Raw genomic sequence first — 144,179 nt, 5'->3', positions numbered from 1 at the left:
ACGGTTCACCTAAAGGGCCATCCCTGCAACTTCCCGCTAATTCCATTCCTGGGCGCTTAAAATTGATATTTTGAGCTCGCTGAGTTCAAAGAAATAACATTTCTATGCATTTGAGCTCTCCCAGCTCGAAAGTCTGATAGAAGTTTCATAGAACACTATTTTTGGAATTTTCAAACCGCAATAACTTTTGAATGGATCAAGCAATTTTCACGCGGTTGGCGGCATTCGACGCAGTTTTATCATCCTCATAAATAATTTTGCAATTTTAATTAATCGAACCACAAATTTCGGAGTAATCCCGAAAAAGCACTTTTTCGGGTTTCTTTCGTGTACGATATCTCTCGAACGAATCAACCGCTTTTGACCAGCTTGGTGGCGATCGACGTGGTTTTTCAAGTTCAAAGGCGGATTAGTTTTTGAAATTGATCGATAAAGAAACCACTTTTTAAAAAAATATTTCTTATTTTTTTAAGATTTTTCAAAATTTCTCAAAATCTATCGGTCCGAATCGGTTCAAACTCACAGGAAATGTAATTTTGAGGGAAATATTTAGAACGCCGTTTAGTAGATTCCGATCGGTTTAAGGAAATGTAGGCATCACGCAGCTGCACGCATTTAACTTTATCGACGAATTTTTGTTATTTCGGCTTGCGGAAATCGTCAGATTATATATTTTTCATTATTCTTGAATTATTTCCTTCAAAATAAAAAAAAAATTAGCTACGCTCGAGAATGTCGAGATGACGTTTTTTTTTTACAACTTTGTTGCCCTCCCCTTTTTTTCCGTCACTCTCAAATTGTCAGATTAGTGGAATATACACTTTTTAGGATGTAATTAACTCACCCTACCTTAATCTGACGCGCTCGGGAATTTCTGATGGTCAATTTTTTTTACTAAACTGATCCTGTCTCCTTCACGTGCGGCCTTATATATGGGCCTCATATTTTGTGGAGGTACTTAACCGGGTACAAGGTATCCCCCTATATATTAATCTGCCGCGCTTTAGTAAATCCCGAAATCCCCTCTTGGGCTCCCCTACCAATAGCGGTGATGCGCGGCAAAAACTGCCATAGAAAACGTTCAGTTTTAGAACGACGGACGTCGAGGTGATACGGATGGTATTTTGTATTTTGCCTAGACGTCCGATAATAAATCTCAGCTGCAGGTATTAGACGGAACAACTCTCTTTGTTCCTTAAAAGTACTACTCTTGGGCCGTGGGGTTTAAGTGCACAGGCGCTAATTAAATATTTAAGTTGGTACCGGTGTTCTCAGAGCTGGTGGCTTCCCCGCACATCGAATAAGTATCGCAATACACCGAGGAAATGCTACCAGCGTTAAAGGTACACTGCCACAGGGACCAAACTTTTTAAATAAAAAAAATAAAAAAATAATTACTGTGTTGGTTAAGAAAATTGTATATGGTGTAAATTTGATTGTTATTATTACTAATAGACATATATTTTACGAAAAAGAAGAAAAATTGTAATTAAATATTATTATTATCTACAATATATATAGGCTTCATTCAAATTAATAAAACGTTAAATATATGTTTGAGAAATATAGTCACTCCATCGACATCATTATTCGCGGCTTTAGTGGGCGCCATGTGGGTGAAATGCGAGCACAAAAGACAGGAAAAATTATTTTAAAATATTCCATTTATATTGATTCCTTTTAACACTACAAATAAAATTTAAGATTAAATTATAATGAGCAGTGGGTTCAAGGCACCGATTTCACTTTTAATTACAATTTATTAGACCCAAATCCCTCCAACTTATCATCACTACAACGAACCGCGTTCCCTGCACGCACTGTCAAAAAAAGATGGCGCCTCGACCCCACTCGAGGCATTTGCTCTCCTTCGTCGTAACAATATTCATTCTTTTATTCCTTAAGTAATGACTCCAAACTATGAAACATTCAAATAATAACCCAACAAATAAAATTATGATTCTTAGACGCAATAGAAATCTCAATGAAAACCAAAATTTACCGTTGATAATAAAACTCAACGGTCAATTGTTTTTTAATTTATTAAAAGAGCCCAAAAAGTTTCCTCTGAATAAACAAACCCAAAATAACAATAGCGTTGACAAATAACTAGATCTTACATTTAAAGAGCTACTTACGAATCGTCTCATACCAAGAATACATTGAAATAATTAGACTGAGAATGGAAAGCAGCTTTGTATAGTGAATTCATGGAACAAAAACACTTCAAGTTGGTTGCTGTGATACGCTTACTGCGTCTCAGATTTACAACATAGTACTCAAGGATTTACCAGGCAAGTACAATGTATAATAGATTCTAGGAAACGCTAAGTGGAAGTTGCAGATTTCTTATGAAAGAGAAATATCTGCATATTAAACATTGTCAAACGTCTTTTATTATGATTTATTAAATATGATACTTGTAGTATAGCTAATAAATACTTTTATTATCTAATTATATCTAATTCTATCTAATTATATCTAATTATATCTAATTATATCTAATTCTATCTAATTCTATCTAATTCTATCTAATTCTATCTAATTCTATCTAATTCTATCTAATTATATCTAATTCTAATATGACATATGTAAGCTAAATGTTTTATGGTTCACACATTCGTGTTTTCACGTTAGCTAAAAAACATTTTTTTAACCATTCATTTTGATTTTGGCTGGCGTTTATAAGATTTATATCGTTGCGGTGTTACGCGTTTGTGACTTTACAAATAATGGATTTTCAGGTCTGAAAGCCAATTTTATTCACGCTCAAATTGTATATAAAATTTTGATTGGGATTTCAAACAGAATTGTTATTTTATTTTCATTAGATAGTAAGTACCTTTTGACGTGATTCAATATTTTTTATTAAAAATATAGTATGTATTAGAAATTTTCTAGCTAATTACTGTGACTTGTTCAGATTAAAGATCTGTTAGATTCGTTATCTCGGTATCACTTGACAAAGACTATGTGTAAAATAAAATTACTATGTGTTAACGGATTAACAGAATAATTACTATCTGTTCTAAAGATATATTCAGCAAATTTTTCTATGTATAGGACAATTTGATACTTTACAAGTATAACTTATAACAGAAGGTAAGTGTAATAGCGTCCAACGTTTCGATCTTTACGAGCAGAAAATTATAACATTGTTCAAAAGAAGAACAAATGGACATATTTTTACCTTTAATACAGTAAGGTCCAAGCAAACGCCTTTATATATATAGATATTGGAAATCTGACAGTACAATCACACAGATTTAGTTTTTATGAATGAGAGTGCTAGTTCTTAATGCATCAACTCTTGAATATTTTAGTACCTAACCGTTGAAAGGCGTTTCAACTTCTAAAACCTCAACACATCTATTTCTAAATTGAAACTGACATGGAGTGAAACTTTCAGACTCAGATCAATACGTTGGAGTGTTATCTTTAATCGTTGCTTTGAGATTGAATACGCAAAACTCACACGCTGTAGGTTCTAATAGCATTGGTAATTTTGTTAATGTGTTTAGTTTTACGTATAAAGTTCGTTTACTTAGGTAATTGATATGAGTTTTAATATATTGCTATTAAATGGGTATTTTATTTTGTCTTTAATATAGGTAGAAACTATACATATACGTTTTTATAGCTTTGTAACGCTAACGAGTTGATTGTTTTAACACTTTGTTCTCTAGAACATAAGCAGTCCTCCAGTGACTCCGTTCAACAACTTCAAGGCGCTTTTGACCACGCACCATCACTTCGTGTAACTACATGTTGACGTATAAATTACAAATCACCATCAACGCTCTCGGGAGCGAAAAGACTCGGGCCTTCTGACAGTGTATGTATCTATGCATTCGTATCAAAAACTATAGGAAATCTTATAACCATGGCTTAAATCTGGGTAGCTGCATAGTCTTATTATTATATTTTAGACATTAATAATACAGATATAGGTTGACATTTCGAAAAAAAAATATGTGTGTACTTATGTACACACGTTAAAAGTTATACTTCTTTGGCGTAATAACTTTCTTCGAGCACTTTAGAGGAACGTTTCCCTCTTCGAATTGCATTTTTCATGTCCATTTTAATGGTCACTTCCAATCGATAAACAGTATCGAATAAAACAGAGCAAGCGCCAACTTGTGGCCCAGACTGTTTGTTTTACATATTCATGGTGTCGGATTTTTGTGACGGTGTGCGCACATTGTAAAAATTTACTCTCATCATTTTCCCTAACGCGCCCAAAGAAGTATAACTTCAACAATATCGTATATGAATAAAACGTCCTTCTTTATATGTTAATAGCAGATATTTTATATAAAATAGATACATATAAATTACGAAGCATCATGGTCTAAGGATTTTAGTTTTTTTTAATTTTATTACAGTAAGACTTAAAAACCATTAAACATACATTCAAAACCTATTTAGAAACTGCACAGCCCTTGCACTTGAAAAGCAAACAAAGCTTGCTAGACCAGTGTAGATAGCCTTTAAAATAAATAAAAAGTGAAAAAAATTACAGTAGGATGAAACCCATTAGAAAAGGAGGGGAATATGATCAAAATGAAAGGAAAAATAAATTACGGTCGATCTGAGGTCGGGAAGGGGTAGGGGGGGGGAGTTTTAAGGGTAAAAAACGGTTTATCTCGATTTCCGGCAAAACTAAAAGTCCTATCGAAGAAAACTAAATGGCAAAGTTGTAGGTCATAAAAAGATCTACAACTTTTGTATTCACACATTTTTCACATAACCTCAAATGAATCTTCTTTAAATTATAATTAGATGCCTAATTATTACTATTTTAAGATAACTTATATATACCTGAGTGACCTAAAAAAAATTTTTAGCCTTTAGATGGGCTAAAATTTTCGTATTTCATAGAGAAGTAGGGAAGGGGATGACGGGTCTGGGCGTTACTGCATACGATTTATTGCATTTTCTGAGAAGATTTACTATGGTAATATATATATATTTTTTTACCATAGGAAAGTAGAGATTTCAACGCACTGAAAGCACATCAACTTTTTGAAAAAAGCTGAAATTTTGACGTCAGAATTTTCGATTGAAAATTAGGGTGTTTTTTCGATATTAATTCAAAATAAGGTGAAAAAATAAATATTTTTAATCAAATAAATTACAGTATATTTGGGACATAATAAGGTAAGTTTTCACCAAATTTCGTTTAAAAAAATAAATTTTTGTAAAAGATAGAAATAAAAAACCAAAAAGTTGGTTTTTTGAATTTTTCACATAAATTTTGAGGTTATGTGAAAAATGTGTGAATACAAAAGTTGTAGATCTTTTTATGACCTACAACTTTGCCATTTAGTTTTCTTCGATAGGACTTTTAGTTTTGCCGGAAATCGAGATAAACCGTTTTTTACCCTCAAAACTCCCCCCCCCCCCCTAGCCCTTCCCGACCTCAGATCGACCGTAATTTATTTTTCCTTTCATTTTGATCATATTCCCCTGCTTTTCTAATGGGTTTCATCCTACTGTAATTTTTTTTGGTTTCAAAAATTATCGGCACTGGTCTATGCGTGAAAAGTGCATAGATTAAAAACATACCGTCGTAAGCAAATTTTATATCGTAAGACGAAACAATACAAGCTAGAAATATTTTTTGGAATTATTTTTATTTGGAATATAATTTAAAAAAGTTTCTAAGAATACAAAATCAATTATTTCTCATCTTTCATAATATTGAAAGCAAATAGTGGCTTAATTTTGATTACGTGATTTAATAAAGAACTTTCTCAACGGACATTTAAAATGGAATCGTTGTTTAATTTTCATAAAACCTTACTCGTTATTCTCAATAAAAAACAATGGTTTTTCATTAAAATTTTCTTAACTGAAACGGATTTAGCGCGGATAAACTTATAGCGATGTAGTCCAAGCTTTTAACTGGGACGAGGCGGGCGGACGATATTGCGAAAATTTATGAAACTTTCCAAAGTTCCTAGCACTTTCATTGTTGTGTAGGTAATAATCATACAACAATGCGCATTCCAGTTTTAAATCGAACAATTTTTTAATATGACCTAAAAACTTCATGTTTACTCTTGCGTGTTATAGTCATTGTGTATTCAATGAATTCGTGCACAAGCCATGAACTCCAATAAGGAATCGGGGCAGTCGGATTTCATCACCTCATCTTGTTTAATTGATAATGTTTTGGCCAATTATGATTCCTTGAATCAGGAATCATCGCATATGGAAAAAGGAAAAGAGGAAGACAGAGAAAGGGATGGGCAAACGATATAAAGAAAATAGGAGGCATAACTAGGACAAGAAGAGCTAACATTAGAAAATAATGGAAGCAGCTGGAAGAGGCCTATGTGTCACAGGACATGCTGATTACCAAAACCGGCCCATCTGATATATTAGATTAAGTAAGGTTATGTAACTAAACATGTGTTTATATATTATACTGGGTGTAAGCAATAAAGGCTTAGTAATAATAATTTAATGACACCTACCAGATGTTGATTTTTGGTCTAATCTGGTTTTCTTACAGTGTTTTTTTCGGGAATGGTGATGTTTTTCGCAAGTAAATATGGGTCGGACCAAGAATAGGAAAATAATTCATATAAGTAGTTCCCAACAAATTTTAAACCATAAAGGTATAAAATTTATTTACCGAAACTCTAAATGTAATGTGTAAAGCAGGTGAAATTAAATTGGACACTAAGTTATTACAGTTCGATTTTATTACTAACAACCTAATAGTAAATCAAGCTTAAATCTGACTAAACATCTCCAAAGACACGTATCGCACAATTTATGGCACAAATTAGCTAAGCGACGACTGCAATAAATTTACATATGAAACTCATAAGTTTCAACCCTTGGACCTTGGTTGTTACTAGAAATGGTGAATTTCTTACTCCAAGTTTGAAATTTATATTGAAATTGTATTCATAATTTTGTTAGTATTATTTCAATTAAGTCTTTATATTTTTTTGCTAATTGTACGTTCATCGTAATTGTAGCTTTTCTAACAATAGATTTTAACTTGTACTGTAAGTGATCTGGTGTATTTAGTAATACGGAATTGACAAAAGTAATTTAATCGTAATACTTTTAAATATGACAAAGAGAGTGGCAGAGAATGTATTGCCAGCTATCCTTGTCCGTTCTACGCCCTGATTAAAGAATTGGCAGAAATTTAAATTTAGAATCTTTTAATTTTTTGACGTTAGTAAACATTGTGCTACCTGTATGAATAAGTGATTTTTTTCTCCAGCTCACGTAATAAATGAAGCAATCAACTGGAGCCTTTATACAGCATTTTGTATCAGGTGGAATTTATATTATAGCTTCTAAATCAACCACTAACAGGCTGTTTTTAAAATATGTTCCAACTGGATTTGATGGTTGACCTTATATGTTGTCGAGACTCAACAACCTCACGTTCCTTCGTGCTCTTAATAGGTTGGGTTATGACAATTTCAAGCAGATATGGTGATCCATATCCGAAAACACTGGACCCGAACTCCTGTAGCTTTTTTTTATAGAACAGTGGACAAATGGGCGGCTCACCTGATAAATGATACCGGCGCCCATGGACACTCTCAATGCCAGAGGGCTCGCGAGTGCGTTGCCGGCCTTCTAAGCAGTACGCTCTTTTCTAGAAGGACCCTAAGTCGAATTGGTTCGGAAATACTTCAGTGGGCAGCTGGTTCCACGTATTGGTGCGCGGCAAAAACTGCCTTGAACTCAGTTGTGGAACGGCGGACGTCGAGGTGTTATGGGTGGAATTTCGTATTCTGCCTCGACGTCCGATGATGAAACTTAGCTGCAGCTATTAATCCGAACAACTATAACTAAGCAATGACTAAAAGCGAATGGCCCAGTCTGTAAAGGATGCTTGCCGTGTCAAGTATCTTCTCAAATTAACAATGGACGTGGAGAGGCGGACGCAACGATCGCATCGCATGTCGGAAAGCGGCTCTGCTGGTACCGCGTCCCACCTAAGGCGGTTGTTGGAGGCGCCTTAGGGTTTGAGTGTCGCAGTCACCCGCGGTAAACGCAATGCATTACCCCAAGTAAAAAAAAAAAAGCGTGCGTGTACTTATTTATGTACGCGCGTGAGAAGTTATACTTCTTTATGTTTTTTAAATAATAAATAATTTAATAATATTTAATATTTAGTATATTATTCAATTATTAATTAATATTAATAATAATTATTATTATTTATTATTTTATTATATTATTCATTCAATTTAATAACTAAGTATGTTTCATAACCTTTTAACTAAGTAACAATAGGTCTTTATGAAAAAGCATTGCTTAATTTCTTTGAAAAAATAATTAAAACTCCTTTATTTGTTTAAAAGGTACTACAAAGGTCATTATGGTCATTCAAAATTCTTGGCATAGCTGCTAACTTCACGCATATTCTATTTCTTTTTACTTGTAGATTGTCTTATGCCGGTCTCGCTCGCGCAGGCTATAATCACACTTATAATGTTGTGTCTCAGGTGCGCGCGCATCGTAAAATTTCACTCTCATCAATTTTTCATAACGCGCCTTAAAAAGTATAACTTCAAAAATGGACTTTGGACCCAATAATATTAACCTAAACCCTAAAAGTAATTTTCTATTAAAGTTTATTGCGACTAAGTCCTAAGCATTACAGGCACTTCTTAGTACCTATAATGAATCCATAATACTTCCAGTTCTCTAAATCTCTACGGCGGAAGCAATAAGGTGCTTAGTGCGAGGTATATTGCAAATATAACCTATGTAATACGTGACGTACCGTAGTTGGAAGAGGAAATGTATACAACACAGATTTATTCTAATACATTTCTTTGTATCTTTATATCTACACTAATTTTATAAAAAGGACATAAGAATGTGACCTTAAAAATACTTTCAGCATTAAAGTGGTACACTATTCCTAAGAAACATAATTCCAAAATATTAAAAATGTTATGTCCAACTAAGACACGTCGGTAACTTATATAAGCTGTCTTGACTGTCGCACGTCACAATATCATAATTATAAGTACTATATTTTTTTTTACTTGATACGCTGACCTTCATAACATGAGCGATGTATCCGTCCTTGAAATGACCCAGACAATTGCACCCAATGGAACATATCCAAGCGTTGTGTACAGTTAAGTGAATGGACATAGCGTATCATCTGTGTCTCAACCGCATCCATCTGTCAATATATTGTTGATTCGCGAGGACTATTTTAACGTTTTGGAAACCGCACAGCCCTGCGATTCTGTAACTCACTTTTCGAACTCACACAGCGGTTTTCGCATCGGCGGTCGCTCTCAAATCACTCGTGAAGCAGAGCAAAAGTGAGTTACAGAATCGCAGGGCTGGTGTAAAAACGCAGTTATATAACCAGTGAACCCATTGCCCGTAACGATACTACCAAAATAAGCTCAACAAGACAAGATAAAGCTCTACGCAACAGTGACGTTTACGTATCCGGTTTTGGCTCACTTAAAATCTGTAGACCTCATATCGCAAATACTTTTTCATTGTGACGCAATCGATATCGCTATTGAAAGTTATAGAGTACCGTATTCGCACAATGAGACTGTATTAACGCAGATAAGCTGATATAAACAACAAGACAGCTTTTATATGTTTGAAAACAAATTGTTCCACATTAAAAAGAAACTTAACAAGAGTAGCTTTAGGGATTTAAGTTGTTAAATTTTTGGGTCTTCAAGGTTGTATGAAAACAAGACTTCCCTCTTAAGTTTCGACCTCCTTAGAAAGTAAATGTGTAAACGTTTCACATTGTTTAGAGGACACGCTTTAACAGCTCATAAAATTGTTGAGTTAATGCTTTATTTGTTTAGTAGAACGTGTACATAGTAAACATAGACAAAGTTTGGTCAGTAATGTTATACAACTACGAGTTTTCAAACCCCATTCAAAAGACTTCCAATTTCAAAATTTTTAAATTGATTAAAACAATCGTTTTAGCTGTTTAGCTGCAGACTCCACCATATTTTACTGTCTAAAACTGACAAACGCCGAACATGCGAAAATTACCAATATGATTTCTCTCTTCAGTCTGAGTAGCTCATGTCTGAGCATAGTGGTCAGAAAGGAAACATCTGGAGCGGATAATCTGTTGCCACCAGTTTCTGTCAAGCGCCTCTCTTATAACAGTGTACAGTTTTGTTTTTACCTATGTAAGTAATTGATAACAAAATATTTGTACAATAAGTGGGTGTCGGCATAAATCCAAACAAGAAAGAAAGAATACGTTTTCGACATCCGTCATTTCTAGCGCTATGAATGACTGAATCGTACATTAAGACATAAAAGAGAGCGCTGTTGGCTTAACGGGTAGATAGACTCAATCTTATCGCCGTACGATTGTCCGCCAGTTGATCTTTCTACGCAATTAAGACTTGCTCGTATATGCCTTGAAGCCAAAAATCAACAGCACGTTTGTGTAGAAGGCTATGATATATAATTGCAATCGCATCATACAACTTCAGACAGAAAATAAAAAAGCGCGTAGAAATTCAATCCTACGACGGCCTTGCTTGATACTTATGTACGATAGTGTCGGTAGGGGGTCCTGTACTGAGTGTATAAATTATTCCTTGCTTGATTATATGTGACAATTTCTGTAGAAGTCACTTCAATAAATAATTATATAAAGATTATTTTGTATGTTTTTAAGACTATTTAAAACAAATATAAGGCATTGCTATCGTACCAAACATTTTAGAACTATAAAGTTTGTGTAATAATAATTATTAAACTTATTTTGTTTTATTTTATTACATATCATTATTCTATCTTAGAGGTGTTTCATCTATATATTAATTTAGTTTTAATGATATAATGTATGATATCGTTATGTTATGTTATCGTTATTAAAACATTGGTTCACACTCTGAACAAATTCTGTCAAATTTGGAAATAGAGCAGAAGCAATTTCAAAATTCGAATTCTCATCCGCCACCTTCGTTGTATTTATAAATAAACAATTTACTTTGTGCAAAAATAATTCTTAATAAACAAGTTTAAACAAAGATCCCATTCACTCATTGCAGCTCTTTTCTTGGTAGCCGGACTATTTAAACTTCAATTTATGTTGCCAACCGTAAATTAACTGTAAAAAGAAAATGCAGCGTAATGAAATTTATTAAGCGTACTTATTTAGCTCCATATAAGTGGCCTTGTTTTTCTATGAATAGTTGACCAGTTACGTTTTAATTACTGCAGTTATTTTTAGTAAAATTATTTCATCTGCGTATGTGTTTGGTGTTCACCCAAGGCTTGTTTTTGGAGCAAAAATACATCCCCAGTGTATATTAGATAATTTAGATAAAGTGCTGACTAAAATATAATAAATTGTCTTTTTATTATTAAAAACTTTTACTTACCAGTACTTTATCTACAGACTTTTGTAGAAACTACTTTAAGTTCAACTGCGACGTTCCATTTTTAAATTATACTCTAAACATTTTCTAGACTTTCATGTCAACAAGACATGATGTACGCGCATTAGTTTTTGCGCCAGTTAACTTCTATACATTTTAAAATGCAAGTGCCCTGTACTGCAAATGTACATATGAAATATAAACCGATTAATATTAAATTATTCCAAACATCACACGGGTTTGGTATCCGTTAAATTATTTTGACAGGTCACGTAAAGTTATGTGGAATATGTAATTGAATTAACTCTTGTAGAGTGAAAACTGTAATTTTGATTTCACTTAAGTAAATTATACTAAATATTCTATGAAGTTTGAAATAATGTATTGAGTTTTTTGCAGATTCGAAGCGAAAATATTGGCCAGATCACTATCGTCATCTGACATTAAGATTTTATTTAATTATAAGTCCGTCACAACCGGAGTAGGCGCCAATCAGACGGTCGATTTAACGCACTTCTGACAAATTGACATTGACAATTTACAACCTGTAAGATGTCTATGATATTGCGTGGTGTTGCCATTCTAATAAAAAACATCGTGTCCTCTTATTATATAATCTCTGAATAATAAGATTCATTTGATAAGGGAAAATTCAAAACCAATCTTTTCAATTTCAAATAAGAAATATTGAACAAAATTCACTAAAGCGTGAATAAATAGTTTAATTTTAAATATTTATAACTTAGTTATTTGCTTCAATGAATTTATATTTTTCTCCAAATAAGTACAAACTTATTAAAGACGTATCATAGAATTCTTTAGAAGGTTAAGGATAACGAAATATCAAAGGAATATTTAACTGCCCACACCCAGTTATGAAAATACTTTATATCCAAAACTAATCGTGGGTCAAGTTTTAGAGAAGGGAGTTTCAGGTTTCTGTATGAGTTTCGTGATATTTTATTTTCTTATAGGCAAGTAGTTGATCAGCTGTTTGGGCCTGACACACGGGCTGGTTTCCTCATGATATTTTCCTTTGCCGTATGTCCGAGTGTACGGCACATAGAAGAAAAGAGCGTGCCAAGTCTTAAAAGGCTGGCAACGCACTTGCGAGCCTACTGGCAGTGTGAGTGTCCATGTTAACATCACGAGCGCATTACCTACCGACAATAAAATTAAGGTTCACTTGTTTTAAATTAAGGTTTTTTAATCTAATATATAAAATTCTCGTGTCGCGGTGTTTGTGGTTAAACTCCTCCGAAACGGCTCGACCGATTCTCATGAAATTTTGTGTGCATAATGGGTATGTCTGAGAATCGGACAACATCTATTTTTCATCCCCCTAAATGTTAAGGTTAGTCCACCCCTAAATAATTTTTTTTTAATTTCCAGATAAATTTTTATTTTTTATTTTTTTTATGATACAAAATTAAAAAATACCCACAACCCCTAATTTTCACCCCTCTACGATCAACCCCTATTTTTTTATTATAAATGATGGCACATGGCATAACATGGCAAAACGACGTTTGCCGGATCAGTTAGTAATAAATAAAATCGCATATATACAAAGGGTGGGACCACTAGGCCGACATTGCATATTCATCAATTAATTACGAATATGCTTTAATAACAAAGCAATAAATATATGACTTTACAAGTGAACAGGAGCAGTGCTAAATATAAATCACAAAACTAATAATTTTAAGCCTTCATACAAGCGGTCTCGCTTAGTCTGGGGAAGATTAAGTGGACTATTGTGGTCTCGTTTAGGCGAGAAAATTAATAATTACAGGATTTCTTGTTTGTGAACTATTTTATGCACAATGCAGTAAATTTGCAACTTATAAAGGATTCTGTTAAATTATTAAATATTCTAATTAATTGGAAACGTTTTTTTAATTAATATAAAAAATGTGAGCCATCACGGGACGCCTGGCAGTTGTGAAACATCGACATTATTTCGTAAAAGTAATATGCAGAAAAGAGAGATAGTGATAGGAACTAAATATTATGTCATAATGATAAAATAAAATATTACGATTTTTTTCCAGATAACGATGACTATTTATTGAATAAACATTTATTTTCATTAAATACAAAAAATTACGAATTTATTTCAAATCGTGGCTACTTAATTCGTTTAATCAGTGACTTCGAAATACACACACCGTACACACTACTGCATATAGACTGTATATATATATAACATAATATAGCGTGAAATCGGTTTTACGTTCGGCTATAGATGTTTCACATCAAAAACAGGCAAATACATATAGTATAGCGAAAGAGATTTTATTACAAGTTCATACATAGTATAATGCGAAAAGACTTTTTCCCCAACCTAATATGTATATTGTATACCTTAGTATAGCGTGGCGACCCGTCGCCACGGCAAGCGTCGCCACGCCAACAATTCGGTTTACAAGTGAGCCTATAGATGGTTCACATCAATAAGCAAGGCACTGTTTTAGGAACAATCAATGATTTTTGCTTAGGTACAAACACATGATACATAGAATTATTTGTATGCACGTAAAATAAATAAAAAACAAGGAATTATATTATTTTCTATATATTTTGGACTCACATTAAGCATCTCCTGTTTTGAAGACAGTTGAAGACGTAGTTTTTGTTTGTCACTTGTTAAAATTATCTTGTATTTTTCATGATTTTACTAAACATAAAGCAGCTCGAAATTTCTATAAAAATTTCATCACTTAATTGGGAATCTCGATGCTACTACGCTTAGCATGGACACTCCTTAGCATCACCAACACAGGTCCGATAAGGATGACCGCTAAAGCTAAAAGCAGGATACAAATAGGCATCCTGTGAAAACATCTTGACGATACCATTTCCGGTAACAGTACCCGGCGGAGCCACCAACGCTTGTTATCGAAATTTTCCCATATATGTGTGGAGGAACGATGGTTTACTCTTGCTCCGGCCCCCGTGGCTAAGGTCAAAAAGTTCTATATATCTTTAGCGGACCAAATAACTTCGTTAGCGCGTCAGGGTATGACGTCATCGCAGTGATTTGTAAGCGCAGATTGAAGATGTTCCTACAAAATAATTAGCTTACTGAATACAAAATATCAAATAACCGCGCAATAATGAACTGAATATTCTAAATAACAAAGCAGTATAGAGAAATTTAACAATACAGAATACATTCGATCCTAATCTCTAATTACATAATAAAGCTCGCGAAGTTTAAGCGCAGCCTTTGTTCGAAGCACGTGGAAGTTTCAGCTCTCTAGTCCGCGAGTGTGTGGTCAGTGTTAGACTTTCAACTTTGTTCCTACATTGTATAAAAACAGTTCTTACTTGAATTTCCACTCCATCTGACGTGTTGAAGTAAATTTTCCGATAATAGCTAGATAATGAAAAAAATTCCGAAGTTGAGACAATTTTCTCAAATAGGTTTCACTTTGAATTGAGATCAACAAATTATTTGAAATTTGCTTAAAATTAGACAATTCTAAGATATATAAAATATTAATTTAAATATAAAATTTAAGTTAAGATAGATAAAATACTAATTTAAATATAAAATTTAAGTTAAGATATATAAAATACTAATTTAAATATAAAATTTAAGTTAAGATATAATACTAATTTAAGCATTAAATTACCTTAAGTTAGTATTTTATGTATACGTTCTTACTTTTATAAAAGTTGTAGTTCGTAGTCGTATCAGGATTTTTAAATATGTTAACATATAATTTCCTATTATATTAAGTGTACTACTTGAATCTGGTGAAATAGGTTATCCGCAGTTTAGTCGCGGTTCAAGATAAAACGTGGCGAGGCATTGTGGTATCTGCCCCCGTCTAGGGTATAAAGGAAAATATATCACAGTATGTTAATCATACATCATGCTATGGATATATATTATTATTCAGAGTTAACTCTTATTTTTTCGTGTGTGGAAAACCAAAACAAGTTATAGACTGTAACTAGTTTTGTTCAATGAACCATCATAAGATTCCACCTATTTATCAGAGTTGCTTGTCACCAAAATGCTATCAAGATACTGCCTATAATTAAATAGAGATATAAAACATCTTTTGATCACACCAATAGCTTGTTACCGTTTATAACTTGATTTCGTTTACACTTAAATTGTTCGCAATTTGTCTCGCAACAAGAAAATTGGGCCAATTAAATAATTTGTCCAAATTAAGATATTGTTTCCAATTGATGGTGTTTTATATATCAATTAAAAGTTATTGTGTTGATTCGAGGTTATAAATTATACTATTTGTTCTGTATGGTGTTTTTCTTCGACATGTAGGATGAAGATTATTGCACAACAGCAATAAGGATATCTTTTGGACCTCGTACTTTATCTTTAAAAGTTCTTTTTGTAATATTCTATATCTAATGTTTGTGGTTAAACTCCTCCGAAACGGCTCGACCGATTCTCGTGAAATTTTGTGTGCATAATGGTCTGAGAATCGGACAACATCTATTTTTCATCTCCCTAAATGTTAAATTTAGGGGGATAAATTTTTTTTATGTTTTTAGATATTATTTTCAGTTTTTTTATGATACAGCATTAAAAAATACATACAATCCCTAACTTTCACCCCTCTACTATCAACCCAATTTTTTATTATAAATGATATACATGGCAAAACGACGTTTGCCCGGTCAGCTAGTTAATTATATAAAACAGAATTATTAAAATTTCTATCTCTACTTATAAGACGTAACGTAGTACTCATCTAAAATACTGTGTTACTTTACGTATAAATGTGATATAAAAAAATAGAACATTGAGTTTTGGTTTGCATAAAGTGCATATGTGCAAATAAAAATAATTACAAACAGACGCAATACCACTAACAAGTAGCCAAGAATTCAATTCTTAACCTAAAATTAATGTTATTATTTTGTAAAGTAGGTGTGTAGGTTCGATCCCCGACTGTGCACCAATGGATTTTCTCTGTGGGCATTTAACATTCACTCGTGCAATCTGGAGCTCGAGACTGGCATGAGGGTATCCCGGGATGGGCTGTCCGACATGTTGCTTGAACACAGATCAAGAGAGGAGAAATTTCATCATGGATTGTCAAACATGTCAGTCACAAAAATAGCATGAGAGGTAATGCGCCCCGACTCGCCCATAAATATTATGACGATATTTCCGGAGTAGTTGTCACCCGGGCCCGGCGGGAGACGCCAACCCTTTAAGTTAATAATGTCCCTTTTTAAGAAAGGGGAGCTTTCGACACTCCCCTGCTGCTTAGCCACTCGGTCACATATCTGCCTGAGTGCGTGCCTGATAGGCTAGGATGATGTGAAGGAAAACATCGTGAGCAAACCGACATGTCTTAAACACAAAGTCGACGGCGTGTGTCAGACACTGGAGGTTGATACCTACTTGCGTATTAGATTGAAAATTGAACATTAAACAGATTCAGAAATCTGAGGCCCAGCCTTAAAGAGGTTGTAGCGCCACTGATTTATTGTATTGTGTTAAATGTACACAAATGTACTACACACACTGAGTGCATTCGATGGGTTTGGTTCAAAAAAATTAGTAAGAGTTTGGTTTGACATAATACGACATAAATTGATGCCTATAGGAATTTCCCTGAACTATTATTATTTTGATAACACGTGGACTTAGGTAATCGGTGCCGTCGGCGTTAGTGATGTGTAAAATTTTTATGAGTGAACGTAATTAATTTTATAAAACATGCTGACCTTCGATGTAAAGACGAATTTAAATTGATGTTTAACTTAAAAATTATGTATGACATTTCAACTAAATAGTTATAATATGTTTGGATATTATCACTTACTCGTTTAGTAAATACAAACATACAAATATCGTGATGAAACCTGCCCTGTGATTCTGTAACTCACTTTTCGAACTCACACAGCGGTTATCGCATCGGCGGTCGCTCTCAAATCAGTCGTGAAGCAGTCATTTTATGATTTGGCATTCTGATAAACAATAAACTACAATCTCCTACCTTTTCGCAATTTCGAATCGCAGGGCTGGAGCCCAAAAAAAAGACATAGTCAGGTACAGATCACCTGCTAGTATTTAAACTATAAAAGTTTAAAAATCAAAAAATCGAAATAGAAATTATTTATTCATATAGATAACAAACACAATGTTTACGTACAACGTCAAAAAATAAAAATTAAATGCTTTTAATTACTGCTAGTTCTCAAATCAAGGGCGTAGAACGGAAGAGAAAAACAGGCAATAAACTCTTTTTAATCGCCAAGTTTTTTTGGTTGCAGCTCCTTACAAATATTGTAAGGAGCTGCAACCATTATACGATGTTCCACATGACATCTTAAGTAATTGATTGTTAATAAATAATAAATAAATACATTAAAAACAAAGATTTGTCCTCTATCAGCAGTAGGCATGGTGAAATGATATCTTCAATCTGAAGTCCCATATAGGATAGCATTAGTGGTTTCTTATTATTCTTAAAGTGATTATTACAATGGGCTAAACATACACCGCTATTTAATGAATTCATCCCAATACGAGGAATTTATTAAAATAACGCTTTTATTGTAACCTTGAACTCGACCGCATTTTATTCAAATATATTTTTGTCCACAGTTGCTACGTTGCTATTTAAAACTATTGAGATATTTTTAACTAAAAGAATTTACTGATTTACATTTTACAACTTTTTGCGATTCTATTTGAGTTTCATTCAATTTAGTTTTGTGAGAATATAGGATTTCTTATTGCCATTATTTGTAGCCTTATCTTGTTATGATATTTAATTATAAGTGAATACACGCTCATGTTGCAAATGTCAATTTGGTATTGGATTCTTACTTACCTACTTCGTCACATAATATATTATTAGTCTATTTTATAGTTTATTAGCAGCTCTGCGATTCTGTAACACACTTTTCGAACTCACACAGCGGTTTTCGCATCGGCGGTCGCTCTCAAATCAGTCGTGAAGCAGTCATTTTATGATTTGGCATTCTGAAAAGGTGGGAGCTTGTATTTTATTTTTTATTAGAATGCCAAATCATAAAATGACTGCTTCACGACTGATTTCAGAGCGACCGCCGATGCGAAAACCGCTGTGTGAGTTCGAAAAGTGAGTTACAGAATCACAGGGCTGTAAAGTAATTTTCACGCCTAACCAAAAGTTACTTTTCACAATGCTCTAGAATTTTGTCTGTAGACTACACACATTTATTAAAACTAGGCAGTATTTGCATTTTAACTGAAACATCACATACTAAAAATTATTTGTCAACCCATATATGTGTCAGATTGTGCATACTCGAGGCTTTATACACAATTATTCAGTCCAGCTCAAAGTAAATAACGTTTTAATGGGAACATGAGGCGTCTATGCGACTAATTTTAGTCAGTTAAATTCTCGGAAACCGGAACTGTGCGCTACGGAAATGATAAAGCATTAATGGCGTCCGCTATTAGCGCCCAGCTGAGAAAATAATGCATCGCTTTGTATACAAAATTGAGGTTCTACATATTCTGCAGACTTCAGCTGACGTCACTAAATGCTTACGCCTTTAATCGTTAATAACTATATCACGCCCCCGTACTCTGTGCTGAAAAGAGGTCAATCGGTACTAAATTCAAATTTCAAATTCAAAAATCATTTATTCACGTAGGTAACACAATGTACACTTGTGATTCGTCATTAAAGATATAAATATTAATGCTTCTAATTTTACATTTACTGCCAGTTCTCAAATCAAGGGCGTAGAACGGAAGAGAAGAACTGGCAATAAACTCTCCGCCACTCTTTTTAATCGCCATGTTTTTTTTTTTTTTTTTTTACACAACGTTTGTAAGGAGCTGCAACCATTACACCATGTTCCACATGACATTTTAAGTAATTAATAATAAGAACATAAATAAAAACAAAGACTTGTCCCCTATCAGCAGGAGGCATGGTGAAATAGGAGCACGCACTTACATTCTCGTGGGAACAACACGCAAACACATAGTCGAAATAATTAACATCACCGCATACACGAATTCAAGTACGACCAGTCACCACAAGCAGCACCCGTTCACGAGTATGACGCATGGCCAGCCATCGGCCCCCACGCCATATTTTAGGGAGAGAGACAACCCGACGCATGGACGCCGCCACAAGCAATGACATTTAAGCGAGCATGACGATCCTTGAAATGTGGACTTGGCTACATAAGAAAATAATAATAATACTGAAATAATTGGATACCACATGGATCACGGTTTGTTCCCACTTTACATTTACTATTCTCTTGCCATAGATTTGTCAAGACTGCATAAACATTCCTCAAAAGTATCAATCAGTTTCACAAAAATTAACTGGTAGGAGTTCCAGGAGTAGCTCTGGCCATGGCACTTCCAATACTGAACATCTCTTTAATTTGGGTTTTAATAGATCTGTTGATGGTCGCACGTACTGCGTGCTATCGTGACTGATACGCGAGCCTTTTATATTCCGATATGGATCTACGGCTATATGTTGTAGAATCTATTGTTTCTAAACACATGGTTATCACTGTTGTTCAACACTTGGATTTAAAAGTCAGTGCGAGCGTCCAGCACAGGGGCCGATCAATGAGCAATTCTAACTCATCGCACTTCTGACAGATTGACAAAATACTACCAGTAAGAATTAGATGATAATACGTGAATAAAATAAATAATAAAATGTTGCCTTTCGCTCCAAAGCATAGTTTAGCTAAAAAGCTTATATATAAACGAGAGGAGGCTTGTGGTTCTATAGTTGGCGAAATTTATCAAATAATTCTGTGTATTATAGATACGAGACCCTTATTCTACGAATATGGAACCATTCGGTCGATCCGACACTTGGTAATTATCTGCTAATTATTTCTTACTACGCAATTAAATAAAACTTATTAAGCTTCAGATGTAAGTAAGATTAGAATTAGTATCTGCCTTGCGATTCTGTAACTCACTTTTCGAACTCTCACAGTTGTAGAACATAGATGTTATAGCATAATTTTAATAAAAAAATCATTCAATGCAGACTGCTAACAAAAACATTAAAATGTTTATTTTATTTTTAGAAAAAACTGTCCTGTTTTGATAGCCCGATTTTATAGAAACTTACCACATGATATTATCTTTAACAGTTTTCGTTAGAAGTAACGAGTGATTTATATTTGATAAGTTAAAAATATTTAAAAATAATATCGTAATAATATAGTTGTGTTTATAATTCCATCAAGGTCACCAACGGCTCTTTATAATGAGTCAAAAAAAATCTTCTATTGATAGCAAAGCGAATTTTTGCTATAATCTACGTATTGTGAACTAACTGACCCTGCGATAAGTGTTTTCTAGCAATTCGTAGTTACTATGTCTTAATTAAAGTTAATATTTGAATATGTTTGAATTTATTTCGACCGACACATTTGATATTGCCAAAAGTTGATATCTAATCATTACAGGTCAAGACTAAAATTTGAACAATTAAAAGTGGAAAATGTATAAAATATTTGTTTTATTTACGCCTATTATTTAATTTATAAAAAAATATTCTACAAAAACATCAAGGTGCAATAATAGACAATCTCTTACAAATAACCAGTTTATAACATTATTAAACACAGAAAAATAGATATATAATAGACACAGATTTTTGTGTTGGCTTCACCGTGCGACTCTCATCCCTGAAGTAGTAGGTTCGATCCCCGGCTGTACACCAATGGACTTTCTTTCTATATGCGCACATTTTAACATTCGCTCGAACGGTGAAGGAAAACATCGTGAGGAAACCGACATGTCTTAGACCCAAAAAGTCGACGGCGTGTGTCAGGTACAGGAGGCTGATCATCTACTTGCCTATTAGATTGAAAAATGATCATGAAACAGATTCAGAAATCTCAGGCCCAGACCCAAAGAGGTCGTAGCACCACTGATTTATTTTTAATTTGTAGAGATTTTTTTACCGAACTTGAAAGGTCAATAGAGTTATAAAGATTATAAGCAGTCTTCATGTTCATGAAATGCAGTAGAGCTATATTGTATATATACGTTATTATTTAATTTTGTAAGTTTCCATTATTTTTAAGATATAAAATTATCCCTGACCCTGACTAATTTCTATTATATATGGATCGACACAGTAGGTGATTCGTTTGATAGCAGCATACGGTGATTTGTAGATCATCAACTTCCTAATTTGAAATTATAAAGACAAACATTGTCTGCCCCAACCGTCATTAGAACCCTTCTGCAGTCGAGCTATAAGCATGCTGCATGTAAAGCACATAAGAAATTCTAAAGCAAATTAAAGGAAAAAGTCAATTTACATAAACGAACTACAATTTCCATCAGCCAGAACTATCTGTATGCACGAATGGCTTCGGAAAAAATAGGTGCAAGCAGAATTCCATTACCGGAAGCTGGGTCGCGTCGAACATTGTATAACTCTACTACGTGAGGCGTGACCAACTAGACAAGTTTTACGAAATATTTGGGAAATGCCAAACTAAACATTGTTACGGTAGTACAGGATTGATAAATCGTTTTAGAAGTCTCATATATGACTATGCTATTGTGGTTAAGGAATATATAGATCCAAGACTTTTGGTCTCAGCACCTGAGGTGATATGGGTTATACACCCGGAGATCCTGGGTTCAATTTCCGGTGTATTGTTTCGGATTTTAATCACAATATATGGTACATAATAGGAGAGAAATAATAATGGATTTTTTTTTTTGATTATTAAATTATTAAAGCAGAGATTGTTTTAAAACTATATTTTACTTAATATCTTAATCTATCGATTCATTTAAAATTTAACGTGTTTATAGTTTTATTAATAAAAACGATCACAAATGCACGCGCATACTTTAGAACGATTGCATAAAGTTGTATAAAACTTGTGTCAATTCCCTATAAATTTATAATACTTTTAAACATTTTTTTATATTGCATAGTGGGACTGTCAACGGGACCGCTAGAACAATTGTTACTAAAGATATATACAAGTATAGTTATATTATATTTGATTGTGATTGATATTTCTTCCCGTTTCCAAGCGGATGAAAACATGCGGGCTAAATCAAAAGCTTAAATTTCCAAGTCAAAAATTATTAAAATTCAAGTAATAAATTCCCCGTATCATAAATCTATTTACGATCGCGCCGCAATGCAATCAAAGTGTAGGTAGACTCGTTTAACCAGGAGTTTAAGCTTTAACCGACCTTAATTAGAATTATATACAGGATCTAGATTGTCAATTATAATAGTTTCATTTACATTCTCACCGCCTCGCCGGCTTAGTTGACTAAGCAAGTGTTTAATCCACCTACGCTATGTTCTCTATAATAGTCTGTGAGTATTTTTAGTATAAACCCCAGGGATCTTGTTACAGAGACCAAACCTTATGCCCCATTTGAAAGTAACGAGGTAACATTTCTTAGTCTGCTTCAATGATCAATTTACTTTACGTTAGTCATCGATTTATGGGTAAAGTGATGCCGGGCTAAAAATGTTCAGTTTTATATCTTAAACAAAAAAAAACTACATTTTTACAGAATAAAAAAAAAGTTCACAAAAAAGCACAAAACACTTACAATAATGTTATACATTGAGGACGTAACTATTAATAAATATTATTAACAAAAAGGTATAAATAAAAATAAATATCCGTCTAATATAACCCGAGTAAATCTCAACAATGACTACCCAAAAAGTGTGATCAGCCGAGTAAAAATATTTTAGATCGCCCTCATCAAATTTTATTAAATTAAAATTATGTATTTCAAACAGATTCAGAAATCTGAGGCCCAGACCTAAAAAAGGTTGTAGCACCACTGATATTTTTATATAGCGATGGAGGCGACTTCAGACTACTACTACTATATACTTATTTACATTATCAGGTTGTACTGTTTTTAAGATTATAAAAATTATACTTGAAAAAACTTTTTGTAAAAGGTAAACCGTCTCAAAAGCATAACAAAAGATTTTGGCATATTTGCATTAAACTGGAGATGTCTAGACTTTGATGCTTAAGATAACAAGTAAAGCTATTACGAACTTCTATAGTACTTGGATAACTTTCATGAAGATATTTTTATAAAAAATTGCCGAAAATTAGTCCAAAAGTTAAAGATCTAAATACTTTTACGTTTTCTATTGAAAGAATCTCTCTGATATTTTATGAATATTTTAAATTAATTATTGTGATATTTAATTTGAATTGGGTTTAACTCATTTTAATTCGGATACGGATAACGTTAAAACAAAATAAATATTCAATAATTAATTTAAAGGCAACTCCTTTACAATATCCAATTTAAGGCATGGGTAACTGATAAACAAGAAATATTGAATTCAGGAATAATTACAAAAATGGCATGTATAAATCTACCTGTTTTCTTCAGGCCTCTTCCAGTATTTTTCACTATGGGGAAACATTCAGGATCTTCAGTTTTATTTTCTTAGCAACACTTTGCAATGTTTCTTATATTAAATTTTTTGATTTTGCCTACAATGTAACAATCTTTGATTTTATTCCCTTTGTAGAGTTGGGGCTTTCCTCGCTCAACGAATAAGTATCGCAATACAGCGAGGAATTGCTGCCTAAATGTACACTGCCACAGGGACCAAGCTTTTTAAATTTGTTTTTATTTTCTTTTTATTATTATATTGATTATTATTACTATGTAGGAAAGGAAAATAGTAAATACTGTATGTTTGATTGTTATATTTAGGTTTTAATAAACATTCACAATCTTGTTAATGTAATATAATGTGCCAAACAAAAAAACTTTGATGCTGTAACATTTGGCTTTAATTGACATATTGTATTATTACTGTATATTTAAAATAATATAAAATAACTAGCTGCCTCCGCGAACTTCGTTTCTCCTTAATGTGATTTTACTTAGCCTACCTTTTTAGTACATACCAACATATGGAACATTTTGCTATGCTACCCCAGAGATTGTTCGGTTTTCCGGAATTAAAACTGTTTTGGTTTTTCTGTGAATTTTTCCGTATATAAACCAAAGAGTTCAAGTGATAAGTTTTTAATTAACTATTAAAAAATAGGGGTTGATTTTAGAGGGGTGAAAATTAAGGATTGTATGTATTTTGTATGCTGTATCATATAAAAATAAAAACAATTTTTTTTATCTACAAAATAAAAATAAAAATTTAGGGATCCACCCTTAACATTTAAAGGTTTGAAAGATAGTAGCCGATTCTCAGACTTACTGAACATGCATACAAAATTCATATGAGTGGGTCGAGCCGTTTCGGAGGAGTATGGTAACGAACATTGTGACACGAGAATTTTATTTTATCACTTAACATCAGATGAGCCTCCTGCCCGTTTGCGCCCCCCGCCTGTTCTATAAAAAAAATAAACTACTTCTGTAATGGTAGGCACAAAAGATGACATGTATTTTGAAATAAAAGGTGAAGCAGTTGCGTATATGTGTCTACCCTATGCCTATGGTTTTACAGTTATACTATAAATAGGAAACGTTCATACTATAAATAGGAAACGTTCCGTACTAAACCTTAACTACCAAAAAGGAAAACTTCGGGTTAAAAGGTATCCACTGTACTAATTTTTGGGGCATGGGGCGAAACATTTCTGCGCCTATTTCATTGTTAATTTGTCTTCTAGTAAAAATAAAAACACTCACAGTTTATCAAATATTATAGAATGTATTCTAATGATTATAAATATCCTAGTGACCTACATATCAACAGATTTTATATAAATGTTATCCTCATACATTATGTTCTGTGATTCACCGGCCGCGGCGCCAGAGTTCAAGTCATAGATAATTTATCTAGTGTTACGTAATACGCTTATTAAAATACTTTAATAGTTAGCGACAATTTTTTTTAACATTAATTAAAATGTTATAAATGTGTCTATCACATGTGCTGTAACGTGGGAAAAAATCTGTTACAAAGTCAGCCCTGCGATTCTGTAACTCGCTTCACACACCCTCAGCGCTGATTTTTGCTGTCAAATCGTTCGTTTCGGTGTCATGTTACAATTTGGTATTCTGATAAACAATAACCGCGACAAAAGCGCCGCTCAAATGAGATTGTTCACATTTGGAACTAAAATTTGGCACTGCTACACTTACGCTCCAAAATTGTTGGTATTTGGTATTCTGATACATACCATTTGACATCTCATCTCACTTAAATGTACATTTTGTACGTCAAATTAAAAGTTGCTCTTCCCTCGCTGAAATCGTCATTTACCAGTGAGTTAGCCATTTTTAGCGAAGTTAAAACTTGTTTTATGTGAAAATATTCTAACATAGGACAATCTATATGTATCTTGGGGTAAGTTTATAAAATAATATTTATCAATACAGCATTATTTTACGAAAAAAATTATATATATAAACATTAATCTTCGTGAAATTGAACTTTGTTATTGTTACAGAAGGCCCGTTTCCACTTTTAAAGTTTAAACCTCTATTTCAAGAAATAAATGATGTAAACCATTAAAAAATACTTAATATAATATCTATAGATGGCGAAGAAAATTTGGTTTCTCGGCGTTGGTTACTATCGCTTTTTTCCAATACTCAAGAAATTATATGGTATTGACGAAACCTAGAACATATGCTACTGAGATGAACGAAGAGTCTAGTAAATAGATGATCTAAGGTAAACATTTTGATTATTTTAGCATTAAAAATATCATTTTGATCCTAGAACCAATTTTTCGATGCAGTCTTGATCATGTCTTGTCTCCAGCAGAGATAAGTCGAACAGAAAACGATAAATAAGTTAAGATAGGTAAATTTTGTTATACCTATATTTGTATTTTTCTACTATACTAAAATTATAAATCTAATAATTTCAGAGATCCCCAAATGTTCAAAATTTCTGATAGAAAAATACATTCTGCCTTTGAAGAAGAAGAATATTACATTTGTATCATACGAGAAGGCCCCTGGATATAAAAAGACACAATAGTGCAGACATTTTCAAATTATTGAATTTCGACTACTTATCCTTCAATTTATAATAAATGATAACACAGTACAATTTCAGTTCCTATATTTTTATAAAATATATTGATATAACATTAAGGTTTTGGATAAAAACATTATTCTGCTTTACACAAGTATGAAATACCATCATTACATACATGATGGTTTAAGTACTTATTAAGCTTTTTTAAATTTATCGTTCATAACTATTACTTTTTACAAACTAATTAGAAAATATATTAAAATAAATATATTTGTCTACAAAATAAAGTAGATGTTATTGATTAGCTCTATGTGAGGCTGGGTTTTAATTAGTTTTTATTATACTTAAGTTTGTTTTACTGAAAGTTATTTTGTAGTGTGTTAAAAGTTTACTATAATCATTAAATTAAATGTGTAAGTTAATATATTGTTCTTTTATTCACCTATAAAGTAACATGGCTTATATATTTTTCATTTCGGCTTAGCTATGTATTTAACTCGGTTACTACGTTTTCTATAGGCAGTCATTAAATAAGTGGTAGATTTAATTAATCATTTTATTAATATAACAATATTATTAGATACAAAAAAAAATATTATGAAGTACACAATTATCTTAACACGGTAATACAATTTTTCATATAAAAATCATAGTTGTCCAAACTGCATTCAAAATAGATTTGTGGTCTCGGTTTAATATCTCTTCTTAACATTTCTATAATTGGTCATTTTCTTCCTCATTCTTGACAACTACCGCTGATGGCTGTAATACAATAGTTATGTGTTAAAATTGTAAATAGGGAGATGTGGTAGGTCACTGTACTGACACAATAATATTGCATAACAATTTAATTATTGTAAAGTTAAGGAAAATAATAAAAAAAACTTGCATAAAACACACAAAAACTTTATAGGATATCTTTGTATTTCTAAGTAAAGTATCTTAAAAACATGTTTGATAATATTATAACTAAGCCAAATATTATTTAAAGTTTTATGGTAACAAAGCTTAGTAATTTCGCACACAGTTATTGATTCAGTACTATGAATAAAAAAAAATCTTGAGCAAATCTAAGTATGTACTGTAAATACAATTATTTATTAATGAAACAAATCCAAGACCCATAAAGGGTATGTTTAGTGCTAAAGTGTAGTGCTGACTACAATATAATAACAACTAAAATAGATTAACTATCTTTTGATGGCTTCTATGTTTATTAAATAAGTTATGGCAATGTCATTTCCAACATTTAAAATTAACGTTGATCACTTGAAATGGTATGAATTTGAGCAATTGAAAGCTTATATATTTGATCCAACATACCTAACATGATTATTTATACTTGTGTTCTGAAATCTGAACAATTAAATTAAATTCAACTTGATCAATTAAAATTAATACTTCTTATATTTCATGAATGGAATTTGAAGTTAGAAAACCTAAAAATATTTTTTATATTTGACATTTTTAACTAACAATTTAATTATTCTTTACAATGTCGCTTCGATTTAACCTATTACATTTGACTTCAAATTTGCCATCAAACAAACAAACTTTGTTAACTATTTTTCTAGACACTGCTTATTCCTTTAGTTATTTATTTACTATTATAGTTATTATATTTCTAAAATAGTTTTAATAGAATTCAGTTTTTAAGAGTGTTAGTAAAAACAGAGGTAATATTGTTGTTGTGTGTTTGACCTCTGAATTACTTAAAAAGGTTGCAATAGTAGTTTCGTGGCATCTAAAAAGTACCAACACTTGCACTTACACTTAAATGAATAAATATATAAACACAAATTTTTCTTCTTTATAGATAGGTACCCTTTTATTTTATAATTAATCAACAAAATATTGAAAACATTGGCATTCACCTTTAGTAATATTTTGAAAATTTAAGATACCTATCCACCCTGTTTAGTTTGAATCCTTAGACCATTTGCTGAGAGAATCACTTTTAGCGTGACATAATAATCTTTTTGTTAAGATAATATTCTTAAATTTTGTACAATATATCCAGATGTTAGGTATCCCTTGTTTCGTGCTGAAACATAATTAATATTTTTAAGTTTCTGTCGCTCATATACACCACGGCTGGTCAGTTGTCGGCTAAATACGAAATATAAACTCTTAGAGATATTTTCACAGTTTATCTTTTTTTTAATATTATTCTATTTTGTTTTATTAAAAATATTTTGTTTATGTATGATGAAAATTTTGACAATTAACTCTTTTTATAAAATAAAATGAGTCAATTGTCACGATATTAATAGACAACAACTCACTAGGTTACCTCCCTCCACTTATCAAGACGTAATGTAAAATTTCTTAACAGAATACCATGAGATTCCAAAAATTACGTCAGTGACGAAGGGAGCGCTGTTACTGCGTAGTGGACTCACGGATTAACAGTGAGTTACAGAATCGCAGGGCTGAACTTAAACATTTTTATATACTTGAATATTTTTCAATATTCGAATAGAATCAAGGAAAAAATCCGCAAGTCTAGCTATTACTCTATAGGCCTAATACATTGACAAGTTATAATATATAATATAAAAATGAATCGCAAAATGTGTTGGTAAGCGCATAACTCAACAACGCCTAGACCAATTTGGTCAATTCTTTTTTTATAATATTCCTTGAAGTACGAGGATAGTTCTTACGGAGAGAAAAAATAAAAAAATTGAGTAAAAAGTCTAAAAACAACACTTTTCTATACATAATATTCGTAATAATACTTAAATCTAATCTAATCTTTTTGGGATTTGCTGTGAGGGTCATGCAGGGGGTTGTCAAAAGAAATAGGTAGTAGTAGAAATAGTAATATAGTAATAGAAAGTAAATATTCAGGTAACAAATACCATTTATGTAAGCTTTTTAATACCTCCGACGACTACATAGTCGGGGAATTATCGGGAAAACGGAAAAATAATAATAATAATACTTAAAAGCCAATTTGAACTTTAATACCATATTATAAAGTTCAAGTGTTAGTGGAGGGGTTCCGGGAAGGTAAATTTTTATTTTTTGACATAATGTATTTGTTGTCTTATCAACTTTCTTTTTTTATCTTACTAGCTAAACTGGTGTCTAGCTAGTAAGATAAAAAAAGATAGAATAGCCAGAATAAGTATTTAAAAAAAAATAAAGAATCGACTGTTATGCGGTACGATGTTCGCCAGGCCAGCTAGTTTAAAATATCTAGTCTCTAAAATATTTTATAGGACAGCAGCTGTACAGGAGATAAAAACAAACGAAAACTAGTCATCCCAACCTTTATTTTGTTTTCCTGACATTTTCAGTCAGCACCTAGGACCGACCTGCTAATCGCATTAAACTTGCGAAGTCAGAAGTATATAAACATGTAAATTTCCATTTTAACTGTTGAAATAACGTTGTTCTGCCACAATAAAACCTAAAATGGCTTTTAAAACCATTTTATCTTTTGATTTAAACGAATACTTCACAAAACTATCGTAAAGCTCTCGAAAGTTCTGTATAATGTAAATAATATATTGTTATTTCTGTATAAACTTAAAGCACTACTTTCACGTAAGCTATAATGCATACAAAAAGCATGATATAATTGCCATTATACTCCGTGGATATATATATCTTAAACCAATATGCTGTCAAACTTCGGTATCTGCCTTGCGACTCTCTAACTCACTCTGCGATGTGAAACGATGCGAAAACCGCTGTGTGAGTTCGTGAAGTGAGTTACAGAATCGCAGGGCTGATTTGAGCGCCACCGCCGCGCCGCTGTGAAAACCGCTGTGTAAGTTCGAAAAGTGAGTTACAGAATCGCAAGGCTGATTCTTGAAAAAAAAAAGAACTTTATGGGCAAGTTAATGACCAGCCTGTCTCTGACTGGCATATGCCATTGAATACTATTTATTTTATCAATATATTATTTTCTTGTAATACTCACTCATATGCATGATTAATAGAAATAAAATCCAAGCAACTATTGTTTAAGAGAAGCGCGCCTAAATACTATGTTCAACACAGCTCTTACAATTACACTTGCTTGATATACAGACCATTGAACTAAGACACGAAACATCTGATAGTATCGTATATAGGAATTGTATTTAGACCTCAGCTCAATCGAGGGAATCACTTTACTAATGGAACACATTTTGCTCTAGATACACCAATGTATTGAACAATTCTTTTGTTCTAACATATAACTTTAATCTATATAATTTGTTGTTTTAGTAGCTTCGATCGCTGTGTATTTGATATTGAATTTATAGATATATTAACTTCAATTAAATTTGTGAATTGATTAATATTTGATTTATTTATTATTAAGTTGTAATTTAGATACAAATTTTTTACAACTTATATTAGGTTACATTTAAAAGTATAACAAGCATGTGTTAGCCCTAATATGTATTTTTCCTATGCCCACTGAAGGGTAATCAACAACTTGCCTATAAAGAACAATTATTATCATAAAACAGACACAATGTGACCCATAAAGGTACGGGAAGTCTTACATATTTTCAAATAACTGAATAAAACGGCAAGTTAAGTTCATATAATACCTTTAAACATAATCAAATATTCTATCAAAGCAACATTAAATTACGATCACATCATTAAAATGTAACCTCAAACTTTCTGATTATTTAGAGTCTGTATATTAATACGATAGTATGAAGTTAAAATAATTACAGACATTTCATATCCGGATATTGGTTTTGACCTATTTTAAAAATCGAAGTAATCAGAGCGCAGCGGAAGTACTGCATCTACTTTATACGTCAGCTTAGTATGTCTCACATCCGGTAAATAATCATCGTGATACATATTTCACAGCTACCATTAAACTTATACTAGTATTTAAAATACTCTTCCTTCATTTGATCTTACCAGATAAATGAGGAAGCAGCGAATGGAAGCATACAAAGGTCTACTTTTCTATCAACCACACAGTCAATATTAAAATATAATTAATTTATAGTACCGGTGACCCCAGAGCTGGCACTTTCCTGGCTCAACGAATAAGTATCGCAATACAGCGAGGAAGTGCTGCCAGCGTTAAAGGTACACTGCCACAGGGACCAAACTTTTTAAATTTGTTTTGATTTTCATTTTATTTATTTTTATTATTACTTTGTAGGTTAAGAAAATTGTAAATACTGTATTATAAAATTAATTATTAATGGATAATAAGTATATATCATTAATTTATTATTAATTTAATTGTCTCACTTGACGATTAAATATATAGAAGGAAGAATGTAGTCGTTTATGATTATAATTTAGTAACTATGTTAATGGTGATTAATTTGTATTTCAGAATTTCTGTGTAGTCAAGGATAACTGTTATGGAGATACGCAATCGCATCAACTGACCGAGTATATCAAATAGGAAATTCAACATTTAATAATGACGAATAATGAGCTACACACTTTCCTACCAATGTTTACTAATTATTCTAATCATTTTAGTTTTACAACTCTTAAAAACGTATGATGTTATATAACTGATCGGATGAGAAACGCCTCAAATAAAGTCAATAGGCCGGCAACGCACTCGCGAGCCCTCCGGCATTGAGAGTGTCCATGGGCGGACACTCACTCATCATCAGGTGAGCCTCCTGCCCGTATACTCCCTTTTCTATATAAATATAAAAAATGGTGCGTGTACTAGTGTACACACGTAAAAAGTGAAACTTCTTTATGACCTTATTTTTCGAAAAATGATCTACTATATGCAACTTTACAGAAATTGGTTGAATAAAGTTTAATTAGATAAAGTTTAACAAGAAGCTTTTATTATCATAGACATGAATTCAAATAATGCAATTATTACATTTTACCTTATTACTACTAAGATTATTACAGAATTACATTAATTGCATTTACTTGAAGTAATCCGACTAATTTCAAGGTTTTCTCGCGAGATTTGCCACATTTATTGAAAGTTTTGAATGGAATGGCCATTTCAAAACTTTCAATAAAATATTGGATTCAACCTGCGATCGATCAAGCAATTTGTAGTTGGTATTAAAAAAGCAACATGGCGCGTAACCGAAAAACGCGACGACTTGCTACAAAATTTCTCCCATACGTCGATAAAGAAGTTTCACTTCAAAAAACTGTAATTTTGGCTGTAATATAGATACTCATAAATTAAATACCCAGTTTCTGTGGAATTAAAACGTGCATAAAAATAATGTCTAGCTCACTCCTCATGAAATAATAAAAATATCATTTATTTAGGACACGTTCCTTTTTCTTACACAAGTGAGAAAACTTGTTAAACAATTAAAAACAAACTTAAGTCCGTTTGCCGATCCCGACAAAGTCCTCCAGACACTTCCATTCTGCCCTTACTCGCCCCGCTCTCAAAAAACCTTGCCTGCAACCAGTTGTATTTTACCTTCCCATCTCTTATATTGTTCGCCTTTTTTCCTTTGTCCACTTTTTGGGTACTCATTATAGTTTTACTCCACTTCTCACCTCCACAAGCTGTGTCCTGTCCATCTCCATTTGTCTTTTGGAATACTCTTTGTAACCTTGTCATGTTCCTAATGTAAGTATTTTAAACCCTATCTCGTTTGTTGCACCCGAACAGAGGTGAAAACAATATTTCATGTCGGGCTGATTTTGCGCTTTATAGAGTTGCAAGCGGTGTCCCGGTGTGAAGTACCATCTCGCTTTGCTGAGCACACCAAGCTCCTAAGAGGCTAATTTAGCCTTCCCTTCCATATGAACGCTAAACTGCACATCATTCGATATGTCAACGCCCGGTATTCCGATACTAGCTGACGCTTTAAGGAGATTGAGAGTATCTCCTATTTCTGATAATAATAAATACTAATTCATATTATTTAGTACCACAAACTAGATTATATACCTACGTAATTTCTATTTGCTACCATAATAACATACAAAGATGACACACTGACATATTTATTCTAGTCTCAGTAATACTCTCAGTATAAATCGTAAAGTTTATTAACGTTTTCTTGGAATCGTTCGGAATCTTCTTCAAAAACATTACATCATCAAATATCTCCAGTTGACACAAAAATAAGCACTGACATCATTTGCGGAATAATCTTGTTTTACAAGATTTTTTTTTATGGCCCTGGCACGGTTTGTGCATTAGCCAGCGTCAAGTATAAGATGGTTTATAATTCGTGCTTGCCTTTAAAATTCGACCGTGTCCTCCATGTACGGTTTTAAGCACTCGCCCGGTACCGCACAACCCTCCCAAAGGCCGAGAACAAATTTAAATTAAATGAAAACTTGCCCTCGAACCGGGAATCGAACCCGGTACCCCTCATCTAGCTGCCACTTAATAAGACCGCTAGGCTATGAGGCCCCTAAATATTATTTACAGTTATAAAACAAATTAGTATATCATTTATAAAAAAAAAAATTTATATATTTTTTTATTTTTAGCATATCGATTGATATATTACATTGTTACATGACTATTATTAAATGTATAAATAAATAAAACTAAACTTAACATTAGGCTATTATAACGACGCTATTATAGCTATCACTGACTTTCAAAATTAAATTTCAATTCGAAGAAAACTGTTATTTTTATTCCCTATTCTCTTGTCACCTACATTTTAAAAACAGCATAAAAATCGGTCGAAGTTGTAGAGTAAATAAATAATAATTATTGTAAACTCATAGGCACTCAATAGTCATTAAAAGTTATTAAATTTTATTATAATATTTAATTAATGCTTTTAATATTAATAAAATGTACTAAGCGTGCTTATATCCTCCTAAATATGGTTATATTTTAATTATATCATGTTATGTAATGTGCTAACGATTGACATAATGGGAATTCCTGATATTATCATTTATAATATAGCAATTAACCCAAAGTTCACAAACGTTCATTATTTTCGATAAATGTAAGGAAATTTGTTAAATTTTGAATGTTAAAAACCCATTACATTTTAATGCAGATAGGAGTAATAAATGAAGTATATAAAATAGTTTTCGTTAGATGGGAATTTGCTTTCGTTCAGTAAACGATAATGACATGGTGGACAATTATAATAAAAAAAAGAATATTTAAAGTTGTGTTTTGTTTATGCAATGTATACTGCAAATTTTAATTAAACTTCTCTTTTTTATTTATTTATAGCCTTATATCAGTAATACTAAAATATATACATTATAACTATTGTTTTTCTTAATCTACGATAACTGGTTCTGTGTGCCTACGGACAAAGGCTTTTATGGCCTCTTGGTTAACATAGTGTTACAAAACAAACTTCTCTTAACTATAGTTAAAAAAAGATAGGAATTAATGTCTGACAATATAATATAAAATTGTGTGTCATTGATTGTTGTCTCCGTATTTTCTAATTGAAAAATACTCCGTATTATTCATTAATGTAATAATGTTTCTGTGTATTATTTTATTATAATGATTCTATAACCTTAAAATTTAACTTAAAACTCATCGCGAAGTTCCGAGTCTCTCGAATGCCACATTGACAGATCATTATTTGATATAATATCTGAAACATGATTGCAAAATACTTTATAGAAAGTTTATTTTTATAATATATTATGCACAGTAAGATCGAGAGAACCACTAGACTGTGATACAGTAATTCGATAATTATACTATTGTCTGCTTTGAATCATTGTATTTGTATGAGTGATTCGCTGACGCGGTAAACATGATAATTACAGAGTCGGATACACGCATCATTACAGTTAGTACTTGAAATTAAATTTGTGTATATCATTAAATTTTGGGAACGCATTCCGTTCATTAGGATTGCTAATAGACATATTAGATCTTGTTTTCTATTTAATTTATGCAATTAAGTGCAATAGCATCGCCTGCGCGTTTGTCCATACTTAGTTTAAATTGGTCCCGTTAATTAAAAACAAATAACATAAATTATTAGGGATGCAACGGGCGGCCTTATCGCTAAAAAGCGATATCTTCCAGGCAACCATAGTAAGGAAAGATACTGAAAAAAGAAATACTAAGGGATATATAAACAAATCAACCAAAATTTAAAAAAAAATAAGAAAATACAAGAATTACATAAGTCTAATTAAAAAAGAGTTTGTGAAGAATTTTAAAATAAGTGTTTTTTGGCAGAACTGATACTTACTTTATTACTTTCCGAACCTTTACTTACTTAACAAATACTTACTTTCCTTCAAGAAAAGAGCGTACCAATTCTTTAAAGGCCGGTAACGCACTTGCGAGACCTCTGGCATTGAGTCTCCATGGGCGGCGGCATCACTTAACATCATGTGAGCCTCCTGCCCGTTTGCCCCCAGTTCTATAAAAATAAAACTTATAACGTAAAAGAAAATATTGTGAGAAAACCAGCTGAAGGCTGGCCTATTGGTATACGAGGGAAAAATATAATAGATATCTGACGCAAGTTGTAGCGCCACCAAATGTATAACATAAAACTCAAGAACTCGTTTCTCCGGTTTGTATTGTACCTAAATATGTCAAAGTTTAATATTTTTTCACGAAATTCCAACGTGGAACGTGTCCAATGAATTATTTAAGATGTTAGCCGAGTGGCTTTGCGTGAACTTCGAGGGGTCATGCATATTTAATGTAAGTATACAATCGCTACACAGTTATTGAAGCAATCGATATCTCAGTATTCAAGTTTTAATATTAAAGGATTTTCCAACTTGGTAATAAACAATTTTAAAATTTAAAGTATTTGTCATGATTATGTAATATGTGAGAACAATTTTGAAATTAAATTATTATTAATATGTTAATGATGAATTATATTTGTGAATGTACTTGTGTAAAAAATATAACGTTATACCTTAGTATCAGGTTCGATTCCTAGGCCGTTATTCTGTACTGTAGCAATCCCGACTTCAATATAGAGTTTTTCTACCCATATTCGATGTATTTCTTTCGATATCTGTAGCACTGGTTACAGATTATAAGTTAATTGATTCTCTGTCTTTCTTGGGATGTGAGGTCACCAACGAATGGTCAATATTCTGACATAATTGTGAAGTTGACAGGTCAGATACCGATGTAGGAGACCGTACCTTAAACCCGTATACTTCTATGGTAGACTTTTTATTATGTTTATCTAGAATAATAATATCTATGTATCTTTGTGATTAACGCATATACACTGACAGTGCCTGGCTTGGATTCCTGTATCAGTAAACATATTTTTAACCACAACAAAAATTAAAATGTGTGTAACAACGGCTTTGTGGACTTAACCCATTTTAATCTAATTAAAGTAAGCTACCATCTAAACTAAATATCAGATGAACTTCAAACGAAAATAAGATGTAGGAGATAACTAATCAACTTTCTACAGAGCGTAAACTAGAACCTCCACAGACCATTGTTTACTAAACATGACAGCTAAAAATAAATATATAGGTCAAATGTCTGGCTTGCATTGAGAGCAGTGATTACTGTCATAGCACTGTCAGCTCGTCAAGCGTTTGGACAGACACAGAAGTCAATTCGTCTAGGTTACTATCAAAGGTGCCGCATTCTTTTGATTTTTAGCGTTCCTTATAATTTAAAATATGAAATGTAGTATATATGTATATAGTTTTAGTTATCTATTCTTTAATTAATACACTCATTAAGATTAGATTTGAGTATTAGGATACGCATTACGCAATTTTTTTGAAGTTATACTTCTTTAGGCGCGTTATGAAAAATTGATGAGAGTGAAATTTTACGATGCGCGCGCACCGTGACCCAAAATTAACAGAATGAAGTTGCCCACGGAAGATGCTACGGCATTGGACATAATTTAAAAACAACATTCGAATTATAATAGAATTTATGTTACACTTAATGTAAGAGAATAATAATAAATATTTATTTATTTAATTTTTCAAATGTAAACCGAACTTTATTGACTATAATGACTCCTTTTCCAGTCTTTGATTATTTAATTGTAATTAATTATTTGCATGCAATCAAAAGCTATATTTAATAATGCCAAAGAAGTATAACTTCTTACGTGCGTACACGCACCCTTTTTTTGTAATCTCGACTTTAAATTCACTCATTTAAAAAATACCTACTTTATTATATATATACATAAAAAAACAATGAACAGTTGTTGATATATTTTGCACCTATTTTATTGTATCCTTTGTTAGTGTCTAAATTAAGTTTTACAATTTAATAATAAGTTTTATTAAATAATTCAATTGCATTATGCCAAAGTGATAAAATAATCAAAATAAACTTAAATGTTAATTTTACATTTATACTTATCAATGCTAGTTGTCGTTCGGTTGCGTCAGCCAACTCATATTTTCAATGTTAGTTCGTCGGACATTGAGGAACTATTTTCAATTGATAGTAATAATCCAGTGACGCTAGAAACCGCGCTGGAAGAAAAAATTTCATAGATAATTCGGTGTTCAGCCATCTGTCTGACGGAGATGACTTTTCCTTCACCGAACGAGCAAGTTTTATTGGTCACATAGAAAGAAAGTCCATTGGTGCACAGCCGGGGTTAGATCCTGCGACTAGGCCCCTAGGCCATCACGGCTTTCTACATACAAACAAAATTAAAACTCCGTCTTAATTTGTGGTATATTAATGTTTATTATACCAAAAGCGAGTATATTAATATCTTCAATTCCATAAACTAATAATTACGATTCGAAAGTAAAATTTTCATTTGAATAAACTTTACTTCGTTCTGATCGGAACCCAAACTCGCGCTTGACTAAAATTATTATTTTTTTGACATTTAACACGTTTCAAACAGATGTTGATTTAGCGTTTCTTATAAATCGTAAGACGATAGCGACCCAGATTTATATTTATTAGACAGATACATCCTTTCATAAATCAACTATAGACGAATTTGTTGGTTCAATAGCATAATTCGTTAAATAAAATTATTCAAATTAAATCAAAAATCATTTAATCATATAACACATTGTACACTTATGTCTTGTCAGTAAAGAAATACATATTAATGCTTCTAATTTTACATTTAGATTTGATGAAATGTATAGGTATGCGACCTTCAGAAAATTCGATTCATTTCGTGTCTTTTTTACACGCTTTATATTAGCTTCACCTGTATGTATGTTTGTATGTATGTAACCGACTCCTTCGGGCTCGATTTTGACCCACTTTTAACGGACAGATTTAATTCAAACTTTGCGCACCTGTCAAACATCGATGACAATGCAATAATCCGAAAAAAAATGAAAAAAATAAAAAAAAAATAACTAAAAAATTAATAATAAATAATAGTTAAAAAAAAAACTGAAAAACACGCTTTTAAAGCACATCAAACTAAAAAGTGAAAAATAATTCCTAATTTAGGCTGAAAATGGTAATGAACAAAAAATACTGGTATTATTGTGAAAAAGCGTGGGGCGCTCTGTGCCATATTTTTCGTCTATCGAGCAACCCAAGACCTTACATAGTAGCCTATATCTATATGGCCTATATGTATCCTCATGATATTTATGGGCGAGTCGGAGCCCGCTGGCCGGCGGGACCCGCGTTACCTCTTGTGCTTATCACTTTGTGTTAGGTTGTTATAATAAAAAATAACATGCATTTCTTACACATGCTTTTAAATCTCATGAAATGAATGAGTAAATCAAACAAGCGATCTTCAATATAATTAACAAAACGTTGACGGATTGACTCAAGTATCGGGATCGAATTGAAAATGTATTATTGTGTTCATAATTAGTCGACGTGATTTATAATGAAATGAAAGTGAAATAAAATAAAAGAGGTAGCGGTCGGTTATTAGTTGAAGGTCGGGTAGTAATATTAAATAATAAATAGGATTACTTTATGTATACTATAATACTGAACTTTATATATACTATATATAATAGTGAACACTGAAGGAACTTTTATCATATATCCCTCCCGTCCTGCTGTGTTGGTGACTATTAGACCCAAAAATATAGTGTTATTGAGGCCAACTTGCGCGCTAATATTTTAATTACAATAAATATTAAAACTAAAATAGACACACCCACACTTATTGATGAATTTTGTTAAAAAATTTTAAAGATAAAATTTGCAGTTTAAACACGGATATGCAAGTCATTGCTCTATGATAAGCTGATAAGATACTAATATTTACTTGGTCATAATTTCATACTAACAAGTCATTCAGACTTAATATATACCTCTGCAAAACTGTTTAATATTTATCTATACACTTTAGGCTACGAACTTATCTCCTCGTATAAGACATTGCGTCTCTATGCGAATTCTACAAAGTGTACTATGGAGAGTTGTTTGTGTTGATCCTAGTAATGCAAAATTTCATCCGCATCACCTTGATGGTTAGAAGTCTTCGACGTTCCGCTTCACTAGACATTTTCTTTGCGAACTAACGAGCTGTGGAATCGACTCCTAGTCGTCTCTGGGTGAAACGGCCTCATTAAAGAAAAATAGCATACTCCTTCCTCTAAGGCCGGCTATGCACCCGCTATAATGGGAATCCATGGGCTGCGGGCTTTCTCGTTTCCTATAAAAAAAAGACTTAAACAAAATAACTTAATTCATAAGTACACTTATGAACATCAATAGAAATGATGTTAAAATGATTCTAAATTTACATTAACCAGTTCGCAAGTCAAGGGCTTCTATACCCAAACTGGATATGTTAACTATCTAGAATTGAAACATCGAATGCCGAACTATATACACGAGGAAAAATTTATTTATTTCCTTATTTCCTATTTTTCTACTCTTAATTATAATAAATTTGATTTATAGTGTGATCAAATTGAGATATATTTCTTGTTGCATTTATGTAGTAATTTTTATTACCTACTTCGAAATAATATTTTTATGAATTTGGAAGTATTGTAAATACGAAAAATTATTTGTTTTAATAAACGTAAACGTTGTCTTCCCCAATAATAAATTAAGTCAAATAGCTTTTGGCAGAAATAGCTTAACAATATGGTAATACAAAAATCTCAAACTGGTCTACGGAATGTTGTTGCCATATCTCATACAAATACTAATAACCAAACTATATCTATGTAGAGTCTTGGCAGAAAATTTGATACTTTGTTTGTTATGTGACTAAAGATCCTCAGTTAAGCGATAGAGCACGAACATCGTTCTTTAGACGGCAGGAATATCATATGAAATTTTGGTAACAAATTTTAATAAACTGTATCAAAAGGCCAGCATAGCACCGTTAAATATATTATTAAACCCGAGACATAAATTGATCTTATATACGTATATTTTATGAGAAATATTCAAGAAAACCTGCTTTGAAATATCTTCCGAACGAAAAAGCCCTTTGATTGAGTTTTTAATAGAGATAAATCATTTGATACCAGCAAGATTGATCTACAGGCGGAAGAGTACACACACACAAAAATATGCATTAAATTATAAATCTTTTCTACGGAAAAAAATATGTGTACATGTAAGACTCCTGCATAGGGTTTTCGAAGTCAGTTTTAAAAGAATAATAATTTATCAAACAAAATAGAGAAAAAATTATTATTAAATTATTCGTAATTATTTGGCTACTCTACAATTAATTATCTTATAATTTTCTTACTTTCTGCTTAAACATTGTATTTTGCGCTGAGTTTAATTATTTTAAATACTCTTTGGAACATATTTTTTACTGACGCGCATTTGTCTTTTTGGCGGAAAATGTTCAAAGCCACGTCATTCGCTAGTATTATCAAGCGTGTGTATTTTATGTGGAATGTTCAGTCAAAAGTTTGCCAGTGAACCGACCGCGTGTGCTTGCGCAGTTTCACACGTGATAATCGATCTACAATGGAGGTGTGAATTGAAAATACGTGAAATTTCTTTTATGTTGTGATTCGTGAGTGTACATTCCAAGATGAATTTTTTTTTGTAAGTATTTTAATTTTTCAAATTAAATTTTACGTTAAAATAAGTGTAAACTAGAGGTGTTTATATAAATATCTTGAGATGAGAAAGGGAAAAATTTAAAATACGTCAGTTAACTCAAAAAAATCAGTATTATTAAGATATAAACAAAAAAATAATTAAATATCGCGCCTCTTACAAAATTTAAAATTAAATATTTACATTTTAATTAATACAATGATTATTTTTTGTTAGTTTAAAAACACACTACTTAGAGTATATAGAACGGCAGATCGACTCCCATCGGCAATCATGCAAAGAAAACTATTAAAAAAATAACACAGAAAATATTTATGGCCGCATAGCTATTAGCGGTTATGGGACTTTATTAATATCGCGTGTTTAAAAATCTAATGCTAAGTAGAGAATCTTCGAACCGGTCTTAAACATAATTATATAACTTTAAGTATAAAATTATTTTAAATGATCGTCAGGAATGTACACGCAACGGCATTATTAAATTAGCCGTCATGTTGAAGGTGCGACGTTAAATAAATTCATATACTAGAGTCTGGATAATGAAAGAAGATAGTGAAAAAGCGCGGCAAATTAAAAAAAAGAATAGTATGGTACCCCTTAAAGTATGATATATTTTGTGGATTAAACTTGATACTTGATTTTATTTTATTATTTTTTTACATTGATAGTAACTGTATTTCTATGAAATTAAATGCTATACGTATTTAGTCTTTTTACTTTTGACTAGCATTGCATGGAAAACTAAAACTATATTTATTATAAAACACAACTTTATTCGGAATAATCAAAATCAGAATCCAAAAAATCAATAAAACAAAGTTTAGGCTATTATACCAGTTAACTATTCGGAAAAAATATTTAATAGAAATAAAAATGAGTAATTCAATGAAGTATCAAGACAATAAATCATACTAACCTAAGAAATTCAATGACATTCTGTGTTGCCATCCGAAAGTTTTCAAATAATTCAATTATCTTCTTTCATTAGCCAGACTCTAGTAGAATTTTTATTTTTCCACTTGTTTGTTTGTATATACAAAATAATAGGCTTTGAAATATAGAAATCAAAAATATTACTCAAATAGTTTGGAAAATCCAAAAGTGCACGCCTCATAGCGGTCATTCACATTTTAAAAAAATATCATTCCTTTACATTTTTTTTTTACTTCTTACTACTTAATATAATAAAAAATATATAGTGGCGCCATAACTCTAAGGTGAGGAAAAAATATACTAAAATTCGTATTTTAGTTTTTTACAAATTATAATTAAACGACAGTACTTAGAACGCTAATATTAACTAGGAATCAGCCCAGGGTATAACTTTATATAATAAGAAAAAAAGTATTCTGGTACGATACATTTTTCGACTAATTTCTCTGCCATATACATGGATCCATAAACACAGACTGACGGACGTCCAAGAATGATTGATTTTAATGTTATTATTTACTATGTTAAACAAAATAATTGTTCATAAAAAATACCATATTATGTGTTTGATAGATTATTTAACTCGATTTTAGTGCACTCATATTATCCTGTAAGTGTCATATTAGTGAGAAAAAAGTCATTCAAGTTTCGAAAGACTGGGTTTTATGACATGTCGAGAGTAGAGCACTGCGAGGCGTGCAAAAACCTTGATGGCGATTCTAATAAATATATAATTTGTTTAAATTTTAAAATTTGATTAAATTTGTTTTTTCGGCGCTATCTTACTAATGTCTGCGATAACCTTTCTAATAAAAATGTCATTTGATTCAAACATTATGTAAACGAGATTGGTTTCATTAACTTTAGGAGATGATTTGAAACAGTTTTTTTACATAATTTCTGAACGAAAAGACGAATAAACAAAGCAAACTATTATTTTCCAATTGTATAAAAATAATAGTTACTGCGGTCTATCTTTTAAATTTATTTTAATAAACATTGAAATTCGTTAAGGACAAAATTTCGGCTCTTAAATTTTGATTTATTCACAAAAGCTTGCCGATTGGCGCAAATACATTGGTGTAAGGAAAAAAAAAATAGTTTTATTGAAACATATTATTAATCAATGGATTATAAAAACTAAAGTATTTCAGATGTGGAATCTCTCAAAATTGTGGTTCATAGTTTGAATCTTTCTTATATTCTTATATTTTTATTTCGTTTCAAGCGCCTAAAAACGTATTTAGCAAAACAGAACACACAAGATACCAGCTTCGCATGGTGCCTCTTGTGAAGAAGTGTTGAAGTTTAGAAGTGTTGTGCAAAGTCAAGCTAAGAATAATTCATATATTCCAAACAACTTACACACACCCTTAAATTAAATACTTAAATCTTCGTCCTTCCTTCCTCTCACATGATATTATTTCAATAGGTTTTGTGTATGCAAACATTTATATAGATTTATGCGGACTTTGTTTTATACTATGTAGTTTTTAATAGAAAATTCATCGCGGCAACTACTAAAATGAGATCTAGATTTAAGCACGAAACTAACTTCGCGAAGTGATTTCAAGTTAAGTGCGTTTAGGTTTACCAATAGGTTAGTTAACTAGGTTAACCAATATTCATAATATTATTACTATTAAACTGTAGGTGCTTATGTAGGCTGTGCCGTACACATATAATAAATGCAATTAAGTGAATAATTAACATTATTATGTCAGAATTATCGAGTGCTATATGAAGCTTTTGTAAAATGTGTTTATAAAAACACCGCCATATAGCAATTGGTATTGTCAGTCACTCTTCCGTCTCTTAATTTAAAATTGTGTTTACGGTGTGATGGAAAAGGACAGACTACATAGTATTATAGTTCGGATAGTGCAATTAGACAATGAAATTATTTAATTAATATTGTATATGACTGATATTTGTAAGAGTTTTCCTTCAAGTTAAACAATTGTTAACTAACGAAATTTTCTCGAACTACCGTCTTAATTGTAAGTGAAAAAAAATGTTTAAATAATGGTCGTAAAAAAATTTCGCTTCGTGGAGCCTTTCTTACATTCATATTTAATAAGATCGTGCCATTTTTTTTTCATCTTTAATTGTTTATAACTTTTGCAATTTTTTATGTGCTAATACACGCTTTTGGCATATTTTTCTAGACGTCATTCCGGATCCAATGAGCTATCGCACATAATTTTAAGAGCAGTATCTCTATTTTGTACCATTTTCAACTTGTCGACTAGACTAAAAGAAGATAAGGAGATATGATCGCAAAAAACCTCGAAATATGGATGTCAATTTGGAATACTAGCGAGGAATAAGTATATATACTTAAACCTTCATCATAAATCATAGTATAAATTGGTAAAAATCGCAATAAATTACGTGCAGTTTTGGAGTTTATAGCAAACGGACAGAGAGAACCGGCAGCCGACCAGTGTTTATATAATACTAGCGGCCCCCGCGAACTTCGTTTCTCCTTAATGTGATTTTATTTAGCCTACCTTTTTAGTACATACCAACGTGGAACATTTTGCTATGCTACCCCGGAGACTGTTCGATTTTCCGGAATGAAAACTTTTTAGGTTTTTCTGTGAATTTTTCTCGGTGACAAAAAAATAGGGGTTGATCGTCTAGCGGTGAAAATTATGTTATATTATTATGTTGTATCAAAAAAAAAACAAAAAGAAAACATTTTCACTAGGGGGTTTAAAAGATAGATAGTAGCCGATTCTCAGACTTACTGAATATGCATAAAAAATTTCATAAGAATCGGTCGAGCCGTTTCGGAGGAGTATGGGAACGAATATTGTGACATAAGAATTTTATTTATTAGATAAAAGTAGGACATATCGCTGACATTTTTGACAAGCTCTACAACTTTTCTCTAGAACTCTCAAGGCAGCTCATAAAAGACGTTTTCGTTTGACAGTTTTATCGCTGACTTACTTTGCAAATCCGACCACCAAGACAGAGTCTTTTCATTTTCCGTGTTAACATATAGCTTATGCCGTGCCAAATCCGTGGTTTTATATTAATATTTTTTTTTTTTTACCGGAAGATTCAGTAGATCTATCTCCTACAACCTCACAAAATTACCACTTTATACCTTTATATAGGTCGGTTATCGAAAGCTGGCGGGTTCACAGTACTCACACTAATGCAATTTCACATACAGTATGTTTCAAAAAATGATTTTTTTGCCATGCTATACATTTTAGTCCACTCTACACGACGGACAGTCTATTCATGATGTATTTATGATTGTATTTCAGTTTGACATCACGTCTCGCGCTTATTCACAGACACTACACAACCACAAAGTGTAAATGTGTTGAAGCCGCCAGCTTTAGTTAACATACCTATACCACAACGTGAAATGTTAAAATTATTATTATTATTATTTTTTATGGCTCTGGCACGGTTTGTGCATTAGCCAGCGTCAAGTATGAGATTTTTATTATTCGTGCTTTTTGCCTTAGAAATTCGATCATGTACTCCATGTACGGTTTAGGCACTCGCCCGGTACTGCACAACCCTCCCAAAGGCCGAGAACAAATTTAAATTAAATTAAAACTTGCCCTCGCACCGGGAATCGAACCCGGTACCCCTCACCTAGCTGCCACTTAATAAGACCGCTAGGCTATGAGGCCCCCAATAAAATTATTTAATTTAGATTTAGTCCACATTGGTAAACCTTTATTGGCCTGTATATAATAATAATAATGCCTAAGTGTTGTAAATATATCTATGACATTGACATTTGAGATGTCAAATGTCATTCAGATTGGCCCTCGGATGGAGGTGATGGTAGGTTAGAAATATTGATTCATACATAGCCGATATTCGATTTATCCTACCTAATAATTATACTGAATGAAATAGCTATGTAAATTAATGTATGACATTATCAGCCTTGACATTCGTGTTTTATTGTTTATCATAAAGTAGGTTAATTATATGGTATAATTCATTTTATATCTGTGAACAAATAAATATTATACTAAATTGGTGATTGTCGTAATTGCTTAGTGTAATATTTTTGTGGTTATAATTACGCGTTGCTATGTGTCTTGGACCCGCATCTAATTTAATTATGGCGTTAAAGTTCTGATTATGTTAATATAATAATAATAAATTATGGCATATAATAATGGATGACTTACAAAGAACTGCACAATCAGCTATGTTACATGCTAATGTCATAATGTATAGTAGAATGTCACAACATTAAAAGTAACAAATTCGAATTTGTATCTTTTATTTAAATGTAAAAACTAAGCAAATATAAAACCGTAATATTATTAAGTTTAATTAAAAAAGAAGCATTTGTTAGATTTGATAACAATATTCGAATTAATAGAAAATTTTGTACATAATTCATTATTCTAGTTTTACAAAAAGAAGAAACACTGTTAAAACAGATATCGAACCACATAAATTCAAGAAAATTCACGAAATTTTCTAATACACACATCGTGTTTCAGTCTGACACAAGCTATTGGGGCTTTACGTGACCTCACCTGCTTCGTGGAGCCAAAACAAACAATATAACACCTCACTTTCTAGCTTCCAATATTTGAAAGTATATTGCAGATGTTTATACTTCATATAAAATGCATTTTCATTAAACAAGTTATTCCCATAAGACCAAAAAATATATGTTTGCATCGGTTTTTTGCTCAAATTTGGTACTTCTAAGTTTCTAAAGCGTATAATACCTATATTATTCTTCCATCTTTGTCTTCTTTGTGGTATAGTCACATCTTTGCGTGTTGAAATTTATTCTCATACTAATCCTAAATGGCGTCCCTAATAATGATTGATGACGTCATCGTAAGAACCCAGAACCAGTGCACTTCTTTTATTATAGCACTGATGTCGCAAACTTGAAAGCTCTTAATCGATATACTCGTAACATAACTTCATTAGCTCTATTTCGCTAATGAAGTTACGTGGTGGCCTTTAATGAATGGTACTGATTTTAATTGGGCAATAGATAATATCCTCTCGGTATTTAAAAGATGAAGGAGTAGTCATCCAGAAGTAGAGATAATGTCTGGATATCTTTATATACCTACCTTCATGGCGAAGACGATAATACATAACATACCATTGATTAATATCTCAAGGGTCAATAAAGCAAACTTTCTACCATTTAATCTTACGAAATTGACAGAATTATGTTCAAGAGAAACTGTTGATTTACGTTTTAGATACAACGGCGTTGTTTTCATTTACCTGATTTTAGTATACAGATTTTGAATCATTAATTTCCATTTAATAAACTCTTTGCCATAAATAAGCATAAAATTCCTTTCCAATGTCTTAAGAAAAAATCTTTACTTTCAGCAAACTGAACTAGTTACTTATAATATGTGTTTTATCTTTGTCCTTACTCTATTTAAAATTAGATTTTTTGAAGTTATACTTCTTTAGGCGCGTTAAGAAAAATTGATGAGAGTGAAATTTTACGATGCGCGCGCACCTGAGACACAACATTATCAGTATGATCATAGCCGGCGCGAGCGAGATGGGAATAAGACAATTTACAAGTAAAAAGAAATAGAATATGCGTGAAGTTAGCAGCTATGCCAAGAATTTTGAATGACCTTTGTAGTACCTTTTAAACAAATACTCCTTGTATTAATTATTTTTTCAAAGAAATTTAGCAATGCTTTTTCACAAAGTCCTATTGTTACTTAGTTAAAAGGTTATGAAACATCCTTATTTATTAAATTGAATGAATAATATAATAAATAGTTATAATAATTTTATTAATATTAATTAATAATTGAATAATATACTAAATATTAAATATTATTTATTTATTTATTTTATATTTAAGAAAAATAAAGAAAGCCAAAGAAGTATAATTTCTTACGCGCGTACATAAGTACACGCACCCTTTTTTTTAGTTTAGTGATTAACTTAGGCAAGAATAAGAACAAGATATAGTGACACCTGCTTTATCTTGTTCTTATTACGTTATTCCTTGAAACACGTTAATAAAGTTATTCCGACCGCTACACTACATACAATTTATCGCCTTAGCCACTGGGGAAAGCCTTTCGGGGCGGCCAGTCAGTTTAAGTCAGGTTAGACTGATCAAACTCCTCCTTTAGGGTTGAAAAGCAACATTTTCCTCCATCCTTCCTCCACAATATATGTATCGAACTGATTTGTTTTAAACTTTTTAACAAAACCGGAACCTTGCTAAGTTTTGAGCATACGTAACTTCATTCGGACTGGATTATCAAAACGTTGAGGGTTGTTACATCTCACCATCACAGCTTGACGCAGTCAACTAATCTAAACTATTTGTCGCGCTCCTAAACAAGACTGCTATCATGCTATGATTACATTAATACAAACCACAGCGGTTTTCTAATGTAACTTATTATGATTGTATTATATTATTTTGTAAAATAAAGAAATTTAAAAAATAAAAATTTAATCACATGCGAGGGGCACAAGACATTTGTAAATTTTTACTGCGTTATAAAAACGAAAGTCCAGGGCCGGATTTAGGGAGTGCAGCCGAAAGGCCACAATAGAGATTTCGGAGAAATAATGTTTTAAATTCCGACTAGTAAAAATTAGTAAAAAAGTTTTCTTTTGATATATTTATTAAATACTAAAAGAATCTATTAGAAAAACTCGACTGAATTTTTTAAATATTTTATTGGGAAAATAATTTAGGCCACCTCCTTTATTGCCCCGAGGCCTCCAGCCTAGCGATTCTGTAACTCACTTTTCGAACTCTCACTGCGGCATTCTGATAAACAATAAACTACAAGCTCCCACCTTATCAGAATGCCAAATCGTAAAATGACTGCTTTAATCGAATCGCTAGGCTGATGTCTTAATCCGGCCCTGTGAAATTCTATATACACCGTTTTAACTAATTTCCTCATCTGTCTCTATTTATCACATATTAACCACAATTCAAAAAGTTAAAAGAGTACAATGTGACTTTTAATGATGAGATTAAATGAAAAAGTAAGGTAGGTTTATAAAAGTACTCCAACCATCGAAATGACCACAAACAGTACAGGACAAAGTGACTAACTTCCATTGTGTCGTAAGTTAGTTAACAAAGTTAGTATTCGAATAAACGAAACTGCAACTGCGACCAAGGCATACCTACAATAGATAAAGTTGAACAATCCAACTTGCTTGCATATTAAGCAGCGTACAACTTCAACTTAGCTATATTTATTCTATTCTGTGTAACGTTATTGTTTTATACTTGTAATTTTTTCTATACCTTGTTGAACAACGTTTAAATTAAAAACAAAACACGGTCTAGTGTAAGAAGTCTTGTGCTCTTTCATCGTATTAATTGATCGTTACTGCCAAATTATTAACTAAAGTTATGTATTTTGATGAAATGTTTGGTTTTTTTTTGTATTTACGACGTGTGTACAGGAATAGTTTCATATAACTTAACAGTTATGTATATAATATAATAAATTGGCGGTCAAAACATTTAACGATAAATATTGATAGGAGCTACATAGCTGATCTTTACTATAATTATTGTTATAAAGGAATTAAAACTAAATTAATTTACTGAAATATATGTTAGTTATTCATTATATTTCCATTTTAATACGAAAAAAATGGATTTACTACTTTCTTGGCAAATAAAACGTACAAAGAGTTAAATAAAATTGTAATTCATTAACAATATTAATTCAACAGTAGCCTAATGTGTACATACAAACTCTGTATAGACCAGACCATACATAAATATAAAGAAAATCTCAATATTATTTCAAAGCAATAAAATGTGTCATAAATTACACTATTACCACTGCAGTAAAGTTTTATGTAACTTGACAGTAAATAAATTTGCAAGCCGCGTCAGGAAACTTGTTCGGACGATGTTCTGTTATTATCGTATTAAACATGCAAATTGAATACTGCTTACTTGTAACTATGGTAATAACAATTAAAGGCTTAAAAAAATCAGTGGCGCTACAACCTCTTTAGGTCTGAACCTGAGATTTCTGAATGTTCCTCATGATAATTTTTAAATCTAATAGGCATTTAGGTGATCAGCCTCCAGTGCCTGACACACGCCATCGACTTTTTGGGTCTAAGGCAAGCCGGTTTCCTCACGATGTTTTCCTTCACCGTTAGAAAGTTCAATGCATGTTTTTTTTATATTTTTTTAATGATTTTTATACCCCAAAGAAGCTATCTATATAATATTTTTTTGCTTTTCTTCAAAAAAGCAATCTTGCCACGATAAGGGTTAATATACCATACGTGAAGTAAGTTTATTTTGACTTTGACTTCTTGGCTTCTTGACTTCTATTGGCTATAAATTGTGCGCAGTTGATTAAATATTATGATAAGAAAAAACTTTTTCTTTATAATTTGAAAATAGCTACGTGGTATTATAATGATCATCGAAAATTCAAATATTCCAGATAATATCACTTTCAAATAGCGCTAGTTTTTTTTTTAATATTATATGGCTCTTTTAGATATTATTTTAAGAATTTTATTTACGGCACCATTAATTCGAATGCCTTTGAACATTTGCAATTAACTCAATGGATTTACGAGCTTATGATAAGCTCACTTTAAGGAATTACGTCTTTTATCGTTGTAACATTCTTTTATCAATATGAGTCATGAAAGTTTTATTAATATTTCAGTTAGACGAAAACTTATTTTAACGGTAAAATTATATTAGCCTCTCTAGATGGTTAAAGGGAAAAGTTCATAACTAAAACTAAGTAGAAATTAAACGCTGTTTTCAAATAAAGAATTTTTTTAAATGAATTACCAATAAACAAATAAAAATTGTACATAGATTAAGCATCACAATTACGAAATAATATCTTTTTATTCGAAACTTTTACCGACTAAAAAGTTACAAAAGCCAATAGTTTTATTAAAGATTAAATATCTGGCAAACTTCATATACACAATACAATCAGAAAGAACGTAGACGTATATGTTTAAATTAGAAAGTGCTTCACTTAAGCTACTATTTGTAAATACGAGAATTCAAAGTCGACAAAGCAATGTGTTGACAGAAATCAGTTAACAATCAGTTGACAGCTGACACAATCACAATCACAATTTACTAATATGACGGATCACAATCAGAATGTGTGACTGAAGTGCTTTATTTGTTCCCATTGATTTGTAATAGCTATAGAAACATTGTATGTATGTAACAAACATAGATATAACACTTTATAGGTTTCGTAACGTACTGCTAAACACATTCGGTCAAGGTTCAGACGCTTAAGAAATTATAGAGCCAAAAAAACAATGTACATACAATCTATTAAGTCTTGGCCGCAGATTTGTTTCGTGATCAATTTTTGAAGTTATACTTCTTTAGGCGCGTTAAGAAAAATTGATGAGAGTGAAATTTTACCGTGACACAAAATTAACAGAATGAAGTTGCCCACGGAAAAGATGCTACATTAATTTATCATTAAAAACAACATTTGAATAATAATAGTATTTATGTTACACTTAATGTAAGAGAATAATAATAAATATTTATTTATTTAATTTTTCAAATGTAAACTGAACTTTATTGACTATAATGACTCCTTTTCCAGTCTATGATTATTTAATTGTAATTAATTATTTGCATGCAATCAAAAACTATTTTTAATAACGCCAAAGAAGTATAACTTCTTACGCGCGTACATAAGTACACGCACCCTTTTTTTCTTTTCAATAAGCATGTAGGTGATTAGCCTTCTGTGCCTGACACACTTTGTCGATTTTTGGCTGTAAGGCATACCGGTTTCCTCACGATGATTTCCTTCAAGCGAATGTTAAATACGCACATACAAAACGTCCATTGGTACACAGGGGGATTAAAGCTCGTGGATAACAGACCATACTAGGCAACCAGTACGATAACTAGTTACCAAAATAACAATATCAATGATACTATCTAAGAGGATAAATAAAATATTTATATAACGCGTTAAAATTTCTGTTCCCACAAATATTAGTAAAAGTCAATTCTGAGTAATATTTACCCTCTTATTTGTTGGGTTATAAGTGTGCAGCGGTAGTCGCGTGCAGCAGTCCAGTTTATTAATAAGTGACAATATAAAAACATAACAAGACCATATAGACCAGTGCCGATAATTTTTGAAACCTAAAAAAATTACAGTAGGATGAAACCCATTAGAAAAGCAGGGGAATATGATCAAAATGAAAGGAAAAATAAATTACGGTCGATTTGAGGTCGGGAAGGGGTAGGGGGGGGAGTTTTAAGGGTAAAAAACGGTTTATCTCGATTTCCGGCAAAACTAAAAGTCCTATCGAAGAAAGTTAAATGGCAAAGTTGTAGGTAATAAAAAGATCTAAAACTTTTGTATTCACACATTTTTCACATAACCTCAAAATTTATGTGAAAAATTCAAAAAACCAAGTTTTTGGTTTTTAATTTTTATCTTTTACAAAAATATTTTTTTTTTAACGAAATTTGGTGAAAACTTACCTTTCTATGTCCCAAATACGCTGTAATTTATTTGATTAAAAATATTTATATGTTCACCTTATTTTGAATTAATATCGAAAAAACACCCTAATTTTCAATCGAAAATTCTGACGTCAAAATTTCAGCTTTTTTCAAAAAGTTGGTGTGCTTTCAGTTCATTGAAATCTCTACTTTCCTATGGTAAAAAAATATATATATGTTACCATAGTAAATCTTCTCAGAAAATGCAAAAAATCGCATGCAGTAACGCCCAGACCCGTCATCCCCTTCCCTACTTCTCTATGAATCTTCTTTAAATTATAATCAGATGCCTATTTATTACTATTTTAAGATAACTTATATATACCTGAGTGACCTAAAAAAAAAAATTTGCCTTTAGATGGGCTAAAATTTTCGTATTTCATAGAGAAGTAAGGAAGGGGATGACAGGTCTGGACGTTACTGCATACGATTTTTTGCGTTTTCTGAGAAGATTTACTATGGTAATATATATATTTTTTTTTACCATAGGAAAGTAGAGATTTCAACGAACTGAAAGCACACCAACTTTTTGAAAAAAGCTGAAATTTTGACGTCAGAATTTTCGATTGAAAATTAGGTTGTTTTTTCGATATTAATTCAAAATAAGGTGAACAAATAAATATTTTTAATCAAATAAATTACAGCGTATTTGGGACATAGAAAGGTAAGTTTTCACCAAATTTCGTTAAAAAAAAAATATTTTTGTAAAAGATAAAAATTAAAAACCAAAAACTTGGTTTTTTGAATTTTTCACATACATTTTGAGGTTATGTGAAAAATGTGTGAATACAAAAGTTTTAGATCTTTTTATTACCTACAACTTTGCCATTTAACTTTCTTCGATAGGACTTTTAGTTTTGCCGGAAATCGAGATAAACCGTTTTTTACCCTTAAAACTCCCCCCCCCTACCCCTTCCCGACCTCAGATCGACCGTAATTTATTTTTCCTTTCATTTTGATCATATTCCCCTGCTTTTCTAATGGGTTTCATCCTACTGTAATTTTTTTCACTTTTTATTTATTTTGAAGGCTATCTGCACTGGTCTAATAGCAACGCCAACTTTAAATAACGAACTATGACGATATAATATGTATGCAAATTACCAAAGAGTTTCCTCTAATACACCCCCTTGATTTGCATACACATTTAACAACAAATATGTACTAAATAGTCATTACAAAAATATACAGACATGCAATCTTAATCTACACCTAACATTGAGATGCAGCGGTAATGTTTCTGTCTTTGTAAAGCTTTTGTTAGCACATCCGCCGCCATCTCCTCGGTAGACACATACGATAATTGTATGTCAGTATTCTCCCTTAAAACACTTCTTATAAAATAATATTGAATATCGAAATGTTTAGTTCGGGCGTGGAAGACTGGATCCTCCGATAGAAATAAGGCACCTTGATTATCGCAGTACAACACTATGTTCCCGAAATCGCGCAACCCTATCTCTTTCATAAGACTATTCAGGTAAACTGCCTCTTTTATCGCCAAATTTAAACTAATATATTCGGCTTCGCACGTTGAAGTTGCTACGCATTTCTGTTTCTGGGATTTCCATGAAATCGCAGCCCCTCCTAACAAAAAAGCATACCCGGAGTATGACTTCCTATCTATAGGACAATTTGCCCAATCAGCATCCGAATAACCAATTAAGCTCTTACCTGTTTTTCGATAAATCAGTCCATAATCGGTTGTCCTCTTAAGATAACGAAGTAATCTTTTCACCGCATTCCACTGTATCTGTCCAGGATTATCACAAAACGTTGCTAATCTTGTCACGGCGTGTGTGATATCCGGACGAGTTCCTGCTGAAAGATAAATCAAGCTTCCGATTAATTCTCTATATGGACATTCCTTCTCCAGCGGAATTTGTGAACCATCGGGTCTAAAATTCACCTCCATCGGCGTGGTCACTGTTTCTTTACAATTCTCCATGCCGAATTTTATCATCAAATCATTAATATATTTTTGTTGTGACAGTTTCGTGGCATACTCATTTTTGACAATGTCAATGCCTAAAATATATTTCGCCAGTCCATAGTCTTTTAAATCAAACTCTTTGGAAAGTTCATCTTTGAAAGATTGTATGAGACCTTTATTGCGTGAAACTATCAGTAAATCATCAACATAAACCGCTAAGTATATAGACGTATCAATGGAGTTACCGTCCAAATAGTAGAGACACGGTTCCTTCAAAGACTGTTTAAAATGCATTGACTTCAATTTATTGTCAAGTCTTTTGTTCCATTGACGTCCAGCTTGTTTCAAGCCATACAGTGATTTCTTCAATCGACATACATCTCCACCTGTCTTCAGATCATTTAACATCTTACGAGCCTGCTCTTTTAAGCTTTCGTCTCTTTCTTCTTTAATAATTCTACCTAAGCACTCTGTCAACAATTCTGGAACCTCCATATAAATTTCCTCGTCAAGATATCCATTCAGATATGCAGTATTGATATCCAACTGGTGTATCTCCATGTCTAATTCAACCGCGAGCGCTGTAAGCAGTCTTACCGTGTCTAGTCGGACGACAGGTGAAAAAGTGTTTCGGTAATCGATGCCATATCGTTGACTGTAGCCCTTGGCTACCAACCGTGCTTTCTTCTTCTCGGTTTTGTCAACGTTAAGCTTCGTTGTCAATACATATCGGCATCCTACCGCTTTTCGATTTCTCGGCTTTTGAACAATTTCCCATGTTTCATTTTTTACAAGACTTTTGACCTCAGACAATATTGCTTCCTCCCATAGAGCACGTTCAGCGCTACTTAGGGCATCCCCTAAGGAAGTTTCCACAGTCAACGCAACATCCTCAGGTAAAGTTTCTTCTGCACGGCCATTATTATCATTGGGTATCATTTTATAGACCTTCTTAGGTCGGCCAACTTGGCCTTTCTGAAGTTTTGGTCTTCCGGGACCTCTCTTATACGTTACCTCTGTATCAGCTTGCGCTATTTCACTATCTTCCTCATGACATAGAGAAGGTGAACCAAGGGGTGAATCAGTCGTCTCCACGATCATTTCTCGAGTTCCTGAATAAGATGTACTTGGTATTACGTCCACCTCTACATATTTCGGCTTCGGTGTATCAACATCAGCAGAAAATTGATCTAGCTGAAAAGGATCATGAGTAATTGCCGATTTCCTGTCATCATTAGTATCGAGCCTCGTCTTGCAGAATTTCACATCCCTAGCTATAATGGTTTTATGGTCTACTGGTATCCATACCTTATATCCCTTTTGGTTCATTGGATATCCAATAAATATTCCATTGACACTTCTGGCAGCAAATTTGTCCTTGGTTGGACTCTTGTCTAGAACATAAACTTCAGCTCCAAACTTCTGAAGATACTCAATCTTCACTGGAGAGCCAAACCACTTCTCGTACGGAATTGTACCACCCAAACTACTCGTGGGACAACGATTCCTAATATGACATGCCACCAATACAGCATCTCCCCAAAAACCTGCTGAGAGATTAGATGAAAGTAACATACACCTAGCCATTTCAACTAATGTCCTGTTCATTCGTTCTGCTACGCCATTCTGCTGTGGGGTTTGAGGTACAGTCAGTCTTCTTATTATCCCCTCTTGTTTCAGGAATTGATCAAACTTATTATTACAGTATTCTCCACCGTTATCAGTTTGTAAATACTTTATTCTCTTAGCGGTAAGGTTCTCAACATAGCTCTTGTATTCTTTGAAACATTCCAGAACACCACTCTTACTCTTCAGTAAGTAAACTTCGCACCATCTAGTACAATCGTCAATAAACGTGACAAAATATTTTGCACCACCGACAGTTTCATTTCGAATTGGCCCAACTACATCGGAATGGATGATGGACAGTTTTTCGTCACATGGTCCACTCGACTTGGAAAATGGGAAAGAAGTCATCTTACCCTGCACACAATACTTACAGTCGTATAAAATATTTATATTTGACATATCAACTTTAATGCCCACATGACCTAATACTTTTATTAAATCCTTCACATTTAAGTGACCTAAACGTTCGTGCCAGGATAGTAAATCGTTCTTAGTTTCGGAAATCGCAGAAACAGAAGCATGGCCCTCCCGCATATAATAAAGGTTGTTTTTTCGATCTGCTATGAACTTAATATTCCCTTCAGAATCGGTTACATAAGCTGAATCTTTCTTAAAAGTTACATTAAAACCTTTGCTTGTAATTTTAGATACGGAAATTAAGTTGCATCGCAAATCGGGAACATATAAAGTGTCTGATAATTTTATCGGAACCTCCCCATTCAAACTCACAGTTCCTTTACCTTTTGCAAATGTACTCACATTGGTGGCCAAACTTAACTTACTACTGCAATTTGTCAAGGTGTCAAATTCTCCTTTCGATCTACAAAGGTGCGATGTACACCCACTATCTATGAGCCAGTTTCCTCCACATCCCGAACCAATCACTCCGTTACACTCTGAAACAGATAGAACACATGAGTTAAAATTCTCACTAGCACCTAACTCACTAACACATTTTGAGTCCTGCCTTGTTCCTTTACACGGGCATTCCGAAGCTTTATGCCCAAATTTATGACATCTGTAACATTTAAATTTAAACGCTTGATCCGGTTTATAATTCTGCGGATTTTTAGATGTAGAACTCTTCGTGGTTTTTCTCCTAGCGAACATTGCTGACGACCCCCTCTCTGTCTCCTTCCTTTGCTGTCGCCTAGAGGCATCTTCTTCAAGAATTTTAACTTTCAAAGAATTCGGGTCTGGCAATGAATCTCTAGTCTCCATCGCACATCTAAAGTTCTCATAACTTGGGGGCAGACTATAGAGTAAAATAATAGATGCAAGATCATTATTTATATTTATGTCCATGTCTAGTAACTTTTCTTTGGCTTCAAAGAAGCTTAACAGATATTCACGCATGTCGTCCTCCTCACACATTTTGTGTAATATGAGCTGCTTTAACAGTGTCGCTTTCTTAGCGGGACCCGAAGACGCGAAGATGCTTTCTAATTTGAACCAACATTCTCGCGACGTACTCGTCCCCTTAATGTGTCGTAGCTCACCTGGACTAATTGAGAGAATAATCTCCGCTCTCGCCTTTGCATCCGCCGCTTCCCAAAGCAACGCCTCTGCTGGCTCAGCTGGCTTCTTAATGCTACCATCCACATAGCCCCACACATCGCTCTTGATCAATAGAGCATGGGCCTGGATTCGCCATGAGTCGTAATTATCACGGCTTAGTAATTCTATCCGCACACTCGCCATCGTTACTAGGTTAAGCACTCTAGTTCCCCCTTTTTTTTTTATTAATTTACTAGACTATGACTGGGCCCATAACCTTTGTTGGGTTATAAGTGTGCAGCGGTAGTCGCGTGCAGCAGTCCAGTTTATTAATAAGTGACAATATAAAAACATAACAAGACCATAGCAACGCCAACTTTAAATAACGAACTATGACGATATAATATGTATGCAAATTACCAAAGAGTTTCCTCTAATATTATTAACTATTATATCCATTCGTCCACCTTCTATACAAAATGTTATAGTTATATTAACGTTCCGTAAAATATTTTCAGTGCAGACATATTTGTCTATTTGTTGACAATTATAATTAGATTTATTTAGGTTTAGTCTTCATGGTATTTCGCATGAGCACGACATTTAACACATATATAAAGGATACAATGTACAACATACAGTTATTTACATGACTCGACGTCTTGAGTGCTTTTCATTTAGTCAGCAACATGATCAGTTGACAGATATAACTATCCTACTAATATTATATACGCGAAAGTTTGTAAGTATGGATGGATGTTTGTTAGTCTTTCACGTAAACACTACTAAATGGATTTTAGTGAAACTTTACAATAATACAGCTTATACATCAGCTTACACATAGGCTACAATTTATAAAGATATTCTGTGAATTGTCCAAAATATCAAGTAAGTAGGATAAAATCTACCATCTGCGAGGAATTCTGCCGTGCGCTACCAAAACTGCTAGAGTTACACATATGTAATGTATGATGGAAATGTTTATCTTAAGTAGTCCTACAAAAAAGCCCGTCACAGTATATATCTATATCTTATATGTAAGCCATTAAAGCCAAAATAGTGAACCATAACTACAATAAAAGTTGATAATTTATTTTATATGCACATTTCGTAGTAAAAATTGATTCCTAAAAGAAAATAGATAATTTTATCGTTTCTGGTATTTAAAGTAGATAAAATATGTCTCTCACGCTACATAGTTTGGGTATTGCTTTAATCCTGCGCAGACAAAGTCTCAGGCACAAGCTAGTTTGATATAATTGAAGTTTAATCAAAATGTTGCCATATTAGGTCCAAATATAGCTAATGAATAATGATCTAACCAGCGTTCCAGTCTATGAAATAATCTATGAAAACAAACCGCTATATATTTTATGAATCACTGTGGCAGTTAAGTTTATAATTAGAACTAGTTTCTTAACGATCTGTGAGTCGTTATAGCAATGGTGGTTATAACCTACTTCTAACTTAATTAAGAGAACATAAAAAGTATTTATTTCTTTGAAGATTTCTCATAAATCGTGACATGGAGTCGATCAATCTTGTAAATCATTAAGTATTTCAAAATATAAGGTCAGTGTAACATTCTTAACCAAATTAATAATAAAAACAACATTATCATGGTTATTATGAATGCTTTATAAACATTAATTGGTCGTAAATAATTAAATTAAATCTGGTTAATGTATAGAACAATCTGGAGGTATTTGGTTTGCTTTTTGGCGAAACAGTACGGGTTGACAGCCACAGAGCAATGTAATTAAGCGAGCCAAGCTTAACCAAGAGGTTGTGCGTACTAACGCCAACTATGCACCTTTGGATTTTTCTTTCTATAAGCAGAATGAAAACTTGTTCTTATTGTAAAGGAAAAATTTATATGTAATATAGAAACTACTGCCCCGTGCTTTCCTCAATAAATTTACTATGCAGTACAAAATAATCTTTCGATTAAACTAGACGCTCCTTAGAAAACAAATGAACAAAATTCTTTCTTTATAATATACTAGCTGATCCGGCAAACGCCGTTTTGCCATGTCATTATATCATTTATGGTTATTGTGCCTCACTCGACATAGATAGGTATAGTGTGTCGCGGACTTTTTTGTAGATATTTATAAGATCTACAATTGCTTAGAACATTTTATGGTTCTATCATTAATAGTTTAGGCGTGCGTACCCTACGCAAAATAAGTAACTTTTTTCGTTGATTTTTTACACCTTGTGTCCGAAAAACCCTAATATCTTACGGAACCCTATTTTTGTTCAAAATTAAATATAGCCTATATTACTCGTGGATAATGTAGCTTTCGAATGGTGAAAGAATTTTTAAAATCGGTCCAGTAGTTTATGAGCCTATTCATTACAATCAAACAAACAAACAAAGTTTTCCTCTTTATAATATTAGTGTAGATATGTAATCAGGATCTGTTTTAATAATTAAAGGGAAGTCCCTTTGATAAAGTTATCAATCGCTTTGAATGAAGTTAAATTAATATTCCACATTCACTTTGCTGCAAATTTTATCATCTGTTTATTCTCCAACGTGAATCAATACAATTGAACGCTTTTAAAATCTGTATTACCGATAAACGATTTTGAAAATATACTGTATGAATAACGATAAAAATTACATATTTTTTAGAATATTTTGTCACTGGTTTGTTTAAAGTGACATAGGAATGTTAAACGATTCAATTACTATTTGAGTTGAGTTTATTAAGCGTAGTTTGAACGTAGAATTAAACAAAAACTGATGCCGCGAGTGAGACTTTTATGGCTGTTGAGCAATCACAATCAAGTGATACGCGTCCGTCTTTTGTTTTTCATTATCACTTCCCAGGAACAGCTTTATAATTCTTAATTCAAACCGCCTTATTCATAAACTATAACTAGTACCTATTGCTTTTGTATGAATTAAAAATAAACAAGTTGTTCTAATAGTCAAATATCTGTATTCTTATACTTCAGTTCATAATAAAAATAAAATATATTGGAATGGATGATAAATCGTTAGCTTTAAAATGTGCAAGGGCGGATCGCTTGTCTGTCATTTATTATCATTCCGTTAATGAGCGGTTTAATGAATGAAAGATACGCTTAGTATGAACTGTGGCATAAACAATGATGTCATATCATTTTATTTATTCCTAGTACATCGGCGGTTTGCTGACTAGAAAACATATTTCATCAAGGGCGTCACTCGTGTGGTTTTAACGTAAATATATTCCAATCAATAGGCAATAGGGTTTTTACCATTTCTTATACAGTTACATACCAAGTAATTCTTGTTTATTAATTATCCAACGGTGGTAATTTGGGTACTATGGATACGTTTCAATATTACGAAACATCGCCCCCGCAAATTTTGTTTCCTCGGCGTATGATTTTTTTACTTAGCCAAGGAAAGAGAAAACTGGTTTAGGTTCTCCCATATTTTTTTCTAATTTTCCTCTCTATAAAAACCTCATAGTTCAAGGAATAAATAAATAAATGACTAATTGATCTAGCCGTCTTCGAGTTTTGCGCATAGCAACATAGCGTTTAATGAAGTTTACACACATCAAAATTAATAAATAAAAATGCTGAAAAAATTACAGATCTATAGGTTTTTCCTTGACGTTTTAATTGAAGGACAATTAAACATATAATTGTCCTTCCTGTCCCAAAGGAATTTACCTAAATTTTTAATAACGACTAAACAGGAATAAGAGCAGTGTAGCCTGGTGGCTTCAGTGTGCGACGTTCATCTCTGTAGACGTAGGTTCGATCCCCGGCTGTGCACCAATGGACTTTCTTTCTATGTGCGCATTTAACATTCGCTCGAACGGTGAAGGAAAACAGCTTGCCTTAGACCCAAAAAAGTCAAGGCCGTGCGTCACAGAAGGATCACCTACTTTCCTATTAGATAAACAAATAATCATGAAACAGATACAGAAATCTGAGGCCCTGACCTAAAAAGATTGTAACGTCATTGATTCATTTGATTCATTTTCAAATACAGTGTAACCTCTTTATAACGAATTTCAAGGGACCGACCATTTTTATTCGTTATAGGGAAGGTGGAATTTATGTATGGGCTGTTGAGTTAATCAAATTTAAGACGTTTTTACGTTATAGAGAGTTTTCGTTATATCGAATCATGTATTAAAGAGTGTACACTGTATTATAAAACCCAGGTGTCATGAGATACCAAAATACATATGCAGGTAACTGTTCATGATGACATGTACATCACGAGTTACAAATGTAAATAGTTGACCCGTCTCTATTAACATAAAATTAGCATTAACTGGACGAATCGATAAACAACGGATGTAATGTTGTCTGTTTATAGATATTCTGTGACTGTTTCCCACGACTGTACTTTTCTATTACATTTTATACCACGATACTGCTAAGATTCATCGTCGAGTATTACTGCTAAGTATGACCTGTATGACAAATACCATGTTCATAAGTACTGCACGTCTTGAGTTAAAGTTTTTAACTTTGCCAACATTTATTAGTAGACTGTAATATGGATTGATCGAGGAGCAGTGTTGGTTTAGTGGCTTCAGCGTGCGACTCTCATACCTGAGGTCGTAGGTTCGATCCCCGGCTGTGCACCAATGGACGTTCTTTCTATGTGCGCATTAAAATTTGCTCGAACGGTGAATGTCTTATCCAAAAAGACGATGGCGTGTGTCAGGCACTGGCAGCTGACTGAGGCTGATCACCTACTTGCCTATTAGATTTAAAAAAATGATCATGAAACAGATTCAGAAATCTGAGGCCAAGACTTAAAGAGGTTGTAGCGTCACTGATTATTATGATTAATATGGATTGATTAATTGTTCGCAATCTACGCGATATAAACTTTCATCCACATAACCTTGATTGCTGGAAGTCTTCCCCAGTTCGCTTCACAAGACTTTTTTGCGAACTATCGAATTGTCGGGTCGACTCCCGGCAGGGGTCTATCAATTGGAGGTACGACCTCCTTTGGTTTAAAAAAGAGGCCTCAAAGGCCGGCAGCGCACCCACTAAAATGGGTGTCCATGGGCTACGATGACTGCCCTTTTTGGGAGTCCCGTAGGCTTGTTGGTTTCTTTAAAAAAAAACCTTTTATATTTATTAATTTTCGTGACAAATATTTGCATTTTTTATGTAATAGCAGGCAAATGGGCAGGAGGCTCACCTGATGTTAAGTAATACCGCCGATTTACACATATTCACATTGCCAGAAGGCTCGTAAGTGCGTTGCTGACCTTTTAAGAATTAAAATATATGATATTTACAATTCTCGTAAATTAAATAAGTTTTAAAGCTGTATGTTCATTAAATAGACATAATTATTCCATTCCACGGCTTATCCATCTTTAAACCGATCTCAATAATTGAGACAGTAATATTATCACATTTTTTTTATCTTTCATGTACAGTACTACTGCGTATATTCTAGCAAAACCCAAAACACTATTAAGCCAAAGGTACAATTTAAACAATGGCTATAGCTATTTTTCGCTCCTAATATTATTATTCTTAGAGAAAATTGCTTGCTGCAGTGGAGTCATTAGGACGAGTCACAAACTAGATCCGCTGGTCTTGTAAACAGTTTCTATAAGTAGGTACCAATTATATATTTTTTCGCTTTTCAAATAATTATGTTTGAGAATACCTTGTTAATGTGATTAAGTGTCATACAACAATTTACAAGACATTACAGAAATTAATAGGATAGATATAGATAAACGCTATCAAGAGGTCACCGACCCGTGATGTCAGAGATTAAAGACTACCGCCGTGAAGAAGTTTCCATGTCAATTCATACCTATGACTCCCAATTTATATATATTGCATTATGGATTCGTCATTCGTGTGTTCATGGAGAGAAAAACCTATTAATGCAGCCAGTGTCCAATCTAATTTATTTTCTATGATAGAGGTTTTATTCATTGTATAATTATAAACATAGCATTAAAAACTATTCCACCTATTACCAATTCTTGAAAGGCCGGCAACGCACTCGCGAGCCCTCTGGCATTGAGAGTGTCCATGGGTGGCGGTATCACTTAACATCAGGTGAGCTTCCTGCCCGTTTGCCTCCTGTTCTATAAAAAAAAATATTTTATTTATTCAACCCTGTAAAAAAATAAAATAGAAATTTTTTTAAAAACAAAACTTAGAGAAAATAATTAAAAACATAAAATTAAACGTCAAAAAAGACAAGATTTTTTCATCCAAAATAAGACAACGATAATGAAAAATTATTTAAATCTTCATTCGTTTTGCTTAAATCAATTAAAAATACTTAACAATTAGAGCGACCAACTCTCAAAGTCCCGAGATAAGAATAGCTAAACTTTACAAAAAGCTGTTGAATTATTCATTCAAAGTAAGCTCATTTTGTCGTTAATTCCATTCATTCATTAACCGAAGACAGTCAAAACGATTTAAGGTAAACGAAACAAGATCTTTTCGTTACCGATTTATCTGCAGCTTATCATTTTTGTTAAACTTAAAGTTATGGATCAAAGAATAGAAGAAGAAGATCAAGAAAGATAATAGTGCTAACGATTCCTTAACTACAATAATATTATAATAGTATGTATCTTTGTGTAAATGTAAGTGCGTGCTCCTATTTCACCATGCCTCCTGCTGATAGAAGACCAATGTTTAAAAAAGAGGCCTCAAAGGCCGGCAGCGCACCCACTAAAATGGGTGTCCATGGGCTACGATGACTGCCCTTTTTGGGAGTCCCGTAGGCTTGTTGGTTTCTTTAAAAAAAAACCTTTTATATTTATTAATTTTCGTGACAAATATTTGCATTTTTTATGTAATAGCAGGCAAATGGGCAGGAGGCTCACCTGATGTTAAGTAATACCGCCGATTTACACATATTCACATTGCCAGAAGGCTCGTAAGTGCGTTGCTGACCTTTTAAGAATTAAAATATATGATATTTCCAATTCTCGTAAATTAAATAAGTTTTAAAGCTGTATGTTCATTAAATAGACATAATTATTCCATTCCACGGCTTATCCATCTTTAAACCGATCTCAATAATTGAGACAGTAATATTATCACATTTTTTTTATCTTTCATGTACAGTACTACTGCGTATATTCTAGCAAAACCCAAAACACTATTAAGCCAAAGGTACAATTTAAACAATGGCTATAGCTATTTTTCGCTCCTAATATTATTATTCTTAGAGAAAATTGCTTGCTGCAGTGGAGTCATTAGGACGAGTCACAAACTAGATCCGCTGGTCTTGTAAACAGTTTCTATAAGTAGGTACCAATTATATATTTTTTCGCTTTTCAAATAATTATGTTTGAGAATACCTTGTTAATGTGATTAAGTGCTATTACAACAATTTACAAGACATTACAGAAATTAATAGGATAGATATAGATAAACGCTATCAAGAGGTCACCGACCCGTGATGTCAGAGATTAAAGACTACCGCCGTGAAGAAGTTTCCATGTCAATTCATACCTATGACTCCCAATTTATATATATTGCATTATGGATTCGTCAGAAATAGGCGCGTTGCCAAGAAAAACCACAAAAGATATGTATAAGAGTCAATAAATTTAAAAAGTCGAAGTTATTTTACGTAATAAAAATAACGTAAATTATTATTAAAACAAATTTATTAAATAATAATGAAAAATTAAAACAAAACAAACAAACTAAATCTCTGTGAATATAATATGTAGATGATTAGTATTTTAGTTTAAAATTTCAAAAAGATTGATTTACGATTCCTGTGTCAACGGGATGCTTTAAATAATAGACGATATTATTTTCACTCTATAATTACCACTCACGTAAAAAAAAATGATGATTACATATTAAATAGTATGCATTGAAATACTATGCTTATAATACCGATGGTACCTGCGTCTGTCTATACTCTCGGGGCGTAAGTCTGACGATTTAGGTAATTGCCACGCTTACCAAACTAGGAAAGCGTGAGTGAGCAAAATGTGCAGCCTTGGTTTGTTCAGGTACAACAGTAACTAAAATTGCAACATTGATAATATATGCAGTAAGGTGTTTTTTGTAATCAATCGTATTATATTTTTATTAATTTCGGTTGATGTTTGATTTCGCATTCTTTGCTTTGTTGTATCGCTTCGTTTGCTTTGTTGTGCGTCTAGCACTTGTGATTGTTTCGCTACTTAAAAATGTTTGTTTTAATTTTTAAATATGAATTCAATGATAAATTACTTCGCAAGTGTTTCGTGCGTGGTGTAAACTTTTTGTATTTGTAATGCAAAGTGTATGTAACATAATCTGTGTTCCCTTGTCCCTAAGAAAATTGTGTGCCTATTTTCGTCTAAATAAGGTTAATCAAGGATGTATCGCGGTATGTAGCTTATTATGTATTATTAAAAGAAATTGTGCATCAATATCCTAAAAATCGTCGTTGTACAATTGTGAAATAACATTTGAATATAGAATTGTTTAGGTTTTCACAATAAATGTCAATCTTCGATAGTTTTACCAAATGAAAATAAGATTAACCCACTTCACACTTTACATTAAGATTTAGCGAATATAAGGTTTAAGTTGCATAATATGACTTAAATTTACCTGCCATTTTGCTTATCAGCTAAATTCAGTATATTTGCCAAGTTCATTCACCGTACTATCAATCTTGCAGTCTATCATTCTGTGCCAAATTTCAATGTCGTCTAGAATGAACCTTATTTCAATGCAATAAGGAGGTTAAAAGTGATGGCACTCTTCGGAGGCCGAGTGTCGTAAATGTTGACACGCTCTCTTTGGAGATTTCCCGACATCCCAATGACACTTTCTAAGCTGACCTAGATTCGGTCTCAAGAATACGGAGCTCTAATAATCTATTTTGAATCGAAACACCCTTGTATGGTATGGGGTAGACGGTATCAGTTATATGTTCCTAATAAGTTCGTCCCGTAACAAAAAATATCACTGAGTTACTTCTTGTTATCCGGATAGCAAATTCTTAATTTAATTTAAATTAAATAATAAATTGAGTCTGATCAGATAATCTACATACAAATATACTAGATACAAACACTTACCAAATGACATCTAAATTTATATGAGTTCAATATTTTAATGATTAATACTGTTTAAAAAAATAATAAAAAAAAATCTCTTTATTCATTTTAAGTACACAATTACAATGTGTAAGATTAGATAATGTCATAATAAGGAACGTTTATTTATTTAAAGATAAAAATAAAAGTATGTGTTTAATCCCTTATAAAATGTATATTGTTATATTAGTCACGCCTAACTCACTTGGTATTACAAATATGCATCCTGTGGCGCTTGGCACTTGTTAGTTGGCAGTTGATATTGACCTCGCATTTTTATATCTGTTTCATTAACCATTTTTTATAGGTAGATTGTTGGGTCTCCTTCGAATGTTCGAAGTTAATTCATATACGCGTATATTTAAGTTATAGGTACACAGCCAACAAAGGCACAACCTCAGTATTCGCACGCTTATCTAACAGTGCTCTGCTAAGCTGATACTACATCAAATAATTGTCCTTCTACTGTTTTGTGAGTGTTCGTGCATGTAAGGAAGTTTATTTGTACTGAAAGACAAGCGTACTGAATCGAAGAACGTATCAAGATATACACAGTATGCAGTACACTGCATATATATTTTTTTTTAAACCGGCTAACGGTCAACGAATCGTTCTACAGAACACAAGCTTTACATTAGTCTCTCATCTGACCCCAAGTATATATGTGTTATACAGTTGTACATAACTCAAATTTTCATTAGTAACTAGTATTTGGATACCCTTGTCCTATGGGCTTGAAAAGCTGTCATCATACTCTGGTCATGTCCTCTCGAAGTATGACAGTTAAATCGTCATTCAAGCGGCGGTTAAATAGGCATCTTCCTCTCACTTACATCAGGTGGGATTGCCAAACGTCTGTCTAGTTTTGTATAAATAATAAATAAAAACAGAGAATGAAGAGTTTTCACACTTCTGCGTGCCAGTCTTAATTGAGGTAAGCTGCCGTGGCCGTAGCCAGTGTTAGTATTGAGTCGGCCGGGAGAACATGATTATTAAACAATAACGAGTATAAAATACAAAAGTAACATAAGTTCTTCTCGTGCAAAATTAAAATTGCGAACGTTTTCACAAATGACACAATCGTAAAGTGCATTTGTCACTGAACGCGTCTTGCTTGGCGTTATTCCAAAGATTCTGTATGCTCCCAATTTACTGCTGATATTTTTATCATGCAAAATTGACTTTATAAATCATGAAACTTTTAAAAAAATAAATCGATGTAAGTGTAATAAAATACTAATCCAGTGGCCCTTCAACCCCTCATGGGTTTTTCCATTGCTTATTGATCATCTTTATTTATGCACAAGTAAGCGAACGGCCGACACAACGTATTTTTTTCAATCATATCAATCATGGCACTTGGAACTGGCACTAAATGTAAAAACAGAAGCATTTATATGTATTTCATTACAGACATGTCATATTTTAATATGATTAAATGATTTTTGAATTGAATTGAATTGAATTCATCATATCAAGATTAACCGTACGAGTATCAATTGTTTTAAAGAAATTGTGTTCATAGAGAGAAAAACCTAGTAATGCAGCATTACTAGGTTTTGTGCCAAGTGTCAAATCTAATTTCTTTTCTACGAAAGAGGTTTAATTCATTGTATAATTATAAACATAGCATGAAAACCTATTAATTTTATTTATCCGACCCTGTAAAAAATTAAACGTGAAATTTTTTAAAAACAAAACTTGAGAAAATAATTAAAAACATAAAATTAAACGTCAAACAAGACAAGATTTTTTCATCCAAAATAAGACAACGATAATGAAAAATTATTTAAATCTACATTCGTTTTGCTTAAATCAATTAAAAATACTTAACAATTAGAGCGACCAACTCTCAAAGTCCCGAGATAAGAATAGCTAAACTTTACAAAAAGCTGTTGAATTATTCATTCAAAGTAAGCTCATTTTGTCGTTAATTCCATTCATTCATTAACCGAAGACAGTCAAAACGATTTAAGGTAAACGAAACAAGCTCTTTTCGTTACCGATTTATATGTAGCTTATCATTTTTGTTAAACTCAAAGTTATGGATCAAAGAATAGAAGAAGATCAAGAAAGATAATAGTGCTAACGATTCCTTAACTACATTTTTATTATGATAGAATTCTTTGTGAGAATGTAAGTGCGTGCTCTTATTTCACCATGCCTCCTGCTGATAGAAGACAAATGTTTTTGTTTTAAATTTATTTTATTATGATTAATTAACTATTGATTACTTAAGATGTCATGTGGAACATGGTGTAATGGTTGCAGCTCCTTACAAACATTGTGTAAAACAAAAAACTTGGCGATTAAAAGGAGTGGCGGAGAGTTCCACGTTATCCACATAAGCATGATATCACGTATATTAAACGATTCTTACTTTGACTATAATTTGAGAAATACGTAACTAGAGTTTCTTAACAAAAAACGTCGAAGCAATGTTACTTGTAAGTACTACATCTGAGAAAAAGGTAGTAAGTTTAGTAATTATTATAAACCGCCTATGGGTACGGTGCACATCGAACTTTTGGTTTGTGATGATGGTGTAATGCACAATCTTTGTTGTCAGTACCCAACTCTCAACTAGGTACTAAGCTAGAACTGTTCTAATAAATAATCGGAATATATTAATCACATTAATTGCAATTGTTTTTTGGTAAAATAAGGAATCTAATATTTTATTTATGACATTTCTGTAATTATTTCCACACTTATTTCATATAAGTTCTTGGTTTGCACTCTCCTTGATTGCGTCTTTCATCCCTCATATTTATGAGGTAAAGGCTGATAGAGAAAAGGAAATATTATGAATAAAATAACAATAAATTTCTTAGCATTCTACTTTTCTTGAATATACAGTTCAAGAAGCAAAGCGAGTCAATACAGCGAAGCTTGAAAGCCTCCATTGTTATCCCGATCTTAATGTTTCTTCATTATTTAAATTGCATTTTTCTGCATATAATTCGATAATTTTTTATATTATCTTCTATTATCAGACGTTATTAAATCTATTATACGATATATATTAAAATAAAATGTTGAAAGATGTTTTAAAATACTGGATTGTTTCGCTGGGAAAGCCCTTGGAGACGTCGCAGCATTAGCATGACAATTCAGTTTTCATGGCAATATACTAAAATGCACAAAAACATTATGGAGAACTGCACATATGCTATGTTAATCCAAATTCCAATCATTAATGCGATAACCCAAATTTTAAGAGATATTTTTTGTTGTAAATAAGTAATTCGGAAATGCGCTATACAATAATTATTATATATATATATTATAATTATTGTCTTGCGCATTATATAAGTATAAATTTTTTAAATACTATTAATCTAATATATAAAATTCTCGTGTCGCGGTGTTTGTGGTTAAACTCCTTCGAAACGGCTCGGATTCTCATGAAATTTTGTGTGCATATTGGGTATGTCTGAGAATCGGACAACATCTATTTTTAATCCCCCTAAATGTTAAGGGTAGTCCACCCCTAATTTTTTTTTAAATTTTTAGATAAATTTTTATTGTTTTATTTTTTTATGATACAGCATTAAAGAATACATACAACCCCTAATTTTCATCCCTCTACGATCAACCCCTATTTTTATTATAAATGATATACATGGCAAAACGACGCTTGCCGGATCAGCTTGTTATAATATATAGCTTTTGCATACGTGTATGTAGTCCACTTTTCTCATCAATTAAGTTAACATGTTCTTATCAGGTGAATGAGCGGTTGTTTGTTCTATACATTGAATTTACTGTAGGGAATATATTTTGGTTTTTAATATTTAATTATAAACCTGCGCTGTAACAGACTTTAGCTCTCTTTAACTCCATGCAAGCTAAATATATTATATTTTGTAAAAATCATATAATCTATGATTGCGATAGCTCTTATTCTAAACTAACCTTCATTGAGCTCGAAACCCTGATTCAACCTAAGATAGATTTTCATCTGCTCTTGAAACCTTTGAAGAAACATTTTTATGAACAAATTGCCCACTCGGAATACACAAAGGAGCTTTAGATATCTTTATTTAGGTTATTATTACTCCGTATTTTTGTGTTATTGTGAAAATAGTACATATAAAACCGGTATTGTATAGATTATAGTACGAAAGATATACTATAATTTCATTGGGTTTCTCCAACTTCATGGCGTAGTAAACTACGACAGTAACGAGTGATAAGCCGGATTTAAAACATTTTTAGTCTTCAAAAGATTAGACACAGAGATGTTTCTCATAATATGTAATTTAATTAACGTAATTGTTCTTTAAATATCGGTGATATCGAATTGAACGACCAATCTCTCTCCAAGCGGCTTGATCACTCTGCATCTTCTACCGCATCTTTTACCATGGAGAGTGTTCAGAAGAGATGTACGGATTAATACCTGCAGCTGAGTTTCATTATCGGACTTCGAGGCAGAATACGAGATTCCACCTGTATCACCTCGACGTCCGCCGTTCACAACTGAGCGTTTTTGAAGGCAGTTTTTGCCGCGCACCACCACTATGTGGAACCAGCTGCCACTGAAGCATTTCCGAACCAATTCGACTTAGGGTCCTTCAAGAAAAGAGCTTACCAATTCTTAAAAGGCCGGCAACGCACTCGCGAGCCCTCTGGCATTGAGAGTGTCCATGGGCGGTATCACTTAACATCAGGTGAGCCTCCTGCCCGTTTGCCCGTTCTATAAAAAAAATATTTCTAACCGTAGTTTGTAGATGTCGCTTTAGAATGGGACAACTTCCCTCCACCGTCTTTTGTTTGTAAGAATGTTTTTATCGCTACTTTATATTTTAATTTGGTCGAAAATATAAGTATTAAAAATGTTTATTACGTAAATAAAGCTTCTTTAAAACAACAAAATACTAAATTAGCTTATTATATTACACTCTATTTTATGAAAACGGCCCAAGATTTCCTTTTTTAAAGCAGGTTGACGATGTTATTACAAGAACCAGATTGGCGTAAGTGATATTAAAGACCCGTTACTTAGTAATAAGCCTATATTTTAGCGACGAAGCAGGTTTTATTCGTTTAACTTTATATCAACGAAGCTTGTTCTATGAGTTATTAAGGTATAAAGTATTTTTGAGGTTACATCTACACAATTTATTTTCGTATTACTTCTTTAATAAACTTTATTATGATTAATGATTGTTTACTATATTCAACCATACATTAAAAGGACCACGTGTAGGTGGTAAACCACGCGTGGATAATAAATGAAAATTTTCTCGTTTTTTAACGAGTGAAAACCGGAATATGGTGACGTTTACTGGTTATTGGAATAATAGGACAATAATCTTCAGTTATATTTTTAAAAAAGTCCGTGCGTACAAAGTACACATGTCAGAAGTGAAACTTCTTTGGCAAACTAATTTATAATTCTTGTTCATATTTATAAAACTTTAGATTTCCGAGACTTAGAGGGAGGGTAAAATTAATAAAAATTAAAAAAAAAATTCTTTCTTCGATAATAAAAACACCTGGCATTTTAATTTACAATTCGTCATTTGAGATTTCAATAAGTTATTTTGCATAAAATAATTCTCTTTACGATATTTTTATTTTAACAATAGAATTTCTATAAGGTAGTTCGCCTTTCTCACTCTCTCTCAATCGGTTTCAATCGCTCTCTCCCTTTTCTTACACAACATTTTGTCAACAGATGGCCCCGCATGCTGTTTGCATTCGTAAAATTAATTTATTTTTATTCGATAACTTTTCCGCCCAAAGAATCCACCTAAAAAGAGATAACTAACATCGGTCCAGCCGATCTTTAGTGGTGTAATTAACTCGACTTTGTTTTTTTTATAATTTATATAAGTCGTATAAATCCTGTACATAATATGTAATCAAGGTACCTAAGGTAATTACGCGATAGAAGCGTTCATCAAACCTCATATGAATATCTAATTTAACATGTGTTAAATATCTACACTGTCATATTCAAGGCGCTTTCCTTATGGGGCCAGGAAATATGTGATCCAATATTGAAGAAACAGACTAGTACTTTAGAAAAGTTTGTGAGTACCAAGTGTCCATATATCTATTGTACTTGCACAGTGCAACCAAGTAATTTGCAAAAAAAATGTTTTTGTCGGGCATGCATGTAATTACATGTTGTAGCTGTAGTGTAATTGTAGCTTGTAGCTGTAATTACAACTAGAGCGAGTAAGAAAAATAAGTACAGATAAGCTAAAAATTAGAACACTAAAGATATTTCCATATAAACTGACACCTGGGCAAAAATAGATTTCCTTATTTAAAAATTACATTTAGATTGCAGGATAAACGTTGTGATCTTGCAGCTGGAACTCGCACTAATATACTTGTAAGAAAATAATCATAAAAAAATATTTTTAATGATATTTATGCGGTTTGACTTGTAGTATTGCTACTGTTTAACGTTCTCAATTTCAACTAAAATCGTTATAAACTATTGAACATTTATAGCATTTTAACCAGTAATCTCTACTAAACATGATTGATACGACTAAACGTGAAAGATGCGTTGAGAAGATAGCCAATAACATTTTCTTACATTTTAAATAAAATTCAAGGAGGTTTTTCGATCTTTTTTTGGACCAATCATGATTATTGAGGTGTCAAAAGGTCTTCTTATGAGAAAAGACCCCATAGAATTACATAAGGGTCGGCAATCGGGTGGATAGCTTTTTTAAAATGACTGCTAGCAACCTGAAAATGGCTTGTGTGTACCAATTTATGTATTTACAACTTCCGAGCCACACCCATAATCTGTATGTGAATGTAATTGTGCATTATAGTCATAACTAAAGATGTCTAACGAAGGTAAATTAGTACAACTTGTGAAGTTTAACACAGTTAAGGATATGGAAATCATATGTTCAAATTCACGTACCCGGTAACTGAAGTTTAAAATAAGCATTGAGTTTAAATAGTGTGATTAAATCAATTTTATAACGATTTCAATTATAACCATTTTTTTATTTGTATTTTCAAAATAAAATGTTAAAGAAGTAATTTTTATATATTAGTTATGTATATATCTTATATATAATTACGATTTCGTTTTTTAGGTACATGGTCATATGCTGTTTGCTAAACAATTCAGTGAGTTCTTATTTGGGTAAGTGTCTATAATATTTAGATAGAATTATATGTAATAAATGTTTTTGAGCACTATAAATTAAAAAAAACAATATTTAAAGAGGTCGCATACTTGATTGAATACATATGTGGAAAAGCCTTGATTATTTTGAAAAACAACAAGATTAACTTTATGCCAGTTTCAAGTAAAAGTTAGGGAAACTACACGCGAGAAAAAATCAACAAATACATCAAAAGGAAACAAAGGTAAAAAAGGTAGTTAAAAACAAAACATATTAAATCTTAATATTATTATTTATTATGAAAGGAAATAATACATTATATACGTAATACAATAAAGATGAGTTTTATAAAATAAATATATTTTTATCACGAACTATAATTTATTATTAATTAGATTATATTGTTATTTAAATGAATATAATGACGTATGAACTCATTTCTATTCCAGAGGAATTCAACATACTAAAGAACTTTAGGGACCTAAAAAATTCAACCGATATTTTTGACCTTGTAACCGGAAGAGATGGCTTCGATGCAATTCAAATTAAGGGGAATGAGACGATAGCGATGCCTCTTAAAGATTTTGATCCACCATTGAAAACGCTTACAATGCCTTACAACTTACAAGCGATAATTAAAATAGACTTCCAGTATACATCGTGGTGCATTTTTTCCATTGTGACAAATGGTATCACCAACATAGCTCTATACTTTGATATTGCTTCAGAAAGTTCAATAATAATATACATAGAAGGACAAGATATAAAAAAGCGAGTACGGTTTGCAGACGACATCAAAAATATGGATTGGATTGACGTTTTTATTCGAATTGAAAAAAATAAAGTAAAAATGTACGTAAACTGTACGGAGTTGGAAGAAGAATCTGACGATGATTCTATACAAGATATTATAGAGTTTCAGAGCGATTCGATTTTATATTTGGGCAAATTTACCGGCCAGGATCAAAATACTTATAAGGTACGTATTCAGACATATTTCTATTAACTAAATTTAATTAATAATGTACAGTACATGAAGTACTTTTTTGTCTCTTTCTGCCAAATTGTGTTTACGTTGTAAAAACGGTGCCCAATTGGACAGTTTTATCTATATTACCGAAAAGATACATTTGAAAAACCTTTAGCTGGAATTTTGTGTTATTTTGTACTAAATTATTTCACATATATACGTCTAAGAAATATGTAAAACGCTTGCAGTGTCTATTCTATTAATTATACATATATAATATTAATCACCATCAATATATCTGGATAAATTGATAGCTAATATTCTTCACAGTCAGGTGTCATCTTTTAGTAGAAGTCTCATTATTACTTCTCTCGTTTTAATATAATATGTATGCTTTTTCGTCATCCCTACATTTATATAACTTCTCATATATCTCGTTAATACACTAAAGAAAAGAGTGAGTAAATATTGAATGACTTATCCTTATTATGTATTAGTCTTAAATATTACTACGGCGCCTTTATGACTGTTTCTTAATTTTTTTTTTCTGCGGTTATTTGCAATCAGCCCTAAGGCTATGAGCCTTTTTTTTCTGTGGTGCTGTCATGTGGAGTGACTTCCCATTGGAAGCATCTACTCATCTTCTGTCTAGAGCTACTGCCGGTCTTCTAGCTCTAGGATATGGTGACGTTTTAGTCGACTCGTATACTGTCCAATGGTGAGTTGGCGAGCAAGTTCATTCGGGTGACAGCTTAACCGCTGTTTGTATTTAGCTGCCAGTCTCCGGATTTCCTCTTTGATAGTTCTCATTTTAGGTTGTTCGTGAACTTCGTTGTTGGTTATGTACCATGGTACCTTTGCAACTGCTCTTGCAAAAATATTGGTATCACTTGCGCTGCCCCACAGTTGAAAGGCATATGTCCAAATGGCCTTTAGGATGACTTTATATATAAGAAGTTTGTTATCTAGAGAAAGTCTTGAGTTAAAAATAATAGAAAAGAGCATTTAGCACTGGAATATACTTCCTGAATATGTGTAAAAGCTTTTTAAATTAAAAGCTTTTACACATATTACCGTTAATACATACAAAACATTCAAATGTACGCACAATATAGAAGTTATCACAAAATTTCCATATTGTGAATAGTTAATTAATAACGCAATCTGTGCGTATACAAGTGCAAATGATATTCGCTTGTAAATAACTAAATTCAATCTCATGTAAGGATGAGTTTACAATGCGATGTTTGTCCTTGCTTAAACATACCAAAAATCAGACGTGAAAACTTCTCTTATTTTATATAGCCTTCTCATGACTAGTAGATGAAAAAATCGTAAAATTTGTATAAAAACTACGGTATAATTGGCATCTTTCTATATATTCAAAGTTGTCAGCAGTGTTGTCCTAGGTTCTCTCTCATCCTTAAGGTATCGATCCACGGCTGTGCACCAATGGACTTTCTATGTGCGCATTTTACACTGGCTCGTATGGCGAAGGAAACCATCGTGAAGAAACCGGCATGTCTTATAATTAAAAAGTCGACGGCGTGTCAGCCACAGAAGGCAGATTACTTGCCTAGAAAAACAAATGATACAGATACAGAAATCTGAGGCCCATATCTAAAAGGCTGTAGTGCCAATGGGTATTTTTCTATATTAGTTTAAGAAATTAAACGATTGATAAAGCGTTCCAATCGATAAATCCTTCATTTAGGAAGGGCTTTTGGAAATCTTTCACCTAACAGGATATTAGTTGAAAAGGTTCCGTGAATGCCTGAATTTTTAAATTTAAACGATGCAGATATTATTATCTTTAAGCGGCAAATAATCAATGTTCCATACAACGTTAGAACGTCAAAACTTTAATATTAAACCAGAGTTCTCCAAACTTTTTTGTGTCGTAGACCCCTTGCCATGTTTTTCCGTGTTGGGTAGACCCCCTACTTACCTGATATTGATTTTCTGTAAATTTCTAACTGTAGTGAAGTTTAGTGTTAATAACTTAAAGTAATGTTAATTTATACATTTATTAATTGAATTTAAATTAAAACTACTCAAAATAAAATTTTGTATCTGTTATGTAAAATATACGTAGCATTCAATAAATAATTATAAGATATTATGATGTAAGTAAATAGGTACTATCAGTGTATGTGTTGAGATCCACTATCGTGGACCCCCATTTTCATTTCATGGACCCCCAATTTTTTTTCCGCTGACGTAGACCCCTTGCAGGTTGTCATAGACCCCTAGGGGTCGATATAGACCACTTTGGGAATCACTGGCTTAAACACAAGATCCTTATAGTTTCTTATATATTGCAATTGGAAATATATTCATGCACCTCTTTTGTTACATTCGCCCATAGGCGGATCAAAGAGCAAATCTCCTAATTATTTCATTACGTTAACTGTTCGATAATACGAATAGTTTGTACTAAGGGCTGTCACGGCAGCTTAATAATAAATAGAGATTCTGATCCCGATTTTGTATGCAATTTCGATATATGCAGGTCTTAAAATATCCGTAACTGATGTCACAACCTTCTGATCTCCACAAAGCCAAAATTTTAATCGCTGTTTGATAAGTACCAGCGCTGGTATAAGGGTTGTCAAAAAGTTACAATTTTATATTCAAATTGACATAATGTACACGCCCTTTATCGCTAATGTAGTTGAATGTCTGATATTAAATCAGCCGTTATGAGTTCATTAAGCTTTCCTTTTAGGTAACACGTGTTTTTGATATATAGTATTGTGTAAATTAATTTTTGAGGGAAACTCTTTATAGCCTGTAAACATAAAATGTTCTTGTTGATATTTTTTAAATTTATAATAATTGCTACATTATAGCACATTTGGACTGATTTTCTATACTTGTTTTTTGGCAAGATTATCTTGAATGAAAAGTTTGCTTTGAGAAAAAAACTCTAGACCATGAGCAGCATAGTATCTAAAGCTGCGTACAAATTAAGCGCGGCAAACCATCGAACATTGGCGCGCGCGGCGGCCGCGCTCTATGTAGACGGGATCGCCGCGCGCGGCGACTCGAACATTGCCGCGCTCGAACGTGCCGCGGGTCGATCCGCTCGTGTCGGTTTTTGAGACCGCATCAAAGGAGCTTCAGTCGTTGGCTCGCGCGCAGTTGGGACGGTTATAGTTTTGGTGATTTGGCTCGCGCGGCGAATACGTAAAAAAGGGTGCGTACATATACAGTTGTACATATATAAAGTTGGATTTAAATATTGATGACAAAGCTATAACTTATAAAGTAACTAATATAACAATTATATATTAATTACATACAAAAAAATGGGTGCGTGTACTTATGTACGCGCGTAAGAAGTTATACTTCTCTGGCATTATTAAAAATGGTTTTTGATTGCATGCAAATAATTAATTACATACAATTAAATAATCAAAGACTGGAAAAGGAGTCATTATAAAGTTCAGTTTACATTTGAAAAATTAAATAAATAAATATTTTTTTTTTACAAATAAGTTGGTGAATCACAATGAAAGCGGCAGCCGCCCGACCACGCGCGTCCATACTTGCAGGTTTACAAGAGTGAACTGGTCTGACTATCCGCCGCGGTCTGTTCGTGATGGATCGCCTGCCGCGCGCGGCAGTCACGTCCAACTAAATTTATATCTACATATTGGCTCGCGCGGCAAATGAAAGTCAACTCTGGTCGAACATTGGCTCGCGCGGCTGCCGCGCTTAATTTATACGCAGCTTAACACAAAGCGTCTACTCTGACGGTAAACGATTGTTAATCACAATTTCAGGCGGCAAATAATTATCCATCAATTATTAATCGTTTGCATTAATTATCTTTCTTATTAAAAAAAAAAGGGTGCGTGTACTTATGTACGCGCGTAAGAAGTTATACTTCTTTGGCTTTCTTTATTTTTTTAAATAATTAATAATAAATATTCAACGTTAATAATGTAATAATATTTAATATTTAGTATATTATTCAATTAATATTAATAATAATAATAATTATTATTATTTATTATTGTATTATATTATTCATTCCATTTAATAACTAGGTATGTTTCATAACCTTTTAACTAATTAATAACAATAGGTCTTTGTGAAAAAGCATTGCTAAATTTCATTGAAAAAATAATTAAAACTCCTTTATTTGTTTAAAAGGTACTACAAAGGTTATTTAAAATTCTTTACGCATATTCTATTTCTTTTTACTTGTAGATTGTATTATTCCCATCTCGCTCGCGCACGCTCGGCGCCCAGCTGGTTTAAAAAGAATTTGTTAGTGGGCAACTTCATACTGATAATTTGGTGTCACGGTGCGCGCGCATCGTAAAATTTCACTCTCATAAATTTTTCATAACGCGCCTAAAGAAGTATAACTTCAAAAACTAGATGATCCTGATCTTAGAACCAAGACGAAAAAATACTTCATTTTCACTAAATTGATTAAAATTTTCATCGTCGTCTTACATAACAATAATAATACATAGAAGAAAATGGCAACATTGCCTTCTGCTTAAAATAAAACTTCCGTATACCATCTAGTATTTAACAAGGCATTTTTCTGCGTCATTTTAAGTGTGTCTCATGAGTACCCATTGCGTCTGACGTTCCACGATAAATATGTCATTTAGCTGCGCTTGTGAAACCACTTTAAAAATTTCATTTTACTTTTGTTGAGATTGTCAGGTAAGGGTAGTTAAATTTTACGTAGTAAAATGCTTTAAAATTTCGACTATATATTTTTACTTTGATTATCTCATGAAGTACTACGGCGCGAACATCACAATATTTGGTTCCCCGATTTAACAATTTCCACCTGATAATATTATGAATATCCTTAACGTAACAAAAATAACATTTTAATATAAACATTACCTTTTCACTAAAACCGTATATGGAATTTGTAATAGAGCATTAATATGTATTTATTTATTTAAACAGTAGATTAATAAAAAATCTAAATAATTATAGTGACATTATGTACCATAGGTTTCAAATGTTGCTACGTACGAGTCAAGTCAAACAATATATAGCATGTGTAAAGTATCACCTTGACGTACGTCGTTCCACAACTAAGCGATTCTTAAGGCAATTTCTGCCGCGCACCACCACTATGTGGAACCAGCTGCCCACTGAAGTATTTCCGAACCAATTCGACTTAAGGTCCTTCAAGAAAAGAGCGTACCAATTCTTAAAAGGCCGGCAGCGCGCTTGCGAGCTTTCTGCCAGTGCGAGTATCCATGGGCACTCCCATGTAACATCAGATGAGCCTCCTGCCCGTCTGCCTCCTGTAACATAAAAAAAGGACTATTCGCAGGACAAATTGTCGCCACGCGACTGACTTGTCTATGGCAAAGATTCAGTAACGAGATTTAGCGCAATGTATTGCATTTTGATACGTAATTTTGTATTTTTTTAATGTATTACTGAAATTATGTATTCATTGTTTACGCCTAGATTATCTTTTGAATCTCATGTACAAAACGGTGTCCGCGGCACAGAAGGATTATCTGTGGTACTTGAGAAAGAACAATAATCAACGATCTGTTTGATAACATTTAAGGCGAATAGCAAAGCTGTGGAGCAACTAGGTTTTTATAAGCAGCGTTTGTATGGAAACTTAAAATAGTCTAAATCGTATAATTTATATTAGTATTAATGAGCGCGTGAATAATTTTACAAACTTCTTAATCTTACAGTTACACTTGGTGTTTAATAAAATTAACAAGAGATCAAATCATAAAGTTTTCAGCAAAATGTAAGAAAATTAAAGGAATATTTTTATGCCAGCAATGAGTACAATTTGCAAGCGTCTCAGCTCAAAGAAAATCCAATTTCTACTGCGTTTCAACGATTCCTTATTTGTGGCTTGCTTTGAATAGGACAATGTGAAACGTCTCATACAATCAATTGCATTGCGGACTTTGTTATATGGGAAATTTAATTTAACGTGGTTTGTTGGGTTCAATTAATCAACGATAGTGTCTCTTTAAATTACTAGTAAGCAAGTATTCGATTCACTATAAAACAATACACAAGTTGGTCGAAATGAGCCGTAAGAATTGATGTGCTAGTTAAAATTGACCCTTTTAAAAACAAAAGTAAAATGGTTTAGGTGTCTTCGTATTATAGGGAAATATAAATTTAAAGATCAGAAGAAAAGCACTGTTTTTTGGAGTTGGTTTATATTATGATAGGCACTTATTATTATAAAATGTATCTTGTTTGCTTGTGGATTTGCGTGCGACTCTCATTCCTGATGTCATAGGTTCGAACCCAGGCTGTACACCAATAGCCTTTCTATCTATGCGCATTTAACACTCGCTCGTACGGTATAGGAAAACAACGTGAGGAAACCATGCTTTAGACTCAAAACTTCGACGGCGTGTGTTTGGGCGTCTTGTCTATTAGATGAACGAAATCACGAAATAGATACAGAAATCTAAGGCCCAGACTTTTAAAGGTTGTAGCCACTGATTTAATAAATATCATTAACAATTATTTAAGTTACGTAAAAAATACTTTATGTACTTGCGTTGTCTTTGGGTCGACTATAGTTGATTAATGATTATAATGTTTTGTAGTAAATACCACAAGTAACACATTTATGGACGCTTTATTCTTTCAGCTTATATTCTTATCCATTTTTCGTTGTATCTAGTAATCATAAAGATACAATAAATTTGTGCTATGATAAACAGCCAAATACTAGAAATCTCTAATTTTAAACAATGATTCTGTTCGAAATAGTTAATTTTTGTGTAATAAAATTTGATGAGGGTGATCAAAAATATGTTTACTCGGCCGATCGTCACGTTTTCGTTAATCATTGTTAAGATTTACTCGGGTTATGTTAGACGCATTTTTATTTATACCTTTTTGTTATATTCGTTAAGAATTACGTCCTCAATTTATAAATTTATAGTGAGTGTTTTGTGCGTATTTGTAAACTATTGTGAGGCAAGATACAGTATCAGTCTAACCTCTCTTTGTTCCCAAACTAGTACAATTTCTCCAAATTCTTACGACTGACAATATTGTGTGCCTTTCTTCTTGGAAGGAGACATTGTAACGAGATAATATGTACTCAGGACTTATTATTCTAGTATAATATTGTTGTTTCGACGGCCATTGTATCGTTCTTTGGCCGGGAATTCAACATTGAACTTGGACAAACGCTTGTGCTGTCGCACTCCTCTTCATATTACAATTGATTAAACATAACGACAAATATATTAATCACTTCACAAAATGACCAAGTAATTTACTCCAATTCTGTATGCAGTACAGTATGCGGAGTTAGAGAAACTTTTTATAACCGAACTCAACGTCACCGTCAAGCCGTGTTCAGAACTTTTCGTGTCTATTGCATACTTAATTAAGCTTCTAAGTTATCTCAACAAATTGTAGCGAGCAACTTCAGGAGATGTAGGTAGGGACTTCGTATCTATCCTAACAAAGTCTACATAGAAACTTCGTAATTCACGTCGCAAGGTATAAGATAGAGCGTGTAATGTAAATACGTTTTATTTTAGGCACGTAATTCAACTATAGAACGCATTGAAAGATACTATAGGGTAGATATCTTTCTGCTTCAACATATAGATTTTGATTGACACTGAATTTAAATAAAATTTAGTAGTTCCTAAACTAGTTAAAATATGATTGTGTAATTTCGTAGTTTTATTTATTATAATTTAGATTTGTACATGTGTAAGAAATATTATATTTTGTGGTCAAATAAAACCACTCAGTTAACCGTACTCATATTTTATATTGTTGATGACATAAGGCGTACGTGATTGTATGCAATTCCGTCACCAGGTTACAATACCATATTATATTTTTTAATCAATTTATTACCGCTTCTCGCACGAGCCAAGATTGTAAATTTTTCATGTTTTCTTCTGCGATTAAATCGTCGGGGTTATGCCACGATAAGCTAGACATCTTATAAACAAAGCTTTCAATTTCATAACATTTATTGAATAGAAATTAATTAACGTTAAATCGTTTATTTAAAGCTTGTTGTATTGAAATATTAATACAACGCACTTTTTGATCGTAAACCCCACGTATCACCAGAGTCAATATGATGTAATTATTTTCTTGTTTGTTAATTTTTCCATGTATAATGTTGTGAATTAGGGGGTTATTATACTATATATTAAAGTAATTATAGTCACATACTTACATTATACCTATATTGAATATAAATTGTATGTAATATATATTACATTAAATATATTACAACAAAGGCTTTTGGTAAATTTTTCTACAAGTTTTATCATTTTATCATATATCATTAATATCACTACATCTCAAAATATAGTGCCATATCGAAGGCCGTGTCTTCCTAGTAATACATAATTAGGCACAATATCAGAGCAGCAACGTACGAGGAGAAAGAAATCCTAATAATAACCATACAATTTTTTACACACACATTCACAATACAACAAAGGTGTGTATGTGTTTAATACGCAGTATGTTATTCACAAGGAAATATTCAACAAAAAAAAAATATTTTTATTTTCACCTTAAATAAATCTTATTGGGTGGTTCTACCATTACAACCATTATTGTTGCTTAAAGGTGAGACCTTTGACAACTGGTTACATTTAATGTAAAGTTCAATGTAATTGTAAATAAAAATTATTATTTATTTATTAAACACATTTTTAAACAACGCTGACTGTCGTCACATAAGCCCTTTTTCATCTAAAAGACCAAACGGCGGTTTGGGACTCTTTAAGGATTTGAGCGAGGTTCCTGAAGTCCGTTTCGTTTTTATAACAACTTCCTAAAGAGGAGCTTTAAAATTCTTTAACTCTTGTATCGGCGTACCTTCGGGAGGGAATTGGAAGTATATAAACAATTCCAATACTTTCCGTTCGTACGTTTCGAAATATTTTACAATTTGGAGAAGCTTAGTACAACTTAGTACTTGTTTGAACGAGGTCTTATTGGAATTTAACTTTTAAAGCAATTGAGATTTTGTTTGATTATTATATTTTGTATGAAATATATTTTGTATGAAATATATTTATTAGATTTATACAAGTTTGCAAGTACCTAAGTCTGGGTATTTGGTATCTAGAATGTCTTTTGTTACTAGTATTACATCGGAAATAGCTTTAAGGAAAAAAAAGTTTTAAAATTAGAAAACTGTCTTTTCACGGATTGATAGTCAACCAACATGCTTGAGAACTTTGAAAATAAAAATATAACAATATTTTTACATAAATCAACGCGTATAAATTCAGTTGTGCATTTTTTCTTTTTAACGTTACAGACGACCTGTAGGTTCGATCCCCGGCTGTGCACCAATGGACTCTCTGTCTATGTGCGCATTTAACATTTACTCGAACGATGAAGGAAAGAAAACATAGTTAGGAAACCGGCTTGTATTAGACCCACAACGTCGACAGCGTGTGTCAGGCGCCAGGCACAGGAGGCTGATAGCCTACTTGCCTATTAGATTGACAAATGATCATGAAATAGATAGAGACGTCTGAGGAAAACTAAAAAGGTTGTTGCGCCACTGATTTGTTTATTTATTTTAATTGTTGTTTGAAATTGAGCTTTTACTAATACTAATGAAATCATCATATTTCATAGTCTCTCATTCCGTGTTAAAAATAAAACAACTTGCCCTAATTTATTGGCAACACATTATAATTCAACATACGTTCGCGAACGTGATCTCATTTTGTATCGAGTATTAAATAAATAATGGAAAAATTAAGCTCCTTTGAAGTCTAAGTAAATTGTATTTTCGTTAGCAGGTTGAGCGTGTAAAAATTGAAAACTGATTACTTATTCATATATTCATATTGCGAAAACGATTGTAACTTTATTGAAAATGAATGAAATATATTATAATTCTAGTTGGTGCGTTCTTTTCTGCTTAGCAGTAGGATAGGCAACTTTGGATGGTGCAATAGGGTCGGGTAGGCCTTGGTAGGCTTTAGGCAGGACCTGCTTGAGAAGGGTAGGGAAGTACCCGTAACCGACGAGTATGCATGGTGAATGTACTGAAAGTAAAAGCAGCGAAAGAGATATGTCAGGATCGTAGTAAGTAGAGATGGTCATTGTTTGCCCCTACTGAAAAACGGCGTCAATAAATATTTTTTCTGTGTTAAACATGCCTCATATAATATGTGGGCTGTTTCATATAACAGACAATTCAAATTAAACACATTTATCTAATATATACAATTCTCTTGTGTGTTCCTCTGAAATGGCTTAATTTCTCGATTTTTGTAAAATTTTGTGTGCATATCGGCGAATCGGTCAGCATCTATTTTTTATCCTCCTAAATTATTTATTTTATATTAATTTTTTTTATACTGAAGTATTTCTGAACCAATTCGACTTAGGGTCCTTCAAGAAAAGAGCGAACCATTTCTTAAAAGGCCGGCAACGCACTTGCGAGCCCTCTGGCATTGAGAGTGTCCATGGGCGGCGGTATCACTTAACATTAGGTGAGCCTCCTGCCCGTTTGCCCCCCGTTCTATATAAAAAAAATTTTTTTTTATTATTTACACAATATTTTTTGTTTTTATTTTTTTGTGTGGTAAGCGGCAAAAACTGCCTTAATAAACGCTCATTTGTGGAACAACGGACGTCAAGGTGAGTATAGTAAGCACATTTAAAATTTGCACAAGCAAAAATGTGTTCAATAAATTAACTACGCAAGAAATTGTTTTTATAATAGAATGTGGTCTTGTAAAATTACTTATTACTGAGAGCAAAAAACGCCACAAAGAGGATTCAAATTGAGATCCTTGAATTTGCCTCAGTTCTCTACCGTGAAATCCTATGATTTACTGAGCTAAAAGCCTTATCGTAATCTTCCACGTCCCTCATATTTCAACCCTAGTAACTAGCTCGCTATTTTCATCGTTCGAATGAGTGCAAAGTACTTGAAAGTTGAATTTTACTATCGCTGATAGGAACAAAACGATGTGTAAATTTACTTTACGTTACAAAATCAATGTATATTTTCTTAGTAAAGATTAACTGGCCACAATAATAACATAATATTTTTAACTTAAAATAGTGTAATATTTTTAAAATTCAGTGTCGTAAGTAGAGTAATTATTTAGTGACAATACTTTAAAAAAAGAGCGGTAAAACTCTTGACCGTGACCTGAGATTCGTTTCTCATATATTTTTTTTATAATATAGATCCGTGCCTAACAAACCCCGTTCGGTTTTTGCGTTAAGGACGTGCTAGTTTCAGTAGGAGCATGATGTTTTCATACACCATATAATCAATTATTATTATTATTATAACCGGTATTCGAAGGCACCTTTAAGCTTACACTGATCAGGATAGGTACATATAATTGGAGTGATAAAAAAACACTCAAAACTTTGGCGACATTAAATACAAAATAAAAAGATGGATGATAGCTGTGATAGTTTGATATTATTATATTAAAAATATTCATTTTTAATGTCTGCCAAAAGAAGTGTAAAATCATTTCAGTCAAAAATGTCAGTCTCGAAGCTGACATTTTCAGATTCGGAGACAGATTTTTAAAGGTAATAAAATAAAATTCTCTCCATCAGAAATATTTTACGCCTATGATTTTTATATGAAGAAATTTGGAGACCAAATTATTTATGCTTTACCTTTTTGTTTTTTTTTACTTTTTACAAACCGTTAATTTTCCTTTTACAAATTCTATATTTACCAAATTTATAGGTGGTAAAAATGTTGTGTCTTAATTGTTCAATAATTAATCATAATATATTCCTTTGTTCCTTTACAATATTAACCCTTAACTTGGCAGAATTTTATTTTTTCGAATATAAAAATAATATTCATAGCACTTAACTTTAATGACCCAAGGGCTCTAGAAAAAATATTCAAAAAAATATTCAAACTACCCCTTAAAAAAAACCACCCGTATCTTGTGGGATACGTTGCCAAGGGCATTGATAAATATATTACGCTATCGATGTATCTCTAAAGATACATTGCCAAATTATCTATGACTTGATTATATAATAATTTATATGAAAATAAATATAAAAAACACGTTAATAATCAGTAGTTCGTTCGTTCGTTCGTTCGTTAGAATCATAGTTTTTGAATGGCTGCTGTCTCCCAGAATGTAAGAGCCCTTGTATAATATGATGTCGAAACCTAAATGAAGCCCGAAACGCCAGCTCTAACAAATATTTTGCACCCCCATTTGCGAGGCTTGCTCTTTATGTATTGTTTTCGATTACCGGCTTTTTTGCCCTTATATGGCACCATCATTTCATCAATGCTGAACCTGGTTTCATGAGGAACTCTCAAAAAGTTGGCACGTACTTTTTCAATGAGTGGCCTAACTTTAAAATACCGATCACCGTCATCAAGCAGATTGTCGTTGAAGTGGATGTACCGTCGTATCTGTTGAAATTTTTTGAGTGTCATTACATCAGCTATTTGTGAAAATCTGAATTCCTGACACCAATAGTCAGTGTAGGATAATGGGAATCGTGAATATGCCGATATTCACGATTCCCATTATCAAATTTATTGCAATAAAATCTTTGATGTCTTGTGTTGAAAAATTAAGAGAACGACCAATTGTTTGAGTTGAGTATAAATTGCTTTGCTCTGTAATCATGTTAAGGATGCCATCATCAAAGAAGTTTTGAAAATATTCTAGTGGTGTTTTTATGGTATCTGAAGGTAAATGTTTATCGTGTATTTCGGCGTTATGTTCAAATTTCTTGTTATTCCAATGGAATTTCAGTTGCTTTCTTTGTATAGGTGCAAGGCGCCTGGCAGCTAGCCGTGGCTGTTTTGAGCGTGTATTTATATTTGACGGCGATGGTGAGGCTGCTACTATTGCTGGCGATGACTCTGGTGTTTCAGGCACTATTCGGTTAAATCTAGGCTTTTTATTTCGAATAACATTCACAATGGTAGTTGGTGAAGGAGGTATGACCGAGTGAAGAGAATCTTGAGTTGAAGAATCCAAAGAAATACTTTCAGACGCTGGTTTCATTGATACTGTAGGGCAGGAAGTGAGGTTGTTTTCATCGTCAGGAAGTATGTGAAGATTTTCAAGAGAAGAAGGAAGCGAAGGAGCAGGTGAAGATTCAGTACTATCGCGTTTTTGAAGATTAAAATTCTCGAATTCACTACTAGAATCCGAACTTTCTTCATCATTTTTTGATGACTGACTGTGTTTTGGCACCAATGTGAGTATTTTGCTAGCTCTTGAAAGCATATGGAGCTACAATTAATATATAAAATAAGCCATGCATAGCTATATGAACAGTTATTCAGCTTGGCAGTGTGCACATACAGATACATGACGATTTTGTAAAAGTTGTTAGTAAAGCTAGCAGTGTGTACCATGAGATACATATCAAATATATATAGAAATGTTAGTTTCTTGGCAATGTGCACGAGGAGATACATTCATTAAAAAAGTCACATGAAGCATCAACCAGACAATTAAAGAATGTCCAAAGTAATTATTTTAGTGCTAAATATATCTATAATTAATAACTTAACACATCCACTCATTCAATACATAAAAACAAGAAAAAATCATAACTTTTCTTACCTTTTTGCGAGGCAACAAGTTAGAACTTAAACTAAAGTGAAGTTTGACAGCTCATCAGTCATACCAACACAAAAAACTAAGTTGCGTTCCGAAACTAAGAAATGGCCTATATAGTCTTCAAAAAATATCATGGTTTCGCTTAAAAATAATAACACTAGATTTTTTTAAATTCTGATGTATCTCTACAGATACACTATCAAGAAAAGGGTTAATACACACATCTTAATACCGTTTAACATATTTTTTATTTATAGTCCAAAAACTATATACTAACAGTAGAAGAAATTGTCAATAAACATTATATGAGAATTGCAAAATAATAATGCTTATATAAGCCTCCTTCTAAAAGGCTTACATATATTAAACTTAATGTGTGATAGGAATATCACCTTTAACACCGCGTAATAAATACTAAAATGGCGAGTAAGATTATATAGTTGGCACAACACTGTCCATTCTATTGAAATGCTTTAGCTTTAGCTTAAATCACGCACGAGTAAGTATGCACCGAGATCTTAGATCGTATTGAGACTTTTAAGGTGTTAAAGCTACAAATACTAAGGATGTGTTAAATTTAAAAAAATAATTTGCAGTCACTGTACTGTCTGATCTACTTTTTTTTATATGTAATGATTACATTTAAATTTATTATTCAAATTGGACTTCGATGTTTCCGTTAAGTTTTGTAATTATATACAAATAAAGAGCGGACCGTATCCTTCTGGTGATTCGATCTATGTTTGCCATAGTCATTTTGTATGATGATTTGATATTTTAAAAGAGTACCGAGAGTTTTTTACGCCGGCTTTTTCTCTCGGCCTACACCCTTGTTCGTCGACGTTGCCGATGAGTAGGGATGTCTACCTATCTAAATTTATATACCACGTTAATTAAGTATCTGTACGTAATATTCCATAATAAACATATTTTATTTTAAATTATGTTCTTAATGGAATAGCTTTAACACATCTGATCGGCTGAAATGAGTGAGTCTACACTGATTTTTTTAACGCACAGGGGGCAAACGGGCAGTAGGCTCACCTGATGTTAAGTAATACCGCCGCTCATGGACACTCAATGCTAGAGCGCGCGCGTGCGTTGCCAGCCTTTAACTAATTGACGTTAACTCTCTCCTTAGAGATTATTGTAGTGTTTTAACAAGGATTAACGCATAAAATACATAAACAAGGTTACCCTGGTGGTAACCCGCTATACTAAGTTTGACAATCACTCAAAAGTATCCTTAAAAACCTCAAAAATCAAGTGTTTTGTGAGAACTACATCGAAATTTCAACAAAAACATCCTGGTCGGTATTGCTATTGTGAGGTAGTACAGAGCGCTTTCGCAATATATTGGTCTTAGACAGGCTTAAATTTAAAAAAAAACATTTGGCTTGAACGTAGAAGAAAGAGTATTGGATCTTAATTGCACCAACCACTTTAAATAAAAAGTGTTTTATGGCTTCTCGATTTAATGAAATGTCTGTTTCAAGAAATGCGATTTTTTCAAAAGAAACCATTTTAGACGTACGATAATATAATAAAATAGATAGTAGAAACGCCAATTGAATCGAAAATAATTAATTTAATTTAAATTTCACAAAAACAAAGACATTAAAATCAATTAAAATATCTTTTCTAAGTAATATTTAACTTGCAAAAAGCCTTATTTGAAAAATGATATATTAAAATTTTAAGAATGTCGCTTAATTATCTCTCATATTTCAATTTTCTAATGAAAGCAAATTAAATTTGTCAAAGGTTAAAAGTCTAGACGTAGTCATAAATTCGAATGTGTTTTAGTTTTATGATCTGACACCATTCGCTTATTAGCTCAAGGGGAAATTTTTGCTTTTTTATTAATTTAAACATCGAACACTATTCGACAGGATGCAATAAAGTTTTGAAATTAGAATAACAAATTATAATCCGGTCAAATTAGACTAAAAAATAGGGGTAAGGTTACAATAATTCGCACTTGGCTGAATATTGGTAGGATTGCTCAATACACTATTATAAAGGAAATGTGAAAAGTCCTCATCGATCCGGCACGTGCAAAAAAAATTACTCCGGTTCAAAGATCACAAAAATGGGTTTTTCGCGATTTTCAGCAAAATGGTAAGTTTTATCATAAAATTAGTTTAGACAAAAATTGTAAATCAGATAATTATCTATAAAAAATGTCTAAATACTTTTTTTCCTAAGAGCCACCGTTTTTGAGATATCACGATTCAAAAAGTTAAAAGAGTTGTAATCGTCATAATATGTATAAGTACACCACGTATATAAATCACTGAAGCCGTAATACAAGCAAAAATATCGTTCTATCGGTCAGTGTGACTTACACATATAAATTATGAAAATTTCGGGTAAAAAAAACCTAGTCCTTTATTTTCTACGCCAGTGTAACCTTCAGCAACATCGCTCTGGAGTGAAAACACGTGTTTATTGTAACCTATTTTTTCTAACCTATTTCGTGCTGTTGGAAAAGACTGGGGTTGGAAGTTGGTCGACAATTCATTAGAGCCAGTTCAGACTTTACTTCCACCTGCACCAGAAAAACTACTAAACAACATTTTTTGCAACTGTAAAAAGGGATGTAGTGCTAAATGTGGTTGCAAAAAAAGTTGGACTGTTTTGTTCTGTAGCATGTACTAACTGTAAAGGCCGGTCATGCTCCAATGTTGAATTGCCAACAATTGAAGATTCATTTGATGTTGACGAAGAGACATGCGATGTGTCATTATTGGGACAATTTATTAACACCCAGAATGAAGAAGATAAAGAAGAAGAAGGAGAAGAAGGAGAAGGAAGAGAAGAAGAACAAGAGAAAGCAGAAGTTAATGATGATTTAGATTCAGACGGATAAATTTTCTTATTTTTTGTAATTTACACCCCTTTCATCATTTTCAACCCTTGTCAATATCTACAGTTATTCAATAGTTTCAAATTAAACAGAATCATAAAAGATCAGTGGAATAGGCCTACCGGGGAAACCACATTAAAAAAAAGCGCTAAGTACACTACCTCAAAGGTGGCGTGGAAACGCATATTATGACGATTACAACCCTTTCAACTTTTTGAATCGTTATATCTCAAAAACGGTGGCTCTTAGGAAAAAAGTATTTGGACATTTTTTATAGATAGTTATCTGATCTACAGATTTTTGTCTAAACTAATTTTATGATAAAACGTACCATTTTGCTGAAAATCGCGAAAAACCCATTTTTGTGATCTTTGACCCGGAGTAAAATTTTTTGCACGTGCCGGATCGATGAGGACTTTTCACATTTCCTTTATAATAGTGTATTGAGCAATCCTACCAATATTCAGCCAAGTGCGAATTACTGTAACCTTGGATGTCTAAATTGACCGGACTATTAACTATACAAATGTAATATGCTTATACATTTTGACGCTGAAGTGAGGACAAGCGATCGTGATATTTCGTAAGTTATGTGGCGAATACAAAATGACCGATTAGCTGCTAAGGTATGAAATTCAAAAACTCAAAATATCTTTATTCAAGTGGGTAACCAAGTACACTTTTGAATTGTCAAGTTAAATTAATTGTAAATTTACATTTACTACCAGTTCGCAAGTCAAGGGCGTAGAGCGGGTAAGAAGAACTGGCAAGAAACTTTCCGCCACTCTTTAATCGCCAAGTATTGTCATACAAATTGTTTATGATTGACATAACATTTATATTTTAGTCATGGTAATATTTTTACATATTCTATTACCGCGCGCTTTCTAGAGAGCGTTAGGGTAATAGAGCAAACAGACGCTGCATAGGCAGAGTTTCGAGATGGATTACCTTCGCTATAAAAATAAGTACAGTGCAAGAAGTGCTTAAATACAATTACTCTATTAGATACTCTATTTTAATGTATCTAAGATCTAATATTTCTTCAAAGTCTTGGCGTTAAAAAACAGTGGATTTGTATACAAATATCCTTAATAGCGTTCTTTAAGAGAGCAAGTAAAGTTAAATAGAAACAAAAATAAGACTCATACATTTTCAAAATTCATCACAGAGCTTGACATTTGAATACAAAGTGTTGCCATTTTAATTTTACTTCACCGCTTCGTGGAGATTTTATGGGTACGTTCAGTGAAAAGTTTTTGTGACATGTCGGAAATTTATGTCTTAGTGGGAGTCTTAATTTATATGTTTTGTTGTGTTGAAAATATATGAGTTTTTTACTCACACTTTAACATTGTATAATGAAACTTTATATTATAATGGAATATTTTTATAAAAAAAGGGTTTTATGAAACCACGGTAAAAGTGAAACTTTTTTTCGCATTATAGACATCTAACTAAAAAAATTTGGGGTATAAAAATCACTTTATCGATCTTAATTTTATACTTGGAAAATTGGAATGATAGTGGGAATTAATAAAAATAGACTAAGTAAGTAAGTAACTAAGTAAGTCTTAGAGATTACGACATCCATAATACTTAACAATTATTTAGATTATTTATACACAATACACATATTAATAACCGATATTAATAGCCGATGAGTAGGGATGCCTTCAAATTTAATGACGTGGAATAAGTGATACATGTATCTTATGTTCCATAATAAACATATTTTTTTTATTTTTTTTTATTTTAACAATTATTTAGATTATATTATATACACATATTAAATAGTAGTCTAGACAATACACGGTCAGCTGCTGCGTACTATAGGCGCTGCCATATTGTCTTGGCTGCTATGACGAACGCCTTTCACTTTATCCCTACTCCGCGGCCGACCGTCACGCGACATGCAACACACAGACGAAAAAGTTAATGCTTTGGTATAAAAATAATATGTATTTTGTAACAAAATTTACGTTGATATTCTAAATATCATTAAAAAATTAACTTAAAAGTAAAACAGTGATAATTTTAATTCGGTAAATGCTACTGCTGTATTAAATTATTCTTTAAACAACAATATAGCTATAGATTGGAAATAATAAAGGCTGGTTGCAAATACAGATACAGATTTAACCGACTTATGTCAGTACGGAAATATTAACGGAGACTAAAATGTTATACGAAAGACATTGACGTTGACGTTGACAGGATGAATCGTGTCGCGTGTCGCTAATTGGATTATCCTGTTGACCAATCAGAAATAAACCAAATGCGCCATCATTACATCATATTTGCATATAAATATAATATTATATTTATAACTAAATCAAGTTATTTTGTACATTTATACGTACAACAACTGATGTTTGAGAATGGTATTACGTAGTTTATGTTGGGAAGCAACTTGCTTCAACAATAACGTGATTTGCTATCAAAACAAACGTCGCAGCGCACCTGAGAAATAGTCTAGGTACATCGCACAAAAGCCGCTTATAGGTAGCACTAAGGACAGTTTAATAGAAACTAGTCTGTAGAAAATCTGTATCAAAAGCGAAAGCGTACCAAAGTTTGAAATTAATAACATTTAATTTTCCATATGTAAACTTAGCTGATTCATTAAACTACGTACAGTACCTAATAAAGTATTGGTTAATTTTATTTTGCTGTAGGACTTACATATAGAAATATGAAAATTTTCTTTTCAATAGGCACATGATTTCATCCCTGGCAACGAGGTCTGCCCTGCGATTCTGTAACTCACTTCACGAACTCACACAGCGGTTTTCGCATCGGCGGTCGCTCTCAAATCAGTCGTGAATCATTTTATGATTTGGCATTCTGATAAACAATAAAGTACAAGCTCCCACCTTTTCAGAATGCTAAATCATAAAATGACTGCTTCAAAGTGAGTTACAGAATCGCAGGGCAGTTCTGTTCTGTCCTCGCAATTGCTTAATCATATGGTTACATAATCGTTAGTAAACCGTCATCGTCACACAGATGCTGACCACCTATTTCAAGGAAATAGATAGAGAAAACTCAGCTCCAATGATTTTTTTTCCTGAAATTAACATTTTCATTTACAACTTGAATTCAATTAAAATCTCATCAATAAAAATTATCACTTCTGACATCTTTCTTCCATATGCTTTTCCGTAACTGTGTAAACAATATTTCTTCATACTTTGGCTAAGAATGTATAAAACATTGTTAAATTCCAAAGTTTCTCTTAAGTACATCCCTTTACTTCAATATCTACTAAATAGTGAATCAATTTACTAAAGCCTTGAGTCTAGACTGTTATAAATTTAGTAGCAATTATGTTTCATGATAATAATAATGCTTATAATTCTTCCCCTAAAGCGAAGAAACGTAAAGATTTTAGAATTACACAAGTTATTCAGTCCTAAATATTGTACATTTAAACAAAATATAATATAATTTATTAGCAAATTATCTAAATGATTAATACACGCGTATAATTCGATGTTAGTGTATCGCTATGTGTGGTTTTATTTTTTTCTATTTAAAGCGAGTTAGTTTAACACTGAAAAAGTTTAGAAAATGAAAAACAGCTTAATGTAGAAATTTGCCAATACTTTTATTGTTTTTCGAAGTAAAATTCCATTTAAGCCAATTCACAGAAACAAATGACAAATGAATGCAACATTAGGTTACCAAAGAGTTCTAAAATTGAAATTCAAAAAAAGTATTCATTACCAATGTTTGCAACTGGCCAGTTCTAAACCAGTTTCAGTGTTACCCACGTATCAGCGAAATCTATGCAATGTCAATATCTATATTATCATAACTTAAAATACCTACTGATTTAAATGGATTCCGTTCATTTTCTTTAGTAAAACATATCACGCACAGCCAAAATTTTGGCAATGATCAAATATATGGAGGATCATATATGGTGAATATCGTGATATGAATATTCGGCTAAAGTATTTGACCTCTTGTTTGCTACCAAAATAATATAAGAAAGGAAAATGTTATTGCTATATCTAAGTTAAATTAATTACCAATTTTGTTAACGTTTCTCATTAGTTTGAACTGCCAGTTCTCAAATCAAGGGCGTAGAACGGAAGAGAAGAACTGGCATTAAACTCTCCGCCACTCTTTTTAATCGCCAAGTTCGTTTTTTGGTTTACACAACATTTGTAAGGAGCTGCAACCATTACACCATGTGCCACATGACATCCTAAGTAATAAATAATAATAAAATAAATAAAAAACAAAGATTTGTCCTCTATCAGCAGGAGGCATGGTGTAAATTTCTCACAATAAACATATAGACCAGTTTTGATTTTTATATCACATTTTAATATTGCAATTTTTTAAAATATAAAATATATATACCAACGGCGCTACAACCTTTTAGGTCTGGGCCTCAGATATCTGTATCTGTTTCGATTTCTAATAGACAAGTAGGTGATCAACCTTCTCTGCCTGACACACTGTTTTTTTGGGTCAAAGGCATGGTGGTTTCCTCAAGACGTTTTCCTTCACCGTCGAAGTGAGTAAATGCGCACATAAACAGAAAGTCTATTGGACAGTCGAGAATCGAACCTAGGTCTCCAAGGATAAGAGTCGTATGTTGTACCAGGTCAAAGGTCGGTTCAAATATAAAGTACTAGCAAACTCGGCGAACTCCGTTTCGCCACCAGATGGCTTCGTTTTATGTAACATTTCGTTTGGTGATCCCGCTTTTCTGTTGAAATTTCTTTGATATAAACCTCACGGATCCCGAGACCTTTCCAAGGAATGTAAAACCGTAGAAATCGGTTCGTGCGTTCTGGAGTTATAGCGTCAGGAAGGAAAACCCGACTTATTTTTATATAGTAGATAGCAAATCTAAATTGTGAACATTTTTCCCTTTTATTAAAGATACTTTTACTAAAACTCATATCTAATAACAAAGCTAAATAAATCACTGTCACGCTGGGAAAAAATTGACGTGTAAAGCTGAGGAACTAATATGTAACGTTCCCGATCATATTGTGTTAAAAATGGCTTAACGGTCAGATGATGTATCGAAGTATCGTTTTACAATATCGGTGATCACAACTAAAGGGTTAAGGATCAATTTCGTGGAAATAAAGATGTTCGCTATATTTCCAAAGCTTTTTAATTGGACTATACGTATACTCCATTATTATTGAAAATTTCTCGTCGAAGAAAACCATTGCATGAATTCCAATTAAATTAGCAATATTGCTAAATGTCCGAGATATATATCTCGGGCATAGACAATAGAAGTAGTAAAGACTTCTCACTTGCCTAGAAAAAATTACGCTGTTACAATTAATATAACGCCATCTAGCGAAGTAAATGTCAAATTCTTAAATACTGATTTACCAATATTTAAGAATAATTATTGAATAATAGTAAAATCCACTGTCATAGTTACAGTGTATGACTTGAAAAAAAATTACGCTGTTTTAATTAAAATAACGCCATCAAGCAAAGAAAATGTCAAATTCTTAAATAGTGATTTACCAATATTTACGAATTTTTGAATAATAGTAAAAGCCACTGTCATAGTTACAGTGTATGACTGAGAAGTATAAGAAGTAGATAAAAATTACGCTGTTTCAATTAATATAACGCCATCTAGCGAAGAAAATGTCAAATTCTTAAATAATGATTTACCAATATTTCAGAATTTTTGAATAATAGTAAAAGCCACTGTCATAGTAACAGTGTATAACTGAGAAGTATAAGAAGTAGATAAAAATTACGCTGTTTCAATTAATATAACGCCATCTAGCGAAGAAAATGTCAAATTCTTAAATAATGATTTACCAATATTTCAGAATTTTTGAATAATAGTAAAAGCCACTGTCATAGTAACAGTGTATAACTGAGAAGTATAAGAAGTAGATAAAAATTACGCTGTTTCAATTAATATAACGCCATCTAGCGAAGAAAATGTCAAATTCTTAAATACTGAATTACCAACATTTAAGAATTTTTGAATAATAGTAAAAGCCACTGTCATAGTTACAGTGTATAACTGAGAAGTATAAGAAGTAGATAAAAATTACGCTGTTTCAATTAATATAACGCCATCTAGCGAAGAAAATGTCAAATTCTTAAATACTGATTTACCAATATTTAAGAATTTTTGAATAATCGTAAAAGCCACTGTCATAGTTACAGTGTACGACTAAGAAGTATAAAAAGATAAAAATTACGCTGTTTCAATTAAAATAACGCCATCTATCGAAGAAAATACCAAACTCTTAAATACTGATTTACCAATACTGATATACCACTGGTATGCTAAAACCAAATATTTAAATCGGATTTGCTTTCTAATTTAGAAAGAGGGCTAACCGCATCCGCTAAACTAGGACATACAAAATATATTTACTTTAATTTCCTTTGGTACCACAGTATATTAAAGGGAACGGATATTGTACACGTTAACAATATTTTACGTCACTTCTGCAGCTCATAAAACACGTTGTGTATCAAATCTTTCGCATAATATTGTAAAATATGCTATTTTTATTACATTTTTCATACTTGCTCCTAGAGTTTTATAGAATGCGAAACGTATTCAATCATTTTGATATTGCAAACGACTGTTCAAGTCTAAAATTGTACGCTGTATATATTTTCCCGGTATTTTAATAACCTACTCATAAAATGTATAAAGAGAAGACTTGATTGTTTTTTTGGAATGAATAGGCTATAAACTACTAGACCAATTTGAAATATTCTTTCACAATTAGGATCCTAAATTATTTCTGATGTAGGCTATAGCATAATAATAAAAAAGTTAGGAATGCTGATGGGAATTTCGATAATGTTACGCAAGGTTTGAAAATGTATAAAAAAAATCTCCTATATCGTGTATGCTGCGTAAACTATTGACAATAGAGCAAAGTGAAATAAAAGACATCAATTTCGATAAAAAATCTGGCATACCAGGTCTAACTATTACATCATTTTGAAACTTCAAAAAAATGATCACTCCTCGGTTATACAAATTGTTTTGGAAGTGACCTTTGATCGTAGCTTTAGTAAATAATTGTATTAAAAAAATTAAACTTTAATTTGTATTATTTATTTGCAGGGTGCGATAGAGGCTTTTAAAATAACCACAGGTGGGGACGGTATTTCTGAAGTGTGTTCAAATGTGAGTATAATATAGACAGAAAATATTAAATATAAAATAAATATTTGAATAACATTATTTTTATATTTCAGGGTTTACCGGCTAGCGTAAGTATTTTATTAGTTAATGTTTGCTTTACGAAGCCTCATTGATTAACAATAATTATCTTAATGCAAATGCAAAGTTAACAACTGCAATTATCTTCACTAAATTAAAATTCTATATTTTTAACAGCAATTAAAATAAAGTCGTAAGAGCCATTCCGATTATTATAAATACCGATATAGAAACAGCTGTCAAAGACTAATGTTTGCGCATTTTGAAATAAACTTTAATTAGCCATTCAAATTACGGAGAAATCAAAATATCAGTACAACAATCTTAATATTTGACCAATAGTAAGGTGTAGGCTCTTATACGTTAACTGATTATCATTTTCTTTACCAAGCTTTACCAAATTTAAGTCGTAAATAACCAAAATATATATTTGTAATAACATTACCAACTTGCTACTTCTTCTAATAACAATTTTCTTTCGTAGACTCCAGGATCTTTGGAACCCAACACTACTAAAGTAAGTTTCATTTAAACCTTGTGAAATTGTAATACATACTTTAAATTTTCCATATTCCTTATCTTACGTAGATTATTTTACCGACGAAAATGTGGAAAAGGTTTTAAAGAATAATTAATGCCAATCTGAGGGAGTTTGAGAAGTTAGAGCTTGTAGAGTTAGGTAGTCTTGGCAACATTAAAAAAAAATAAGTTTTTGCCGGAATTTAATATTTACACATACTCAACAAAATACCGATTTGATATAAAAATACGACTACTATACCATAACTATTAAGGGTATATAGTACGTTTGATAAAATAGAAAACGTTAAGCCAAGTATAAATTAGAATATATATCCCTACTTAATATTATAAATGCGAAAGTAACTCTGTCTGTCTGTCTGTCTGTCTGTTACCTTTTCACGCCTAAACCGCTGAACCGATTTTGATGAATTTTGGTATAGAGATAGATGGAACCTTGGGAAAGGACATAGGGTACTTTTTATCCAGATTCCCGATCCCGGAATTATACGGGTGGAAACGCAGAGTGCAGTTGTGTATCGTATATCCCTACTAAATGAATTTTGGTATAGAGATAGATGGAACCTTGGAAAAGGACAAAGGCAACCTTTTATCCCGATCCCGATCCCGATCCCGTAATTATGCGAGTGATAGATAACGCAAGGTGCAGTTATGTATCGTATATGCCTACTAAATGAATTTTGGTATAGAGATAGATGGAACCTTGGGGAAAGACATAGACAGTCTGTCTGTTTCGTTTTCACGCCTAAACCGCTGAACCGATTTTGATGAATTTTGGTATAGAGATAGATGGAACCTTGGGAAAGGACATCTTTACTTTTTATCCCGATCCCGATCCCGGAATTATGCGGGTGAAAACGCGGGGTGCAGTTATGTATCGCATAATTCAAATACTCCTAGCCAGCTTTTAGAATACTTTCTGCCTGACATGTCCATCAGGCCCATCGGCCTATACACTATGAATGTGTGAGTGTGACGATGCATGGTGTGGTGTGGCGGGGCTGGCGGGCGCGGGCGCGCTGCGCGGCGCGGCGGCAAAGACGTGCGGGGGACGCGGATGGCTCGGTGGGAGGAGTGTAGATCACAAAGTATGCTTACCCGAACGGGCAGACACGTGAGGGCAGACGTCGTTGGCGGACGCATGCGATATCTACAATTTTGAGCTGCAACGTATTCGCTTTCTTTACGTTTTCATTGGTGTTTAGGGTTCCTTGGATAAGCATTTTGTGTTATTTACTTAGTTGTTTTGGTTGTTATTATTAGTTTAGCATAAGTTAGTAGTAGGTAGAATTATAGTTAATAGGTAAAATAAATACTTTAATTCATTTTTTAGGATAGGTATAAAATTGTAGTAGATTAGTAGGCAGGTTTTTTTAAGTTTTTTCACATTTAGTAAGTAGTTACGGTACCTAAGAAGGTCAGCATAGTTTTTATTGAGTATTAATAGGTAAGTAATGTTGTTTTGTGAATAAAATAGTTCCAGTAGTTTCGCATATAATTTTATCGATTCATTTTGTTTTTATTCCATGTGGATAGTATATTTTTTTTAACATTTAGTTTTAGTTTAGCAATTCGTTTTGTTTTTGTTTTATTTCATGTGTATAAGTACCTACCTTAAGTATAGTTTCGTACTCAGTACCTTTAACTAAATTTTTTTGTCAGCTAAAGAATTTTTTTTTGCATAAGTACTTACCTGTTTTTATTACTTTAGGTAGGTAACTGGTTAAGTAATATGCCTCGCAAGCGTAAATCTAATTTAGCGCGTAGCTCTAAAAGAGCTCGAACTGCGCAAGTAGCTAGATCCCAAGAATCTGAGGAGCAGACTCAGGCCCGGCAGATTTTAGATGCTGAGCGACACGCAACGCAAAGAGCTGCCGAGACCTATGAACAAACTCAGGCCCGGCAGATTTTAGATGCTGAGCGACACGCAACGCAAAGAGCTGCCGAGACCTATGAACAAACTCAGGCCCGGCAGATTTTAGATGCTGAGCGACACGCAACGCAAAGAGCTGCCGAAACCTATGAACAGACTCAGGCCCGGCAGATTATAGATGCTGAGCGACACGCAACGCAAAGAGCTGCCGAGACCTATGAACAGACTCAGGCCCGGCAGATTTTAGATGCTGAGCGACACGCATCATTGATAGCTGCAGAGATGCCAGAAGAATCCCAAAGACGACGTGTGTTAAATGCTGAACGGCAGTCAGAAAGGAGAAATGCGTTTACAATGTATACATGGGGAGCATTCCACAATGCTGCTTTTGATTATGACCCATCGATTGAGTATAATAACCATCGATTACTTCTCATAGGTGGAATGGATAAAAAATGTATACATTGTGAAGCACTCAAGTGGAAAGAAGAAACTCCGGGTATGTGTTGTTCTGGTGGCAAGGTTTCAATTCCAATACTTGGAGAACCAGAGGAACCATTGAAGTCTTTACTTTTAGGTGATAACAACGAATCGCGGCGTTTTTTAATCAAAATAAGGAAATATAATTCATGCTTTCAAATGACGTCATTTGGTGTAGAAAATGAGGTGGTTATGCCTGGGTTTTCATCTACTTTTACAATCCAAGGTCAAATCTATCATAGGATTGGTTCTTTGCTTCCTACAAATAATGAGCAACCAAAATTTTTACAGATTTATTTTATGGGAAATGAAAACGACGAGGTTGACCGCAGGTGTCAAAACATTCAATTAGTAGAAAAGGATATTGTCTTAAAGATTCAGAGAATGTTGCATGAACATAACCGCCTAATAAACACTTTCACAACAGCCTTAGAAAGAATGCCGGGAGATGATTATAAGTTGGTGATTCACCCAGATCGTACACCAAGTGGGGAACACGAAAGACGATATAATGCACCTTTAATAAATGAAGTCGCAGCCATGGTTTGTGGTGAACAGTTTGCTTCCCGTGATATAGTTTTATATGCCCGTGATAACACACTAACTAGGGTGCCGGATACACATAAATTTTACGATGCGTTACAATATCCGCTAATATTTAGCAAAGGGCAAGAAGGGTATCACTTTCAAATTCCACAAGTCGATCCTGTAACTGGCCTGCCCTTGCCTAACAAAAAGGTATCATGTATGGACTTTTATGCCTTTCATATCATGATTAGAGAAAATGATTTTAATATTATATCACGATGCAGGCAACTGGCCAATCAGTTTTATGTTGATATGTACGTTAAGGTAGAAAGTGAACGATTACGATACATAACATTAAATCAAACTAAATTAAGAGCAGAAAATTATATCCACCTTCAAGACGCAGTAGCGAATGACGCTAATCTAAATCCAAATGATATTGGTAGAATGATAATTTTACCGTCTTCATTTGTAAATAGTCCGAGGTACTTACACGAATATACTCAGGATGCGTTTGCTTATGTACGTACATATGGTCGCCCTGACTTATTCGTTACGTTTACTTGCAACCCAGCATGGCCGGAAATAGTAAATGAATTAATGCCGGGTCAAAGCGCGATTGATAGGCATGATGTAGTCGCAAGAGTTTTTAGGTTGAAAGTTAATAAAATTATGTCTGTTATTTCCAAAGGCAGAATATTTGGAGAAGTGATCTGCTTTATGTATTCCATAGAGTGGCAGAAGCGTGGCCTACCACATGTCCACATATTATTGTGGTTAAAAGACAAGTTGAGACCCGATCAAATTGATAATATTATCAGCGCAGAAATACCCGATCCAAGCACTGACAAGACACTTCATGATATTATAGTTAAAAACATGATTCATGGTCCATGTGGACCTGAAAATCCTCAGTGCCCTTGCATGAAAGATGGAAAATGCACAAAGAAATTTCCTCGCAAATTACACAAAGACACTGTCCACAGTGAAAACGGATACCCACTCTATCGTAGAAGAGCACCAGCAGACGGAGGTCGAACGGCATCTGTGAAACTACGGAATGGGAGTTACGTCACTATTGATAATAGTTGGGTGGTCCCTTATTCCGCTATTCTATTAAAAATATTTAACGCCCATATAAATGTTGAGGCTTGCAGTTCAGTGCGCGCTATCAAATATATCTGCAAATATATTAACAAAGGCAGTGACCAAGCTATTTTCAATTTTAGGAGCACAGAGCTTGCAAATCGCGTAAATGAAGTACATACATATCAATCTGGTCGTTATGTTAGCAGCAACGAAGCCGTGTGGCGGTTATTAGGGTTCCCGTTGCACGAAAGGCACCCCACCGTTACACATCTAAGTGTACACTTAGAGAACGGTGAACGAGTTTATTTTACAGAAGATAATTTCCACGAGCGACTATCTACTCGACCAAAAACCACCCTTACAGCTTTTTTTGAACTTTGCATAAGAGATGAGTTTGCAAGAACTCTTATGTATGCTGAGGTACCGAGATATTACACATGGGACGCAACCAGAAAAACTTGGAAACGCCGAATTCAAGGAACTTCGGTTCAGAACTGGCCTGGTGTCAAATCTGGAGATGCCTTAGGACGGGTTTACACAGTCCATGTTACTAACATGGAATGTTTTTGTTTAAGGATGCTTCTACACCATGTGCGTGGGCCAACCTCTTTCAATGATCTCAAAAAATACAACAATCAAGAATTTTCAACATTTCGAGAGGCATGTGAGGCAAGAGGATTATTGGAGGATGACAATCATTGGAATATAACACTGGAAGAGGCTGCACAATGTAGATCAGCGGCCAAGGTGAGAATGCTTTTTGCTATACTAATAGCGACATGTGGGCTTTCAAACCCTCAACAACTGTGGGAAAGGTACAAAATTCAAATGGCCGACGATATTTTACACAGAGTACAACATCATAATCCAAACGTTACATACAATGATTTCATTTTTAATTAAGCCCTAACAAAGATAGAAGACCAAGTCATAACTATAACTGGGAAAGATTTGTCAGATTTTGGGTTGAGCAGGCCGCAAAGAACTGGGGAAGTTTGCAGTGATATAATAAGAGAATTGAGTTACGATGCTGCTTCTTTACAACAACAAATAACTGAGTCTGTTCCGCGTCTAAACCCAGAACAAAGATTAGTTTTTGAGAATGTTGTGCAAAAAATCGAAAGTGGCGAAGGTGGTTTATTCTTTTTGGATGCGCCAGGAGGCACGGGTAAAACATTTCTTTTAAATTTACTTTTAGCCCAAATTCGTAAAGATAAAGGAGTTGCTGTTGCTGTAGCTTCTTCTGGAATAGCAGCTACGTTACTTAATGGTGGCCGAACGGCACATTCAGTACTTAAACTGCCATTGAACTTAGCTCATGAGGAAATGCCAGTTTGTAACATTACTAAAAATAGTGACCGTGGACGAATGTTACAGCAATGTAAGCTGTTGGTTTGGGATGAATGTACCATGTCCCACAAAAGAGCGATAGAAGCACTAGATCGGACCATAAAAGATATTAAGAGTAACCAAAGTATCATGGGTGGTATGGTGGTACTTTTAGCTGGCGATTTTAGACAGACTCTGCCGGTAATTACTAGAGGCACGCCGGCAGATGAAATAAATGCATGTTTAAAAGCGTCTCCATTATGGGTGCATGTAAAAATTTTTTGTCTGACTACAAATATGCGAGTACAACTGCACAGTGATACACAATTGGTGCAATATGCGGATGCTCTTCTGAAAATCGGAGAAGACCGTATGGAAACAAATAGTGACGGAATGATTACATTGAATCGTGAATTTTGTAATGTTGTCTGTAACATGGATGACTTAAAGAACAACGTCTATCCCGATCTTGCAACCAATATGAAGAACAGACAATGGCTGTGCGAAAGGGCAATTTTAGCACCGACAAACGAAGTAGTGGGGCAGATCAACGAACAAATCACGTCAGATGTGGAAGGTGATTTTGTTGAGTATCTGTCCGTAGACAATGTCATGGACACTGAGCAAGTGACATCGTTCCCTGTAGAATTTCTTAACTCCTTAGAATTATCGGGGGTGCCTTCCCATAAGTTGAGGCTAAAAGTAGGTGTCCCGGTCCTGTTGATGCGAAATCTTGACGCACCAAGAATGTGTAATGGCACACGTCTACAAATTACACACCTGGGACGCAATATTGTGAGAGCAATAATTATGACAGGAACAGCAAAGGGAGAAGAAGTGTTAATTCCCCGTATTCCAATAATCCCTACCGATTTGCCATTCCAATTCAAAAGAGTACAATTTCCCCTGAAAGCAGCATTCGCTATGACGATAAACAAAGCTCAAGGACAGACACTCAAAGTAGCTGTTGTTCATTTAGAAAAAAACTGTTTCTCCCATGGGCAACTGTATGTGGCGTGCTCACGAGTATCGAGTCCACAAAACCTACATGTTTTGACCAAAGAAGGAAAAACAAAAAATGTCGTATACAAAAACGTATTAAACTAAGTTAAGTCAGGGATCAGGGTCAGGAAAAGTCTACCTATGTTAATCTCAATAATTCAATGTGCCGGCTTCATTAGAATCGTTTCATTATAGTTTCAGAGCCTATTCAGTCCAAACAAATTTACACGAAGTAGTAGTTCTACGCAGACGAAGTCGCGGGTAACAGCTAGTAATATATATATGCTGAAATACAAAATTACAAATCTTAAGACAAACAACGTGGTAAGCAACGTTCAAGAATAAATAGGGTTATTTTTCAATTTCAAAAAAGGAGAGTGATGTATGTGTAGATATTATAGGACTTGGATAATAATATATATTTGGCCTTTAGCACTTTTGCTAAATTTCGTAACAAAAACTATTTTTTTATTATTGCTAGACTAAGAGTACAAAAACCCCATAGTGGTTTAACCTTCAAGCGGGCGCGCGGTCATTTGTAACGGGAGCGGGCGCGCGTAACCGAAAAGACCCATCGGATGAATAAGAGAAAGAAAGCACTAATTACTCAATATTTATTTAGTTATTTGTCCTTAGATATTTTATCATTGTCTTTAAACTCTAATTTGGCAAAAAAAGTAATTAAAAGTATGAAAAAGAAACAAATATTTCAAGTACTATCGGAAAGGTCATTTTCCTCGAAAGCCAACCATCATCTTATAAATTACAACGTTCTCTGCCACTGAATATGGCAATAGACAGTTTTGTGGAAACATATCTAAAATTTCTCATATTGGCGCAGCTTTGTCGACAGTACGACGAGCTTGTCGCGTAGTAGCATCATCAAACCGCAATGACTTCAGTAGAAATTATATTCTTTGCACTGACATAGTAGTAGGAAAAATAGGTCAAAGTATAAAATCTTCTAAATTGACGTGTGATGTCTGCAACAATTCGGAAAGTACTCGAATTTTCACCGCATCAGAAGTTTCAGAGCCTTGGTCGCTGAGCTCTTATTTACTTTCTTCTTCGTCTTCTCTTAGTAATTCCTTGAGTATTGCACGTTGTGGTAACCGTCTGAATCATTTTATATAAAAAAATCCAAGCTTTATTCGATATTATTGAATGATGGGCAAAAAACTACTACGAGCGTGAACGAGGGTATGTGTCGTTGAGCGTCGCGCGTAACCTTTTCGACGACAAGCGCGTGTAGTCTTTTCGACGACTGCACTGGGACGAAAACAATTGAGATCTATGGAGTAGGGGGAGAGCCCCGAGCAACGGTTTATTCTTTATTTTACTCCCAATGATATAGCGACAGGCTACTATAAATGAGAAATAAATGTGATAGGTAATAATAATAATATCAACGAAAATGTACTAAGCGCGGTCGATTCGACTACGCGCGCCCGCTTGAAGGTTAAAATTAGTGCCTGAAATGTCATACTAAGATTTTTTAAATTAATTTTGGAATATCATAACTTTGAGAACAGTTAAAGTTTCATCAAAATCGTTTTAGTACTGGCCAGATAGGGGAGGGGGTATCCCATGAATTTTTGGAGGGGACATGTAGGTAGGTAAATAATGTTGACAAGTATTATCGATTTAATTATTCCTAATAACATTAATCAATTCCTTTTTTCGTCGGCTTCAAAAGATTAGTCAGAATTGAGTCGTAAAATTTTCTATAGAAAATGTATCTGTTGAATGAGCTTTATATGAAAAATTCACGCGTAGCAATAATGACTGGTTTTTTGAATCCAGGTGATTGTACTTACTTTAATAGAAAAATCTAGTACCATCCAACAGCTGAAAACCATAGAGAAGTATGTAGAAATTATATTAATTGACAAACTGTTTGCTTAATATTGATGTTATGCCTAATTTTACGCTTCATACTGTATCCGGCAAGTCTCAATATCTTTTTTTAGTAATCTGAAGTGCACGTAATGTGTCAAATACAGTGTAAACTCTTTATAACGCCATTCGCTATAACGAAAATCTCTATAACGTAAAATAGTAATATTTGTTTGGTTGAACACAAAACCCATACATTAATTCACTATTTATAAAGCAACAGCCATTCTCTAACGAATAATTTTTTTCATATTTAGACATCAACAACATACTTAAGTGTAATTGTTTTTATAGTCAGCTTACAAAACTTTACTTTTGAGATGCCGAAATTTCTAATAAAGACACCTGAGGTCATAAATAGTCCTCTCCCCTTTATTAATCTTAATAGTTGCCTTAAGACGTGTGCCATTATTCTTAGATAACATTGCCTGTAAGAAATTTTGGTGTCAGTTACTAAACGCACCACCGGCACCTATAGTGTATTATCAGTCGTAAACAAACTTTGAAACTGTCAAAATGGCCCCGTAAAAGAAAAGCGTTATGTCTTTAGAATAATTATACCTATTGATAGCAATCAAATTAGAAATTATTGTAATTGGTTAAATTTGTTTTTTTGATAATCACTCCCTATAACGAAAACAATGATCGGTCCCTTGAAATTCATTATAAAGAGTTGAGTGTAAGTTTGGAATTTTTAGCGCGGGTGAATAAATTTGGAAGGCTAAATGAATATGTGCTTGCTTTATAAGTTATTGAAATTGGCCACGATCGCTTACGCTTTGCAGTGTTGCCGCTATAGGGTGATATTTGGTCTGTAAAAATAATAATAAATTATTTTTCAGTTTACAGATTTTAACTCAGGTGACCCCTTTGCCACGTTTACTGGTGAGTAATATAATTATATTATTTTTAGGTCAAGTAGACACTGATTTTAATCTCTTGCATTGAGACAGGCTGCTAATGGGCAGCCTGTCTCAACTACATACGGTTGGGTTTTAATAAATTCGGTAATATGTTACTCAGAGCAGCATTGACATAGTTTTTATGTAATAGGAGGCAAACGGGCAGGAAGCTCATCTAAAGTTAAGTGCTACCGCGCTCATGGACACTCACATCGCCAGAAGACTCGCAAGTGCGTTGCCTTCTAAGAATTGGTACGCCCTTTACTTGAAGGACCCGAAGTCGAATTGGTTCGGAAATACTTCAGTGGGCAGCTGGTTCCACATAGTGGTGGTGCCTTAAAAATGCTCAGTTGCGAAACGACTGAATGAATTTTAGAAACCGAGACAAGCATACAAACATTACTATTCAATATAATTTTATAAAAGTATTTTCTCTTTACAATAAACATAGGATTAATAAATTAACTTAATTCAATGATAAAAACCTTCAATATTTATTATTTGAGCGCGAAATAATGTACCTATTTCCACCAAATCATATACAGGCACACGCTTGTTTTGGTAGATATATATAAGGAATATTATTAAGGATTTTTTCTAAATGAAAACACAAAATTGTTTCTCTGAAATACAAAGTTTTTTATTTTATTCATCACATTTTATAATATAATGCACTTATGGTCTAACTATAATAATTATTCTTACCTGAAATACAAAGAAACGACATTTAATGTTCACTTATCCTTTAATCTATCTTAAATATATATTCCATTACATATATTTTGTAATTATTTTTCTTGATTTAGTTTATTATTCGTTTTTAATAAAAATTGTTTATATTTTAAATTTACTATTTATTTCAGATAAGAATATAACAGGAGAAAAGGGCGAAAAGGTATTTTATTAATCTCTCTTAATCACAGTTTTGCAAAGCTATATTTTCCAAAAATTTGAAATAACTTTAATTATATCTCTCGCTTTTTATCACGTATTTATATGTTTGTAAGAATTCTGTTAGTTAGCAATAGTTATTAATGAAAAAGTATGCTGTGCCTGTTAAAGGGTAAACAATCAGATTATTTTGCTATTTTTGTGTGTGGTAGATGTAAGCTTGTATTGTAATGCCTATTGGTAAACCCTTTTAAATAAATAAAAAAACTCAGTGGCGTTACAACCTCTTTAGATCAGCCTTGCGATTCTGTAACACACTTTTCGAACTCACACAGCGGTTTTCGCAGCGGCGGTCCCGCTCAAATCAGTCGTGAAGCAGTCATTTTATGATTTGGCTGTTTATTGACTATGATTTCTGATAAAGAGGGAGCTTGTAGATTATTCTTAGCAGCCTTTCTGGATTTCAATCCAAAAATTACGAATGGCTGATAAAAACAATTAAGCTACAAGCAAGTCTGTTATAAAGTCTCTGTTTGCTTAAGATGACAAATGGGTTAACAATTTTTTTTATAGAACAAACGGGCAGGAGGCTCACCTGATGTTAAGTGATACCGCCGCCCATGGACACTCTCAATGCCAGAGGGCTCGTGAGTGCGTTGCGGGCATTTTAAGAATTGGTACGCTCTTTTCTCGAAGGACCCGTAGTCGAATTGGTTCGGAAATACTTCAGTGGGCAGCTGGTTCCACAAAATGTTACATTACGTAGTTATATTAAAATTGTTACAGGGAGATAAAGGAGATGCTAGTACAGTTATTGGACCATTAGGACCACAAGGACCTAAAGGAGAGACAGGGGTAAGCATTCAACACTTTTGAATTCATTGAAGTATAGGAAAAATTGTTGTATTATTTCGCTACCTACATTTTTGCTTATAAATAAAAACATTTCCACTTTATAGACGTGTCAGTGTACAGAGAACGATGTATTCAAGATACTTAAAAGTGTCGTAAGCAGTGTGCCAGAATTACGTGGTCCCCCTGGAAAAGCCGGGCCAAAAGGTGGAGATGGACATAAAGGAGCCAAGGTAATAAATTTTTTTTTAGGAAAATCCTTAAATAATACTTACCGGCCACGAGACTATGGCATCTCTTGCGTTATTTGTAAATATATTTATATTAGAAAAGAAATTGCGGTTTAATAGATCAATTTTTTTCTAGGGTGACATCGGTCTAGTTGCTCCTGCAGGCCCTAGGGGAGAAAGAGGTGAACCAGGTGATCCTGGAAGAGATGGAGGTAAAGGGCCTAAAGGGCATAAAGGTGACACTGGAAAAGACGGCGCTATAGGTCCTCGGGGTCCCCCTGGTCCAGAATGTCCCGCACCAGTCGTAGAGAAGGTGATTGTATAAATAATTATAGGACAAGTACAAAGAACTTTCTCACATCTTAAAAAACATTGGAACAAATATTGTCAAGGATTATTTTGACAGAAAATAGAAGAGACAACAGTTCCTGTGAAGGGTGAAAAAGGTGACATGGGACTAAAGGGGCCTCCAGGAGTGGCTGGCCGTATGGGCATTGATGGAAAGAATGGAGAGAAAGGAGAGCAGGGAATCAAAGGGGAGAAGGGGGATATAGTTACGAAATACCATACATATAAGGTACGGGTGGTCTTAATATATTATTAAAAATAAATAATCTTGAAAAGCTTACTGTTTTCTTATACATAAATTAATAATATAAAGACAGCGAACAATAGTCAGAATGTAAATCTGTTTCATTCACTCTTTTAACTGAAGTATTCTTTGGTCTCTGTCTGTCAAATTGTATTTACGCTTTAACGAATTAAGACAGATACTTTATTAAAAATAGTGTAATTAGACTGATTTAGTTTAAAGGGTTTAGGCGGTTAATTTTTTTTGCAGGGCCTGGATGGAGTTAAAGGCGATAAAGGTGCACCTGGTGAGCGAGGATTGGATGGAGTTAAGGGTATACAAGGAGAGAAAGGGAAACCTGGAAGTCTCGGAATTAAAGGTAAAAAGTATAACCCATAACGTCTTACTTCACACGAGACAATGTCTCCATAAGATCTTGGTTGAGCAGTATAATTTGATTTGTAATTGATGCGTAATTAAATCAGAAGTCCACCATCTTGTAAGATACATCCAGAATTTAACTTAAAGCTGTTACTTAACTTATAATGAATTTAGTATTGTCTTTGATTTACATAACCTTTACACACTTAAAGAAAAAACTGTTTAACCGGATTGAAGTTATGTATTATTATAAATTTACAACTATTTAACATAATTTTAAATTTATCCGACGTTTCGCGTGCTTTAAAGCGTGCGTGGTCACGGTGACTGAAGACGAAAGATGTTGGATGTCAAAAAGTATCACAGCTGTAGAGAAAGTTGCCTTATCTGTATTTATTACCCCGGAGTTGGTATCGACTAAAAGATAGAGGGTTTTGGCAAAAATGGCTCACGGTGTCCTCTATTTTCGCGGATTGTTTTGTCTTCAGTCACCGTGACCACGCACGCTGTAAAGCACGCGAAACGTCGGATAAATTTAAAATTATGTTAAATAGTTGTAAATTTATAATAATACATAACTTCAATCCGGTTAAACAGTTTTTTCTTTATAATGAATTGTTTATTTTAGTAATCAGTATAATGTGTTTCCTTAAAACACTTTTTGTCCATAACGTACAAATTATAATAAAATTTATGAAATCTAATTGTAGGAGATAAGGGTGACAAAGGCGATATAGGTGCACCAGGTTTGCCGGCTAAATTGTCATCAATACTAGATGAAACAATAGATCCTGAGGAAAGTAAGTACTGATTGAGAAGGCAGCAGATTTATACAAAGTTTTATGATCCACTCTGATACAAAATCATCGTCACTCGTACAAGTCTCATTAACATTACAAGTTACGCTGCGCTGATGCGCTAATATTACGCCCAGACGATTGACAGTTGACAGTTAACATATGATTTATGCTTATTCAAGTTTTCGCCTAAACGAAAACGTTACATTTTAAATTAGTCGAAAGTTAAGTAACTTTTAATTTTTGTATATGAAAAGAAAGAAAATAGTTTTGAAAAACTGAGTTTTTAAACAAGCGTTTAGCGGTAACGGCGCATCTCTACTATAAACTTATGATTCAATTTATTTTTGCTATCTTGATTTATTAGCATTTTATCAAACTCGCGTTCGCGAAATCCATTACGCTTTACTTATACTAACAGCAGCTAAACTATCAAATATTTAAATTTTCCAAAATGTTATTAGAAAACTCATTTATTGAAATACAAAATACACATGTACGAACAATATTTCAACAATTGATACAGAATAATATTTATCTACAAATAAACCTAAACAAATTTTAATATAACAAAACTTCAGTCATGTAAAAATAACGTAAATATATTGTATCCCAAATATTTTGTAGCTACTATTTACCTCTATTAGCTTTGAACCTTATCCCGACCCGACCTATTGTCCCTACTTTATGTTTTGTCCTTATTTCTTATATGCCGTAGACCGAGAAGCATTATCGGAGTTGAAAATCTCTGGCTAAGCAACCGTATATTGAATGCTGGTCATGTCATTTTTCGAACGGATGAACCATATCAAGGATCCTTGAGATAACCCTTAAGGTTATGGCGTCATTTTATAAAAACATTTTTAGATTATATTATCAATCATTTTCTGCGTCATTATTCAAGACATTAGAGAATTAGCAATGTCGGAAAGTTTTGAACGAATTCAGCTAGCGATTCTACAAAATTTATACATTCAATCTACATCCGTGAATCGTGCCAAGCCACCACAAATGCCTTTGCATGAACGAAATTTTCATCCATCACATATTATTCCATTTGCTGGGCCAGCGATTAATTGTAAGTGATGGAGAGTCGATTTGCATTTTTGAAATTGTTATTTGTTGACTTTTGTCGATTTCAATGTAACTATCATAAACTAATCTCAGATCAGCCCTGCGATTCTGTAACTCACTTATCGAACTCACACAGCGGTTTTCGCATCGGCGGTCGCTCTCAAATCAGTCGTGAAGCAGTCATTTTATGATTTGGCATTCTGAAAAGGTAGGAGCTTGTAATTTATTGTTTATCAGAATGCCAAATCATAAAATGACTGCTTCACGACAGATTTGAGAGCGACCGCCGATGCGAAAACCGCTGTGTGAGTTCGAAAAGTGAGTTACAGAATCGCAGGGCAGACCAGAAGTTTCATAAACCAGAACGTAGTGTTTCACTACTATACGTAATGCATGATCGCGTGCATGTCTAAAATGGATACGCAAATTTTAAATTTAAATATCGCTGCTATAAATTAGAAAGTAGTGACAAAAACTTTTAACATCACTTCACCTACCCCGTTAATTTAATTAAATTCCGTGACTTTGATACGTACCTTTTTCAATGTCGAAACTTTTACAGATGCAGCTGTGGTAAAGAAGCTTCGGGAGCTTCCGGGGCTTAAGGCTGATAAGGGTGAGGCAGGTCTTAAGGTAAAAAACTGCAATAAATATAATTGAAGCTGTGTTATGTAATTAGCTGAAGATGATTAAACACTTTGTTCACAGGGAGAAAAGGGTGATCAGGGATTAATAGGACCCCAAGGGCCTCCGGGCAAAGATGGCGTTAAAGGTTCCCTTGGTGAACGAGGTCTACTTGGTCACAAAGGAGATTTGGGCCCAAAAGGTCCAAAGGGTGAAGCAGGACATCCCGGTGCACCAGGAAATGTTCCTGAATCGACTATTGCTTTATTAAAAGTATAATTAAAAACTTCATACGAAGAATTTTATGTATCGCTTTAACTGGTTTAATTATAAAGCCGTAACTTATTCAGGGTTCCAAAGGAGACCGAGGTGGTCCAGGGAAAATGGGTAGTCGTGGACACCCAGGGCATCCAGGAACACACGGATCGGTTGGACGGGCAGGTCCAAAGGGGATAAAAGGTGACAAAGGATTACAGGGTTTCAAGGTATATTTGATATCGTTACCAATATATATGTCACCGTAAAATTGTAAACACCGTTAGATTGTAATCTATCTCGCGAGATTATAAACTGTCGAAAGATTGTGAACCTCAACGAACTGCTTACAATTTAACGTATTATTATTCGATAGTTATATGAAATTGTTGGAAAGTAAAATTAATCTGTAATTGACCAAAGAAGTTTGAATGATAACTAAGTTAGTGTAGCACAATCTACCGAATACTAATACGTTAAATTGTAAGCAGTAAGCTGAGGTTCACAATCTTTCGACAGTTTATAATCTCGCGAGATAGATTACAATCTAACGGTGTTTACAATTTTACGTTAACATATATAATGCTAGCTGACCCGGCAAACGTTGTTTTGCCATGTATATTATTTCTAGGAAACATATTTTTAGTCCAATAAAAATAGCTATCTACTTTAATAAAAATATTTATCGTAGAGGGGTGCAAATTAGGGGTTGTATATATTTTCGTATGTTGTATTATAAAAAATAAATTTAAAAAATTGGGGTGATCACAGGGGTGAGTCATAAGAGTATCACTTAGGGGTTTGAAAGATAGTAGCCGATTCTCAGAATTATGAATATAAAATTTCATAATAATCGGTTTCGGAGGAGTATGGAAACGAACATTGTGACACGAGAATTTATATTTATCAGATGTTGTGTAAATTGATTAACTAATTGAAAATATTATTTTAAAAGGGTGAAAAAGGAGACAAAGGCCTCGACGGAACACATGGATCAAAAGGGGAAAAAGGTGAAATACCTTTTATAGACTACAAAAAGGTATTTTAAGCACACAATACTTTAAACAACCAGAAAATTTTCATAAATATGTTCGTATGTGTAAAAACTGTATAGTTTTAGATTATTCGTGCACAAAAACATAGATATTTTTAAGTCAACGGGAATAAACATCACCATTTGTATGTATACAATAATTTACCAAAAGAATTAAGAGATCTTCCGACTAGAGTTATTAAAAATCGACTTGGTGTACTTTTAGAAAAAAATGTATTATTCAATAAATACTTATTTGCGTGAGACACTGTAGTTGGTATAAATTTAATAACGTTTTGTATGATATGACCAATTCATTTGACTAATAATGTAAAATGAAAAATGTAAAATTCCTTTAAAGACAAATTTGCGCGCCATTGTGTGTGGCAGAATTAAACTTACGATTGTACCACCTTACACATTTTTGTACCATATTCATGCAATATTATTATTAAAAATATGTTAAATAACTTATTCACGTCTCATGTTAAGCAATACAGGCGTCAAATCCGAAATACATTTGTGAATAGCTTTGATTATTATTTAAATATAACAGAAAATATTGCGTAAAACACTTAACATTGTTACGCATGACACAATACACATAATACATAAAAGTTTAATTCAAACACACATTCGCCTGAAAATAATGCTAAAAAGTTACAAAAACTTATAGGTCAAAGGTGAAAAGGGTGACAGAGGTGAACCTGGCACTGCTGGTGAAGCAGGGAAACCTGGTATCCCTGGCACGTGTGAAGCATCGGCTTGTCCATCTACTCCCGGTCCACCTGGACCGCCTGGCCCGCCGGGCTCACCAGGAATATCCCTCATTGGACCCAAAGGAGAACCTGGTGGTATTGTGCCCCAGAATAATTTTTTACCTACAGGTAATTTGAAATTCTACTTTCATCATTCCAACTGTTGGTGCTTCCATATAATTTTAATATTAAGTGTATTAGTTACAAAACAATAGGTAGCTTAATGGATATTTGAAAGGACTTAATAATAAAAAAGAATTAACACTAATAATATTTGGAAGAAATACAGTTCAAAGTTTTTCAGGAAGATTTTAGGATTAAATTTATTTAATGCTCATATTATCACAGTATGTGTAATTCATCCTTAAATCTCTATGGTGCACCTTAATTGAGAGCGTTTCCGTATAGTTATATCAAAATGACATACCCTTTATATGGCTGAGTTTGTTATCCAAGGCCAAGATTGTTTGGGCCGCCGTCAGCTTGCTTGGCGTGGATTGTAAAGGAAACGATATGAGCATATTATTCGTATTAAATTACAGAGTTATAAGTTTAATGAAAGCTTTTTTTTTTCAGGTTCATTTGACGATAACGAAGATATGTACACAGCTACAACAATGGTATTTAAGACTATTTCGATTCTTCTAAAGGTAATTTGTAATGTAGCGAAAATTTCGCCCTTCATGATTTTATGCACGTAATACACAAACACCATAAAAAATTGTTGCCAATGTATTTTACAACTAATTTGTTTAAAGTCAGATTTTTATCTTTTTTGGATTTGACGGCTCATTGGTCTAGTGGTTAGTACCCCTGACTACGAATCCATGGGTCGCGGGTTCGATCCCCGGCTGAGATAAACATCGATGTGATGAGCATTTGGTGTTGTTGTTAGGTCTTGGGTGTTTAAATATGTATTTATATGTCTATCTATCTATAATATGTATGTATATCCGTTGCCTAGTACCCATAACACAAGCTTCATCAGCATGGGACTAGGTCGATTGGTGTGAATTGTCCAATCATAAAAAAAAAATCTTAACTAGAAGTTCATGTTACATGAATTCAACGAAGATAGATGTATACTAATTTCTTATTTTTTTTAGAAAACTACCGATGTTCCAGTAGGCACGATAGCCTATGTAATACAAGAAAGAATTTTACTCGTACGCGTTGAAAATGGTTGGCAAAATGTGAAGGTATGTTTCTATTGATATTTATTGATTTATTTGATTATATGCATCTGGTTTAAGGATTTCTTTTTTGTACGTTAAAATAATCACCGTAAAACTAAACTTATTAAAGATATTACTCTGTCTCGTAGAAACCAAAACCTGATTAGAAATCAAACTCCTTATCACGCGTCTTATATGATGAAAATTACTTTCATCGTATAGTTAAGAACATCCAGTACAATAGCTGCTATTGAAAAAATATAAATTTACATGACATAACACGCAAACAAGAAGTATCGGGGTGAGTAGGTGTATTTTTTTTTAGATGGGTTCGCTATTTTCCACACGAAGTACGTCTTATGGATACGCTGAAATTCCCGAGTCTACGTTGCCTACGAGGACTTTATCTAGCGGTGAAAAGTCTGTAAGTATACTATTAATAATAGGAAATGTAATCATCTTTTTTAGTGTAATAAGATTTTTCTTCCTTGTTACATTTCTTTAGTAGTTTAAATATTTAACTACAGATTTTAATAAAACTATGATATTGCACAGAGTTTTGACATTTTTATGGTTCTCTGGCCTCAGCTAAGAGTAGAATTAGGACACAGCCTTGCGATTCTGTAACTAACTTTTCGAACTCGCACAGCGGTTTTCGCAGCGGCGGTCGCGCTCAAATCAGTCGTGAAGCAATTTTACGATTTGGCATTCTGATAAACAATAAACTACAAGCTTACTACTCCTTATAAGAATGCCTAATAATAAATGCCAAATAAATGCCTTAACAAGACTAGACCGCGCGTCTAGTCTTGTTTCCTATAATAACCGCCGATATAATAACCGCCGATGCGAAAACCGCTGTGTGAGTTCGAAAAGTGAGTTACAGAATCGCAAGGCTGCATCGATGGAAGGGACATATTTAATTTAAAACACGATTGTATATAAACAAATTCAAATTTTAAAATTTCATGAATCGAACTTGTACAACAAAGTATTTCTATTCCATTCAATATAGTTCCAGTGACTTTAAAAATGTAAAGAATGAATGTTTGCAAAGTTATACAAGTTCAATATGCATGCCCTGTCCAACATTTACGTTTCTAACACAAATATTTGTACATAGAAATTGAACCTTATTCCCGATATTGACCTTACAGATAGAATATTACTGCGAAATTTATTGTCAATGGAGAGATATTTGTTTATTTATTTTTTACTAGCTGGCCTAGCGAACATCGTACCGCCTAACAGTCGATTCTATTTTTTTAAAATATTTATCCTGCTATTCTGGACACCGGTCTCGCTAGTAAGATAAAAAAAAGAAAGTTGATAATACAACAAATACATTATGTCAAAAAATAAAAATTTACCTTCCCGGAACCCCTCCACTAACACTTGAACTTTATGATATGGTATTAAAGTTCAAATTGCATTTAAATATTATTACGAATATTTTGTAGGGGAATATAGAAAAGTGTTGTTTTAGACTTTTTCACTCAATTTTTTTAAATTTTTCTCTAAGTAAGAACCATCCTCGTACTTCAAGGAATATTATAAAAAAAGAATCAGACAAATCTGTCAAGCTATTTTCATGTTATGTCGTGACAACGGAAAACGGGTTTCATTTTTATATATATAGATTAGTAATCTTAAAAATCCCTTAGACAATATACAAAGCCAAAACACTGATATTGATTTTTTTTTATTATACCTATATATATATATATATATCTTGCAATCAGTCAGCTAGACTATGAGCAGATGTGTTGAGAGCTGTTAGGCGTTCAAAGCAAAATCTCCATCGAGCCTGCTCCTCTCTTTCAACCGTATCTATCAAGACATAGGATTTGTCGCCTTTTAAGCCTATTTATTAGGTCCGGTATGGTTAGTTGCGTGGCAAGCTTATTTGGATCTCTGTATTTCATACTCCAGGTCTTGATCTCCTCTTTGACAGTCCTGATTTTGAGGTGCTCATGAATCTCCGATGTTTTTATAAACCACGGACAGTTGGATATTTGTTTCAAGATGTAATTTCACACACACACATTGATATTGATAATCAAAATATATAATACAGAAAATATAAGTACATTATTAGACAAGATATATACTAAATAATTTATTCACAAATGTTACTCCTTTAATAATAAACAATTCTGAATTTGCGTCGTAGTGGTTAACTTAGTATTATTTATGAATATTGTTCCAAAATACAAAAAGGCTTATCTTTTTATTTTAATATTTTTTATTTTAATATTTTTTATTTTAATATTTTTTTAACTTGCCTTAAAAAAATATTAAGCCTCTTATGAGTTTTCAAACTCATAATAAAAACATCATATTTACAAACGAAATCATTGAACTTAAGCTATAATACGTCAATGTATAAATTATCTAAGGAAAGTATCAGTTTTCCATAATATACAACCAAGATTTTTTTTACTTTTTAGAAGAAAAATCAGCACATTGTGTAACATTTCAATCAAACGTTTCTAGAGGCATTTTCAGCCTCCAGTCCCGTTTAAGGCTTTCAAATTTTATAAGAATGGAGTATCAGATCTCTGAGTATAATGCATTGAATAAACCACATTTGGCGATGGCGTGCGCGAAATCTAATCGATTTTCCTGTCAATTTATTCTATAAAGTATTCAATTGTGCGTATGCAGTGTAACTGTGTATTGAAGTATTTAATTATATTTCCATTTTACAATAGATCCGTCTTATCGCCTTGAACAAGCCGTATCCAGGAAATATGTATACATCTATGAACAGGACTGGAAGGAACGCAGTCAATCAAGAGTGTTATCGACAGGGCAAAAGGGCATTTCGTGTGAATAATTTTGTCGCGTTCCTCACTAATAAGTAAGTACAAATCTATATTAATACTATAAAGAGGAAAGGTTTGATTTTTTGTTTGTTTGAAATGAATAGGCTCCGAAACTACTGGACCGATTTCAAAAATTGTTTCACCGTTGGCAAGCTACACTATTCCTGACTGACATAGTTTCATTTTCAAAAAAATTAGGGATGTTTACTAAAACTTGAATAATCTAACCCAAGGTGTAAAAAAATAAACAAAAACTTCCTTCAATCGTGTGCGCTGTGAAAACTATTAATGATAGAACAAAATGATGTATTACAATTTTTCAGGACACATCACTATCTATAAAAAATGTCGCGACAGCCTATCTTTTATAGTTACGTCACAATAAGCGTCCTTTTATTATTATTTTTTTATTAAATACCACCGCTAGAAAAGGCTCTTTATTTGTACCTAGGTATTGATCCTTATCAAAATAATTACCAACGTTTCACATAAGCTACAATTAAATGGCATAACCACCAAAAAAGCATGGTGGATTGATGTTCTCCTGCCGTTTCTCTTGAATAGTTTACTACTTAATATAACAAATTCTTAGCCACAGCAACGCTTAGCCGAGTCTACTTGTATATTATAAATGGTTATTGTATTATTATTGTATGATGAAATTATATCATTTGAAATACAACAGTTGGATTACTTATAAAATACAATGTGAATTTAAATAGAAATAGTTTGCAAATATTAGCATTTGTTTGTGTCTATGAAAGTTTGTATTCTGAAAGTTAGCTATTGTGAGTGTAAAATATTAGTCTAGGAGATTTCATCAAAGTTTGTTGGCGTTGATTCAGAACTCTACAAATACTTGATAACACTAAAGCGATTATTAAAATTGTTGAATCTTGGAAATATTTCGTTATTAAACTTGTAATAAAAATGTTTATAAGAATTGAAAAACAATTATTTCTCTAACATATGGAGTTATCTCTAACAAATTCTGCGCTTCGAATATTACATGTAGCCCTGGATGAACTAGGTTCTATGCCGGGAAAGGGTCTTTGTGCTACCCTGAAGCTAAGGACTTGTGGAAATGTCAAACTTATAATTTAACTATGAAAGCGACAATTTATTTGAGTGTAGCATATATCAAATTTATGAAAGTAAAATTTTTTTTTATATATAATTGACTTATACATTTAAATAAATAAATATAAAGCAATAGAGTTACAACCAAAAAAATATTTACGTAAGAACATGAACAAAAAACTATATTTATATACTTTTTTCAATAATTTAATCTATCTAATAATAAACTATCATATAGCATAACAATTTGGAACAATTTGTATAACAAATGATAATACGATAATAACATTGTAGTTGGAGCATTGATAACAGTGATTACAAAGTAATTGTATAATTAACAATGCGTCCAATATTACTATTAGATTTAGTATTCGATATCGATTATTTAATTAATTAACGTAAAAGTTACAATTATTTAGATACCTCTAAAGTCTAAACCAGATATTTGTTTCATATCGCTGAAGTTAATTCGCAATTTACGCTTTCTAGTGCAGTCAGGGAAAATATTGTGAGTGCGGCACCGTCTTTGAGCCGAACTGGTTTTATATTTGGAACAGGCTAGCTAGCTATAATGCTGAACAAAAAATTAATGTTATGTGTAACGATAAATCGATTTGTGTAGGATGAAAGTGTACGGTGCCTCCAACCTAAAGAGAGGGTCGACAAATATCTATATATATACATACTAGCTGACCGGGCAAACGTCGTTTTGCCATGTATATAATTTATAATAAAAAAATAGGGGTTGATCGTAGAGGGGTGAAAGTTAGAGGTTGTATGTATTTTTGAATGCTGTATCATAAAAAAAAATATCTAAAAATTAAAAAAAAAATTAAATTAAATTTAAAAATTTAGGGGTGGACTACCCTTAACATTTAGGGGGATGAAAAATAGATGTTGTCCGATTCTCAGACATACCCAATATGCACACAAAATTTCATGAGAATCGGTCGAGCTGTTTCGGAGGAGTTTAACTACAAACACCGCGACACGAGAATTTTATATATTAGATAACTCAACGTTCGGAAACACTCTCAAGCGCGGTTCGTCGTCGTACTGATTGTAGCCCAGATGTCGCCACATATATTGTTATTGTTTATTGCTATGTATTTTTTAGTGTGGAGGATCTGAAATCTCTAGTCAAAAGAAGTGAGGATCGAGTCGTACCAATAGTCAATTTACATCGAGAAGTCCTTTTTGAATCCTGGCTCCATCTTTTCAATGGGTCCGGTGGTCCACTGCCAATAACTAAGCTATATAGTTTCAACGAGAAAAAAGTTAGCAGTAATAAAAATTGGTAAGTTTTTAAGGAATATAATAAAATATCAAATGTTTAAAATTTATTTACTACGAATATGAACAATTTTATTGTTGGTAGATCTTTCCTATGTAATCGATAAAAGGAATTAAAATGAGGATTCTTATGAGGCTGATATTAATTCATAAAGTTGGTCCACAGATTCAAACTAATTCATAGAAAATTATTAGTGCAATTGCCCCGTTTTAGGTACTCATCTCTTTTCATCACAGCGTAAACACAATTGGACAGAAAGAGTCGAAAGAGTCTCTTCATCCAAATTAATGAATAGGGTAAAAATATAGACATAAAAACAAAACACAATCGAATCGTATAAATTTAAAAGATATTTGATACACCCACATAGCCATAGCATAGCTCAACTACGGCCTAGGCGTTGGACATACCCGTGCTGGAACATTATTATAGCTATCTTACTATAATTGTATGAAAGGTATCACTTAACATCAGGTGAGCCTCCTGCCCGTTTGCCTCCTAATACATAAAAAAGTCAGTTGTTTGTATGGAAAACTCAAACTCCTCTTGGAGTATTTAAAAAGCATAAATATTAGACATAACATTTATTACATACGAAAACACACACATAAACACACAAAATAGCAATACTCAAAGAAAAAATAAAATAAGACATATCAAAAACAATTTAAAAAAAATCCCTTTTCCCATTCGGTTCGCTTCAAGTGTGCAATGTGTGTGTGCTGTCAGCTGTGGTTGTAATTGGCCCTGGCTCAGCATAATGCTGAGGAGCTGAATGTTCCACAGTGCTGGTCATTCTGCCAGAGACCACTAGTTACCACAAGGTATCACTTAACATCAGGTGAGCCTCCTGCCCGTTTGCCCCCTGTTCTATAAAAAAAAGTCAGTTGTTTATATGGAAAACTCAAACTCCTGTTGAAGTATTTAAAAAGCATAAATATTTGTGTACTCTACAAATTATATGTAAGATGGAAATATGGGATGCTCTAACTTGTTATAAATCACAACCCATTTTTATCTTTGTTAATTGGTTTATTCTTTACAAACAACAGTAATTAATTTATATTCACATAGCAATGCTCAAGGAAAAAAAAATGAATCTCGCTCGTCTTAAAAGTCTGTTCTGAGTGACGTCTGTTTTATTTTTATTTTTTATTTATTTAGTTTAAGCTTATAACATCACACACAGTACTAAAATTACTAATTATTTTACAAAAAATCTCGCATCTAAAATGTGTGACAATTAATATAAGCATAAGTTTCACAAAAAAAAAAAAATTAAATAGAAACAAAAATTACAATTAAAACATATACGATAGTAAAAGCACACAATAAAATAATTAAAAAAATTACAGAAATTTGTTGGCACTTAGAGCAGAAAAAAAAGAAAAATCATCATCAAAACAGCGAAATTAGGTTTGAGAAAGGCACTTGCAAATGCTTTCTCTAAAACCGATCAGCCCACTACCGAGTATATCCAGCTCTGGATACGCTGTGTTCAATTTGTTGAAATCGCGAAGAATTCGAACGAGAGGTGCCTGAACTCCTAGGTTGGTTTTGGCAGAAGGAATTTGAAAAATATTGTTGATTTTAAACCTAGGGAATGAGTGAGGGACGACAAATTTGATTTCCTGTAAGAGGTCACTGCTCTGTATATAGTTATTAAGCAATGTATGCAAGAAGGTAACACCGGCTAGAGTTCTTCGATTGTACAGAGATATCATATTAAATTTTTTGAGTCGCTGATGATACGGGTGCCTATGTGAAAATCCTCTGCTTATGAAAGCTAGGTGCCGCGTAAAAGATCTTTGAATGCTTTCAACGCGTTGCGAATGGATCGCATATGGTGGATTCCATATAATACTGCCAAATTCTACATGACTGCGCACCAGAGCGTTGTACAAAATTGTTTTAGTCGTACAACCAAAACAATCCGCATTCCGTTTAAGAAATCCAAGCATTCGTGTGGATGTGGTGACTACTTTATTGACTTGTGATGTAAACGTTAATTTTTTGTCAATAATAACACCCAAGTCACGAATCTCCTGAACCTCCTTCAATGGCGCGCTGTCAAGCTTATACACAGTAACAAGTGTTTTTTTTTTTCTTGTGTATTTGATATGAAAGCACTTATTTATATTGAGGATCATACCATTTAAAAAGCACCAATGTTGTATACCATTAAGATCACTTTGAACTAGAGCAGCATCACAGACAGTGTTAATAACTTTATAAATTTTTAAATCATCAGCGAAGAGAGACGCTTTACAGTGCTTTATATGATTCCTAACGTCGTTTACAAATAGTAAGAATAGCAACGGTCCCAAATGGGATCCTTGCGGAACACCAGATCGCGCAATATAGGGAGTAGACTCAGCGCCTCCAACAACTACTGACTGAGGCCTGTTACGAAGATAGGATTTAAACCAGTTCAGCAAAAATCTCTCCCATTCCATAACCACGAAGCTTCTGAATCAGTAACGCGTGACTGACTTTGTCAAAGGCATTGCTAAAGTCAGTATATATGGCATCAATCTGGCGCCCACGATCTAATTCCTGACATGTTTCAGTCACAAAAGACATGAGGTTCGTTTGAATTGAACGGCCTTTTCTAAAACCATGTTGCTCATCAATGATACAGCCGTCTAAACATTTTGAGATTACGGGATACAGGACAGACTCCAAGAGCTTGGAAAAACAAGATAAAATACAAATAGGACGGTAATTTTTTACGTCGGTGATATCTCCCTTTTTATACACAGGTACAACACGAGACCTTTTCCATACTTCAGGAAAAACACCATCTTTAAGAGATCTATTATAAATAATAGTTAGGGGCAAAGATAACACAAATCTGCATCGTTTTACAAAGATAGGAGGAATGGAGTCTGGTCCAGGTCCTTTGTTAGTATCAAGACCTTTTATTTTCTTAGATATTTCATCTTCTCTGAAGCTAAGAGACATTAGGCCGTCAACATTGCCAATTTCGTCTGGAGTGGAACTGCCAACAAGTGATTCATCACATGTATATACAGATGAAAATTGATATGCAAAAAGATTTGCAATATCAGGTGATGACTGGGCTGTAACATTGTCCATTTTCATGCAAGAGGGAAGCGATGAGTGACCACCTTTCCTATTTTTAATAAAACTCCAAAAATATTTAGGATTATTAGGAATACTTGCCTCAATATTTCGCTTATATTTAGTGTAGCAAAGTTTTCTTCTTTTCTTAATGTCATATCTTTATGTTAACACATATGTCAAAATCTTATAGAAAATACTACACAAAAGAGTATGTACATTTTTAGTGCGTATCTACGATTCGCTACAGAAGGATATGTCTTTTTGACAATTATCATTTAAACGTATACTTCACGAAACTTTCGTAAAACTCATATTCAAGGCAAGGCAATGTGTCTTTTGGCTACTTGTATTGTCATACAGTGATGTTAATGTTTATTTAATATTATTTTCAGGCCTATAAAAGCAATATGGCACGGAAGTGACGCGTATGGTCATAGAACTTCAAGTGCGTTTTGCGACGAATGGCAAAATAATAATACACAGGCATTTGGAATGGCCTCTCCGTTTAAAGAAAGCAAGCTGTTATTCCAAACACTGTATGTGAAAACTAATCTATCTCTCGTTGAATGTTCTTGTTTCTCTTGTTCTTGAAAAAATCTTTCATCGTAACTGGTCGCAAATAGTAACTGATTATTCAGTAAAACATTATGGCACGATTCGACCTTAGCCTTGCGATTCTGTAACTCACTTTTCGAACTCGCACAGCGGTTTTCGCAGCGGCGGTCGCGCTCAAATCAGTCGTGAAGCAGTCATTTTACGATTTGGCATTCTGATTAACAATAAACTACAAGCTCCCACCTTATCAGAATGCCAAATTGCAAAAAAAACCGCTGTGCTAGTTTGAAAAGTGAGTTACAGAATCGCAAGGCAGGAATATAAATATAGATTTTTTTAAACCATTGTAATCTTGCATCCTTTTGCTCTATAAATATAATATTAAATAGTGTAAATAATATAATAATAATCTATCTGATATTTGTAACAATTTTGTAAAATAAGCACAAAATTATTTTTAATTGATTTACAAAATTGTTAAAGTAAAGAGATTTTTGTTTTCAGTTATCCATGTGATAGTAAGCTGATTGTATTATGTATAGAAGGAACATCTAGAAATCACCCGATTAGAAGAAGACCGCAGTAAGTTTAACGTTCTAAATTAATAACATTATCAATATGTGTACTATAATGATTTTTTAAACACAAAATACTAAATGTTTCGCTTTAAACATAGAATACTTCGTATTATGAAAATAATAAGTTAAGCGTTAAAAACATCCCGTAATATTGTTTGTTACTATATTCTCATTGGGACTTGTACTATTACGACGGAACGTGAGACAATTACGGAAGTTCAGACATAAAAAAAATTAAGTTGCGAATTTTAAAAAACTATCGAACTCACAAAGAACTACAAACAAATTTAAGTTTTCACGGATTATCTGCTTTAATGCGGTGTTTGCTTCACATTACCTTCCTCGATAAATTGACGGTCTCAAAATAGTTCTTTTTATTAACTTATTCTCCTTGTCTTAGTTCTAAACTAGCTTTTTTATTTTTATACCTTTTTCTTACCTTATACTCATAGACATAGACATAACATTTATTACATACGAAAACACACACATAAACACACAAAATAACAATACTCAAAGAAAAAATAAAATAAGACATATTATCAAAAACAATTTTAAAAAATCCCTTTTCCCATTCGGTTCGCTTCAAGTGTGCAATGTGTGTGTGCTGTGGTTGTAATTGGCCGTGGCTCAGCATAATGCTGAGGAGCAGACTGTCTGCCAGAGACCACAGCAGCTAGTTTGCGGCTCAGTAGCAAAATGATAAAAAATATAATAATACTGAGTAGAAAATAAATACTCGTATTACTTGTATTGTGGACACGATAGCACCATTTGTGTACGTCTTTTACTTTAAACATATTTGTTTGTCTCTCTTAGTCCAATAAGGGGGCGTCCATAAATTACGTGAGGTGTTTTTTTAAATTTTCTATAACTCCTTCCCCCCCTGGTTAGATGTCGTGAGATTTTATTCAACCCCCTCTCCCATCCCCCAATCTCACGTGAGATTTTTCAAAATGTGGTTTTCTTAAGTAAACGCGTTGGATTGTTATTGTAAAAAAAATTGCTTCGTGCTTTTATTTTCGACTGAAACAAAATAAGTGAAATGTTGAGTGTTTAGGTATGGAGTTAGAGGGAAGTTGCAGAGATGGCCTTTAGGATCAACCGTTTTCCTAGTTTTTTCTTTCAATCAGAACAAAAATTGCGTGATATTTGCTGAGACCCCCTCCCCCCTTAAACATCTCACGTAATTTATGGACGCCCCCTAACAAAGAGAAAGATTGGCATCGAGTTCTGGTAGTGCTTTCAATATTCTAGCTGTTTAATATTAGTTCGAAGTTCCGATAACTTTTTGCTAATTACAAACAACCCCTAAATGAATTACCGAACCGCGATAACACTGTAATTGATAATGTTTAATACATTGTAACGGTGTATGTTAAGTAGCAATTATCTGATTTGTCGCTTCAATTCATAATGAGATTGTGGCTTTGACCACAAATACGTGTCCATTCCCTACCCCCATATAGATAATTTATAACAGCTGTGCGATTCACATTATATTTGGCAATATGATCAATTTCATTAATTCGTATGCATTATTAAAATAATGATTTGCATTATTATTGTATGTATTCTAACTTCATGTATAATTTTCCATTAATACGAAGATATGTAGATATTATAAAAAATATGTATAATTATGATTAAATATCTTGGGAATAGCTGATAGAATTAATATTTTTAAATTGAAATTCTTTTAGGCCATATTATACTGTATAATATTTTATTGAAGCAGTTCATCAGAAATTGACGCTCGTAAAAACGAGATTTTATAACCTAAGAAAATTTTTTGAAGTATTTCAAAATGTTTAAGTTTAAACATTATATTAAATCCAGGAGATAACAACATTTAATGTAATTAACTTTAAATGTTGATTTATTATAAAAATTGGACTTAAGTCCGTGTTTATTACCAAAGTTACCTTTTTAACGTATAAAATCGTAACCACAGTAATAAACTCGTTTTATTCCACGTTCCACGCTGTACGGTGTGACATCGAGAAAAATTATGTGACCTAATAAACGCATGATTAGATGGTAATATATATGTCGGAGCCAACTAGCTTAGTTAGCCGTTCAATTAACAACCTAGCCTTTTAACTAAACAGCGCCGTTTAACTAGCGGCCTGAAAGATATTCAGCCGTAGCGTTTGTTACAACATTTAATAAACTGGCTGGCTAATGCTTAGGCGGAAAGTTTCTTGCCAGTTCTTCTTACCCGCTCTACGCCCTTGACTTGTAAATTTACAATTAATTTAACTTCTTTTTGAGGTTCATAAGTGTACTTGTTTACCTACATGAATAAAGATATTTTGAGTTTGAGTTTGGCCATTCGTACGGTAGTCATTATTTGGCAGAAATAAAAAAAATAAACATATAAAAAATATTTCTTTTTAAATTATATTGCTTGGGTCCAATTCACATTGTTATTGTATCACTCTTCCATTGTAAACTTGTTGTTTTTCATGAAATTTTGGAAAGCACCATCAAAGTTGTGGTTGCCATATTGACAGTTTGAAGAGTTTCATTTCGAGTTTGAGGGCAGAAAGTCGATAAAATTTAAATTAACAGTCAACAGGCTAGGCAAGTAATAAAACGTCATCGATCCAAGTCATTTGTCTAGCTGTTTGATCAACTGTCTGAACATCTTTCAGGCCGCTAGTTAAACGGCTAGGCTGTTAATTGAACGGCTAATTAAGCTAGTTGGCTGCGACATATACACATTCAACACAATGTAGTAAAATTGTCTTACTTTCAGATCGACGAGAAGATCACGACATACAAGGAAAGATGACTTTCACATAGAACCTTGAAAAGCAACAGTTATAGTGCCACATGTATGTAAATAAAGACAATACCTTCAGGAACAATATTCTAATTATATTAAATTCAGAATGAAATCTCTTAAATTTCAATTGATAACGAGACTTCGTACGGAGACAATTATAACGGAGTTGTTTTGTTGTTTTATTGTAAGCTACCCTAACTGCCATACTTAGATTACTATTCAATTATGTTTGACGCTAGTGTAATAATTATACTTAATTTTATTACCGACGTTTAATGCCCGATTAGTTGGCGAATGTGGTTTAGCATTCATTTTGTATGAACTTTTCAAAATCTTTATTAATAGCTAAGTTAATGAACCATTCAGTTAGGTTGTATGAGAACCGATGGAAAAAATCACTCACGCAACTTAACTTAATTTCGTCCCATACAAGTTAATTAATAAGAGGACTCGTTCAAAAATTCCTAAGTAGCTTAAAGACAAACTTGTTTAATAGCGGAACAGAGGTTTTACTCTGTAACTTCCAGTCTAACAAACAAAACCGATGCCAACATTTTTGTATGCAAGTTCGCTGTAGTTCTATCAATACCCGTACCGCTGATGTTGCAACCTTCGAATCGTGCCGAACAAAAACTCATTTGGGATCGGGATCAATGTCGTTCGCTAGTGGAAGTTACAGAGGCCCGATCCCATTGTAATCCCATTGAAAGGCTATAGGACTTTATATCAAAACTTGAAAATAATTGTCTTTAATATTTTACTTTTAATTGTTTCGTTTGTATCATCAAAATATATTTCAAACTAGATGACCCCGTGAACTTTGTTTCACCAACATATATTTGTGTCAAAACTTTTAAAACATACCAAAGAGGTCGGCCATCATAAAGCAGACTACATACTAATACTATGAAACACATAGTTTTGAAAGAATCTACAAATATGTAAATGACAACCAAGTGACAATTTTTAATTTCTATAAAGACGTCCAATTCCCCATCTAAGAACAGTTTGTATTGGGAAATTCAATTGTCGTTTTTAGTATTTTTCTTTAATTATTATTTATGTTTCCCATCGTTTAAACCTTCCCTGATCTTCCACAAATATTTTAAGATCATAATTAGCCAAATCGGTCCAGCCGTTCTCCAGTTTTAGCGAGACTAACGAACAGCAATTCATATATAGATATAGATAATTACCATTGTTGTTGACGCACTTTCAGTTAATTAATATTAAAGGTTTTTTTTTAATAGTTAGATATTGCAGCTAAAGCCGACAACCGCTTTATAAACCTCAAAATGATAATACTCTTAAGTTTGTAATAGTCATAATATTTGACAATAGATGATAAATGTATAAGATGCATTTGTATTAACTTATTATATGGGCTATGATTGTAGTTATCGTAATATACTTCATGTATGGAAGTCACTTCTAAGTCAAATAATATAAGTTGCAAAATGTCATCAAATAAATTGATAGATTCAGAAAAACTCAATCGGACTAAGGATTTGTCTCTTTTCAACATACCGTTAAAACAATTGCATAAAACGAGATGCACTTAGTAATAGAACTAGTTAGTTTATTATAAAGGGGATTAATGTTTAAGGTATGTTATAAAATTGTATATGGCGAACCTCTCAAAATTACTTATTATTGATTTGAATATATTAATTGATTCACGATTCATACAAATAAATCCTTACTATGAGAGTTCCGTTATGGCATTTCATACATGACAGATGACAATGACAATTTATACATGAATAGAATGTAATATTTTTAAAGTATGATGTTTGATATTATGCGTATTAGAATGTAATTTTGATGTAAGCTAAAGTGCATTTTTTTTAATTTGTAATAAAATTTGACGTTATAAAATATTTTATTTATCACCTTTTAGTGACTGATTTAGAACTAATTTATAAAGCAGCTCTACATTATCAAGACGTTGTGTGTGTAGTATTTATTACATACTTGGGCCCTTTTAGAAAAATCTAATAATAGTTTTCAACATTAACTTAGACGTATGTATGTAACCGACTCCTTCGGACTCGATTTTGACCCACTTTTAACGGACAGATTTAATTCAAACTTTGCACACCTGTCAAAGATTGATGACAATGCAATAATCCGAAAAAAAAATGAAAAAATAAAAATTAAGTTAAAAAATAAAAAATAAATAATAGTTTAAAAAAACTAAAAAAAAGCACATCAAACTAAAAAGTGAAAAATAATTCCTAATTTAGGCTGAAAATGGTAATGAACAAAAATTACTGGTATTATTGTGAAAAAGCGTGGGGCGCTCTGTGCCATATTTTTCGTCTATCGATGTTTGATGATGGAAGTTTGATGTGCTTTAAAAGCGTGTTTTTTTAGTTTTTTTTAACTATTATTTATTATTCATAGACTCATATGTCATTTAACTGGTAGAATCATGAATTAAGGACTTATTTGTGTTATTTATAAATGAGTCCTATTGACAAAAACAACTAATAATATTTTAACGAACATTGACGAAATGAATTTTTTTTTCGTTTCCTGTAATGTTTGGTCCTCTAGACATACGAGGTTATCAATCTACAGCGACCATATGAAATTTAGCAGCGGAACAAATCCTTGTGCAACGATTTTACATCTCAAGAACAGAAGCACCATCTAAGTCTGATGATCTCACGACCTAATTATCTAACTAATTCCGCCAGAGAGCGGCTGTACCGTGAATGTTGTTGTCACTGATTAACAACTCCCCATGGACAAAGACATATTTGTAACAGACTTGATGAGACTATAAAAAAAGGAAATAAAAAGTTATTCTGTGAAGTTTCTACCTACCGCTACCTAGTATATATTATATTTCTCTGACCATATTTTGGTATTTTTTATCCCAAAAAGGGGCGGTTTAATTGAAAGGCGTGAATGAAACTTAATAAACAACAATGATACGTTTCTGGAATGTGACGGCTAGACAAAAGTGTGATCTTAGTTTTAATACAAAATACACAAAGAAAGGTACAGTATTATTTAATTAACTGAAGAACAACAGGTTGAAAAACCTAAGACAATGGTTTGGTCAAGGTAATAAGTCATTGTTTAGAAGCGCGGCATCAAAGATTTCGCCAACCTTCGCAAGGAGATGGCATTATAAGAAGAAGTAATCCTTCAATATGAGAGCGTACCGATTCCTAATAGGCCGGAACGCATTTGCAAACATTGTGGTAGTGTGTGTCAGGTCGCCTGCCCGTTTGCTTCTTGTACTATGAAAAAACATGTGTGCAATTAAAGAAAAAACTTTTTAAACGGATTAAAGTTATGTATTATTATAAATTTACAACTATTTAACATAATTTTAAATTTATCGTAATTATATTGTTTCGATAAATTTTTAAAATTATCGACTAAAAGATGGAGGGTCGATACCAACTCCGAGGAAATAAATACAGATAATGCAACTTTCTCTACAGCTGTGATACTTTTTGACATCCAACACCTTTTGTCGTCAGTCACCGTGACCACGCACGCTGTAAAGCACGCGAAACGACGGATAAATTTAAAATAATGTTAAATAGTTTTAAATTTATAATAATACATAACTTTAATCCGGATAAAAAGTTTTTTCTTTAAATGCGTAAAGGTTATGTCAATCAAAGACACTATGTGTGCAATTTACACGTGGTAGAAGTAAAACCTTTAAACATTTTGGTTTCAAGATAATGAGACGAATGTTTGATAAAAACTATTTACAGATTCACTAGATTTAAGTATATACACTGTATAATTCCTATCTCATTTTCTCCCACGTTAAATCTTATGAATTTATGTGTCTGTCTCTTTTTACTGTCGCTTTTTCGTTTCATCGACTTTCAAATCAAGATGCTAAAGAAGTTTTAATTTCAAAAACGTAGAATATAATGAAACTACGTGAAGCCAAACGAGGCAGCTAGTATACCTATAATATCGTTTAAGCACTTTGGCTAGCTCATTTGGAATAAGACTGTCGTGAAAGTGGCTCCTCGAAATGCACTTACAGTGAAATTGCGATATCAACCTTTGATTTTTCCAGTCATTTTATGTAAAGTCTAGATTTAGAAACTAGGTTTTTCTTATAAAGGCCAAGCCTTGACCCATATTGCGTTAGAGTAAGGAGTTCTAAATAGAATGTGGTATAACGTTTCAGTACAATATCCAAAGGAATCTTCCGATTATTAAAACTGAAACTTTGAAGTATAAGAATTTTCGTTGAGATATTGTATTTTTATTTTTAACATTGTGTAATTCATCCTTGAAGGAAACTTTTAGACTTCTTATCTTATTGGATTTGGAATATCAAAGATTCAATCGATATTTCCAGTACGACGGAACTCGAAACATTTTATAACGCTCGCCGGGAAATGGTTTTTTTTATAATCTAGGTTTAATTTATCCCTATTACTGTCATCGTGACAGTGATATTAACCTTAAGTGAAGTAAAGAAATTATTGTTTCGGGTTGGTTAAACACTGACTTAGGTAGGTCAAAGATTGACTATTTCTACCTACCTTTCAGCGTTCCGACTGGATTTATTTCTATCGTAATATATGACCTAAGCCTTTTTATTAAACGCAGAGTATGTTTCATTTCACCAATTGTTAAAGTATAAATGCATTTATAAATACTAAAGCGTATAAATATTTAATCTTATATTCAAAAAACGGTAAAATAGCAAGACTATCAGAGGGCAATAAAACGTAGCAGAATGACGTTTCCGAATAGAAAAAGTGCCGCCATTTCTCTCCATATATTACGAATAATGGTTCCACTATCGTGTCTTTCAAGTTAAAACCGCAGAGTTCCAAGCTTGTTAACGATATAACAATTGTGCAACATTTTAACTTCCCCGTAAACAGAAAGTATAAAACAGACTTAATGTTGTGTAAAAAATGACTGAAAAAGCGTCGCAATTGAAGCCAGAATGAAATTTAAATGGCGCTTTATAGCTGCCGTAAAGAATGAAAAAGTTGTACGATCGGGCAATAGGAGAGGAAGTGATGTTTTCAGATTGCTAGTATTTATTTGCGAAGATTTTATTACTGTTGTTCTTTGCGAATCACTTTATTCATCTAATGAATGTCAGAGTTGCAATATAACTTTATAAGAAGTTGTTAGTGTGCTTTTAACCGACTTAAAAACATCCAAAGGAAGTTATGAATTCGATATTTCGTCACGTCTAATATCTTATAAACATATTACACGCCTAAAAATATTGGGGAATAAGTGTGTCTTATATCGGTTGAAAATTAGTACTTAAACTATATTCGGAAAAAAAAATTAAAATCGACATAGCTAAATCACAAGTTTGCCGTTTGCCTACTATTTTTATGTGTGTTATGTAGGAGAACAAACAACCTAATTGTTATTGGTATTATTTATAAAAGTTTAGTAAAAAATTACTTAAAACCTTAAGGAATAAATTATCAATTTAATAGCTAAAATGCAGTGAGCGAAATTGTGAAGCATTCATTATGGTAGGGGAGCCCAAGAGGGGATTTCGGGATTTACTAAAGCGCGGCAGATTAATATATAGGGGGATACCTTGTACCCGGTTAAGTACCTCCACAAAATATGAGGCCCATATATAAGGCCGCACGGGAAGGAGACAGGATCAGTTTAGTAAAAAAAAATTGACCATCAGAAATTCCCGAGCGCGTCAGATTAAGGTAGGGTGAGTTAATTACATCCTAAAAAGTGTATATTCCACTAATCTGACAATTTGAGAGTGACGGAAAAAAAGGGGAGGGCAACAAAGTTGTAAAAAAAAAACGTCATCTCGACATTCTCGAGCGTAGCTAATTTTTTTTTTATTTTTAAGGAAATAATTCAAGAATAATGAAAAATATATAATCTGACGATTTCCGCAAGCCGAAATAACAAAAATTCGTCGATAAAGTTAAATGCGTGCAGCTGCGTGATGCCTACATTTCCTTAAACCGATCGGAATCTACTAAACGGCGTTCTAAATATTTCCCTCAAAATTACATTTCCTGTGAATTTGAACCGATTCGGACCGATAGATTTTGAGAAATTTTGAAAAATTTAAAAAAAATAAGAAATATTTTTTTTAAAGTGGTTTCTTTATCGATCAACTTCAAAAACTTATCCGCCTTTGAGCTTGAAAAACCACGTCGATCGCCACCAAGCTGGTCAAAAGCGGTTGATTCGTTCGAGAGATATCGTACACGAAAGAAACCCGAAAAAGTGTTTTTTCGGGATTACTCCGAAATTTGTGGTTCGATCAATTAAAATTGTAAAATGACTTATGAGGATGATAAAACTGCATCGAATGCCGCCAACCGCGTGAAAATTGCTTGATCCATTCAAAAGTTATTGCGGTTTGAAAATTCCAAAAATAGTGTTCTATGAAACTTCTATCAGACTTTCGAGCTTGGAGAGCTCAAATGCATAGAAATGTTATTTCTTTGAACTCAGCGAGCTCAAAATATCAATTTTAAGCGCCCAGGAATGGAATTAGCGGGAAGTTGCAGGGATGGCCCTTTAGGTGAACCGTTTTTCTATTTTTTTTTTGTCAGATCAGGCGAATCCCTCTAGATAATCGTCAGATTATGAGACAGTACGTTTAGAACATAAAGATGAACCACATATATCTTAATCTGACGCGCTTGAGTATTTCAAAATTGCGATTTTTTTTTGCAAATTAAGAAAATGGCTGTGGGTTTGCGTCCCATCGAAATCGTCAGATTAGTGAATGAGAGCTTTTTTTTGGTGCACTTAACACTCCCTTAGAAAATCTGACGCGCTCGATAAAAATTTTTTTTTTTAAATTTTCAACCCTTAAATACAACCACCCGCATCATGCAAACGATCAGATTAACATACGTACATTATTAAAAATACGTAGGGCATAGATGCTATCAATATCTGACGCGCTCGAGGATGTCCATGCAACAGTTTTTTTTTACATATTTAACTATCTATAGCCGCTTCCCCCACCGATGAAAAGGAATTTATCATATAACATTTTTTTCTTCTTTTTATCTAAGCTTTGCATCCCAATAGGTCTCTACGACGCTCGAGTAAATCCCCATTTAGCATCGTGGGCTCCCCTACCATTAGCATAATTAAAACTTACTATAAAAATAATTTTAAGATTTAGATGCATATACTGAGACTTATATCTAATTCATTCATTAAAATTATCTTATATAGTACTGACACTAATTAAAGGAGCATTCATTTAATTCATTTCCCATGTAAGTTTATGCCTCTTCGTAAAGAAAAATTTGTCAACGCTTCTTCAGCTGGAAATAACATCAAATTTTCACTGACTTAATTAGACATATGATATTATTATAAATAATTAAAAAATACATCTTTGATTTGAAAAGAGGAAAATGACAAAAAGCTAAAATTTTAATTAAATTATTGTTCCTTTTTTTAATTGTTGAACTGATTAGTATTTCATATACATTTATAAAAAAAGGGTACGTGTACTTATGTACGCGCGTAAGAAGTTATACTTCTTTAGCATTATTAAAAATAGTTTTTGATTGCATGCAAATAATTAATTACAATTAAATAATCAAAGACTGCAAAAGGAGTTATTATAGTCAATAAAGTTCAGTTTACATTTGAAAAATTAAATAAATAAATATTTATTATTACTCTCTTACATTAAGTGTAACATAAATTCTATTATTATTCGAATGTTGTTTTTAAATTATGTCCAATGCCGTAGCATCTTCCGTGTGCAACTTCATTCTGTTAATTTTGTCTCACGGTGCGCGCGCATCGTAAAATTTCACTCTCATCAATTTTTCATAACGTGCCTTAAGAAGTATAACTTTAAAAATATATTTTAATAAATATTATATCTATTTATAATATAAATATATATAAATCCTTTATATTATATCTATTTGTAATAATAAAACCATCTTGACTATCTGTGATGTATTTTAAATTAACTTCTACAAGCATATATGAGATTATGTCAGGATATTAAGGTAAAATAAAGTACACTAGCCCCCACACTAGGATTCCATGTGTTGTAGACAGTCTCTTCCTCTTGATATGTTAACTGTCAGTTTACTTTATGATTCCTACATAACACAAATTTATAATTAAACTATTTTTGCACAATAAGAATATTTTTTGTATCAGCATATTTATTTATTTAATTAATAAATGTATGTAATGTGTGTTTTGAAATGTTAGTGATAATTTGAGTGATAATTAGGTTAAGATGAAAGGGCCTCGGAAGAAGAAAAAGCGTTGGGCGAAGAAAGTGCGTTTTTGGGTTGCTTATATATAGGTTTGCGTTGTGTTTGATGTGGTGTGACGGCTGTTTGTCATCTCGAAGTATAATTTAAATATCTATTACTTTACCGTATAAGTATTAAATCAGTGTTAGCTTAGTGGATAAGCGTAATTCTCAACCCTGTGTGTCTTTCAATCCCAGCTATGCAATGGATTTTTAAATTTGTGTGCGTTAAAATTTGTTTACAGTAAACAAAAACAATTAGGGTTAGCCACAGAGAGCAGATGAGCTACATATCCAACAAAAAAATCATATGCATAATTTGACGACTCATTGGTCTAGTGGTTAGTACCCCTGACTGCGAATCCATGGGTCCTGGGTTCGATCCCCGGCTGAGACGAACATCGATGTGCTCATCACACATTTGGTTTTGTGCTTAGGTCTTGGGTGTTTAAATATATATGTATATGTCTATCTATCTATAATATGTATGTTGTATGTATATCCGAGGCCTAGTACCCATAACACAAGCTTCACCAGCTTAGCATGGGACTAGGTCAATTAGTGTGAATTGTCTTTAAAAAAAAAAAAGTGTGTTCCCACTGAGGAGTTACAGGAATTTTTATTTGTTAAATAAGGGTGGGAAATAGAATTCCTTCGGTCAGCCATAAAAGACAGCAATACCACAGCACTTAGCCAGCCTTCGATGGAGAAGTATTATTGTACTATATCTGTACGAATAGAAACAATACTTTATAAGTAACATTTATATATGGTTAGTTGTGGTGTGATATCACTTTATATAACACGCCTAGATACTGTTAAAGCGCCGTAATAAGTCACATAAGTCTAAATACAATTGGCCAACAACGGGATCCTCAATAAACCTAAATTCTACCCGTTGACAAAGCGGCAATTTGTGGGCTATTGATTTTGAGCAATTTGTGGCCTAATGTCTCTGATATTGTGACTTAATTTCAATAATAATAGTAAAGTAACTAGTTTCGATTGTATAATCTTTTAATTTTAATCTAAAACAAACGAACTCAGGTCTACCAATATATTAAATGGTTTGTGGATTTTCTATTTAAAAAAAGTTTTTATAAGCTTAAAAGCTCTCTCCAAAAACAACACATTGCATACATCAAACGGAAATACTTTTTATAGAATTTAGTACAATTTCTCTGTTTCATTGATATTTCTATTTATAGGCAATATTTCACCTATAAATAGAATTTTCATTAATCTATATGCCTAATGGTTTTATCACGATGTTTCCCTTAACTACTCTAGCAAGTATTCATTATTGCGTGAAATACATAATACGTTGATTTATCATATTGATAGATCAGCTGATTATGAGTTCTTAAAGCGCCATCTCATGGTTGTGATATCAGGTACACACAGAGAAGTACTGCGATACAAAAACGGCGAATTGTCAAACAAACAAAACATTTATTCCACGTGGACAGACATATAAAAACATTGATAACAGTTATCACGAGGCGAAGAAGATGCTCAGATACTTCTGTTTCATCACCAATTGGAAATGATAGAGGGTCTACGACGCCTTAAAGAATACTTATAAGTTTACTGGCGTAAATTACTACTACTATTAGTATATAATTCGTAGGATAAGTTGCAAATGCACAATTGCTATCACTAGGTTCGCACGCAACACCTTAGGTAATTACTACGTATATATTAGTTGTATTCGAGATTGCCTTCTACGAATTTTTTTTTCAATCTATTTTTATCTCCATTTTCAAAGCCTTATTTAAGTGTACGTCCGCGTTAAAGATCTTGGCTAGAATTCCGACTTCAAATATTCTTAAGTCCTGGCGTTATTCCAGCGCCAATCTATTAACAATCCTCTCAGTAACATTAGGAAACAAATAGGAACCCGGCTATTATCTGTTCGTTAACGCTTCGTTTAACCAACTGTTTGTACATTTCGCTACAACGATGCTACATGGATACAATTCACAAAACATAAGCTTTGTTCGGTGATTTCGTTAATTAATGGATAAAAGATTACTTTCTTCCAACATTTTCACGATACGGTAAAAAAATTTTGTTCAAATAATATCTACTAATATATGTTTTTAACATTATTTATGTTTGATATGTCTCCGTAAAGTAGTAAAATGTGTTTTAATGGACCTGTGGGACCTGGATTCAATTCTCTGCGAAACATCGATCGAGTTGATAACTTACCTGCCTTAATGTACTTAAAGCATACTAGAAAAGTCCCGTCGTGCTGTTTTTAGCTAGCGGTAAAATAATATGTGCAAAAGTATTACACATAAGTAAATTCAAAATACATTTCCACCCCAAATTTTCCTTCCGAAAATTCCCATCAATGCGTGAAACACCCTTTTACGCTGAGGCAAACCGTGACATTTTATTGATTGTAAGGAGATTGAACTCTATAAAATGTGAAAATATTTTACGTTTATGATTGAATGCTTAAAAAAATCCATTCAGACTTTTTATAATTTACTTTCCAAATATCGCAATCATTTACGATTCTTTTCCGACTAATATGAAAATAAGATTCTGTGTCTTGTGAACCGAGTGTAATGAATTTCTCTACAGAAAACGCATTGGAAAAACTTAATGGTTGTATAGATTTTATTTCTGCTGCAATTTTTACACAGAGATTATTATTATGGATTTGTACCGACTATGTACATTGTACAATAAAAAAAAAGAAATAACATTATTGAATGACCTATCTAAGTGCTAATCAGTGGTAAGGGGGAAAAAATAGTACACAAGAACAGAGTGTCTTACCCTTAATATAGTTAGTATGCTATTGGACACTTTCAGTTGTTAAATATCCTTTTTAGTAAATCAGGTTGCTTATAAATTATTCATAAGTATTAACTTAGGCTAGATCGCAATGTTAAATGATGTCTTTGTGCATACATACAGCAATATAATAATGAATAAAAAACACAAATCTATAATATACTAGCTGACCGCCTAACAGTCAACGAATGAGCAGATTAATGATATTCAAATTATAAAGTTCAATTTCAACAAACACATCGAACGGTCACTTCAATTTCAAGGTTTTATTTTACCATTTCACAAATCAATAGCTAGACTGATATTATTTTAATGATAAACTTTTTATTAATAAATTTACTATCCGATTCCGAACCCAATAAACTAACAATCATAAAAGTCGGCCCAGCCTTTCTCGAGTTATAAACGATGTAACTGAAACCCGGCTTTTGTATTTATAGTATATTGTAAAGCACATCAAACGTTTGTTAAAAGTACCGATTGTTTCGGATAATATATTTACACGATAGAAAGTCACAGAAAGATTACTATCTGTTAAAGAAAAATTGAATATATTGAAAGTCATTTCAATTATGCCGCTTTCACGATACGACTGCCATTGATAGTTTAATTCCTATAATACTTTTTCTTATTGCCTCCATCCCTAAATAATGTATTAAGAAATTTTTAAGGTAACTTTTTGCCTAAGCGACAATTTTGTGGGCAGATCGCAGTACGATCTACGGTGCGGTACTATAACAAATATCAGCACATCTAAATTATGTAGCAATTATAATGTAGTCGAGTACTTATACACTAATGTATCTGGCCCGTAATAAACAGTGTACAGCGTTTTGTTTCAGTAAAATAAACAAGATAATTAACGGCTTACAGATTAACAACTTCGATAAGTAAGCCTGAGGTCAAGAACTAAATTATATCTTCGCTGATAGATAAACGTAATTCTATAATATACTTTACATAATGTTCAGTTTAAGCCGTACGAACTCAAAACGGAGAAGAGCTTATTCGAATGCGATGCAAATTCTATTTTCCAATACATTTTCTCTGTGAAATATTTTAAATATATATAAGATTTTTAAAATTGTTAAGGGTCTATATTTGGGAATTATTCGCATATGAGCGCGATTGAACGACATTTTTTATAAATGATTCATGCCTGAAGTAAGGATATAAAAAAATTGTTTTGTATAGTTTAAGCCTACGGTGTTACTATTCATAAAAAGATAGCGTTCTGTTTCCTTTAAAACGATGATTCCTTTACATAAAATTGGATGAGTTTTTCCTGTTTTCTGAAGAATGTAACTTTAAATGGAGTGTGGAATTAAAGATGTCTACCTTCTGAGAGTTGACATGGATGAATCGAACGTTAGTGTTCTCACCTTCCTGTGGGATAAGAAGTATATTAAAAGACGACTCAGCTATTTTTCCTTTGAAATTAGATTGTATCATTACGAGGGAAATGTTTGTCGTACACAACATTTTCCGATTTAAATTTTATTGGATTTCAAAATGCAGTGATACCAGTTGTAACAATTTTGACTCATTGATACATATAATTGTCATGTCAGACTCATTTTATGATTGAAACTATTGACAGTTGATTTTTATTGTTGCTTTGGTTATTGATTGAAATTTTATCAATTACTTTTAAAAATCATAATTTAAGTTTATTTGGATTATTTAAAGCTATGAAAGCTTGATTTTATTCTTACGACCAATCAAAGCAGAGCAAATGCCTCGAGTGAGGTCGAGGACCCATTTTGGCAGAGGACTTTTGACAGTGCAGGGACAGTTCTGATTGAGTATTTAGTGGAGCATTGTGGTGATGAGAAGTTGGAACGAGTAGGGTCTAATAAATTGTAATTAAAAGTGAAATGCTCCTTATAATTTAAAAGTATTATTTTTAGTGTTCAAAGCAATAAATCTTAACTTCTTGTGACAATTATTCGTGTCTTGCGCGCAGCACTTTACTTTCTTGACGCCCACTAAATCCGCTAATGACAATATATATATATTTCAATTTATATTCTACGTATGATTCTTTAACTGAAATATTGAATGTCAAAAATGTTTTTACTTCCGTATTTTTATAGATTCTATATTTTAAATTTGAATCTAGTTTTACAAGCTATCCTACTTGTCACATACATCGTATGTATATGAGAAGAAAGAGAAGAAGTATCTCCGTTCTTTTCAAACAATTTCAATAGAGATTCAACGCAAATCTGCCACGATATTCAACCACTGACATCTCACAGTCGCGGTAGGACTAGTATAGATCTTTTATATAAAACTACATATTTTTAAAACTTATAACTAGTTATGTACATAGATAGGTACATTAAACTATTAACATGTGCATTAAGTGTTTATCATTATCATTTTTAAACACTATTTTATGATTATGTTTAGTTATCTTATTTCAGAATTTTAAATGTTACTGTTTTTCAAACACGACGCAATTTTTGCTAATCTGTACATAAAGTTTTTAATACTAAGAGTATGTGTAAAATCAAATCGAACACCAATCGCATTTATATTCTTAATATCTCCATTTACTATAAACACATCATATTGTTTTATATTTTAAAAGTCTATTCCAACAAAGTAATAAAAATATCGAAGTAAAATTTTAACACTGAAACTCTATAATTTTCTTTGTTTGTAGAGAAAGCGCGCTGTGAAAATAAAACCCTTTTTAAAATGTTTTGGAAATTTAAAACGATTTACAGACCACAGGAATAAGCTTAGATAAATACCCGCAATTTGTTCGTCGGGAGAAAACAAACGAGCTTTATTAGCTAAAATGTCGTAATAAAATTCTTATTGTATTTCTATAGTAAAAATATTTTTTATTTAATCTTAAGATGCTTGCGATCTTGCCGACTTAGATTTAGAATTATGTATACTTAATTCTCAGGAATGATTTAAAATTATAAATATCAGTTTAGAAAAACACTTTTTTAACGGATTTGAATTTATGTTTTATTATAAATTCACAATTATTTTACATAATTTTAAAGTTAACCGACGTTTCAAATCCGTTAAAAAAGTGTTTTTCTATGTCTAAAAGTTATGTCACTAAAAGACAATACTAAATATCAGTTTTTTAATATAGTAACTCAAAAACTGACAAACTTTTAATGTTTTTACAAATAGACAGTTTTATAAACTTAGTAATTAATAATGGTCTCAAATCTATTTATTTTTAGGTTTTTAGTTGCTAAACAATATATATGATTGGCTACGCCGTGGACACGCCGTCGATTTTCGGGTGAAACTTTTAGGCTGAGATTCAGGGTGATGATACTCAGAAAGGAGACTTAGTACTAAGTGTGCCTCAAGTCAAAACGTTAGATTTTTAGGTACGAGAGCCATAGTTTGCGGTCAGTCCTATATGCGAATCTTAAACTAATTAGAAACGAAACTTAACAAAAATACAATAAAAACTTTGTATAACAAGAAATCACATACTTTCTTAAAAGACAGATGCCTTTGCATAAAAAAGTAATTTACGTCCTAGGTTGCTTTATTCTTCGCTATTAAGCCGATTTCCGATTTCGCAAACAAATACACGCCAGCTGGTCTGGTCTTCCACAATATCTGATACATTCTAAAAACTTCCAAATGGTCCCAACATGAGACCTCTCCATCAATCACTGTCAGAGTAGCTTATTAGACCAGTGGCCTTAAGTTTGCCTCACCTGCTCTAATGAATGAGAGAATATATGATGTAGTGTTCGAGTTGATAAATTCAAGAACAAAATAACAAGACAATATTCTTTAAACCCGACAAAGTATGTAACAGGGATTTAGCTTCAATTTGAAATTGGAATATTTTTTCCCCTTAATCTACGTGTAATTAAATGTTTGTAGCAGTATTTTTGATGTATCCAAAATAAAGTTAAACGAAGGTTAGACATGTAATTAAAACTTTTTAGAAGTTCGAGTAGCCTAAAATATATTTAAGTAAGGTTTAAATACCAACTCGTTACTTTAAAAACTACAATAATTAGGAATTTAGCTCTAGAAATGCAACTACTACACGA

General features: G+C 32.8%; 1 protein-coding gene across 2 annotated transcripts; it reads left to right on the top strand.

The window, feature by feature from the left end:
• The first annotated feature begins 41,092 nt into the window (after nt 1–41,092).
• On the top strand, nt 41,093–130,942 carry LOC125048611 (collagen alpha-1(IX) chain-like). 2 transcript variants are annotated; one of them, XM_047647361.1, is made up of 27 exons: nt 41,093–41,231; nt 73,917–73,966; nt 74,399–74,928; nt 98,471–98,533; nt 98,605–98,619; nt 99,054–99,086; nt 108,149–108,191; nt 109,072–109,103; nt 109,886–109,954; nt 110,059–110,184; nt 110,318–110,494; nt 110,588–110,758; nt 111,023–111,131; nt 111,844–111,933; nt 113,567–113,637; nt 113,713–113,901; nt 113,979–114,113; nt 114,839–114,922; nt 115,593–115,803; nt 116,251–116,324; nt 116,781–116,873; nt 117,175–117,273; nt 119,564–119,712; nt 121,875–122,054; nt 125,531–125,674; nt 126,198–126,275; nt 129,033–130,942. In XM_047647361.1, the coding sequence occupies exons 1-27, from the start codon at nt 41,218–41,220 to the stop codon at nt 129,085–129,087; spliced, it is 3,084 nt and encodes a 1,027-aa protein (XP_047503317.1). In that variant the 5' UTR covers nt 41,093–41,217; the 3' UTR covers nt 129,088–130,942. The 2 variants fall into 2 exon arrangements, with proteins under 2 accessions (XP_047503317.1, XP_047503318.1); XM_047647362.1 differs by lacking the exon at nt 99,054–99,086.
• Nucleotides 130,943–144,179: the final 13,237 nt, after the last annotated feature.

The sequence above is a fragment of the Pieris napi genome, chromosome 4, assembly GCF_905475465.1.
Source record: "Pieris napi chromosome 4, ilPieNapi1.2, whole genome shotgun sequence".
Classification (NCBI taxonomy): domain Eukaryota; kingdom Metazoa; phylum Arthropoda; class Insecta; order Lepidoptera; family Pieridae; genus Pieris; species Pieris napi.
Note: the sequence above shows the minus strand (reverse complement) of the source record. Positions and strands in the feature narration are given on the sequence as shown.

Coding starts and splice junctions, on each gene's coding strand:
- LOC125048611 (XM_047647361.1), top strand. Junction 114,114..114,838: donor AAGGATTACAGGGTTTCAAG/GTATATTTGATA, acceptor TTATTTTAAAAG/GGTGAAAAAGGAGACAAAGG. Junction 122,055..125,530: donor GTTAGCAGTAATAAAAATTG/GTAAGTTTTTAA, acceptor TATTATTTTCAG/GCCTATAAAAGCAATATGGC.